The 133,976-nt window shown below is 46.0% G+C and overlaps 4 protein-coding genes across 6 annotated transcripts; 2 read left to right on the top strand and 2 right to left on the bottom strand.

Moving 5' to 3' along the window:
• The first annotated feature begins 6,163 nt into the window (after positions 1–6,163).
• LOC131563962 (ras-like protein family member 11A-like) lies at positions 6,164–15,747 on the top strand. Its single transcript, XM_058814204.1, has 4 exons — positions 6,164–6,379; positions 7,733–7,789; positions 10,008–10,090; positions 15,280–15,747. Exons 1-4 carry the CDS (start codon positions 6,235–6,237, stop codon positions 15,745–15,747), a joined length of 753 nt encoding a protein of 250 aa, XP_058670187.1. The 5' UTR covers positions 6,164–6,234.
• Positions 15,748–56,743: 40,996 nt separating this feature from the next.
• On the top strand, positions 56,744–86,042 carry LOC131563905 (ligand of Numb protein X 2-like). The gene is made up of 10 exons (XM_058814114.1): positions 56,744–56,938; positions 69,560–69,996; positions 72,403–72,629; positions 73,893–74,089; positions 75,267–75,632; positions 77,519–77,704; positions 78,715–78,889; positions 79,049–79,259; positions 82,974–83,132; positions 83,993–86,042. Exons 2-10 carry the CDS (start codon positions 69,608–69,610, stop codon positions 84,126–84,128), a joined length of 2,046 nt encoding a protein of 681 aa, XP_058670097.1. The 5' UTR covers positions 56,744–56,938; positions 69,560–69,607; the 3' UTR covers positions 84,129–86,042.
• Positions 86,043–87,515: 1,473 nt separating this feature from the next.
• On the bottom strand, positions 87,516–109,837 carry LOC131563936 (pre-mRNA 3'-end-processing factor FIP1-like). Of its 3 annotated transcripts, XR_009275332.1 has the most exons (18): positions 109,592–109,837; positions 108,779–108,818; positions 105,844–105,928; positions 104,617–104,723; positions 103,845–103,903; positions 102,680–102,790; positions 100,181–100,311; positions 99,348–99,472; positions 98,288–98,393; positions 97,017–97,215; positions 96,165–96,191; positions 95,572–95,629; positions 95,038–95,093; positions 93,832–94,036; positions 91,384–91,542; positions 88,604–88,791; positions 88,260–88,384; positions 87,516–88,144 (listed from the first exon to the last, which is right to left on the bottom strand). XR_009275332.1 is itself a non-coding variant. In XM_058814161.1 (16 exons), the coding sequence occupies exons 1-16, from the start codon at positions 109,683–109,685 to the stop codon at positions 88,659–88,661; spliced, it is 1,695 nt and encodes a 564-aa protein (XP_058670144.1). In that variant the 5' UTR covers positions 109,686–109,837; the 3' UTR covers positions 87,516–88,658. The 3 variants fall into 3 exon arrangements, 1 of the variants encoding a protein (XP_058670144.1); XR_009275331.1 differs by having other exon boundaries at positions 88,260–88,791; XM_058814161.1 differs by having other exon boundaries at positions 87,516–88,791.
• Positions 109,838–113,227: 3,390 nt separating this feature from the next.
• Positions 113,228–132,505, bottom strand: CHIC1 (cysteine rich hydrophobic domain 1). The gene is made up of 6 exons (XM_058814102.1): positions 132,336–132,505; positions 126,031–126,085; positions 119,531–119,686; positions 117,934–117,990; positions 117,657–117,716; positions 113,228–116,978 (listed from the first exon to the last, which is right to left on the bottom strand). The coding sequence occupies exons 1-6, from the start codon at positions 132,503–132,505 to the stop codon at positions 116,928–116,930; spliced, it is 549 nt and encodes a 182-aa protein (XP_058670085.1). The 3' UTR covers positions 113,228–116,927.
• Between the last annotated feature and the right edge of the window lie 1,471 nt (positions 132,506–133,976).

The raw sequence follows: 133,976 nt of genomic DNA, 5'->3' as shown, positions 1-133,976 counted from the left end.
CAGCTGTGGCTGCCCCTGGATCCCTGGCAGTGCCCAAGGCCAGGCTGGGCATTGGGGTTTGGAGCAGCCTGGGATAGGGAAAGGTGTCCTGCCATGGCAGGGGTGGCACTGGAGGGGCTTTGGGGTCTCTCCCAGACCATAACATTCTGTGGGTCTGTGATTCCATGATCCTTGTGGGCCCCTTCCCTCAGGATATCCCGTGGTTTCCAGGGCTCAGGGAAGCCCCACTGGGCTGGGCTCTGCGAGGGCTCTGTGACACTGGAGGAAGGCACTGTCCCCGCAGGGCTGGGCACTGAGGGTGTCACCAAAACACCACCAAGGGACACCACAGCCAGCCCAGAGCACCAGGACCCTCAGAGGTGCCCATGGAACTCTGTGATTCCCAAGGCTCTTTGCAGAGGTTGCGGGATTTTGGTATGGGGTGAGACAGTGGTGCTGCCCAGGCATCCTCTGCTGTTCCACGCCACATGTCCCTGCTCCAGCACGGTGACAAAAGGGCTCTTTGAGAGCTCAGCACTGCAATGACAACAGTGCCCATTGTCAATCCATTGTCAATCCTGTGGGAGAAGGAGTGGGAAGCGTTCCTGAGACACCACAGAGCCCGTCCTGCAGGGCACAGTGACAACAAACACAGCTCGGCAGGAACAGCAAGGAATGGACAGAAATTCAGGATGGGGCTGATCCTGACCCAGAGCTGTGCCCAGCAGGAGCAGGGAGGTCACTGTGCCCCTGTCCCTGGCACTGTGAGGGCACACCCCGAGTGCTGTGCCCAGCTCTGGCCCCTCAGCTTGGGAAGGACCTTGGGACACTGAGCACATCCAGAGAGAGGGGCTGGGAACACAAACCCTGAGAGGAGCCCCTGAGGGAGCTGGGGGTGCTCAGCCTGCAGAAAAGGAGACTCAGGGGTGCCCCCATCGCTCTGCACAGCTCCTGAAAGGTGCCTGTGCTCAGCTGGGGCTGGGCTCTGTCTGCAGGAACTGACACAGCCAGAGCACACAGCCCCGAGCTGTGCCAAGGGAAATGCAGGCTGGATAGCAGGAAAAGGTTTTTACAGAAAAGTGATAAATTTCTGGAATGTTCTGCCTGTGGAGGTGGTGCAGTCCCCATCCCTGGGTGTGTTTAACAAAGCCTGGATGTGGCACTGGGTGCCGGGGGTTGGGTGAGGGGTTGGGGCTGGGCTGGACTCGATGATCTCAAAGGTCTCTTCCAACCCAGTGATTCTGTGATTCTGTGAATGACAACAGTGCCCATTGTCCATCCAGTGGGAGAAGGAGTGGGAAACGTTCCTGAGGCAGCACAGAGCCCATCCTGCAGGGCACAGTGACAGCAAACACACCTCAGAAGGAACAGCCCTGGGAAGCAGCAAGGAACAGGCAGAAATTGGGGATGGGGGTGTGGCTGATCCTGACCCAGAGGTGTGCCCAGCCTGGAGGCTGCAGCCTCCCCTCATCCCCACGAGCTGTGGGAGTGCCTGTGAGGGCACTGGGAGCTCCCTGCTCACAGTCCCAGCTCTGCCAGGGCTGTTTCCACTCTCCAGCCCTGACCTTGTGGGAATATCTGTGGGGAAGGGTGAACTGTTCTGTTTCCAAAGCAGAAACTTCTTTATGAGGCTGAGATGTTTCCATTCTGTTTGAGCTGCTGGCCTGCAGAGATCTTCTCCTACCCATGCTGGGCTTCCCACGTCATCTGCTGCAGCCTCCCCAGGGACAGGCCCCAGGAGCACAAAAACCCCAATCCTTCCCAAAAATCCCCAAAGTGAAAGGGCCACGTGCTCCTCACAGGGCTGCCATGAATGGCAGTGCTTTAAAATTAGGGACAGGAAATGCAGGAACTGGGGAAGCTGTGCAGTGTTTGACCAGATTGAAGTGTGTATTTAAATGTTCATCTCTCTTACATCCCAAAATAGAGTCAAAGATGATTTATCACAGCTGCTGCAGCAGCATCTGAGGACATTTCCTTGCCCTTTAGCCTCAGGATCAGAACAACTTGGTGCTGAGTAGAATTACAGGGCTAAAATCGTGGTCTTGTCCCTGAATGTCTTCAGAGGTCACTGCTGGAGCACAGAGATGCACTTTTAATTCATCTAAACTCAGCAAGGTGGAATTGTGAGCACACAGGCCAAGGCTGGTTCTCTGAGCACACCACACTCATTTTTCATCCTTTCTTATCTCCTCCCCCTTTGCCTTTTCCAGCTTGGAGGTGTTCAGTTCCTGGGAGCACAAAGGTGCTTCAAAGACAGTTTCTGTTGAATGCAGTGTCATAAGTGACCTTTGGGCCCCAAGTTTGCCCCAAAGAGGGGCAGAGAGAGCTGCAGGGACCAATTCTTGTTGGTTCGAGTCACTTCAGGGGTGTGTGCATGAGCTGCCGGCCACAAGTTCTGTCTCAGCATCTGCCACAGCCCCTGGCACTTCCCCACAGCCACATTTCCCATTTCTGCTCCAAAACCAGCCCTGTTTCTCCTCCCAAGTCCCCCTAACATCAATATATTCTATAAAAGATGTGCCAGAGGCAAATGTAATGGTTACAAATTGACTTCTGGAGGAAAAATCATTTCTGCCAGAGCTAGGCAGATGAAGAAACATTTTCCCAACATGCTGGGACCTTAGCAAGGTCTCTCTGGCTCTGCTCATCTCTTACTTCTTTTATACAATGCAGGAGGAATCATTACAGCCAGTTTTAAAGCTCTCTGACATCCTCCTGTCACGGGCACAATGGTCATGGCAAATACTTTTATTTTTAGCAAGCTTCGTCTCTGAAAATGTGTAGGAGGGCCAACAACAATATAAATAGAAAATCTTCTAACAAACAGAGCCAAAAGCAACACAGAGCAGTAAATAAATCTGTAAAAAATTTGGTGTGGAAATAACAATCTCTGTGCACCATGCAAAGGCACACATCTTTGCATGAGCAACCCAAGGGGTGGTAAAGTGAAACCTCCAGAACCATCCAAGTGTTTCCAAAGTCACTCTCAGTTTTGCAAACATTCCCCCTCTAATTTAAGCTATTGTTTTTCCAAGAGAATTAGAATGTAAAACATGGGGTTTTTAGCTAAATATAAGTCCATTGTGCACAAACAATGAATATCTCCTTTAAAAACAATTGTTATTCCACATGCCAAGGGTTACACAACCCCAGAGAGTGTGAATCTTTCTTGTCTCTGAAAAGGTTGCTCTGGCAATCTAGAAAATTAGACAAGGACCACATTTGAAAACTTCTGGGTTTGATTCTGTATTTTACTTGAATCCTTTCAGAATTAAACCCTTGAAGTTGAGAGGAAAGGAGAGCTTGAGAGCAGGTTGAAAACTTTGGGAGAATGCACAGCTTTTTTATTTGTACTAAAGCCATTCTCTCTGCACAGAGATTCCTGCACGTGGTGGAACAAGATCTGGGGAGAAGCACAAGAAGCCAGGGCTGGTGCAGGAGAAATTCATATTGAACCAGATCAGCCAAGGAGCTCCAACTCCACTGCTCTGCTTCCAACATGCAGCCTGAAACTCTTTCACATTTGTTTTAAGCAACCAGAAGCCCTCAGAGCTGCCAAAAGCAGCAGTTTGACATTTCCTGCAGCACTGCTGTCTCATTCCTGCCCCCACACATCCCCTCTCCCATGTCAGCAGCAGATCCAGCCCTGCAAGCACATGGAGCAGCTTCCCTGTCCCTCCTCACACAGCAGCTGCTCCTTGCCCCTGCTTGGGACTCCTGATTTTTGAGTGCCACATCCAAGCTCAGCATCCTTTGAGCACAGTTTGCATTCTTTGTGTCTGCCTCACATTCATCCAGGCCAAAGCTCACCCTCATGTGCCTCTGACTCCTTTCTGTGTTCCTCAGCACCACATTTGGTTACCCAAAACAATTTTGACTTTTTTTTTTCTTTCAGTTGAACGTGCCTCCCTCTTGGAGCAAGCCTGCAGAGCTGTTTTCTTCTAGGAATGTCTTTGCTCATATAGAATATTCTTCACGGTCTTTCTGAACTTATCTGGCTTTTTTTTTTCCTGGGCTGGAGCTCTTGTGGCCACCTAGAAGCTGACAGATCTATGATTGTTTGGTTTTGGAGGAGGACTATTGTGATGAATGGTTTTATATTACTCACTAACATATGCTTTTAATAGCAAATGGGAACAAAGGTTCCAGCACTCAGACAGGCAGACAGTGACTTACTGCTGCTAACTAATCCCAAATTTATCACTGTCCTGCTCAATAGCACATTTCAAAGTGCTGCCCTATTAATTGACCACAAGATTTTGAGTTTTTTTCCTATTTTTCCTCTCATTTTGCTTCTTCTTACAAAACTTGTGTGAGATTAAAGCACGCCAGTAAATAAATTTCTTGGAAAAGATTTTTTTTTTATCAGTGTTTGGGGTTTTGCAAAATCTGGAAGCAAATTGTCACTGGAAGACTTGCAAACCATTCCCACAGGAGCCATGTCCCAAAAGACAGAGGATCCAGCATTTCCCTCCCAGTTTCATGAGCTGCATCAGCCTCCAGACCTTTCTTCCTCCTCTTCATCAGCTGCCAGGATGGTTAAAGGAGCAACACTGGGAGCTTGCAGAGCATCACTGCACAAATACTGCTGCACAACGAGGTTTCAGAGGGGAAACAGAACCTTGGAAAAGGGACATGTCCATAAATCTTGGCATTCTTGTGCTGATTTCACTGCACTGCTGTGCCCCAGGGCTGGATTTTCCTCCGGGCAGTTGACACCTTGTGAGATGCTGGTATGGAAACTGGGCACCCATCCTTTGGGAAGGGACAGTGATCCAGAGCCCTGTCAGGATTTCCCATTCCCTGGGAGCTGCTGGGGAGGGCTCAGGTACGTGCTGTGGGTCCCCATGAGAGCCCCATGAGAGCAGCTGGGCACAGAGAGCCTTTCTGGTGGCTGCAGCCTCTCCAGAGCGAGCCAAGCCCATCTCCTGCCTGCAGAGAATCTGCATCCCCAGGTCTCCATGAGCTTTGGGAATTTATCTCGCTCTCCATTCCCATCCACGTCTCCCACACAGCCTGACAGAGTCCATGTCCCAGCCTCGCCTCTACTCCCTTCTGAGAAGGCTTTCAAAGATGAATGCTCCAACTACATTATTTTTTTAAGTTTAATTTACATCTGTTTTGTATTATATGCAGTTCTGCTTTATCTGGGTCACTCCCTCCCCAGTGTTCTTCCCTCCCCGCTATCCCAGAGAGCTGATTGTAGCCAGTGTTCATTTCCAGGCTGTCATGCCACAGACCCTGCCAGCTGCCCTAAAACCCCACTCAGTTTTCCTAGAGAAGCCATTCTCTCCTCATTCTTCCCTCTGGAAGCCGCCCAGCCCCAGTCTGTCAGCAGCCCCAAATTCCCTTTGCAGAGCCTGCAGGGTCCCACCCCAACGCTGCCCCACGTTCCTGCCGCCCTTCAGGACTCACAAAGCAGCAGATCAAATGTATCCCGGAGGATTCACGGCATGTCAGCTGGGATTTTGGAATATCCCACAGCTGCCCCAAAGCTCTGAGGGAGATGGAAATGTTTATTATCCTGGAGAGCGGGGTCTCATGGACAGTACACAATGAAGGGCGCAGGGAGAACAACAGAGCGCGGGGCTGGGGTCGCGGAAAGGGCGAAGGACTCGGACAGGCAGAACCGGATTATTCACAGCCGAATTAGAGCTGAGCACGGCCGTGACCGCACCGCGCTCCGAGCGCTCCCGTGACGGCTGCAAAGCCCCAAAATCTGGATTTTAGCAGCCGGCCAGGGGAGCGCACGGAGCAGGCCTGGGGAGGGCTGTGATGGGAGAGCCGTGAGGGGAGGGCTGTGAGGGGCGGCAGGGTGAGGGGAGAGCTGCGAGGGGAGAGCTGCGAGGGGACGGCTGTGAGGGGACGGCTGTGAGGGGACGGCTGTGATGGGAGAGCCGTGAGGGGAGAGTTGTGAAGGGAGGGCTGTGAGGGGCGAGCTGTGAGGGGCGGCAGGCGCGGCCCGCTCGGGGCCGGGGCAGGAATGTCCCGCTGCCCTCGCCATTGGCTGCGCGCTGCCGGAGTCAGCTTTCACGGGGGCCGATCAAAAAGTTCCCCTCGGCTCTGCGAAGTCGCTGCCTGAGCAGAGGCATTGGCTGAGGGAGGCCGGGCGCTCTCGCATTCCTCGGGAGATCGCCTGCAGTGGGATGAGAGCGCTTCTGGCTGCCGGCAGAGCCGGGCGAGGACGGGCGCCGCGGAGCCGCGCTCCTGCTTTCCTCCCGCAGCCCGGGCCGAGCAGCCATCCCTTCTGGCATGCTCCTCATCCCTGAGCACACGATGTCTCAGTACTCCACCAACTTCCTGCTGCTGCCCATCCCGGAGTACCCTGCGCTGGACTGCGCGCCCAACAAAATCATCAAGCTGGTGGTGCTGGGCGGCAGCGGCGTGGGCAAGACAGGTAAGGACAGGTGTGTGCCCCGCTTTCCTTCCCTGCTCCTTCGCTGCCAGACACACCCAAACTAGCGAAATTTAGCTTAACTATTTCAATTTGCTTTCTTTTATTTTCCTTCCTTTTTTCTTTTATTTTAAAGAAAAGGCATAGGAGAATTTTTGAGATTTGCTGTAGATGCGTGAGAAGCCAACATGAGCCAGCAGTGAGTTTTGTACTCCCAAATGCTTCTAGCTGCTCTTGAGCAAATTATTTAACTGTAGCTACATTTCCACACCCCAAAAGGCGGCTTTTATCCTCCTTTCTGTAAGTGTTTTATGCTCTGTTTTATGCTTTTATGCTCAGACAAATCACAGTGTACAAGATGTGTCTTTATTATTGTCCAAAGGAGAGGGGAAGAAAAGAGGGTAAAGAGAGCATTGTTGAATATCTGGTCCATGATTTCAGGAATTATGAAAAGCAGATTGATTTATTACGTCTGTGGTTCCACGGGATTCAGCAAAATGTTTGTTTTGGCTTTGAAGCAGCCACATCTTCATATTATTTTTAAATAGTTTCTTAAAGACAGCTGCACAGACAATTTCATTTAAGGATGTTAAAGGATGACCCAGTGTCACTGTGAGAAAAATTATTGCTTGAAATGAAATCTATTACAAAATAATGTTGCTTGCAGAATAAGATATTTTGTTTAATTCTTAATTAAGTGGTGTTGCAAGTTACTAGGAATCTACTGAGATCCAAGCACCACAGGAGTATATGTTACTGTTGCCATGATGGGATTTAAATGTTTTATGCAGAAAAAGGAAAATTTTCTTATCAGAGTTTAAGAAAGCAGCTCAGGTTAAGGTGAATAAGGTGAATAAGAAGCCAGGGTGCTGCAGCATGACCCAAGGGTGCAGAGCACATGGAGTTTGTTTGCTGGGTGTGATTAGATACCACTAATGGGTTTTGTGAGAGGTTTTAAGGCTGGAAAGAGCCATTCCATCCATCAGCCTCACTTCTTGCATGACAGAAAATGCTTAAATCTGGATTAGCCGCAGTCTGCTGCCTTGTTACTCTTCTAAATTCTTTCAGAGCAAAGGACAGATTGTTTTACCTGCAGTCACAGGGAAACAACCTCCTGAATCCCAGGGCTCATTTCCAACACAAGCTGTGAAGAACTCTGTGCTGGGTATCCCAGGCTGGCCCCAGATCTTTGTCTGTGAGAGCTGAGAGCAGCTCTGGCAGAGCAGCACATGAGCAATGCCGAGATGAAGCTGGTTCCACGTGAGCCTCCCTCCTGCAGGGGATGCCCCAGCAGCTGTGCAGGGTGCTCAGGGCTCTCTCTCACCAAGCACCCACCTTTCTGTCGTTGTTTTGCAGCCCTGGTCGTGCGCTTCCTCACTAAGAGATTTATTGGGGACTACGAAGCCAACACTGGTGAGTTCTGCTCTGCCCAGCAGCCCTGCAGGGAGTGGGAAAGAAATCCTGTCTGCTTTGTGACTGCTGCACGTTACAGGGAAGCCAAGTGGTGTTAGATGTCCATAAGGTGCATATTTTCAGTTAATAGCCTCGAGCTATGAAAGCAATAAATCAAAGGCTCATTATTTATGATTCTTTCAGCTGTTTGTTTTTTTTTTTTCTCCAAGTTGATGGAAAGGGATCAGAGTAAAAGGTTTGCTTGGGGACATACCTATAGTGAAACACAGTCTCAGGGAACAACTTACACATCAACTAAACCATGGAAACCTAATGCTGCTCCCCCTGCAACCCCAGGGAAGGCAGAGGAATTCTGAGGAGTGTAAATGCAGTTCAGAACCTTTTCTGTGCATTCCCTTTATTTCAGGGGCTATTAAAACCAGGGAAACCTTGAAATTGAAACCTTCTCTCCATAAGAAAGGCAAAGCAACCATTCATTCCTTGTTTAATCCAGAGGGTGTGTTCATGTGAACTGTTCCAGGAAAATACTGTACCCCCATGCTCACCCCTACTGCACACCCCCTACATTTGCCACCTCACAGTTTTGGGGTAAAAGTGGGCAGAATTCAGAAAATGCTTCACTTTGGAGATGCTTGCTGAGCTCAGGATGAGGAAGGAGCAGCACAAGGCACCTTTGATCTGAGGAAATGCACTCTGGAAGCTCCTCCTCCCAGCTGCCCCTCCCTGACCCTGGTTAACCCTGATGCTTGGCTGCACTTTTGCTCCTTTTCTTGTGTCACCTCTTCTCTGGGAGGCTGTACATCAAGTGAGAGCTGGGAGCTGTGCAGTGATGGCTGCCAGAGCAGTGCTGGGAGCCACATGCTTTTCCCATTAAGCTCCCAGGCCCGTGGCCATGCTGCAGGAGAGGTGAATGTTCCAGCAATAATGAACAGGTGGCAGTGACTGCCCTTGGGATCACTCAGCCCTGCCTGTCTTTGTGCCAGCCATCCCTGGGCAGAGCAGGGGCACTGCCTGGCAGCTCCTGCTCATTGTTCTGCAGGGCATCATGCAATGGGAACAAGGGGCTGTCTGGTCTTGGGGTGCAGTGTCTTCTCATAAATCACCTTTACAGCTTTAAATCAGGGCTGCTTTTAAACACAAACCAAATCCCACCAGGCCTGGATCCCCTCACAGTATTAAACCACAACATGGTAATGTGGGATTCAGTGCTGAATTTCCTTGTGCTGAAAATGCTCTGTGAGCTCAGGGTCCTTTCCACTGGAATAAAATCATTTGTTTCCTTGAAACAAAGCTGATTTTCAGAAGTGAGGGCATTACTGTCACTAGTGGGCTCCCTGTTCATGTGAATTCCTTGCTCTCCAGTGGGTGGATTTCTCCACATCTGACATTGTTCTGGAGGCAGCAGTGACAATGGTGCTGGGGCAGGACAGAAGGGCTTTACACAGCAGCTGTGGATTAGCATTTCCTCACAGCCCCACGTGACTGGGGCTAAGTTCTAAAGGAAAATGAGGATGACAGCCACCTCTGAACCACAGAGAGTTCACAAGACCAAGACTTAAATTTTTGTTGTCATTTACCTCAGCTGCAGTAACAAAATAATGTTCAAGCCCAGGATAGGGTTGGTTAGATCAGAGCTAGATCAGGCCTAGGTGGGTAGAACTGGCTCCTCCAGATTAACCAAAGTCAGGTTTGAAGTGTCCAGTCTTTGGGGATTTCAACCAAGCTCTAAATCACACAAACCCCAAGAGCACCTGGGGGATTTGTATACCATCCCTCATTCTGTGCCCAAAACTGGAGCACTTTCCTTTTTTAAAGGCATTCAGAAAAATGCATCAGGAAACACTCACTCCTTTCACCAACCACACCTGGATGTCTTCATTTGTGATTATAAAAGTGAACTGCACTTCTATATAAAGTTGACAGTATGGACTGGAAACCTGAGTGGGGTTTATGTGCCCACTTTGTGTCTGTGACTCAATCCTGAGTGACCCTTCCCACCCCCAGGCTGGCTGTGCCTTCAGGACATGTCCCCACTCAGCAAACACAGCCCCACTGCTGAGCAAACAGCCACACCAGCACTCCAGGCCAGGCACTTTCCTACAGGCAGCTCCACATCCTAAACCTCAGAGCTCTGGATTTCAACAGTCCCATTTTACCTTTCCTTTGTCATTTTGCTTCCCTGGTACAGTCCCTGACTGACATCTTCCTTCTCCCCCAGGTGCTTTGTATTCCAGGAAGTTCACCATAGATGGGGAGCAGATCTCTCTGCAGGTGCAGGACACTCCCTTTGTCTCATTGGAGGTAAAACAACTGCTCTGTGCTTTTCCACACGCTTCTGTCTCATGTTTATTGCCAGCACTTCCATCTGTAATTAACTCTGCTTAGCAGCAGGAACACACCTGGGCTCAAACCCAAGACTCATCAAGGTACCTTAAACTGCACCAAAATGAGCTCTTGAAGGTGTTAAATCAGGCTCCTTCAGGAGTGAGCCAAAATTACACCAATTTTATTACCAACACATTACTAAACAGCAGTAAAATCACAATCTGCTTCCCTCTTGCCAACAGCTTGATTATTTTATTTTCTGTCAAGTGGTTTCTGTCCCTGCATGGCAGGAAACTCACCTGCCCAGAGGCCCAGAGTCTCTTCCTCCCCACCCAAAGTCTCTCAGATTTGGAGAAGTGTTTCTTTCCAAGGGGTCAGGCTTCACAGCAGCTGCCATTTCCAGCTGTGGTGCTTTGCCCTGCTTTCCTTACCCTGGTTTTAAATGTAATTAATTCCTTTTTTTAAGATGTTAGCAATTATCACACTCCTTTTTCTATCAGTGCTCTAGACAGTTGGACTCGATGATATTAAAGACTTTTTCCAATCTTAATGATTCTATAATTGTATTGTGATATTAAAGACCTTTTCCAATCTTAATGATTCTATAATTCTATTGTGATAATAAAGACCTTTTCCAATCTTAAGGATTCTATAATTCTATTGTGATATTAAAGACCTTTTCCAATCTTAATGATTTGATGATTCTATTATATTCTAGATTTAATATTCTACCAGGAACCTCTTTCTAGAAATATTTTTCCAAGCAGGATTAATACTGTTTCTCCTTGAAGATCTGCTTCACATGCAGAACAAGAGGATGAAAATAGTGTCAGAGCAACAGGAAATGTAGTGAAATTTGGGGTTACATGAATGCTGGAAGTCTCATGAGTAATAATACCTACTGAATAGCAGAGATTCCATTATTAAATCAGGTATTCTCATTGTACCACCAAGCTTAAACTTCTAGGTGTGGCCTTAACCTCAGACTAGACTTAGATTTGGCCAATATGTTGGCATGGGAACACTACCCTCTCTCCTCATGTGTCAGGCTGCCCTGGACAGCTCTGCACCTTTGTTTTACCTGCCCAGAGCCACCTGAGCATCTCTGTGCCACGGGACTCTTCATCCTGAATTCCCACAAGGGAATAAGCAAAGCTCCAATTTCCAAAGTTCCATTTCCAGCTCCTCTGCCTGGAAGTGGGCTGAAGGGGAAAGCTTTGATGCAATCCCACTCTTCTGTGCAAGGTGCACAGAGCAGAGGGCAGGAGCCCTCATCTGCTCTGCACACTCAGAGGCAAACAAAAGCTGCAGTGGAAGCTCTCCAAATATTCAAGTGGGATTTACCAGCACAAAGGCCTGGCCAGCTTGCCCTGCAGAGAGGAGCTGGGGGGGATTGGGCACCGCTGGGATTGCCTGAAAAACATTTAACAAAGGAAATCCCTTCTCTCTTCTGTGCCATGGGATAATTGAACTCCTGTTTTCAGACCACAGAGATGCTATTTTCCTGTTTAAATTAAAGCTGTGTCCTACAGTTCAGTGACTCCAGAGCTGCACAAAATTTAGCCAAGCCTACAGCTGATATTGCTTAGTTAGAAATTATTTAAATTAGTTAGGAATGAGTTTCATTTTCTTTGTCCCAGTCCAATTTCTGTGCTGTTCCAAGATCTCCCACAGACACCCTTATCTCCCCCTATGTCTGTTTGCTTCAAATAATAAATCTGCAATAATTGGAGGGACTGTGACAGAACAAGTTAAGATTTAGAAAATGTTGGATTTTTTATTAAAATCCTTAAGGATGAGAGTTTCCTGCACTCTGCAGGCTGAGTGCAGTGTTCCAGGAGGAAATCATGTGGAAACCCTGAGGATTCAAGCCCCCAGAAATGTGAAATTGTAAGAGAGAAACAGAAGCAGATGAGTGGTTTTGTTGGGTGATTCATTGCTGCTTGGCCTATACACTGCAATGGCCTGTGTGTTTCAAAATTCATTCTGGAGCAGAGATTTCCATTTAAAAAGTAGCCCATTAACCTTTGATTTCCTGAATAAAGCATTCCACTTGGGATTATCCATCCATCCATCTCACTGCTGGGTGGGCCTAGCTGCAGTGAGGGAGAATTTCTGCTCTTAGGGCTCTCTGAATGTGCACCTTCTCCAAACCCATTCTCAAAGCTTGCCACTGCAATTAGTTTTGTTGGTTTTTTTTTTTTTTTTTTTTTTTTTTTTTTTTTTTTTTTTTTGCCATGAAAGGGTTTTGCTGGTGAAAAGAGGCTTCCAGGACATGGAGAGTGGCTAATTATCCCCAGACTGGCTACAGCCCAGACCCCAACAGTGCAAATTGCCCTTCTTCCCACAGGCTGCCCCAGCCTGGCTGGAGTTCACTCTCATTAACCCTCCCAACAAGGCTGTGGGGAGGATCCCTCTGCATCATTCTGCTTTGGGGTTTGGGGAGGAGTGATAGGAGCAGCTGATAACCAATGTCACTGCTCACAGGATTTAGCTATGAGCTGGCAAAGACATACTCAAGGTGTGATGAGCCAGTGTCTCTGAGGGTAGTAATGAAATATTTACAAAGGGCACTTGGCTGGCAGAACTCCTGGGGAAAGCTTTGAGCCTAATTTACACTCTGCCCCTTCAGAAATTCTGCTTCCTCCTCCTCACAGAAGAGTTTGTCAGTAGTTCTTTTACTGTCTGATCTACCAGGAGAAAACTGATCAGTGTTACTCATTCTTTGCTACCTCTGCCATCTGAAGTTAGGCTTCATCATTCATGTTTAGGTCTAAATAAAAGTGCTCTGTTTGGGGAGAGTGCTGAGCACTAAATTCTGTTAGAATTAATGTGAATGGCAGATATGCATTCTATAGATTATAGATAATGGAATGTGTTTTCTATCAGTCTTACTGAAGTTAATGAAAATTTCTTGGATAGAATTTAGCAACAATAATAAAAAGTTGAGCTCTCTATTTTTGATGTGGAACTCTCCTTAAAATACACAATTTTTACCAGCTTCATGAAGAGCTGTACACAGAATATGCTTGTTATATAAAATATAACTTAAATAAAGGATATTTTAAAAATTATAACATTGCAGAAATGTAACATTGACAGGAGTGACAGCTTTTCCAAAGCAAGCAGACTGCAGCAGGGATCTCCCTCTCTGGCTGGGCTATCCCTGTCCCTGCAGGGTAACAAAGAGGAGAGGATTAGCTGGAAATAGCATCATCCTGACAAGTGAGCTGATCTCTTTTCAGTCCCACAGTGCTGCACTCAGCTTTGTAGTCCCAGAGCTGGTGTTGTTGGGGCTCTAAATAGGAGGGGTGATGGACTCAAGAAATATGTGACCAGAAAAAAATTATATAAACCAAATTATATAAACAGCTCCACAAACTACCAATTCCTCTTCAGCTGATTTTCAGTTCCAGTCATTGCTTCTTGGTAACCAATTGCTTTTTTTCAAAAGAACTTTGACTATCTGGAGACCTGCAAGGCAGATAAACCTGGCAGGCTTCACCAAACAGAGTTAGTGAGAGCCTCTGTCCATGGAGACATTGAATAAAGAATTGGAAAAAGCTCTAAAAGTCACCTGGGGGGACAGCTGTTCACTTGTCATGCTGTGACAAACCTGATGGACTTTTAGTGCTCTTACTGTGCCTGTCACAGTTTTGTCCACAATAACAGTGTGAGTTTCTGACTGGTTGGGTACCAGAGAATTCAGAACTAACTTTCCAAAGCATTATTTTGGCTTTTCTCTTCAAACACTTTGCTCTGACCCCTCTCCATTCCACATTACTGCTTTCCTGCAGTACGGGATGAGAGAATCGTGGAATCAGTGAGGTTGGAAAGGAAGAATGAGTCAAACCCATGATTGATCCCCACCTTGCACTGAGTGCCATATCCAGTCATTCCTTGGACACCTCCAGGGCTGGGGACTCCAAACCGCCCTGGGCAGCCCCTGCCATTGCCTGACCACCCTTTCCATGGAGAAACTCCTCCTGATATCCACCCTAAACCTCCTCTGGTGCAGCTTGAGGTGTTTCCTCTTGTTCTGTTCCTGGGAGCAGAGCCTGGCCCACACTTGGCTACAGTCACCAGGTGTGGATGCAACAGCCTGGTCAGAGTGAGAGAAAATGGGGTTTGTTTTCTCACAGTGGACTTGTGAGGCTTTTTAGGGAGTCATAGAAACAATAATAACTTGTTAGTGTAAACAACCTGCAGGTGCTGTTTTGCTACTCAGTTTTTCTGTTCTTCTCAAGGACTGTTTGTGATAAAGATGTTTTGTTAGTTAGCCAATCAAGTAGAATGTGTCGAATCTATCTCTAAAAGAGAGGATTTTTCATATTAAATGCTCCTGTCCTGCAAACCAGCCTTTGAGTGAATTTGTGTCATTTCTGGCTTAATGGTGACAACCAGGTTCCCCCCAGAATCTGCTTTTCTCTGTTGTCATCTTATCACAGGGGTTCCATACTGTTGTCTCCTTATCACAAGGTTTCATACCTTCTTGGTGTTTCTCATGTGCAACTCCTCAAAGCACTGACTCTTTCTTCTTTACAAAGCAGCCACCTGACTCCAGCTCCCTTCTCAACACCGCTCTTTCATAGCATCTTCTTCTCACTGGTTACAGCTGTGGCCTGTTAAAGTCAGGCTGTTCCTAATCTTTGATAACTGGCCCACTCAACACTCAACTAAAGCATTGACTAGTCCCAGTATAGGAATAGTAAAGACACCATTGGTGTGATAGAAAATACGTACTGTAGGGGAAAGATGAAATAATAATGAATAAACTGAGCTATAAACTGCAAAGATCAACCCTTGTACCTTTTGCATCATGGTCTAGCAAGATAAACCAAGCAAAATGAATTTAAGTTTGCCATCCCAAAACCCAAGCAAGCTACTTACGAGCAGCTGTTATTGAGCAAACCTGTCTCTGTGGCAAAGGAGTGGGATGGCTTGGGCAACTCCTTAGGGGTGAGATTACTTTCTCCACTATCTTTATTTTCTTATATTCTATCCCCCTACATTTCTCCAGGCTGGACAAGCCAGCACAGTGCTACCAACACCAGGAATTTCCCTGGTACCTCCAGAGAGGTTTCTGGGAAAACAGTCCCATGCTCAAATCCAGCTCTGTGTGGGGCTGATCCCTGATGTGCACATGCCATGTTGCTGTTTTGCAGGATGACACAGACAGCATCTGCTGCCAGGAGCAGATAAACCGCTCCATCTACTGGGCCGACGGCTTCGTCTTCGTGTTCTCCATCACGGACTACGAGAGCTTCCGCCTGCTGCGTCCGCTGCACCAGCACATCCGCAGGATCCACCCCAACGCCAACATCCCCCTGCTGCTCATGGCCAACAAGGGGGACCTGCTGAGGGCCAGGCAGGTGTCCTCCAAGGAGGGGCTGCAGCTGGCCACCGAGCTGGGCGGCACCTACTGCGAGGTGTCGGCGCGGGAGAGCTGCGAGGGCGTGCACGAGGCCTTCCAGCAGCTGTGCCAGGAGCTCAGCAGGAGCAGCTCCAGCTGCAACGGGGAGAAGAGGAGAGGTCTCCACCTGGTCAGGCCCAAGTCGCCCAACATGCAGGACTTGAAGAGGCGTTTGAAGCAGGCTCTGACTTCCAAAGGCAAATCTGCCACCACGCTTTGATGTTCCTGCTCAGGGATTGTGTTCTGGAGCCCTGGGTAAAAGGGCAACAAGCTGGGGAAAAGGGGCATCAATTCAGCCATCAGGATGTGGGAGAGACTCTCAGTCCTGTGAGAGACCCTCGGGTCCTGTGAGAGACTCTTTTGTTTGGTCTTCACATCCTCCTCAAAAAGCCCCTGCTCATTCAGCAGAGGAACTCGCAGAATTTGCTCTCTGGAGCAAGGATTTCCAAACTGTGGTTTAAAAAAAGAAATCGTCCCAAATTCATTCTGTCTTTTTATTTCTTTTTGGAAAGGGCTGCAGTCAAATATCTTGGTGTTAAAAAGTGGGTTTTGTTAATGAGAATAATGAAATCCTGCTTTTAAGAGATGTGACTTCCCTTGGGGATGGTTGTGTTCCCAAACACAGGCAGTGAACTACAGCAGGGCATGAGTAGAGTGATGGGAGCTCTACTGAGCAAGAAAAATGGACCAGATCTGCTTCAGTGCAAGACTGGAAAGTAAATGAATTAATTCATTTAAATGAAGAGAATAAATAGTGAAAAGTATTAATTGAAAGAAAAAGTTCTGAGCAATGGGGAGAAATTTGTTCATTTGCAAACTTAAGCCTTACAGTGTCTCTTTAAAGGGAGATTTTTAAAAAAATCACTATTTTTTCAGATTATTTTTGTTTAAAAGCACAGTGACTGCTTCTGAAAGTGATTATTTGGACAAAATTTGGGGCAGCATTCTGTATTTACCAATGTCACAATGTCCAGTAGTTTCTCCATGGCATTTCTCATTTTTCCGAAGGTTTCTTTCATGGCAAAAGGGAAAAATAGATCAGAGTGGTTTAAAACCTGCCAGAAAATGGGCTTTACTGATCAAGAGCAAGGAGGTCACCTAAAACTCTTAATTTTTTCCCCCCAAACTAGTTAGACTTCAAGTTCAAAACACTTTTAAAGAAGCAAAGCCTTCACACAAAACATATTTACACCATTAGGTTATCCAGGGGTTTTTTTAAGAAGAAAAGGTTTTATGATGCCTGAAATTTTTGGCTTTGGGAATTCATTATTTTGTTGTTTGAGTGTTTGTTGTTAAACCCAGGCTTCCCTGAGCAGCTCCCAGAGCATCCCAGCCTGTCAGGACAAGTCCCAGTGGCAGCGTCTGGTTGTGCCTCAGCACGTCCAAGGATTTGGGGCTGCATCCCAGGAACTGATTTATGGAACCAACACCAGCCCAGGGAGCTCCCAGCACTCTGTTCTCACTGAGGTGGGGAGCAACAGGCTTGGAGCATGAAAAATTCATGATGCTCCAACCTCTCCTTCAAGGGAGCAGATGAGCAATTCAAGGACCATGAAATGAAGTCAAGCTCAGTGATTTATACTCAGGGACACTGGAGGGAAACCCGAGTTTGATGGATATGGAAAAACACTCCCAGCTGCAGCTTCATCTGGCAAGACTGAGCTAAATCAACCTTTTCCTCATTAGGAGCAGCAAAAATGCAAATGGAGTCTGATGAGTATTTGTATAGCTCAGGGCTTTAAAATGTACTTTGTATTTTTCATTTCCCTATATTAGACAGCTCTAGCCATGATTTTATCACCTGGATTTGCCTTATCTCCAGCTCACTTTCTGTTTTATTTATTGTTTTCCACAGCTTCTCATCTGAGAATGTCTTGTGTTCTGATTCATTTAAGAGTCTCTCATTCCCACAAATGCTCTGCACCTGGTTTTAAATTCAGTTTTTCAAGTGGTATTAGGAGGGGAAAAGTTGGATCATCCAAAAAGGGACTCAAATTATATCAGGGAATTTTTACTTTGGCTTATGCTTAATTAAAAATTTGGTGTTTGAGCAGTGTCATTAACTATCCCAGGCACTCTGGTATTTATGGCATGGATTTTCAATATTTTAAATTAATAATAGCACTGCTCAAATATTGAATGTGAAATTCAATAATTCAAATATTGAATCTAGAGATTCAATGGCTCAAATATTGAGTCGAAAGTTTCAATAACAAGAAATAGAACAGTTTGCAAGACACACAGAAATGGAAGTATTTTTGTGTTGGAAAAATGATCACCAGTTTTGAATAGCAATTAACAATTTTGCCACTCCAGTACTGCATAACAAGGGCTAAATTTGCTGAAGACATTTTGCTGACATTGATTTGTTTGCAATTCCTTCAGCTCAAATAATTTCTAATTTAGGAAGAAATGTCACCAAAATTCAAACCTGTCAATATTTTAGTTTCATTAGTGATTAATAAAAACATGCAAGGTCTTCCTGAGTAGTGAATAAAATGGCTTCTCAATGTGTCACATATTTAAATATTCCTTATTTACACTAAAATTTATTGTTTTCCCTTCTTACAACCTAAGATACCCTGCTTTGGAAATATTCCTTATGTAAGGAAATACTCCTTATGAAAATAAGTATTGCCACATTCCTGTGGGGGGAAAAAATCTACATTTTAGCTAAAGCCAAAAAAAGATTGAAACATTTAAGTCTTCTCTTAGGTACTAACATGTGGCAAACATTTATTCTGCTACAGAAACTTTAGTATTTCCTTTGTTCATTGACCAGGAGTACAAATACTGGTTTTAAGCCAGGACTAAGCATCTACAGAAGGCAATAAAGCTCAGTATTTTTATTTGGGGTGCAGCAGTTGAGCCCCCGACACCTCACTGTGCCCCAGAGGCAAGCTTGAAGGGCAGCACAAAAAGCAGGGAGGAAAGAATGCTATAGAATCAAGTGCCTAAAAATAATCCTGTACAAGATCAAAGTTTAGTCATGTAGAACCTGATCCTGAATTAGAAACTTCAGGCTGCCAGGGGAAAACATGAATTCTACTGAAGGTTTAAAATTAACCCTCTAGAGAGAAAGTACTGACACAAAGTCAAGAGGGGAGAGGGAAAACAAAGGTTTGAGAGTGTGGGATGATTCTTGGATATCAAAGAAAATTCTCCTCTCAGTTCTATTGATTTAGTCCAGATTAACTCTGCTGGAATCAATACCAGCAGCAGTGAACTGTAGAATTCCTTCTTTCAATTTTTTTTTCTCATCCCTCATCATTCTCCTGAGCATTTTAAATCTTTGTGCACCATCTGGTTTTCAAGATGGTTTTACAGCTGGGTTTACTTGGGCACAAAGCAGTTGAGTGATTTGCCCCAAGGTTACACAGCTGAGCAAGTACTTGAGAGGAACTCCAACCCTGTGTCCTTTGTAATTAATTCCCAACTCTCTACAACAACTCTCAGACCTTACACCTCCCTCAAGGTATGCACAAAGCACAGAGAGTTGCACAGGATTGTAATTAAAAGTTGGGCAAAGTCTCTTCAATCTCACCTGTGCTGGGTGCTGAGCAAAGTCTCAGTGGCAGGCTGGCAGCTCACAGTGACCCCAGACAGGCTTGGGAGCCACTGGAGATATTTGTCAATGGTTATTTCTGTGTTCTGGCAGCTGCATCTTGGCCACATCCCTTCTCTGAGTTACTCTGCCCACAGGTCACAGAAAGCTGTCACCCACTTCAGCATCCCTGGGGTAGAATCACCAAGGAGAAATGAAGGAATTGCCCCCATTTGCATGGCGATGCTGAAATATTTACATCTGAACTCACATCTTGCTTCTGCATTCCATTAAAACTCCTTTGTTGTTTAGATCCACATTTACACCTGGAAACCAGAAAATTCAGGTCCTGATTTCAGGGAACTGCTCAGATAGAAATATTTGTATCCAGGGTACCTGGCTGCTCCCAGGATTTGTGTCAGGTGTACAAATGAAGAAGGAATCATTTTCTGAGATATCAAAAGCAACTTGCTCTGTACCAGAAAACAATCTTGTCTAATTGTTTTCCAAGGCAAGCTGGGGGCTGACAGTTGATTGTTGCTGCTGGATTTCCCTCTGCCCACTGGCAAAGCAGATTTGGGGTCATAATCCCAGTGCTGTGTTTGCAGAGCCTGCACACAGCCCTGAGGCAGCAGAACACAATGAAATTCTTGCTAATTTTTCATGTTCATGGGTTCCCAGAGCTCTGCTGAGCTGTGCCTGTCTCCTCTGGGGCTCACACAGGAAAACCACGGAATTAAAGTTAAAAAAGTTCTCCAGCTTCACTTTAAAAGCTCCAAAGCAGGGACAATGGGCTAGAGAAGATGATCCAATCTATCACTAATGGAGACAAAGCAAGACTCTTCCTTTGATAATTTCTCACTGGCTCTGCCCTCCTTGCCCCTTTCCATTCATGCCTTTGTTCTCATTTCACTTAGCAAGCAAAACCTTCTGCAATTCTTCTTCCTTTGCCTTAGAAACATACTTTTGCAGGCTAGTTAAAAATTTATTTCCAAATATTTGAACTCCAAGCACGGTTTATAACAAAAGAAGAGTGTCTACTTAGTCTTTTGACCTTATTTACCTAAAGCATTTTAAAACCTAGCTACAGCTCTGTGCTTTGAATTTCTGCCACTTATCCCCAGGAGCTCTCACTGGCTTAGCCCAATATTTCCTCCCCTTGTTTTGTGCTTACAATGTTGGGCTTATTAATGTTACAGAGTCATTGCTTACTTAAACCTGTTCAGTTCTTACATTTTGCTGCTCTCTCTGAAATCCCTTCCGTTTAATCAGACAGATTCTCTTCTCTAAGCAGCTGTGCAACTGGGAAAGCAGCTCACAACAGCTGGTGGTTTTCTGCTCTGTCAGATTTTAGCCCATTGTCGAAGATTTTGGAATAAACAGGAGCATGGAAAATGATGCACCAAGGCCACTTCTCGTCTCCCTTCATCTGTAGCTGGTGCAATAATTCTATCTGTCATAAAGTGGACAAAGTTCATCCTAAATGATAATGCTTTTTCCTACAGATGGAAAAACACCAAATATGAAGCGCAGAGCTGAGCTGATAGACTGTAAACTCTGGGATCCAATTCATTCAGGAGCTGTCACACCAATCCTCTCTTCTTTAGAAGATACATTTTTTACATTTTCCCTCTTATCCAAAAGGGTTTCAGGACGGAGCCTCTGCATCTCATCACACAGACACTTCCATCCCCTCCAGCAGGTCAGGGGAAGCTGCACATTTTCCAGGGGTGATTGGTGGAACTCTGCATGTCTGTGCTGTTGTGAGGGATGATTGTGGAGACTGTTCCTAAGGACGTTTTTCTTCTCTCTGGCCAGTAATGCAGAACACTCACAATCAGTAACCGGTCATTTGGAAAAGATACGAGGGGGGTTTGTGCTGAATCTGGAGACACTCTGTACCTTCTCTGATGGTTAGAAAGCTCACCAGATAAGCTGAGGTTGGGTTTTTTCTGAGGCTGCCTTTGAACTCTCACAGAGAGAGCTGAATTATTTCACTTTTGATTGTGATCCAGGTTTCCAGATTCTTGCAGAGGCCACCACTCTTTGTGTTCTGCATTGTATTTCACTTCAAAACTCAATATTTTCCTATGCCACGATGAAAAAGCTAATTTGGAACCTCACATTAATAATGTAACAGCCTGTTCCCTTGATTCCCTGTTTTTGATGAAGGTCATGGCTTTGCATTTATTGAGGACCTGAACTCAAACTCCTGCTCTTCAGCAAAGGTGTTTGACCAGATGTCCCAGAGCAGCTGTGGCTGCCCCTGGATCCCTGGGAGTGTCCCAGGCCAGGCTGGACAGGGCTTGGAGCAGCCTGGGACAGTGGGAGCTGTCCCTGCCAAGGACAGGAGGGACTGGATGGGATTTAAGGTCCCTTCCAACCCAAACCATTCCATGATTGTGGTTTTGAATGAACAAGACTCTTCATTCTTTACCCAATAGTACAAGGCACAGCCCAGCAGTTCTGTGACTGTCAGCAAAGAGCAGTGGGATCAGGGAGTAGAAGAGGAATCCAATCTTTTAATTACTCTCCTCTCTGCCTTTGATTTCCCTTAAGGGAGACTGACCCTCCCTCAGCTCTGGGAAAGGTGACAGGCTGGGGGTGCTGCTGGATATGGAGGAGGTGATGGTGGCAATTCTGCCTTGACAGTCTGTGCTCCAATCCCTCCATCTGGGAATAGTGGCAGAGGCCAATATCTGTAGGAACCTCCCAAATGTGCAAATGAAGGTTACTGGAAACTATCAGCTCTCTGAAACTGAACCAAAATGTTCTTTCTGTGGATGCTCTGCTGAAAAGGAAACCCAGAATCCAGGCTGGAGAGCCATGAGTGCTTCCCATCCACATCCTTGGGAGCAGTGGTGAAACCCCCACATCTTCATCACCTTCCAGCCCAAGTGGTTCCATCAGGACAATGTCAAAGTCCCTTCTCCTGAAGGGCTGCCATGGTGCTGCTGTTCCCAGTGCAAACACTGGGGATGGAGGGTTGGACTTGCCCTTCTCCTCCACCCTTTTAGCTGCCAAGACCACCTATGGAGTGCAGAACCCATGAGTTAGCACCAGACACCAAATATATCTGACAAGTGTTCATCAGCCTGTGCTGGAGAGCAGGAGCTGGCTCTCAGGAGAGCCCTAATCTGCCAAAAGAGCAGCTTTTAAAGCCCAGAATACATATTTGTGTCAGGCCTGTGAAATGATACATTTTACATGGAAGTGCTGTTCTGTGGGAGTTATTTATTAGGCAGCTTTAAATAAAGCAAGAAGTTTTGTTTCTAAATCCTGAGTGCTAATCATTGAAAGTCCTCATTTTATCTGTTTTTGTAGCTTTAGTTTTAGCTATTTGCACTTCTGAACCTCAAACTGGAATGAATCAAGGAAATGGAATGAACCTGAACCTCAAACTGTGGCATGAAGTGAAGCACATGGAGCCAGAGGTTCATCTCTTTGTACATTGGGAAATGCACATTTTCACCACACTGCAAATACATCTCAGCACTAGAAAAATCAAAAATCTTGAGTAGGGCTGGAAGAATATGTTCAGTTTGCAAAGTCCAGACACTCCTGAATTCCAGTGCTGTGGCTTCTGGGAAGAGCCACTGGTAAAACAAGAACAGACATCTAAAAACACCAGTTCTCATCACCCACTTACACATGGTTTGCAAGGAGTATGAAAGCCAAGGCATCCCAGGATGAGGGGAACGGCTCTCAAAGGGTTAAATGCTTCCTGCCTTTAATCTAGAATCACGTAATGTGGAATGAATGTTGCAGCTCAAACTGTTTCCTCACTCTGACAGTTTCATGGTGTGAGGTCAAAGTGGGGGAGAGTGGGGAGAGGAGAGGGGGAGCATGGAGTGGTGAGCTGCTAAATCCAGAGAGACACATGCAGAGAAATAAAAAAAGATGGATCCTGCAGCAGCCTCAGCCCATCTGGGATGGCTGTGGTGGAGCCATGGGTAAATGTGTGGGACTTTGGGGACTTCCTACTCCAGGCTCCCTCTGCTTGTCCCTTGTGCTCCTGCTCGGCTCCGGGCACCGTTCCCACGCCACGTTGCAAAATGTGCCTCGAGTTTCTCACAGTGGCTCTGCCTGGACACAAAGTGCAGCTCCAGTCCTTCCTGCACCCTGCACATGCAGGAGATGGGATTCCTCTGGGGAAACTGCTGGCTGGTATTTATTTTCCCTTCCTGTGTGGACCTTTCCTATGCAACCAGGTCCCTTCTGTGCACCAAAGTGCTCTACCCAGTGCAGAAAACTTCCATTTAAAGCAGATTTCAAATTAATTTGATTTTTTGGACCAACCATCACTTCTTACACCAAAAGTGACCTGGTTTGATTTCCTTTGCAGGCCCTCCTACGAGGACAAAACACTCAGTCATGGCTGTCTCCATGTCAAAATACATTTCTACTGATCAGTGCACCACGTTTGTCTTTCTCCTTGTAATTCTCACCTACTCTGCCAGGGGAAGAAGTTTTCATTTGGAGAATTATTGCATTTCTTGCCCATCAACATAAACTTCTAATCATTGATACAAGGATTGAAAGTAAAAGAAAACATAAACAATTTCACAAACACTTAATTAAATGCATTACTTGCCCTCCCTCTTAAGCCAAGCACAACAGTCTCGACCTCCCTGTTTCCACCCTGAGTTACTCAGCCCACCCCAAATCCTTGTTTTTCTTCCTTAAACAATCTGAGCAAGGGCACCACGTGCTCCTTTGTGGGGCTGATGCTTTGGCATGTGATGGGGTGTGACAGGAACGTGGTCTCCACAGAGGTCACCTCTGCAGCCCCAGCTTGCACATCAGTGCAGTGACCCCACAACTGATGCCCAATTCACTCCCCCCAAGGAGCAGAGGTAAGGACATCCCCTCCCTCCCTCCCCAGCCCATGGCAGGAGCACAGGGACATTCAGTAGATCAGCCTGCTGCTGAGAATAGTAAATTCTGCATCTTCCCACCAAATGATAACAAATGTCTGAAGGGAATCAGCTGACAAATCCTCTTGCTCAACACCACTCGTCCCTAAGCTGCATGAAAAAAACAAACTCCTTTCATGGCAGGAAATCCTCAGGCCAGTTTGTCACCAGGATTCAGACAGATTTAAATAACAGACCTGCTAACAGTGGATTTTGAGTGGTGAATGATACAGCCAGAAAAGCTGGACAGCAAGCATTTCTGTGGGCTGAGAGGTACAAATCCTATTTTTAAGATACACACAGGTTCTAATGCTTTCAGGATAAAGATGCAGTAGGATTCTAGAACTCTTTTTAGGAGTGATTTAGGAAAAGGTCAAACTCCTGCCCACAGCTCCAAACATTCTATTTCTAAAATGGGCCACATAAAAATTCCCTAGGCCAGACCTGCCAGTTTTCAGCATCCAGCTTCAGCCTTCAAACAGAACTGGAAGATCCTAATTTAAATCTCTTTTTTAGTGCTTCTCTGTGTATTTTGGAATGTCCTTTATGGGACACTAGGAGTTTCTCTGATCCCATGTCTTCACATTTCGTGTGTTGGGCATGTTTTCCAAGGGGCCAGGAGCACTGCAGAGTGCTTGTCCCAGCCCTGTGCTGCAGTTCCAGTGAAATTAAAATGATTTTTTACTTCCTTTGCAAAGTGTTTTGAGATCTATTGATCAAAACCCCTGTGTGCAAGCCAGGTGTCAAAGTGTTTTTAATATTCAATTGCTGCTCCCTTGTGCAGGAGAAGAGCTGATGGTTTGTTATTAATAGGGCAGGAAGTGGGGATTAAACTTTGCTCTCTAATTACAAACAAAAGCTGTAAGAGCTCTGTAGCTTCTGGATAAACCTAGGAATGAGCAACTGTTTCTAAGGCAAGTGAATCCCAGAAGTAGAAACCCAGACTGATGTCTCACAGGGAGCTGAATTAAAACAAGGTCGGGTTGGCAGGCTGCCTCCTCTTCACCTTGTGCATATTCTCCAAGGGAGGGATCTGGAATAGAACTGCTCTGATGCAGGGTTTCCTGTTGCAAATGCTCTCTGCAGCCTGGGATTTTTGTTAATATGTGCCTGAGCCACGTTTTTGAGTGCTGTAAATTGCCATAGCACCACGAGGGTTTTGGGGATCAAAAGAAATCCTGGCTTTTGTTAGCTGAAGGTCTAACCCAGACTGAAAATCTGGAAATCATGCCTAGCAAAAGGCATCTCTGAGGCTGGGGAGGCAGTTCCACCCTGCAGGTGAAGCAGGGCACTCATCTCCCCAAGGCCAGGGTACAGCTGCAGTTGCAGGGAGAGCTGTGCAGGGCAGCCTTGGAATCTTCTGGGTCTCCATGAAATCACATGGAAAAAGTTTCAGAGCTGTATAAACAAAACTCTGCCTGTTCAGTGGCCTTGCTGATTTGCTTTAAACTCCTCGTGCATATTTTGCATTCACTTTCCAGGAATAGCCCAGTGAGATTCACCCTGGCCCAAGAATTCCTGGATTGGTGTCTTTGGGATATCCAATTCCCTTTTGTGCAGTGCCAGATGGCTCCAAGGGCTGTGGGAGCCCTGATCCACCTGTGGGCCACGGGACTATCACATAACAAATGTGATACTGCAGCAACAGCCAAATGGATTATTTATAGGTGCATATAGCTTCTATATGGTACAGAAGGTCGTGGGGTCCTGCTGGTACATCCAGGGAGTGCAGCCACGCCAGGCCCAGCCCTGCAAGCTGCATTCTGATTAACAATTCTGGCTGCAAAATGCAGCCCTGTGCTAACACAGCCCTGCTGCTCCCAGTCTGGGAGCTGGTTTGGTCAGAATTCCCTGGGTCTGGCTGCCCCACACTCCATTGTGTGATGTGGCCATGCCCTTGGAGCTGCACAGCTGGGAATTGGTTCTGGAAAGGCTGCACACTCACCCACCCAGCAGCAACAATGCAAGGGGATTTTTCTCTAAGTGCTCCTAATTAACAAAGCACAACCCATGTAATCATCCAGCCCTGCTCAACATCAATGGAAAAATACACAGACAAAGAATTACCTCCCCACTGCTTTTGAATGGCACAATAAAGTAAATAATCTGACCACAAGAATTCAGGGAGCAAAACAAAGCCTGAACCCAGCAGCAGCAGCCGCATCTCCCTGCCTTTAAAGCTTGAGCAGTGTTTAAAAGATGCTCTCTGCCATGAGCAGCTCTCCAAGTGCTGCACACTTGCTGTGCCACGAGCTGGGGATGTGGCAGTGGCCTGGGGACATCCCAGCTCACCAAACATCTTCATTTATTACAACATCAGTGATGGCAGGAGCTGTGCCTGCCCAGAAATCCAGGTCTCAGAAAGAGCTCTCACATAAAAATAAACAGGACTCTCTTGGGCTGTTACTTAGCAGGGCATAAAAGCAACTGAGGAGATACTGATTAAAATGGTCATGGAAAATTTGGGTCATACTATTTAAATTCAGTTTTCTGGTTATGTTCCTTCTTTGGTGTGTCTCCCTCCCTCTGCTGTTTCTGATGCTGAAGGCAGCTACATAAGCACCAGGATCTCTGAGTGCTCTTCTGACTCTTCACACCAAATTTACCTCTCAGTGTTGCAGGGAGTCCAGGTACTCCAAAAAGAGATCATCCCTACTTGTGAAGAAAAGAGAATAAAATTAACTATAAGGAACCACTTGGCCCAGTTCATTATGTGAGTTTCATGGCAGCCAAAATTTTAAAAACATAAATTCAGTACCATCATTTTTCAAGCAATAATACAGGAAAAAAGGAAAGGAAAGGAAAGGAAAGGAAAGGAAAGGAAAGGAAAGGAAAGGAAAGGAAAGGAAAGGAAAGGAAAGGAAAGGAAAGGAAAGGAAAGGAAAGGAAAGGAAAGGAAAGGAAAGGAAAGGAAAGGAAAGGAAAGGAAAGGAAAGGAAAGGAAAGGAAAGGAAAGGAAAGGAAAGGAAAGGAAAGGAAAGGAAAGGAAAGGAAAGGAAAGGAAAGGAAAGGAAAGGAAAGGAAAGGAAAGGAACTTGCCATTGTCAACCTGTTTTTCTATTAGTACTTCTGTGTGCATGAGATTTCTTGAATAAATGTTTGCCTTGAAATTCCACCCTCTTTTAATAAAAATAATTTAACCTGAATTCTAAATAGAAAAAAGGAGCTTGAACATTGTCTGATGCTACAGCTGTGCCTCCCAGATCACTGATATCTTACAAGGCCACGAGAAAAGACCTGCAGCTGCCCTGCAGAACCACACTCATTTTCAATCTTTCAGCTGAAAATGCTAGGCAGATGCATGGCAGTCCTTTCTTCCTGGCTAAAAGCACTCTATGGACCCCATAAATCTGAGAATTGGGAGTCTAGGATAATTAGGCTTTAAAGGAAGGGTAACAGCAAGTTAGTTTTGCATTATATTAAGTCAGTTATAAGTTGTTATTCTTGATTCTTCATTTGTCCCTCATTTCTGTGACATCCTCTCTACATTTTCCATGGAGGATTTTCTGTGTCACTTTTCAGGTTTTTGTTGTGCCACTTGTGAGGGAGAGAAGGGCTGTGTGAAGGATAGTTCCTTAAACCAGACTGTAGGGCCAACATTTTCCACTAGCAAAGTCCCAAAGGATGTGCATTGACTGCTCCCACTCAGGCATCCACACAAGCATCTGGGGATGGGATGGGATGGGATGGGAGGGAATGGCAGTTCACCAGATGTCCATGGGTGTGTAATTGATCCATGGGGACATCAGGGCAGAATTTGGCAAAATATCAGCTGGGATATCAGAGTTAAACCACAGAAAGCAAGCCTTGCTGTAAGAATTTTGCTGTAGATAGAAAACTATTAAAAAATTAATGGTAACAGAGTGGATCAAAAAGGACTGGACTGGTGTTGGCCAATTATTCAAATTGCTGAAGGGTCAGACTTACAGACTTACAACCAATCTTGTAAAATATTTTTCTGCAGGACCCTGGCAGGGATTGTCAGAACAGGTGAGTGAAACTTGCTGATGCTGTAAAGCCATTACCATGCAGTGCCCTACAGGAAGAATGGCATTCCTCTGGAGAGCTGGATCATGGTAATGGGAAGCAAGAACAAATGCCTTAGGACTGAGAACAAGAATTTCTCCTCTAATCAGTCAGGAGCAACACAGGAAGAGAAAGGCCAGAGTATATTATACACATGTATAGATGTCATTGTGCTACAGCTCTGAAAAAGGAAATGGAATCTGAGGGTGAAATAATTGCAGCAGAGCTGGGGCTGGGAGTGGCACTCAGAGAGTGCCAGAGACCTTCCCTGCTCCTGCCCCAGCCCTGGCCACCCATGCTTGGTGTAGGACAGGAGTTACTGGGGCAGGAATGCTGTCCCAACACAGGAGCCTGAAACTGTGATTATATTTTTTATCTGTGACATCCAAAGAGCCTGGAGTGGGTACAGATGTGGGTTTATGTCCATGTGAGATAGCACATGGAGATAGGAGCTCAGGTGGGATTTAGGGACCTCCACCTGCTTGTTGTGCCTCACAGGCTGCTCACCTCCCTCCTGCTGACACAAACGTGCTGCAGCCACCTGGCAAGGGAGGCAGAAAATGATCCATCCAAAGAACAATACAGCAGTAATGCAAAGGTTGTTTTTCTAGATCCAGTCTCCAGACAGTCAAGCAGCCTGGGCTCCTTTGGAATCTGAGATGGCTCAGTCGATGGTGATTTGGGACTCTTGGCCATGTCACATTTCCATTGTAGAAAGAGGGTCCCAAAGGTGCCCTCTGTGTGGAATATATGCCCAGAAGAAACAAAGCTGCCTGCTCCACACCCTTGGAGTGCTGGGGACAGATTTGTTAGCTAAGGAACAAGACTGAGCAGGAAATCCTGAGGAAAGTGGCCATGGATTCCCCGTGGTGTGGGAATTATAAACTGGCTCCGTCCATGGCAGCAGGTGAAGTTCCAAGAAGCAGGGTCGTGGTTTGGGTGCTTGTCACAATGCTGGGCCCCAGTGACTGCAAACCTGCAATGACACCTACTGGTAACCAAAGATGTTCCTGCGTGCAACCCGAGCCTTCCTCCCAAACCCAAGGGACTGATTCCACATCCCTGAGGTTCCCCACAGTGCTGTTGTACATCCTGCCACAGGAAGCTGCACTCTGCTAAGCCACACTTTCAAACCACTCATTTTCAATTTCTGTCTCCTGGTCTGAGCTGAAAAATCCATGTTGGCATCATCAGTGAGTGCCCAGTGTGGGCACTGGGAGCCCAGTGCTCCTCCCCATCAGCCCAGCCAGGTGTGGGTGCATGGACATCTCCTGCACCACTCCTGAGTCTCCACACCAATGGTTCTGTTATCCTACAGAACAGGAGTTACCCACAAACTTCCTCCTCAGCACACCTGCTCCCTGAAAGCCTTGGAAGGTGACTCCTTTATCTGCAGCTGCCACAGATAACACCCAGAGCACCCCTGAACTGCTGACACGAAGCAAGCAGCACTTCCAGTAAAACAGTCCTAATGCAGAGAGCAGTGGGAAACAAGGGTGCTGATCTTACACTGGAAAAGTCTCAGAGGCAGTGATAATATTTCCCTCAAAAATCTTTTTTTCCCACCTTAAGATGAAGATTTTGACCAGATCTCTGGAGGACTGCTGGTGCACTGAGCACTTCAGCAGGCAGGACAAGGCAGGAGATGGGGCCAGACTGTGCAAAGATTTGCACTGGACTTGCTCATTTTGAAGACATATTGTGGAAAGAAAGGGAGTGGGAAGGGAGGAACCATCTCTTTGGAAGCTGGATGGGTTTTAACCTGTATCCTGTCAGTCTGCTGGAACACTGCCAGAATGGTTTCTGCTTGGACAGGCTGCCATAAATTACAGGAGAAATCCAAGCAGAGCAATTACACTCAGGAATCCCAGCTGAGTGTTCCTTACTGAATTCCTCAGATTTGTCCCAAATTTTAAATTATCTCCCTTGTATATTTCTAACATATTTCTGGGTGACACTACACCATCACAAATAATGAAGGTTCCCTAAATTATTTCTAAGACTGCAACACGTGAAATTATTCATTTGCATTAAGGAAAATCCAGGGTGAGAATGTTCTGTATTTGCTAATAGGTAAAGAGCTGGCCAGATGGATCATCTGCTGGCACCCCTGGAGAGCACGCAGCCCAGATTAATGGCAGTACCTCTGGATCTCTCCAGAGCACACATAAATATATCTGAGGGCCAGTTTCCCAACTTCTCTCTACAACTGGGAGAAGTAAGCATTTGAAGGACACACTTTGTCTTATCCTGGACATCTGGAAATATCTCTGCCAGGGTGAGATGAATTGTCCCTCACAGAGGAACCTATTTTTCCCTTATTTGGGCACACCATATATATCAACCTTACACAATAGATATAAAACCTTGTCTAAAAGATCCTATAAGGACAGTCTGGACAACTCTCTGGTGTGGCAAATATTTAGTGTGGAGAGATGAGCTCTGCCCTCATGCTGCAAGAGAGATTTTCTTGCCTTTGCTGTACATTGCATGAACTTCTACTGCAAAGACCCAATGAGAGGCCTTGCTAGTTCCTTTTATGAAGACATTACAAATTTTTAAATTAAATTTTCAGCAGAAATAGGTTTGATACAATCTCATTAGCCCACATATTTTACTATTTATTTTACCATTTATACTTACCATTACATCTTTGAAAAATTCAAGTGGGACAAATGACACCCACAAGGACTGGGCTCTCCCTGTGGCACAAAACCTCTGAGCAAAGGCTGGACCAAGGAGCTGTCACACATGAGGGTACAACTGCATCATATTTCTCTTGTTTTTCTATCAAATCTCCCCATGGTTCAGAGTCTCTCTTGTTTGAGACACCAGAAGCAAAATGAGCCTGAGGTGAAATTTCCTAGAGCAGTTCCCAGGAGTTTTCCCTCACATTAAATGTTTCTGGGAGCTCTGTTACTACAGTAACTGAGGGGCAATTCCTGCCCAGCACAGAAAACCACCACAGCCTGCAGAGCAGTGTTTGGGCTCTTAATTTGGGCATAAGGAGTGTTTTGCTCATCCCGAACTTTCTGTGCTAAAATAACATGTAGAACACACTCTCTTCTTATGTGTCTCCAGGAAACAATTCAGTTTCCAAATGGGCTGGTTTGCCATGGCTGTAACAGACAGAGCTAATACAGTATTTACTTAATCTGGCAATTTTTGAAATCTTCCTTTAATTAGAGCTAGATACAGTCTGTTCCTGAAATTCATTTATTTATACTACTCGGCGTCCCCACTGATAGAATCAAATGAAACTCTGCCTGCAAATATGTTTTTGCTCCTGCATTTAGAGCTCATGGCATTCCACAACACTTTGAGGCCAAAGTCTGCGACTTAAGAGAACCAATTCTTTGGCAGGAGTCACTTCTTGTGAAACTATTTTTGGCCCAGAACAACAAGGCTTATGTAGCTCCCCACAGTTCCCTATCACTAAAATACCACAGGCTGTTGTGGGATGAAAAGGAGTCATGGGGCTAAGCCAATGTCCTTTGGATCATTGGAAATCCAAGAGGCTGATCCTATTTAAGATTGTGTTGTATGAAAAGATGGATTTCCTTTTTCCCTCCAAATCACATCATCATTAATACTTGTCCAGCCAGGTGTTTCTCTGTGGATCAGCTCCTGGAGCACACAAGTGGAGGTGCCAGCTCCCATTTTGTGGAAGTCTGGATAACCAGAAGGTGGGAATCTCCTGAATTTATCTCATGAGTCTGTCACAAAATCTGCAGGGGAAATGAGGGAGGTTTTCATTGCATAATTCCCTGGAATGTGGCAGACACCTCCAAAGGAGCTCTCTGCCTCTGCTCAGAGGCAGCACTCAGAGCATCCTGAGCCACACTGTGACAGCAAACGAGGAAAGGTGGGAATGGGTTCTGGAGAACCTGAGGCTGCTTGGCAAAGGCCAGTGCCTCACATAATGAGGGATTTTCCCCCCTCAAGCTCCAATCCTGAGCATTATCCTCGTGCTGTGGGCAGAGGGGTGCTGTCCCTGCATGCTGCCATATACAAAAATATAGTTCCTGGACTCTCCAGGGTACAAGGCTTGACACAGAAAAGCTAACATGCAAAAATCGCTTTTCCTCCCCTTTTGGAATTATTTCTACCTCTGCAAATGAAATTTCACCCACAGAGCATTGTAACATTTTACAGCCTTCTAGCAAAGAAAGTAGCAACATAAAATTTGGAAAAACAGAATCAAAGCTGCTGGATGCCAGTATGCAATTAATCCCTTTTCATTTGCTACTTCAGATTTTATTAATGTTACAGAAGGGAAAATAATGGATCAGGGCTGAACCAAATACTTCACATCAAGAAGAGTCAGGATTTCTTTTCTAAAATCTTGTTATGTTCTAGCATACAATAGAAACCAAATGTCTCCATCAGGATTAGGCCATAAGCCACCCACAAAACCCAAGAAGTGCCAAATATAAACTGTCCCAATTTTGGGGTTTTTTTTTCCTGTCAGCAAACAAAACACCATCAGCTTGTTTACACAGAGCTTTGCAATTAAGTAAGACAAAAATTCAACAGCTGATTTGCATGACTTTCCATGCAAATGGAGCATTTATCAAGAAAGTGGGAATGGCCAGTTCTCTCACCAGGTTAAATTGCAGGGTTTGAGATGTGTAAAGAGGAACCAGAATAAAAGAGCAAGGCAGGGTGAAAGGCCAAGCATTGCCATTTTCCATGAATTAGGAACCATCAGTCACTGCAGAGTGTGGTTGCAGCACACAGGCCATGATGAACATCACTTTCAGGGAGAGCTTTTCTAGATCTATAAATACATTTATTAAAAAGTTGACTCCTTCCCCAGCATGGAACTCCATGGAATTGATCCTGCTGCACCCCTGGGCAAGGCCCAGTGCTTCTCTTTTTAAAGTGCTGAAGGATTGGCTTGGTCCTGCCTCAGAAAGCATCAAACACAGGGGTGCTGCTCATGTAAGAAGGAATGGTGGTTAAATCCTGCAAAACTGCCATAAAAACCCATTTGACATCCAGAAACTGGATACTCCATCAAAGGTAGATCAGCTGTTGAAGTGAGGGGGAGAACGACCATCCTATAATGCATCGAACTCCGACTTTATTGATCGATCCGTCACTTTAAATAACAGTGTTAATTAACTTCATGCATATTCCAAAATACAGCTTTATGATAGGCTAACAGAGAAAACTCTAACCACTCCTTTTGTTTTACAATACCGTTGATTGTTTACATCAAACAAAATCAGTGTTCTCACTGTGATACGAACGGTTCCCAAAACTTCCATAACTGTTCCCAGGGTGCCATCTTTTCCCAGAGAGGATGTTACCTTTGTTATGGGAAGACTGCCTGAGAACTTTATTGCTTATACAAGGATGCCTGAGAGAGACTAATTGTTTATAGAAGTCAGGCTGGAAACTGCTTTGAAACTGCTTCACAGCTACCTGTTACTTTTCTCTCAGCTGCATGGCTTCGTGGCCTTTTTCTTTAAGCCATACTTGAACTAAACTCCCGACATTTCCCCCGTCTTTTTCTTTAAAAGAAAGGAGGTTAGTTTGCCACATTTTCTCTATCATCCTACTAACCATCTTTTGGATACAGCTACAGAAACAAGGTAATATAAGTAAAAGCAATAAGAGTACTCCTAATATCCCTATAGCATATTTTACAAGGTTTCTTAGCCATGGTCCCAATCCTAAACTTTTAAGCCACCCATCAATACCTAATCCTTCTTCTTCCTTAAGCTTATTAAGTCCTAGCCGTAGCTCTTTTATCTTAGCATGAATAGATACAGAATGATCAGATAAATTCATGCAACACATTCCTTCAAACTCTTCACACCCATGGCCTTGAGCTAATAATAAGAAATCTATAGCAGCTCTATTTTGTAAATCAGTGTGGTTAACACTTTGTACATCTGAAGATAACATATCTAATATCTGTGAAGTTTTATTTAGTTCACCCTTAGCCCAACACCCTATTTGTTTTGCTAGAGTCAATGCTTTGCTTGCAGCACCCCAGGGTAGGAAAGCTGAAACCATCACTTGTTTAAATTTACTCCAGAACCACGGATCTCCTATTTGACTACAGTCCAAGTCATGTAAGCTACGCTTTTGCCTGCTTACCTGATGACTTAATTGCATCAGCACAGATATATTAGGGTGAAATAGTGATAACTTGCCTAAATAACAAGGTCCGCCCTGAGGTTGAGCAGGTATACCATTCCAGGCTCTATCTCCGCAAATTAGAAATATTCCTGTAGGTAATTTCTTAGGTGTCATGATGCTAGAGCCTTTACAATGGCTGTAGAGTTGTTTAGACACTATGTTTGGCTTTAGGGCTGAATCCAAAGTTGCCCATGTTTGTTTATATGGATTCATCTTTTGAGGATTAGAATAATCAAAGCTAAACCATCCACTGTTGGAAGTGCTGGCCATGCTAGCATTTGCACTTCCAAAAAGCTCTAACTCCTCAGGTGGAGAATGCAAAGGAATATTAAGAGATTGAATTAACAGACATTGTTGGTAGCCATCACTCTGACTGGCAGTATACCCTTTCTGTGCAGGCAATTTAATATTTACCATATTGTGCATACATAAGGCACGATTATTAATAAGACTGCAGAATTCTTGAGGAGACGATACTGGCAATGCTGAGACAAAGCGACGACTGATTAATCTGTCTAGCAAGCGTTATTCATACATTATCTCTAGGTTGATTAAACTGTATTACCCTTAATTCTTCAGCTACTACTACACCTAGCAATATAACAAAAGTAAACCTCATTTTTCTGTTTTTACTTTGACCTTTTTTTTTTCTTATCAGTTTTTAACCTTTAACCCTTTTCAAAATACACTGTACCTCCCACCGATAATAAGCCAAGATTTTCTGCTCATGTGTCTCATAAAGATCTAAAGCTGAGGCAGTGTTTAGTCCTGATTCGTTCCGTAGAGCCCACTCCCAATTATGTTCCCAGTTATGTCTATGATTACAGGTATCACACCATAAACGAAAAAGTGACAACTGATCCACCCAAAAGGTCCTGTCACAACCCCCACAACACAGTGCCACCCAAGCAGCACAATTTGGGCTGTGACATTCAAGACAGTTCTCTTTTGCCGGTCCTTTTATATGGAAAGATGATAATGATTCAATAATGTCAATCAGTTCCCCGGTCGTCTGGCAACAGCGTTTTATCCCAAAGGGTTAAAACCACCCTCAGCTGAGCTACAATGTCCGGCCTTATCAGGCATTGCACGGTAGGTGGTAATTGGACTAAGAAAAGAAAGCTGTTAGCTGTTTTCATTTATGTGAACCTGGAGAGGAGGTGAATGACAAGTCTGAAAACGATCCTTTCTGTCCATGAGATTTTCACATCCACCTCTTCCCTGGGTTTCTCAAAAATGTTCAAAATCAGTTTTATAGTCTGTAATCCTTTAGTCATTTGGCTGAAATGGCATCAGCTGGGCGATTCTCAGTCCTTTGTTGATTTGGAGTGGTGAGAAAGTAGTATGCACTTGAAGCACTTAAAATACTCAACTTAGCAGACTTATTTTCAAATTAATAGAACTTAACTGGCTTCAAAATTCTATGGGCTAACTGTGCTACACTCTTTGCAACATAAGAATAGGCAATTCTAATAACTAAATAGTATTTTCAGCTAGCAAGGTTTCTCTGATGTTTACAACAACACTTTGAACACAAGTCATAAAACAAACACCTATCCTAAAAGCATAAATCTATCTAACATCACTTAAACTTAATAGCACTTATACTTAAAATACTTAAACTTAAAATATTTAAACTTAATAGAACTTAACATTACTTAAACTTATCTTTACTTAAACTTAATAGAATTTTAAATCAACAGAACTTACATGTAAAATCTCTTAATTCTAACAAAACTATAACAAAATCTAACTGATTTTAGACTTATTTGTAAATAATGTAAGATCAAACTTAACAGAATCTAACTTATCTTAAACCTAATATGATTTAACCTTAACAGACCTCGAAACTTAACAGCAAATAAACTTAACAAACTTAACCTTAATAGTATTTAGCATTTAATTTAACTTAAACTACTTAATAACAGATAAAACTTACTATAGACATAAAATATAGCATTTACTATAACTTACTTACAGGCCTGATTCTAAAATATTAAGCTAAAATAACTTTGTTCACGTGTTTGCTATAGCATTTCTATATCAAAAAACACACTCACAACATCTCACTCATACAATCAGTCTAACATATCTTAACATTTTTAAACTTTTCAAAATATAATTCTAGAGTCTGATGTTCCACTGACTGAGCCATCCGGGCTTCTGATGTTAAAGTCTCTGCCAATACAGGTGATTTCAAGACAGCATACCAATGCCGAGCCAAACCGGCCGAAATTTGACCCATGCATACAGTACGCTGATTCCTGTTTCACAGTCTCTGCCAGGAAAAACAAAAGTTCCTTTAACTTTCCTTGTTTACCATCACTTGTTTCTTAATTTCAACAGGGATCTTTTCCTTTTGTTGACAAAAGTTACATCCATTAGGCTGTTAGGTCTTAAACTGAAGCTTTTGCCGGCTGTGGGGGGGAGGGAGAAACGCTCCCGCTGCAAAAAGCGCTCCAGTCCCGCGGTGCGTGTGTCGGAGCGGGCGAAAACTCCCCCCCCTGCGCTGGATTCTTTGTTTACTCGCCGGCAGGCTGACTCTGCTGCAGGCACCGCTGCACCCGTGGCTGCTCCCCCCGCGGCGGCTTCGCTCTCTCCCCGCGGCGGCTTCGTGTGGTGTCGGGTTGGAGACAGAAGAAGGTGCCGATGCTGCAGCGATGACTTCTGTTGGTGCCTGGTCGTCCGAGCGGCATTTTTGGCCCATATTATTTGATTTGCAAATGCAGCTGACGCTTGGTGAGGTGCAAGAGCAGCTAATACCTGACTCTGAGAGGACTTTGCCTGTTCTTGCAAGCCTATTCCTGACGTTGATTTCTGTTTGATCGCATCTACCACAAAAGCCTGCTGTCCCGTAGATATGAGGGCCATCTTCTCTAATGCCTCTTCTATAGTCCAATTAGTACCTAGGGTGTTAAGTACTCTCCTAGTAGTAGAATTACAATTTCGGAGAGCACACTCCCTGAGCAATACTCCCCTAAGATATTTTGGCACCTCAGCTCTTTCAATTTCTGCAGCAACCTTGTCAATAAAAGAGCTAAATGATTCCTCTCTGCCTTGCTTGATTCCTATATATATAGGTCTCTCTTCTGGTTCCTTTACCCTTTCCATCGCGAGTCTGACTAACCTTATTGCCTCCCGGCACTTCTCTTGACCTATTAAGGCTTGTGCCTCAGGACGAAAGAAAGGTCCCAGACCCATAAGCTCACTAACAGTGACGCCATGGAGAGGGTCACCCTGCTGCCTTTGTACTGCCACGCACTCGCTAACGAGCGCTTGCCAATGAGCATTAAAAAGCAATTGCTGATGTTGGGTAAAGATTAATTTAACTATGCCACGACAATCATTAATAAGAAGAATACTGGTGTCAAAAATATAGTCGAGCATTTGCTTGGCTGGTTCGCTTTTAAAGCCAAACTGGCTAACAATAGCTCGCAACTGAGATAACGTCTTCCAATCTAAAGCACTAATTGTCGCTTGCATACCTCCGCCAGCCTGGGGGGTGAAAATAACCGGACAAGCCAGTTCGCTCGCTAAGCTTATCAACTCCTGGTCTCCCTTCTCCATTGCATCTTTGGCAAGAGCTGCCCACGCATCCCGTCTTTCCCGTGCAATCATCACCGCTCGATCGTTTTCCAACCCAGGGCTCTGATTACTTTTCGGGAACGGGACACACGTTTGTGGCCCTGGCTGCTGCGATGCAAGCAATACGGGAGACTCAGAAGTGCTATGCGTAGCCTGCGGCGAAGCGGGCAATAAAGCACCCTGCGGAGCACCCTGCGGAGCTTGGCTCGTCAGGGGGGGCTGGCTCGTTAAAGGAGGCGGTAGAAGCGGCGCAGAGGGTAGTAAAGCGCCCTGTGGAGCCTGGCTCGGCGCCTGGCTTGCCGAGGGAGGAGGCGAGGTCGGTAATGAAACCGTCCTCATTGCAGGGCCAGGAGGAGTCCCCGACTCTTTATCAAACTCCCTCTCTTGATCGTATTCTTTATTACGATCGTGAGCGGCAGTAGCCTGATAGGCAGCCCTCTTTTCCGCCTGAAACTGCAACAGTTCGTTGTTAATAACCCGCCATAATTTACCCATTTTCCTAGCAGTTTTATCATCGTCTAACGTAGCCTGCCATAATATATCACCAAATTTACGCCACTCCGACAACTCGTGAACCGTGTGGGGATTCACAAAGACTCCCCTTTCCAGACCATAAGCCAAAAGACCTTGCAATTCTTTCTGTAAGTCTATACCCTTAATTTGCCTTTTTTGCAAAAATGTAATAAAAAGTTCATATGCGGCTTGTCTTTCCATACCTCTTTTTAAGTGCGCACTTTCACCTAGCAGCGTATTCCAAGACTTCTATGCCGCACGTATCAGCTGGCCCATCTAATTATGGTCGCCAGGGCACGGCGCGTATCGGCGGTTTTCTTTTTTCCTCCGCTTTAATTTCGCGCTTATTGCCGCTCCCGCTGCTTCGGAGCCTGAACCATTCCTCACTTATCCTTTGGTGTTCGCAATCCCCGTGATGGCCGCGATCGTCGTGGTGTCCGCTATCACGTCGGGGTCACCAATTTGTTGAAGTGAGGGGGAGAACGACCATCCTATAATGCATCGAACTCCGACTTTATTGATCGATCCGTCACTTTAAATAACAGTGTTAATTAACTTCATGCATATTCCAAAATACAGCTTTATGATAGGCTAACAGAGAAAACTCTAACCACTCCTTTTGTTTTACAATACCGTTGATTGTTTACATCAAACAAAATCAGTGTTCTCACTGTGATACGAACGGTTCCCAAAACTTCCATAACTGTTCCCAGGGTGCCATCTTTTCCCAGAGAGGATGTTACCTTTGTTATGGGAAGACTGCCTGAGAACTTTATTGCTTATACAAGGATGCCTGAGAGAGACTAATTGTTTATAGAAGTCAGGCTGGAAACTGCTTTGAAACTGCTTCACAGCTACCTGTTACTTTTCTCTCAGCTGCATGGCTTCGTGGCCTTTTTCTTTAAGCCATACTTGAACTAAACTCCCGACAATCAGCCAACAGGAGAAATCACAGCTCAGGGCTGGAGTCTCTTTTTGAACATTTCCAAACATGAGGATTTAGGATTTAGTTTATCATGGGTTTAAACTGCAGGCTGAGATCTGAGCACATTTTTCAATTACATTTGCACTTTCACAGAGTTCTGCACTCAGACCAAATGCTGGATTAGAAGTGTTTCAATGGTTTCCAGCCATCTTGTCAGACAGCCTCAGTTCTGGGTATTTGTTCTGTGCATTTTTATTTAAAACAATGACACAGAGCAAGGCTTTGTGGATCAGCCTATTAAGGGCTTATTGCTATTGTTTGGAGAGATGCTTGTTCACCCAATTAAAAAAAAATCTGACATTCAGTAAATCAACATGATGTGAAGAACATTTCAGTTTCAAAAGATGAGATCATGCAACCTTAACTTTTCTGTCTGTTATTTACAGTGGGTAGGCAGAACTCTCACAGTTGTGCTTTTCAACAGCCTTCATATATTTAGTCAGAAATCTCTGTTTCTGGAAGCTTTCTGTGTTGTCATGGAAATTATCATCACGTCCCTAAGACTGGGAGAGCAATTTTATGACAAATTACAGGAGATAGAGAAAGAGAAGATTTTGGTAAAAGACAATACTTAGAAGGAAAAGAAATCACACAATGTTTTTGGACCCTAAAAAGGCATCCAATTAAAGATGACTCTTTAATCTCTACCCATGCTTTATAACCACTCAAGTACAAAGTCCACCAATCTGCAGGAGGTATTTTTTACATGATTCAATGCAAACCCTCTGTATCATCCAGGGAAGATTGGCCAGGACATCTCAGGCTGCTTCCAACCTTTTTTCCTAAACATCACTCCCCAAAATCTAAGAACAAACCACACCAGAACATAAGGCTCTCAGGAAGATTTCTGATAATTTTAATCTGAATCTTGCAGACTTTTTCTGCTATAGACACCCTGTGCAATCACCAGGTCTCCAAACCTTTGCAAATTGCTCCTACATAAAAATCACCCAGCAGTGATTTTCAACAGCAGAGGGAACTCTTCCCAGGTAAGGAAAGGGATGTGAAAAACAATTTTAGCAGAAGAGAAAATATACTTTATCACTGTTGCTGCACTCTAAGCTCTGCAAAGTTGTCCAGGAATCTGGGAAGCAAAGAGGGAGGATCCTGTAAAACCCAACTTTGCCTTCACCAGGCCTAGAGAGGTGAGAAAAAAAGGCTGATCACAAAAAGATTATAGCCCAGTGAATAAAGAATCTAGCTTGTGCTAAAACTTCAACCCTGCTCCCTTTCCTGGTTACCTGGACTCACTTAGAACACTAAAGAATTAAAAATTCCTGCTGCTTTCCATTTAGGGCACAACTAATTATCTATAAATAGAAATAGCAGTTAAGCAGCTGCCTAAAACCCAAAATACCTAAAATTATTCATATAAATAGAATTGATACTTCTCATATTTTTAAAGTGAAAACAAATGGAAAAATTAAACTTGAAAAAGAGTCAAGAAAGATTTTCATGTTTTTGGCTTTTTTTCAGAGACATTGTTGATAAATTTGGTTTTCAAAAAATTTCTAAAATGAATTTAAACTCTTTTTTAATGCAACTAGCACAACACAGGAGTACATGGGATAAAAGTAAGGATATTTCAACCTGTTGCTGGCTGCATATTCTGGCACAAATTTGTGCCAGAAGGAGGGAACAGGCTGGATAGGGAAGTCCCCATCCCTAGAGGGATTTAAAAGATGTGTAAATGTGGCACTTGGGGACACCAGTTAGTGGTGGCCTTGGCACTGCTGGACTCGATGGTCTTAAGGGTCTTTTCCAACCTCAATTATTCTGAGATTCTACATCTGAGCTGCTTTTAGTCCAGTTCCTGGAAAAAAAATCTATAAAAAGACTCGATGAATCAGAGCCTGCATTTAAAAAAAAGCTCTTAGTAATGAATTGAAAATATTTTCATTGTTTGTTTTTTTTTTAGTATTGATAGTCAAAACAGTAACTCACTTCAAGAATTTGGAGTTTCAAAAATTTACCTGCCTCGCTACTTTCTAATTGATAAAAGCATCCTTTTCCACCTATTTCTCACAGGAAAGGAGATTTGGCAAAGTGGGGCGGGACTGAAATAAGCCCCAGCAAATCCCAGGTGCTCTGAGTTTCACTTTCAACACAATTTGAGTGCTCAAGCAGCAATTCCAGCCACCGACCAGGAGAGAGCAGGCACAGACAAAGGTTTGAGGATGCAGCCCAAAGTCGCAGCGATCTCCTGGTTTAAATGCTGAAGCTGAGAAAAGGAGTAGGGTGATTTTAAGGCCATTATTTAATGGTGTGTGTGTATGATTGAAGGTCTCCAAATGGCGAACACTGCAGCTGACATTAAAGGAGGAAGTGCTCTGCTAAGGGACAAAAACTCCTCCTTGAAAACAGATCTAATCCCTGACCTTCTTCCTGGCAGAAAATAATTTATTTCAGTCCAAGCATTTATTTCAAAAGAATAAAGAAACTTCCATGTCTGAAAACCACACAGAGAAGTGTTTCAACACAGCCCACCCCAGCCATGGAGTCAGGGCTGCTGCACTGGGATTGGGATGGCTCTGGAAATTGGAATGGTTAAAGCTCCTTTGGGATTGGGATGGTTTGGAGACTGGAATGGTTAAAGGCCTGCACACAAGGGGCAGGGAAAGACAAACAAGCCTCAAAGGCACAACACACCCCCCGGACCTGATAGCATCCTCCAGCCACTTCAAAAGAGCCCAGGTCTGTTTGATATTCCCTTTTCCTCCCTGAATTTGGAAACATGTAAACAGGGAGAGCTGGGCCAGCAGCTTTGAGCTGCAGAGGGAAGTGGGAGGGGAGCCGGGCCCAGCTGGCCTGGCCTGGCTGTTGTCAGACGGGAAGGGCTCTGTGCTGCTGCCTCCTGGAGATCAAACAGCAGATACAGCCCAGCAGAATATATGGCTTTATCCCTCTGGGGGCTTCCTGGCCTGGCACGTGCTTACCCTGGAGGATTCTGTGCCAGCTCTCCTTTGCTTGCTGGCAGGGTTTTGTTGCAATTCCTGAGAGCTGTCCAGCTTCTCTGGGTGACCTCACTCCTGGAACTTGCTGTGCACATGGAGTCCTCAGCCTTTGGAACAAGGAGGACACTTTAAACAGCCACAGGAGAAAACCAAAAACCTGTAACCCTAAAGGATGCAAATCCAGGAAGAAAGCAAAAATAACCCAGTGTTTATTATTTTTAGGCTACTGAGAATTTTATGAAGCATCTCATAGCTGGATGTCTGACTCATGATACTTAAAAGCTTGAGGATGTCAAACCTATAATTATTTACTACTGGAAAATCAAAGAGAAACAGCAATTTTCATAAACCTCAGGCTTCAGAACAGAAGCCAATCTCTGCTTGCACCAAGAGCCTCTTTTTGAAGCAGGTTATTTTAGAAAGGCTCTTTATGGAAATTCCTCTAAAACATCCTGTCCTGACGTCTGCTGGAGAGAGCAAATGAATAAATGAGCCACTGGTCAGATGGGTCAGCACTTCCCCAAGCAGTGAGGTGCCTGCTGACCAAAAGCTGTGCTCAGCAAAATGTGAATAATTCCTCAAGGCTCACTGAAGCCACACCGAGATGTCACCACTTTTGTTGCTACTCTGTTAGAAAATAGGAGGGAAAAAACCCACTTTGCCTGAGCTTCTGTGAGATGGTATTTCCCCTCAGAGCCCTTCACCCAGAAGAATTTCTCATCATCTCTTTCCACAGCCCTCACTGAGATTCCCAACCTGCCTACAAAGTACCATTTCCACAGAATGTTTCCAACTGTTCTTTACAAAACAAATTCCTGCTGTCCTTCCACCTTTGCCCATTAGAGCCCACCTTCTTCCTTCTTGCTTAAAACTGAGGTCACTGTGCCCATTTCCTGATGCTGACGTTGCAGAGTTAGGCTTTTAATTCCCACCACTGCTATCAAAACTACTCCAGGGGCCAAAAAGCTACAGAAGAAGCATCTTTGGATAGTGAAGATTTTCCCTTCCCAAATTATTGAAATTCAGGTGGGATGAGCATCCAGCAGCGCTTGTGCAAACAGGGCTGTGCTGCAAAGCAAAGCAGGACAGAATCAAGAGATTGAAAGGTGCTGTCTGTGTGCTCTTGGAAAGGTCGTGTGAGGCTGCAGCTGGCTCTGAAAGGCTCCCCAGGACAACCCTTCCCAGCCTGGGTGGGGATGGCTTTTGTTCCGCGTTTGTCTGAACGCCTTTGGGAGCCTCTTCCATGGAGAGCCGAGCTTTCCTCCTGCTCTGCTCCTTCCTTCTCCCGCTTTCATGTTTTGTAGTTTAGAGCTGGGCTGTTCTGCTGGCCAGGGTCAGCACAAGGTCATGACTTGTGACAGGAGGTTAATGTAGTTGTTAAGTAACAACGTGAGTCTTTTCAATGGCATGAATATTCCACCCCACCCTCTCGCAGACACACACACGCTCGCTGTCTCTCGGCTGAATACTCGGAATGGCAGGGCGGTCTTGGACACCGTGCCGAGCACTTACACCTATTTCAATTATCACTTACCCAGCTACAGGAGGTATCTCATATGTAGACTTAATTCGTTGAAGGATTTCTGGTCTTTTCAAGAAGTTTGGCAAATGTTGTGACTGTTTTCTGATAGCTGAAAATGATAGATATTGGGTGTGCTGTTGACACTACATTGTGGGCAAGGACAGGACCCAAACCTCTAAATTTGCTGCAAGTTTGCCAGATTCATTTACTTTAAAGGGGTCTGCAGAGGTCACAGAAACTTGAGAACAAACCCATGACTCAAGTCACTTCAAAAAATTTTAAAAATTGTATCATTTGCAATGCATATACTCAGGAAATAGCTTAGGTGATCTGGGTGAGACTTCTGGGGATGGAGATGTGAAAATCATGGAACTGTATTTCAAGATTGAGGTTTTGAAGTCAAAGCACTTTGATGTGAGGGTTGTTTTTGAGAGGATGAGGAGGAAAAGGGAGATTAAAGAAAGATTTAGGAAGTGTCAAGCCAAGAAACACTAAACCTTTTCCCAGCCTCATCTGACAAGCCCCTAATGAAGGTATTATTGGACAATACCTTAACAGGTATTTCCCATTTCTGTTTTATGTCCTGCAGATGAACACAATTATCCAACATAACTCAGAGCAGGATACTGGATAAGCTATTAATATCCTAAGGTGGTACAAGGTTTGATAACCTCATAGGAGCATGAGAGGGCCAATGGTTATGGCTGGAGAAGAGAAATCCCTCTGTCTGCTTTGCTAATGGCAGCTCTGTCTGTGTCTCTGAGTTCTGAAAGGGGTCTCATTTACCTCCCTCCCTTAATCTGGTGGGAACCTTTTGATCTCAGCTGGATCTGGCCCCTCAGTTTACAAAGCACTGTTAAAGACAGATAAGCCTCCTGAAAACAAATCATTCAAATCAGAAGACCCTAAAAAAGAAGCCAAGCGATCTCAAATCAAAAATCTGCAGCCTTGCTAAGATTTTGAACCCAAGAAAGAAGGGGCTGAAGTGAGCTCTGCTTATGTCTGACTTCAAATATGAACCAGAGCAGCAAAGCAAAGCCAACTGCTCAACTTCCCTCCTGGAAAGAAAAAATCCAAATCTATTCATTTAACAGACTCTCAGTCTGTGGTAATCACACAGCTTCAGACTTGCAAACTCTTAGAGCTGTGTTAGATTTGTAAATCACCAGGTATTTCCCAGCTACCTTTCACAGTGTGACAGAGCTATCAGGGAAAGGAAGCAGATCCCATTTCTCCAGAAAAGCAGATGTCAAAGCATTTTGAAATGGTTATTTCTGTCAGAATTGAGAATACAATGGGATTTTGGGCTGCAGTGTGAACTGCAAAGCTGTGATTAATAATTCATAGCCAATACCAACCAGTACAAACACCGACATTCCGAAGTGAATTCCTCTTTGATGCAACGCCTCTGGAAGGTGCTGTCCCAGGTAGTGCTGTCTCACAAGGTGACACATCCAAGCAGGGCCGTGCCAGCCACCAGAGATCCCCAGGTGTCAAGGGCAGGAAAGGAAACCCAGCTGCGTTTTTTTCCTCCCCAGCTCAGCTGTTACCCAATTGATGGGTGCGGTGCTGGAGCTGTGGAATCAGTCGCAAAGCACTGACACCTACCGAGCACTGCCTTGGTTTCAGACCTCCAAAGGATTATTTGAGGTAAGCATGGAAATCAGTACAATCATTTACTATTTTATGTGCAGCCTACTGTGTGATTTTGTCCTGTCTTCTGTGTTGCTTGCTCAGTGACAGCTTTGATGTTCTGGATGGGTTTGATGCTGTTACAGAGCCAGAGGCAGCAGGTTTTGCTTTAGACACTTGTCCCTGAAGAGGCTGAAAGAACAACTGCTGTGGTGTTCTGTTGGTTTCCATCAGTGCACGGCAGCTGCCCCGTTATAAAGCAGCCTACAAACATCTGTGAGGGGCCCCAGAGCAGGCAGGTGGTTCCTCTGTGCCAGAGATGGGCAGACAGCAGGGTTAAACAGGCAGGACAATGAGGGCCCCGAGGGAACAGGGGCTTTTCTTTCCTAAAAATCTGCTGAGGCTTTGGGAGAGGGAGTGCTCAGAACCAGCCCTGGGGCAAACCACAGGCAGCACAATCTGTTCCCTCTTACTCACCTCAAGGGGATCTCTAATCTTGGTTTGCAGCTACTCCACTCTCCCAGCTATGCTCCATGTCCATTGTATCCAGACTCACCAAAGGGCTCACATCCCAGCATTTCCTCTCTGAATTCCAGCTAAGAGTGGCTAAACAGGGCCTGGATTCACCTCTAGCCCAAGACAATTTTTATTTCCCAGTCCCAGAAGAGTGATTCTTCTCTGCTATTTACTTTTGTGATTGAAAAGAAACCAAAACTCTTCTCCCCCTTACATTTCTGCTGTAGAAATTTCCTCAAGACTCTTACTGTTTATCTGTGGTCCCTGGAGTGTGATCTGGAATCCCATCAGCATTCCATGTTTAACATATGGTATCAAGTGTATCAGCACTTAAAAACAAATTATAGTATGTTTTGTCCAAGTGCTGACTGCTGGAAAAAATGTTTAACTGAAGGACTTGAAAGCCAAGCAGGGAAAGAAATTATTTACAATGACAACATCACACTATGATGAAAAATATAAAATTTGGTTAGAATTGGGTAGTAAAAGTTACTAAAGTATAAAAATGCCTCTGAAGGGAAATCTGTCAATGAACATATGGAGGTAAGAAAAACTGGGAAATGTGCTCTGGACTGACAGAAGCAGGCTGGAGAGCTGTGGGACAGAGCCCAGCACAAAACGTGCCAGCAGAGGGTACTCCTACCTCACCTCTGCAGTGCTCCCAAGGGAGGGACAGCCCCGGGGACAGCAGGGGACCTTCAGGGACAAGGGAAGTGACTGAAAGGATGCTCACGGCTCTCCTGTCTCTAAGGAGCTTCGTTAGTAATGGAGCAAGGGAAAGAACATAAATCAAACTTTGAAACTGTTGCCAAACACAGTGGATGTTTCCAAAAAGCTGCTCTTTAATCCTCAGGCTTCCAGGACAAGCAGAAGGTCACAACTGTTACAAAACAGCTGGATTGATGGAATTATCCTCACAGAATTCTTATGCTTTGTAGCTAAAGTGTTACAGGCAAAGGAATAAAAGTCCAAATGCAAGTAATATTATCAGTGTATGTGCTCATAGCAATGCAAATTGGAAAAAATGGAATATAAGCTCTTTGCCTCCTATGCTTGTAGGCATTAATTTATTTGAAATAAATATGAAAGTAATGCAGGCATTAATTAATTTGAAAATAAATCCACAAATCTCTTTGCTGAAGCAGTGAAACCACTACAAAACCTGGGGTTTGAGCAGGGCTCACTCTCCATCAGATCCTGCTTCCACCACAGGGCTGAGCTGGGAGTAGCCAGGATATCCAGCAGAGAGCCCAAACCCAACCATTCCTCGGGGAAAACGGAAATTAGACAGTGAGATTTTTGGATTATAAAGGCAGCCTGAGAGCAGAGAGCAGCCTCAGCTACCACATGATCTATTCCTTTAAGAGCAGCTCAAAGTTTAGCTGCAGTGCTCAGAGCAAGCTCTGATTGCTGTCCTGTGACCACACACGGCAAGGGCTCCAGGACTCCTTTTCCACATGAGTTTGGTGTCATCCAGGGACAGGTTTCTGACCTGCTCCTTTACTCACACCCACACCTGCAGTGCTGTTGTAGTCAGGCAGAGAACACCCCTGTTTGCAGAGGTTCTGCTGAACTGAAAAGTCTCTGTTGGTGTCAGCATTTTTGTTTGTGCACAGACAACTAACTCTAATAACACAGATTCTTCCCCTTATTTCATTTTATTATTATCTTATTTGAACCAAACTTTGCTTTGGATTGCAACAATGTGATAGATTCACACTGCTCTGTGCCAAGATCCATGGAAGCAACATCTTCATGCCAAGAAAAAGGAATTTTCTTGTGATGTACTTACAAAATAGCCTTTTCAGAAGTAACATTTCATAACCAATGTTTAGTAACACAAAATTATGGAGTATCAAGTTGCCTTTTACCTTGCTTTGAACCCTAAATTAACTGCTACTGTAACATCACTACTGCAGCTCAGTCATATCAGGGATAAAAATAGCATGCCTGGCTTGGACTTGGGGCCTTATCTGGCAAATTCTTCCCAAAATTCCACACATGAGTTTTCCTCCCCCCTGCAGCAAATGAAGCTACTCAGAAAGCTTCCTTCTTCTAGAAAGCAAGAGAAGTGCTGAGCTAATTTCCACAATTAGCAAAAGAATAAAGGCAAAGAGAAGCAGATGTAAATAAGAATAAAAGCAGCTCCTTGAGTTCTATTAAACACGTTTTCTTTGTTGTCCTGTAGTGTCTAAATACAGTTCCTAAATCAGTAACCTGAACTGGAAACTGGGAGTCTGCCAGCAGGCAAATCTGCACATTAATATCTGCAAAGTGCTTTTTGATGATTGGGAAAAGGAGATTAAGAAAGACCAAGGGTTATGAGTAAAGACAAATTTACCAGTGGACTCCTCAGCAGAGGGGAGCTGCCACGGCTGGTGAGGAATGCAGCTGGGCCAGAAATCAAAAATGTCCTGTGACAAAAGATGTCCTGTGAGCTGCACAACCAAAAAAAACAGCATCTTCAGCCACAGGAGGGAATTGCTGGATCTATGAGATGGAGTAGGCAGTTGATAATATTGAATATTGTTTGGGTGATTCATTTTTGGGGATATATTTCAGTTCCACAGCTGAAGAAATTCTTAACCAGCTAAATCCTGGTATGCAGATTAATAGTTTGGATACCCCTCACTTAAGCAGAGATGTAGAATTTGTGGATTTGGCCTTTTTTCTTGGTTGGTTGTTTTTTATTTGTTTGTGGGTTGGTTTGTTGTTTTTTTTTTTTTCAGTTTCTAGTGTATAATGAACATTACTTTGACTATTGAATCTTCTGAAAATGTAGAAAGGATAACACCAGAAGTGAGCAGTGATTTCTGATCTTGAATAGATTTAATGACAAATCACTTCCTGTCAGCAAACACACTGGGATAGAGCAGATGATATTCCCAGAGCAGCTGATTCTTAACACCCTTTCTCTGAGGAGGACAAACAGTGGAGCTGTTGCATCTCTTCTGAATTCAGAGCTGGGCTCCACATTTCAGTCAAAAGGGGAATTTAAAGGGGGTAATGACCAAAAGAGCTGATTTAATTTATGTACTTCAGTGACTATTATATGACAGATCTGTGTTCCATTTCACCTGACATCAATTGAGTTTTTATTAAAATTATTATTAATTTCTTGAGTACATTTCTTGTTTTACTGTGCAATAATGAGGAGGAGAGAATTGGTGTGGAGCAGGCTCTTTCCAGGTCCATCATAGGAACACCTTGGTCTAAACACAAATGAAGGCTCTTCTGGTGAAGATCTATTTAAAATATCTGCAGTCACAGACATGTTCCATTGCTGAAAGTAACTCTTTCATACCAGATCCCTTCATTTTTCCTGTAAAACTATTTTTACTTCTTTCAGTATTTTGATGATCTTACAAGTGTGGATGACTGGGCTGGAGGCAGATGTGCCTCATCCCAACCTCTTTTATTATGTTCAGACAGCAGAATCTTAACTTGAGCCAAGCAAATTATTCCCAAGCAAACCCCACCTGACTTAGCAGCACATTTGCTAGGCTGCACGGAAGAGGTGTGGTTTTTTCTTATGCTAAGTCACCTCTGGAATGTATTTAACGAGCTCGTTCTTCCCAAGTCATGCATAGCTTGAATTCAGGGCAGGCCGCTAAAACTGGTCAGAACAGTCTCTGAAGGCTGCTCTCAGCGTTTGACCAGATGGGCCTATAAAATACCCTCAAACAGCCTCGTGGACAAAAGCACACAGCCCTGGGTTTCCGCAGATGGTCACTTGGGGGTTCAGGAGGAGAAGGGGCAGGCAGAGAATCATTGCTGGAATGTCCTGTGTCACACGCAGCACCTTTGATTGTCACTGGACTTAACACCGGCCCTTGCATCTCAATTCAGCTTAATGGGAAGCACAGAAGACTTTAATTACTGCAACCATCCATAATTATGGCCAGCAAACTCGTGTAATACATCCTTGAAAACCATCAAAAAACCTGCGGCATCTGGTCCAGAATTTCAGGCGGCAGCTCTGCAAATTACATTTCTCCAGAAAAGAGCCCAAAGTACAGGTTACAGAAGCAATAGGGTTTAATGACTGGGTCTGCCAGAACCCAGCTCCAAGCTGTGACAGAACTGTGCTGAAGTATTCCTATGAAAGGTTTATTCTATTTTTACAGCTGTATTATTGCCGTGACTCTTCAGATTTCTATTTTAGAGGTCACCTAGAAAAGCAGAAGTGATGTACAAGTGCAAAGATTATGTAAAGTCCTACAGCTGGGGTTGCAGTGTCTTTTCCAAGGAATCTGGGACAGCAGCACCGAAGTGGTGGCTCCTTCTCACATCAACTCCAGTGGCACTGCAGCAAGCAGAGGAAAACCAGAGCTGCAGGGATGGGATGGTGCAGTTCCTGACTGACAGCTAACAGAATGTAACCTCTGGATTTGGAAATGGAGCAGCTTGGTCCAGGAATGTGAGGAATAACTCCTAGCAGAGGCCACAGTGGCATATTCAGAGAAGTTCAATTAATTATATAACTGTACTTGAAGCAGCTGTATTGCTTCTTTCTCTGCTCTCCTCTCAGTGCAGAGTGAATTCTTGTGGATTAGCTTGTTAATAGACAATCCTATTTAGTGGTATCTGTGCTGCAAGGCAGCCTTGGCTTCCCACCCATCCAGTCTGGAATGTTTATATTTAGCTATTTTCTGGAAACAGAGCTCCAGCTGCAGCACATAGCAATTATTTGGATGGATCTTGTTTTTCCTCAGGATATGTCTATTTTTTTGGTGTAGACTGAACAGTCTTGCTAGAAATATGTCACTTTGCCTGAGCAGAGTTTTGAAGAAAAGTGTGTTTAACTAGTATGGCTCCAGATCTGTGTTACAGCTTGATGAGACTTGCAGCCATCCCACATTTCTTTGGGATGTATATTACTGTTATTAAAAATTGATTTGAAAATACCCGAGGTGTTCCAGGGCAACGTTAGTAACTGGAAACTCCAGGGAGAAAAGAAATATCAAATTATTTCAATACATTTTGCCTCTCTAACAAACATCTAAACATTTCCTGATGTTGAGATGCTTCTTCACTCTATTGGAGGATGGTGTTAAACACAGTGAAATAAATGGACACTGAGCCTCTCTTCTGCTCCAGAAGTCAGTGAAAATCAGGCACCAAAGGAGCAATCCCTATGGAGATATTTCCTACATGCACATTTAAATTCCTCTGGCACCTGCTGTGCTGAAGGGCTTGCAGCAAGCTGTGGATGAAGAAGTGATGAGAGGAACCTGTCAGTTTTTATGAGTTTTTTGGATCATTATCTTTATCCTTTACCATTCTTTGCACATCTGTCACAGCTCCTGGTCCCACTGCTCATGGCTGGTTTGACACTCAGGACTTGCTGCAGTCATTTCTTGAACTGTAAATGTATGGCTGGGTGAAATACCACAACAAAGAGACACCTTGAGAGATTCTGCTTTGGGAAATGGTTTGAAAGATGTTGTGGTGGCATAAACCAAGGGGATCTCTGGTTTAGTTTTCCAAATGGAGGTGTCTTCAGCACATTGTATGGCCAAGCAGAAAAGTGGGAGAAGCCTGGGCCAAGCATTATCCTGTGGCAGACAAGTCCAGATGAAAGGTGATCAAACCCCCAGACTCACACGTACTGAGCACTTTGCATTTATGCTGGAGAAATAAATCTTCTCTATTACCTTGCAGCAGTGACAGAGCAATCCCTGCAGGAATGCCCCATGCTCAGTGTTCCACAGGCACTGCTGCTGCCCCCACACTCGTGGCAGGGAGCTTGCCCCCCCAGGAGCAGGGCTGCAGATCCCCTGGCTCCTGCCCCTGCAGGAAGATCAGAGCTGCACAGCCCCACTGGGGAGCCCGAGGGGAAGTGTTTCCTGCCAGGGACAGGACAACACCCCTGGACACACACAGCCCTTTCCTCTCGCCCAGCTGCCCAAGAAGCCCATAAACACAGAAAATCAAGTTTGTTTTTAACCAGTTAGCAGAACAAAAGTGGCTGGAGGTCAAATTCTAAACCCTGCAGGAACACATTATTTACTACAGACTGTATCAGAGGGCAGCAGTACCTCCTAGGCACAAAGCTGTATAGATAATATTCCTGAATTGGATCATGTCTCCTCAGCATCTGATATCAGTTTGAACTAAGAGAATAGTGTTGTAATCACAGGTTATAAAGTAAATTGAGTGCCATACTTGCTATATAGAAATAATTGCTGGAAACTCAGTACCTTATCTCTTTTCTTCAAGAAATTAATAAGGAAGGGGAGTCAGGCTTTGGGCTAAGCACCACAAAGATAAGTTCACACCTGAAAAATAATAAAGGAGAATTCAGAGGGACCTAAAATTGGCCTAATGAAATATTATTTTATTTATTGCTACAGTATCATATTTTGGTAGGTGAAGTATTCCTGAACTCTCATTGAAAATACTGCAACAGAAGCATTGTGACAAAAAAGAAATCTGAGTTGGTTACAAACAAGCTGCAGCATTTCAACAGTAACATTTCAAAATTAAGGGACAAGTGTCAATATTATTCACAACAGCAAACCCAGGAAGTGATTATTTTAATGTTTTTCTTTTTTGTCCTTATATTATCATATCTGTTCCACTGCAAAAAGCCAGATGGGTTTTTCCCCTCCTAAGAAAAGCCAGATGCCCTCTTTGTATCTGCCAACAGGCACTTTTCTGGAAGCAGGGAATCAGTCTGTTTACATCTAATGAAAACATCCTACAGATCCATCAAATAAACTACTCCAACACTGTTAATAACTGCTCACTGTTAATAAAACACCACAAGGACAGATAATGTAAAATAGTCCTAAATCATTACTAACACACCAAGATTCTTGTGTTTTATTTTTTAATAATCTGTTTGCTGCAATTTATAAATTCCAAACCCTGGGACTTCAGCTACTCCCTGTAAAACACAGTGTGCAATGCACAGGTAGCACTAATTTACAGCAAACACAACTAAATACTGTGAAAGCAACAAAAAAAGTTCTAGAATCTGGCAGAATGTATCCAAACAAAATGTTTGGGACCTTGGGTTCACCAGAATGCCCTTGGTCCTCATGCACACGTGCTTCCATCACTCTGCTTTCCACAAAAGGGAGATTCCAGGGCATTTGATCATAAATTCCTGGGATGACTCTCTCTCCTTGTTTGTGGGATTTGTTTTTTAATTGTGTTTACATTCTTGTGTGTGGGTTGGGAATTTTGTTTTGTTTGTGATGAAACATCAAAGTTGAGTCCCAAATTAATGCTGTGCAGTTGGACATTTCTTGCACCTTCCCACAAGAGGACAGCCCCACACACACAGCTACCAAGTTTTATGCAAATTTAATGGGATTAAACTAATCTGTAAATCTTTGTGTAATATGTTTTTGCTTTCTCATCCAATTTTCCTGCTGTTATTTTTCTAATTATTTTCCTTACTGAACACCATTTTTCAGATTAAAAAAAAAGCTGTCTGAATCTTCTGAAATAAAAGAATTCATAATCCATAAACACACAAATTTATTCAGTTGATATTTAAATTCACTTTGCCAGAAAGCTGCATTTTAATCCTGACACTTGCACTGCACAGGAGTGTGGACATTAATCTTTCCCACACAGAGGTTACTGTACAAATCACACACAGGAAATTATCAGCAGTGAAAGCAGATAAAACTCAACCTGAGATTGCTGGATTTTGTGATAGAGAGTCTTTGCAGCTCTCAAAAGCTACACAAGTAATTCAGCAGAAGTGCTAGTAAATAAAAACTCCTGGAGTTGTGCAGAACTTTGGCATTTCAAAATCAATAGACCAGAGTTTGTGAGAGGTGCCAGAGAAGGCACAGCTGACTGAGATTCTCACCAACACCAATTTAACCAAAGTCAACATTTGTGTGTTATCCCAGAAACTATTTCTCTCCCAGATATTGAGATGGTTTCCATGCAGAACACATCTGAGCCTCCTCTTCAGGTTTACACAACACATGAACTGCCAGCACAACAATCCAGTGGAGCAATTAATTTACACTTTGCAAACTGAATATTCAGCTGTGGCTTGGGATCCTTCTTTACCAGGATCAGCTTCATATTTAGCCACTTTGCCCTTCTGAAATGCTTCTTTAGCATTTCTAGGGAAGAATCTCATTCATCCATTCCCCCTCTGAATTATAAACTAGATTGGGGAACTCCATCTGGCTTTAGAAATATATCCATCTGTTTTAAATGTGTTTATATATTCAACATAAAATATATTTATAGAGATTTTCACCTGGTTTGTTTTTCAGCTGGGTCAGTTCACAGTGCAGAGCTAAGGGCTGGTGTGCCTTGCTGCCAGGGCAGGAACAGGAGCAGGTAGGAACCAGTAATACAGCAAAGTCTTTGTGTCATCAAGGCAAGCCTTATTTAAGATGTGGCTGCTTTTGCCTGGGCTAAAAAACAAATTAATTTGTGTTAGCTCTGCAGAAGAGACCTGTGTCCTCTGTGAGTCCATTTAGTAGCCATGACTCAGTGGGATTCCTTTATTACAAAACCAAACCAGAATTCCAGCACGCTTATACAATAAACTTTCACCAGATCTTAATTATGTATGGTCACACTGTCCACCCAGAAACACCTGATAAAAATCTCCAGCGAGTGCTAACTTGACAGAATTCCTCTTTCTGAAGATTTGCATCCATTTCAGATTTCCCTGGGGTTTGTCTCCCCAATACTCATTTCCTGTCCTCACCCCTGCACAGAACAGGGAATGGTTCTGTGCTCAGGTTTAAACCTCTTCCCTTGGGAGTTCTCCAGCCCTACAGAGCTCAGCTTAAGCTTTGCCTGTTTACAGGCCAGGCTGCTCAGTGTAAATGAGCTCTGGATTAATGAGTTCAGGCTCAGGTTGGGGTGCACACCCAGCCTGTCTCTGCACCAGGCTCTGGTGCTCATGTCTGAGCTGGCAATGCACTTCCAGGTTTATTCCTGAAATCTGATGGATGTTACCCAGCCTCCGAAGCTTTGGTGCTTCAGAGGAAATCCTATCTGACATTTAAGTTCTCCTAACCAAAATCAATAGATGTGCAAAGCTGGATCATAATTCTCAGCTGAGCCCTACAAAATCACCTTACACTTCTTGTCCTGTGGAAACATGGATTTCACGAGGGTAAAGAGGGATTGTTGGTGTACCTCAATTCCATTAGATTCCCGAGAATAATGTAAATAAAATAATGAAAGCACCTTGCTGCTCTTTCACAACATGGTGTACCTCCTACAGCCTCACCTGTGCAGTACAAAGATCCCTCACTCACTCCCAAGCACAGCTCACAGTCCCTCGTTGTCAACTTCAACAGACAAAAACAGGGAACAGAATGAATTAATGAGGTAGCAATGAACCAGAAAGATTCCATAGAAAATTTGACACAAAAGGGACAAATTTAATTTAAAAACTGATATAAAATTATAGAATGGCTTGGACTGGAAAGGACCTTAGATGTCATTTAGTTCCAGTCACCAAATAAAAGATGGTCTCTCACTTATTGAAAATGAATGAATAACACAGATCCCCAGCCCTATTAAAGCAGAAAAGGTGTTTTCAGGACATGGAAAGGATTTTCTCCTCCCTCCATTTAGGTCTGTATCAGCAACTCTGTGACATCCGAAATGATCAAATGCAGACAGGCGTGTGCTAGTTCCATCTAGACTACATTACCTCAGTGTACAAAAGTTCCCTTTCTAATAAATCCTCCTCTAAACCGCTGGTTCAAAGTTCTACTTTCTTCTCTTTATTGTCACAAACGTAATCTACTTTATTACTTCATGACCCTCTTGTCTGCAGAAAGAGCAATTCCAAGGCTGTGTGTTGAACAAGAGAAAGAAATTATAACCCAGAGACTGTGATATGTTCAGTCTTGTGGGGTTGGTCTCTTTCTTTGGGACGAATTTCAAGCTTGGATGTAGTGTTAACACAGCTTGGAAACTTTTAAACCCCATGTGTGTGGTTTGTCATTTTTCTGGTTTGAAGCAGGAAGTTGCCTTAATAGGAGCACTGGAACTGCTTGGAGTTTATAGAAATGACAGGTAAATCAGCACTCCCTGGTATCCAGGGCCATATTTTCCTCTGAGGGGAGCAGGAATTGTCCCTGAGGGGAATGGGAATTGTCCTGAGGGCTGTGGGAATTGCTGGAAGGGAAGGGAAATTGACCTGAGGGAAGCAGGGATTGCCAGAAGGGAAACTGGCATGAGGGAAGCAGGGATGCCCCCAGGGGATGGGGATTGCCCTGAGGGCAGCAGAGATGTCCCGAAGGGAGCTGGGATGCCCTGAGGGAAGGAGGAATGCTCTGAGGGGAGTGGGAATACCTCGAGGGGGAATTGCGCTGAAGGCGGCGGGGGATGTCCTGAGGGCAGCGGGCGGTCGAGGCCCGGGAGCTGCCCCAAGCGCAGCAGGACTACCTCGAGGGGAAACTGTGCTAAGGGCACTGGAAGCCAAGGCCCGGGACGTGCCCGAGGGCAGCGGGGATCCCCTGAGGGCAGCGGCGGTCGAGGCTCGGACGCGCCCCGAGGGCAGCGAGGATCCCCTGAGGGCAGGGGGCGGTCGAAGCCGGGACATGCCCCGAGGGCAGCGGGGATGCCCTGAGGGGAGCAGGGATCCCCTGAGGGCAGCGGCGGTCGAGGCTCGGACGCGCCCCGAGGGCAGCGAGGATCCCCTGAAGGCAGCGGGCGGTCAAGGCCCGGGACGTGCCCGAGGGCAGAGGCGATGCCCTGAGGGCAGCAGCGATCGAGGCCCGGACTCGCCCCAGCCGCCGCGGCTGCTGTGGCGGGGCGGGCCGAGGCCGCCGGGTGTGCGCGGCCCGGGGAGGCGGCGGCGGAGGAGGCGGAGGCGGTGAGGGGAGGGGAGGGCAGGGCTGGGCTGAGCCGTGCCGGGCGGGCGAGTGACACCTGGGCGGCTGCGCTGCCTCCTCCTCCTCCTCTCACGTAGGTTTCGACTTTCTTCCCCGCCCGGAAACTTGGTGGAGGCGCCGCGCTCGCCGCCGTCGCAGGCCGGCTCGGCGCTGGGCTTGCAGCGCCTCTTCCCTCCCCATCCCGGGCCTGAGCGAGCCCTTTCCTGCCCCGGCTGCCCCAGGTGAGCGGGGACGGTGTGGGGGGACGTGAGGGGGTCCCGCCGGGACTGAGGGACATGGGAGTCCCTGAGGAGGTGCGGGGCTCCCTCCGGGCTGAGCTTCCCTGAGGGACTCGGGGGGTCCCGGCCGGCTGAGCGCTGGACTCCCTTGAGGGGTTTGAGGGGGTCCCACCGGGGCTGAAGGGATACGGAGTCCCTATAGGGCTCGGGGAAGTCCCACCGGAGCTGAGTGGATGCGGGGTTCCCTGAGGGTCCCGCCGGGCTGAGGTTGGGGTCGCGGAGCCCCGAAGCTCCCGTTGTCCCAGCGGAGGGCTCGGCCGTGACCGCGGCCAATGTCCCTTATCAGTGACACGGGCTCGCAGGTGAAGGCTGCCGGCCCCAGCGTTAACTCTTCACTGCTGCTGCCTGGGCAGGACACACCAAACCCCGCGGTTTTCTGCTCGTGGGGCTCGCAGGGAGGCAGCGGGGCAAAAATGTCTTTGCTAGGAGACGGAGAGCGGCAAAGTCGGCGAGTTTGCTGGTAATTAATGCGGATGGAAAAATAAGCCTATAAATAGGAGTTGAGATAAACAAGCAAAGCACAGCAAGGTGAGATGCGGACCTTTTGGAAATACCTTGAAGGTGAGAAGTACAGGTGACGATAAAGCTTAGTTTAACCCAAAGACCAACCATCTATCTGTAAAGATTTTTATTTAAGAAGGGTTTTTTTTATGAGGGGTGTAAAGCGGAGTGAGGCTGTGTGCTGCTGAAGGGCTGGTTCTGCTCTGCTGGGTGCACTTGTTATCTCGAGGGTAATGTCAGAAGGAGAGAGATCTGATGGAGAAGGAGCAGAGCAGGCAGCAGCCAGCTGATGCCAGCACAGGAGGTGGCAGGGACAGCGGGACTGCCCCTTTCGGTGGCACTACAGACTTAGTTTGCTTTAACCCCGCTTGAAACGGCGCTTTCAACTCCTTGAGCGGTTTTTGGGACCTACTTTACCTCCGGAAAGTAAGAAATGCAGAATGAGTGCTTCCCTGCTGCTTACCAAGCCGAAAAAGTGTCACATTTAAACTTCTGCTCCAGTTTTTTAGCCAAGGCGAAAGGACCAGAACATAAAGTTTCCGTAGGAAAAGCGATTCCAGCTCAAGTGCAGATGTAAGTGGCAGGGCAGCTCTCTGCTGTGCAGTGTGTCGCAGCAGGGACACAGTGAAGATAATTGGCGGCCCAGAGAAGTTTCTGTCACTGTCACAGATGCCCGGAGTCGTCCTGTGTAATCCTTAAGGCCCTGGGGGCTCAAGCAGCCCGGGGTTTGGGTGGTGTGGAGGGCTGGAGCTCTCCTGCAGCCGTGCCAGTTGTGTGCTGTGCCTTTGAGGGACGGCGCTGACGTTTGTCCTTGATGCCGGAGCTCTTCTGGCAGCTCTCCAGCCGAGGGAGAGCAGATTGCACACATGGCTCCTGCAAAACAAAACTTCTTTCTCTGAAGTTGCACACTCCAAGTCGTCTTTCACCATTTCCCCGAGCAGATGTAGTGTGTCTGCTGCTGAAAGGGCCTAAGGCAGTGGGAATATTTATTCCCTCCCCCAAAGGGATTTGCTCCCTGGACCAGCTTGTGAAGTCAGAGCAGCACCAGTGCTTGTGCAGGGCAAAACAAAGGGGTCATATGGCCGGGGATGGGGCAGGGAAATGATAAACAGGAGGCCAACCTTCTCTGGGGACTCCCCAGCTGGAAAAGTCAGCCCTGCTGGAAATCCACACCTTCACTCTCCCTGAGTGTTATCATGGGATTCATTTAAATAACGGGGATTCACTGGCATAAACCCCATGGGATGAACAGGAGATGAGGACCTGGGTGTGCAGCAAAAAGTACCATCTGTTGAATGACAAAATTTAAGTTTTTAACCAAATCATTAAAAAAGAAAGAGTTAAGAAACCAACCCAACCATATGGCCTGGGGAATGAGGGCTCAGAGAGGTGGAAGGAGCAGCTCCAGAAGGGACCTGGCAGCTACGTGACCTCTGAAAAACCCCCTGAGGTTTGAAGATAGCTGGTGAAACAGCTTGAGATTGATTCTGGATAAACTTAGTGCTCCCTGAATGGCAATTCCAGTAACTCTTAAAAATTTTAATTAATGGGTTTGTAAACTACAGTAGTGCAGTACTTCCCCAAATGTGGTTAATAAAAGAATTTACTCATTTATGGGATTGTAGAGTCTTAGACTTCCATACCTAAAAGAATAAATATCACTGCATAATAAACTACCTGTAGCTCACTAAACACCCCTGCTGTATTTTCTCTTCTCCTTGCACTGCCATATATCTCTTATTTTCTGCATTAAAATAAAAACTTCCTGCTGCAACAGCTCTATTGATTTCACTTTGAAAATGAAGCTGCATCATTTCATTCTGCTCGTGTGGATCTCCCCAGAGGAGTTGCAGCTGTTGCCTTACTCACAGGCCTGAATATGTTTTGCTGGTTTGATACAAAACCCTCTTGTTTGGCTTTTCCTTCTCAGTTTACTTTAGTGGTGCTGCTCGTACAGTTGTTAGGAATTGCATTTGACAGTCCCTCATCAGTTTATGCTCCCTGATTTATAGCACATAAAACGTTGCTCTTGGCTTAGACATTTCTTGACACCAATGGAGTTTGAAAATATGAAAATATCTGGCAGTTTTTCTGATATTTCAGATAAGAAATTGCCCATGAGTCAGTATGTCACAAGCCATCTAAAGGGTTAGAGGGGATTTAGATGAATGAGCAGTAAGAGTTACTGTGCTGGTCCAGGAAAAAGCACTTAAGGGTGGAAGGAGGGAAATGGAATAAAGCTGGGTTAATTTAGAGAGACAATCAGCAGCTTACAGGCAAAGGCTTTAAAATTTTTTAATATATATATTTATATACATATGTGATCCCCTAAGTTTAGAGGTTCCCTGTGCAAATTTTGTTTGGAGTCTGCAGCGTTCTTTATTTGGAATATTCTCCAAGGGTAGCACTAGAAGGGATTATCTGTTTTTTAAAAGTGTTGTCTAACTTTGCCTATTCTTTATATGTACCTTAGATCATGCAAGTTTTGTAAAGAGCTGCAGCAGAGTCTCTTTAAAGCTGATTTTCTGACAGTTAAAAAGGAGTTGAGATAAAATTGCCCTGTTCCCCTGAGGGTTCCAGGGACTCACCTGTGACATCCCTGTGGCCGTTGCTAAAAGCCCAGTAAATCATAAGCAGCCCTATCTGTAAAGTTCCCAGACTTATCTAGGAGTGGGGGGGTGATAACAGAGAAATTCTTCTCACCTAATAAATGCTCTTGCAGGTCCCTACACAGCAAATAAATAACAGCCAGCAGTGCCTGCCCTGGGAACTGAGAGCTGAGGATTTCCTCTTGAGCACGGTCACAACTGAGCGGGAACAAAAATTGCCGCGTGATTATTTCGAGGAGGATACATAAAAATAAACATAATGGCTCTCCTGGGCCTTTTAGTCCTTAGGCTAAAACCCAATTAATTTAATTCCCTGTGAGAGCAGCACCTGGGGCTGCTTTAGCCCAATCTCTGGGGTGAAAAGCGAGCAGAGAAAGGAGATTCCTCCCCTTCCCTCCCCACAGCTCAGGTCCCTCACAGCCAGCCCAGCAGGAATGTGGCTGCTGCGCTGATTTGGGAACAGCTCAAGGACTTTGCTCTGTTGCTTCAGCTCCCTTAGCTGATGAGGCAGCCCCTCCCATTTGAAATTTATTTTTAGAACAAGGGAAAATATAATTATCAATTCATGCATATTGCAAATATGTGCCCCATACGGCAAGATAACAACGGGTTTTAAAGTACTGCTGCTGGGGCCAGGATAAGATTGAACAGAAAGAAACACATCCCAAAATGCCTCTTGCAGTTCTGCTTCCCCCAGCTGTGAGGGTTGTTTGAAGTCAGTAAGAGACACCCAGAGAACCTGCATGAAATTGGATGAAAAGGCACCTTCAATTCCATGTGCGACTGTGTAAGCTCATTAGCCATTAACACAGAGGTGTTAAACAGCAGAATGTGTCTCAAGACTTCTGAAAATGAGATCTAAGACTGTTCTGTCTGTCTCTAGGGAAAGGTAATCATAATCCAGAGACCTTTATTTTTTACTTTTTTGACTTCTGCTGTTTCATTATTTACTTAGGAGCTGTCGCCTGTGGTGAAGGGCATTACACTGCTGGTTGCAGCAGCTCTGCCTACCCAGAGGCACTGGCAGAGTTTAAGTTCACTTCAAACTCAGCTGCAGCTGCCCTGGGGAGCCACAGTTTGAGAAGGTTTCGTTTTGTTTAAATGAAGGTAACTTGTTTTCTTTCTTTCTTTCCCCTTTACCACGATCTGAGGGTGAGATGGAATGTCAAGGGGAATTACAGACTTAATTACCTCTTAATTCAGCTTTTTTAGTTAGTGTGAACAAGCTTGGGCTGGAAAGTGCTTTGCATAAAAAGCCTTCTCACCCCGTGAAAGGAAGTCTGAGCAGGGTGATGTGTCCTGCTGTCACCCTGCTGTCACCCTGCTGTCACCCTGCTGTCACCCATGGCATCGGGCACAGGAGCTGTTGGGAAAGAAGAGCCAGCCAGGGGAAATGTGCTGGACCCTCTGCAGTGACTCTCAGCCATCCTGCCTTGGGTTTATTTTGTGGAGCTGAGATTCCAAGTGCCAAACTCTTTAAACAGAACATCATTTAAAAAAATAGTGCTACTGAAACTGGGACTTGGACCAGGTAATGAGGAGTCCTGTGCTTCTTTATCCTGCAGCAAAGCCCTAATCTGGTGCTTGTGATGTTTAAAAACTGTGACTGTTGATAGGAAATATTTCATCTCCAGGTGCAAAACTGCTTTCATGCTGCTGGATTGCTTGTGGTAAAGTTTTGTAGAAAACAAGAGTTCCTTGTTTGTGTTTTAACCAACTTAGAAAATGAGTTATTTTGTGCTTAAGGCTGAGAGTAGCCAAGATTAATTTCTTTTAACTGAAATTAATTTTAAAGTAGCACTTTGATAGAATGTGATAAAGATTAAAGCTCTGTAGGAGTTTCTCACAAGACAGCAAGGCTTAGAGCTACAGAAATACCTTTTGTCTCCCCAAAGCAAGAGTCTCTCTCTTCCCGCCTCCTCCCTTCTCACATTACATTTAAATATCTCTGATGTGACCACCCTGGTGAGATTATTCAAACAGGGGCTCTAAAAACATCCAGTTAAATAAAATACAGTGCACAGTCTGCTTCTTCCCCTGTGTCCTTTGGAAGTGCTGTGCTGAAATAGAGATCACAGATGGACAGTGGTGTGCAGTTTGCTTTCATCTCTCTGTAAAGAGGGAATTTGGAGGTACACACACAGGCAGGGATGAGCTAACAGTATCTGATACTCATTTGTAGCCATTAGACACTGGATTTTTACCTCATGCTCCCAGGAGCAAGCACAGCTCTTTGGAAAGTCAGTGTGCTCCCAGATATTCAGATGAACCCAAATCTTAACATCACATCTCCTAATCCCTCTTTGTTTGGTTTTGAGCTGTTTGTTTGAGTTGCAGGAGAAACTTTGATTATTAATTACTGATTAAATTCTTAAATAATAGCAATGGGTTCTTTCTTTCTTTGTAGAAAGCTTCTCCCACAAACATCAAACTGATTTTTAGGGATGGAGTTGCAGATAGCTGCCAAATTGAAAATGTAGGTGAGGGTGGAGGTGGGAGTATTTAATTTCCTGGAGAGAGAAGATTACAGATACAATAGAAAAAAATAAAGGCAATCCACCCCCGTGGTGATAAAACTTCCATAGGAATATTTGAGTCAAATTCTGCAAAGAAACAAATTGATTTAAGTGACTGAAGGATTCCTGTGAGCACAAAATGAGCAACATGCATGTTTGTGTGCAATATGCTGTAGAAAGGAGGGTGGATGTAGTGGAAGCATCTTGCAAGGGTGAGAAAGCAGGGAGAAATACATCAATAAACCAGCTTTTTCTGCAGCTCTTGTCTTCAATTTGATGGCATTTAATGTATCCATTTTTTCTGAGCACTATATTAAAATAGTCACTGTTGGATCCCCTTTGGAAGAAGAGTGTAGGTGGAAAGCTTAATTCCTAAAGAAGGGAGGAGAGAGGAAATTTATTGGCTCTTGTTACCCAGATAATATTAACAGGATGATAACTCCAGAACCTCCTGCTCTGCAGAAAGAACTGGGATTAATTTTTGAGATTACATTTGTTTAGTTCTGCCGCTTTACCACTCTGGGTCCTGTGAGAGAGTTACTGCTCTGTGCAATCATTAACTGAGAGAGAAGCAAATGTTCTGAGCATTTGGTAGTGAGAGAAATAAATTATGAGTACCAACTTCTTAAGTTTTCATATCAGCTTTTCATTCTGCTCAAATTAAAAGTGCTCACAATTTAAACTGTTGATTGCTAACAAGATTTTTAAACTGAGTATTACAAATCTTTCCTTGTGTTAAACTTTCAGAGACACTAACCAGACAGGTTGTTTATAAAAGTCTGGAAGATTTTTATAAAATTTAGAATTTTTAAAATGTGTCTGGAAGTGAGTTATGTTAAAAAAGGAAATCCATCAATGCTGCAGAGCTGATCCTGCACAAGTTGCTCAGCAGAAAACTCCTTGGGATTGTCCTGCTCTACTCAAGCCTTTCAGCTCATCTCTCAGGATAGGGTTTCCTGGGATGGGTTGTTATCCTGGTCTAACAGGATAAGAGTTCTGATTATAATTAATGGAAATACAATTGGCTTTCTGTTTTCTGGTGGAGAAAAGAGATACTTGCCCAGAAGCTGGGGCAGATAAAATACCAAATTGTTTAATGAGCACAGAAATACCAGGGAGTTTAAATACAACTTATTTTCACATTTGATTAGAGAATGGGTATAAAAATTGGTGGGGACAATGGAAATTTAAATTTCCATTTTTCTAGATATTGATTACAGTAAAGCAGCTTGGATTTAGAGTTTCTGAGTCAAAATGTTCACACAAGTGCTGAGCAGTCACTCTTGGGGGTGTGAAATCCTCACTCATTAGAAATCCTGTGGCTTCAAGGCAAGCTCAGTCACTGAAAGGGTTGCTTATTTAGCTGCATAAATGCAGCATTTCCAGAAGATTTTTACATTCAGTGGCTGATCTTCAGCCATATCAGAAAATAATAAAGATGGTATCAACACCTGAAACCATTCTTGGGTTTGGTGTTTTTTGTTTTTTTTTGTTTTTTTTTTTTTTTTTTGTAAAATTGACCTCCAATATTGTTTATAAAAATCCTCTGCTATTTCAACACTTTGCTGTGCCACTGTTGTAAACTAAGGGGTTGTGAAATGCTGTGGTAACCCACTGGAAGTGTTCAGTCAGGATGGAGTGTCTGTCCTATAAACCTGTCTCATTTCACGAACCCTTCTTCACAGTAGTGATAAAATTCAGCCAAAGCCCCCCTGTTACAGAGCACATTTTCAATGCACATTTCTGTCTCTGGAATGGAAAAAAAATGCCATTCTGTGAAACACAAAACTTCTTAACTGAGTGAAAACTGTTTAAAGAAAGTTGAGGAAAATCTCTGCCCCTTTTTCTTGCCTCTTTATTTCTAGAGGATTGGGTTTGCTCCATCAGAATCCACGTGGAACTTGCTTTTAGGTTTGGTCAGTGCCCTGCTGCTGTGTGCCCTCAGCCATCTTCATCCAGATTGTGCTGGCTTGTTTTGTCCAGCCCCCAAAAAATTAATTAATTGTTTAGCCTTCAGTTGGAATGTTGCAATTCCAGTCTCCCAGGGAAATGTTGTTATAAATATAATAACTGGCATAATTATTGCAGTGAAGTGTTACATAGCAGGAGATGTGGGGCACGTGCCCCACAGTCCCCAAACCAGCTTTTATTTGGGTTTTCAGCCCAATATTTCTTTATCACCATATCAGTGCTAACCTCCAGCTGCCCCAAAGCATAAACCATGGCATTTCTAAAATATTTCCCATGACACACCTCTCTTTTTAATATTGAGAACCAATTATTTAACAATTTTTTTTGAAATTTTTTCTTATCTTCAGCTGTTTGAGACATTCTCTAGTCACCCATATCCTTCAGGAAGAATTATTCAGGAATTCTTCAGGAAATCCAATTCTTCAGGAAGAATTTTACATATCTGTTTTGTGTCCTTGCTGCAGACTGGTTGCGTGGTTCTGTGTTTTGCAATGTGGAATGTGATCTGCTTACTCACCATATTTGTGGTTTTAGAAATCAGTTAGTTAATAGAAACAGGCTTGACTTTATTCTCTTTTGTTTGGGTTGTTCTTTTTCCCCTGGAGTTTCCCTTGTGGTCTTAGGTAGGTCCCTTGAGATCCACTTCAGAGCTATAACAAAGTGTTACATTCCCAGGAGCTGCTGCCTCTGTGGGTCTGTCAGCCTCTGGTGATGGAATTTCTCACTTTTTAAATGGGAATAGCAGCACTGTTACCCCTCAAAGAAATGAAATTCAGGTGGATACATTATGGCCAAAATTCACTTGTACCAAATGCTGGAATTATGTCCGCAGACAGGCTTGGCTTGAACAGAACTTTAATTTGTGCTCCACACCAAGAGTGGCACAGTGAAATGTCCTGAAAGCAGAGCCAGAGCAGTGTTGGGAATGCTGGTGATAAGCTGGGAGCTGGAATGCTGCTCTTGTGGAGCCAGGTACCACAGGCACAGCTCCTGCTCACTCAGTCACAGCACAAGTGGAGGCACAGGGCTGGGAAGATTTATTAGATAATCACCCTTTTTTTAAAAAGGCTTTTAATTTTTTTCTCCAAGCTGTGAGTCATCAGTTCTATTGCCAAGTCTGGGCTGCTGGGCAGGGAATGAGCAGTTTGCCCACCAGGAATGGTGCCTGGTGTGGTTCTTGGCAGACCCCTCCCAGAGCTATTAACAGATGTGCAGGGGGGCAGAGCTGAGGCTCTGGGCCCTGGCAGAGCTAAAACAAGAGTAGGCAATGTGCTAATATTGTCAGGAATAGTCTTGCTTTGGCAGGAATACAGATTAGACTACCTGATAAGTCATCATTTAAAAAAAAAAAGTCTAGTCTTTGAGTCAGTGTTACAGTACCAGGAATCCTACTAAAAAAAAAGCCAACATTCGTTGGCTTGAAAACCAATTCTTTTTTTTTTTTTTTTAATACAATAAAGATAAAGGTGATCCCAAAGAAGTCCTTATGGGATAAGAAATTAGGAAATATAAAGAGATTTCTGCTGGACTGTTTCCTTCAATTCTTTCTTAGGCATAGAGGTGGGGTGTGTTGCTCTCCAAATAATTCTGACTGCAGAGGCATTTCTTGTGTTACCCTTTTAGAGCAGCAGAGTCCCTTAGAGCAGCACATGTCTGTGTCAGGCTTTAACAATTCCATGCAGTCAGTGTGGAGCAACTGGGGACCAAGCTGGATCCTGATGTGACTCCCTCATGATGCGGGTGAAAAGCCACAGGGAGATCCCAGAACTTTGGGAAAGGCAGCAGCAGGGAAGGTGCCACCCTTTGCTGAGAGTGGGGAATGATGGAACAAAAAAAGCAGAACAAGGTTGTAGGGGTTGATTGGGTTGGTCTGGCCTTTGGAGGTTAGAATGAGGAGCTGAGATTGGATTGCAAAGGATTGAATTTATATCAGACTCCCCTCCAAAGCTGGATCCTGTGGGCTTTCTGGGCTGACTTCTGAGGGTGGCTCATTGAAGCTGAGGGGATGTTATGATGAAACACTGATTTTCTCCACACTTCAACTCTGCCTTGTTGGGCTGCAGCAATGTCTGTGCTGGATGAGATTTTAGCAATTCTTCCCTTGCAGAAGCTGTGCTGAGTGCCTGAGTCCCTGAGCAAGGGAGGCTTGTTTGAGCCTGTGCCCTCCCCGTGCTGCTCACTCAGCCCTGCCTTGCCCAAGGCTCTGGGCTGGGTTTCATCACAGAGGTTTGGGTTCCCTGCTGTCTGCAGCAGTGTCCTCATTGAAGGGACAGTGGTGGAAAAGTAAAATTCATCTGGGCACCTTTAAATGAAATCTTCACCCCTTGGTTTCAAGGATCTGGAAGTGAGACAGCAGATCAGCTTGGAGCAGCAAAATTTTGGTGACACTTTTATCTTCCACAAGTTATTACTCAGAAATTACTCATCAATGGGATTCATCTTGGGTAACCTTTAAACACAGAACAGAGAATTAATTTGATAAATAATCTGAAAAACCCCCCAATAATAAAAGTAGTTTATCAGCAAAATTACTGTGAGGTTTGTTTTTGCTAAGAAAGTGGATTTGTTTCATCACCTGCCAAAGTTTTATGCAAATAGTCCAACCCAAAGCACAAGTATTTCTGATTGGTACTGTTTGCCTTGGAAGCTCCTTGTTTCATTACCTGGTGGTGCTGAGCTGATTGATTACAATTGAGGAGATGTTAAGTGATGGTCTGATGTTGAAATCTTCCTTTTGCACCTGTAAGGTCATTCAAGATCAGCTGAAGGCTGGCAAAAAGGCCAGGAAGGCAAACAGAAGGGCTGCCTGTTTCAGGTGGGGGCAAGCACCAAGAGCAGGCAGATTTCTGAGAGAGGAGAGCATGGACAGCAGCTTTCATTTCCATGGTGCTGTGTGAGAGGAGCCCATGGACACAGCAGCTTTCATTTCCATGGTGCTGTGTGAGAGAGGAGCCCATGGGCACAGCAGCTTTCATTTCCATGGTGCTGTCTGAGAGAGGAGCCCATGGACACAGCAGCTTTCATTTCCATGGGTGCTGTGTGAGAGAGGAGCCCATGGACACAGCAGCTTTCATTTCCATGGTGCTGTGTGAGAGAGGAGCCCATGGACACAGCAGCTTTCATTTCCATGGGTGCTGTGTGAGAGAGGAGCCCATGGACACAGCAGCTTTCGTTTCCATGGGTGCTGTCTGAGCTGTGCCTTTTTTGGGAGTCAGCCATGCAGGGGTTAAGGAGGGAATGCAAACAGAGGAGTCAGGGATGTTCACCCAGCCTGAGTGCTTCCCTCAAGGGGAAGATGTTTTCTTGGCACTGCAGCAGGGGAGAGCAGCAAATAACTCCTGTTGTACCCACCTGGAACTGTAACAGTGATGTTTTAATCTTTTGAAGTGAACATGTTCCTGTGGCTGGGTAAAGAATTCGCCTGTGAAATGGCTGATTCTGTTGGTGATACATTCTTCCTTTAATTAAGTAGCTGACTTACCTTGACAATTAATTGGAGTGATGTATGGTTTTTATTAGAAACCCATGACTAATTTTTTCTTGCTGTTCCTGCTATCTTATTGTTCTTGTCTCCCCTCCTCCCGAGTTCTGCTTTGTGCCAGCTGTGTCCTCCAGGCACTGGTGCAGACCAGTGTTCCCTCTTGCTTACCTGTTCCAGATAAAGTCATTGTTTTCAGGTATTTGCCACATCATCTTTCAGAAATTTTCCATTTCATCACAGTTTTGTAATTTTTTTTGTTTTCAGAGTCTGGGATTCTTTACTTAAAAAAACCCCACCAATCATAAACTCCTCAAAACATCACCACAACACCCCCCACTGTGTAATGTAGTTTGCTTCCTTTAATACCACACTTCCTACTTCATTAAAATAACTGCCAGGTTAAAAAAATCCTCCCTGCAGTCATCCCTGTGCCTGTAATCTGCTAGGAAACTCAAGTGAATTTTATATTTAATTACAGCAGGCAAGATTCAAAATGGATGTGACTGAAGATGTTTCTGTTAAAATCAGAGCAGCAGCTACAAGGACTCGGTTTGTCCCTTATCCTGCTCTCCCTGGCTGAAAGGAGCAGAGGCTCAATCCTCTCTCTAACCTTGCAACAAATGATGTGGACTATTCTTTACGTTTTTTCCATTTAGGAAGCTTTAGTCTTTTTTTAGGAAATTTGTTTCCATGGGGGAACTTAGGCATGGATGAGTGGGGAACAATGCATTGTTTGTTAAAACAATTTTTTTTTTTTTAAGGGAGTGGGCTTGAAAGGAAGGAAATGTGGTTTAGATTTAAGTTTCTTTTGAAATTTATTCCTCTTCTTTTGCCTCATCCTCCCCACCCCCCAAAATACAGAACAATAATCCTAACAACCAGACCTGCTTTTAACCCCCTGTGTTCTCAGAGGTGTATCCATGTCCTCAGTGGCCACAGCAGGTGCCAATATTCAAATCTGAGCACCTATTGGTTTGACCACAGCATCCCAAAAACTCACTTCCTTTTCAAACCAGGACATCCCCAAACTGGCTTTTCACCACACATGTCTTTAAAATATTTGGTATAATCTGGAAAGCCAGAGGAAGTTTAAAAATCACTGTCTTGTGTATCCTTCCTTTCCCTTCCCTGTCTGGGTTGTTCTCCATCAAGAACATGCAGTTTTTGTCTCAGCTTTTCTAGTCTCTGTGTTTATTTAGTCTGCCTCTGGTGTGTGTGTGTGTGTGTGTGTGTGTGTGTGTGTGTGTATAAAGTTTAAGTCTGTTTATCCACGTGCTTAAACCTTGTGCTGAGTGAGGTCCTTGCATCCTGTGCTCCCTGGGCTGTTCATTCATAGGGTGGTTCTGGAAGGAAGAGCCCTGTGGGGTCAGGTTGGGGTGCAGGTTCTGGGGGAGGAAGCTCAAGGCAGGAATACAGTTTAATTTGTAATGGGCTGCATTTAAAGCAGGCAGTTGGCTGGAAATGTCTCTCTCTCCCTTCCCTGCAGGTCTGTGGCAGAGCTGCTGAGTGACAATCTCCTGCTGCTGCTGCTGCCATGGCTGACCCTGTCACCGAGGACGGCGTGTCCCAGGTCCCCGAGCTGTGCTGTGAGTGTGGCCAGGCCCACCCCTTGCTGGACAATCACCTGTACAACTTCCAGGACGAGGTGGACGATGAGCTCATCTGCCACATCTGCCTGCAGCCCCTGCTGCAGCCCATGGACACGCCCTGTGGGCACACCTACTGCTTCAAGTGCCTGGAGAACTTCATGCAGGAGTACAGCTTCTGCCCCATGGACCGCAAGAAGCTCTCCTTCCAGCAGTGCCACAAGTCCAGCCTGCTGGTGAGGAACCTGCTGGATAAGCTGCTTGTGCTGTGTCCTTTCAAGGCTGAGTGCCAGCAGACCATGCAGCGCTGTGAGCTGGAAGCTCACCTGCAGAACAGGTGCATTCCCCTTTCCATGCTGTTATTGCCAGGGTGCAGTGCTGCTTATCAGAACCCTCTGTTCCCAGAGCAGCTCCCTAAACTGGGGCAAGGTGGGACACCAGAGGAGCCAGGGTGAGGCTGCAGAGGTGGGTGGGTGAGGACAGTGTAATTGTGTGTGTGCTCTGAGCTGCTCACCTTCAGCCTGTCTGCAGATGCTAAACCTGTCAAACGCCCAGACATCTGTGGGTCCTGAACTGGGCTGCCAGCTCTGGAGTTGTTACAAACAAACAAGCTTATTCTTGTTTCCCTTGTGCAGAGAAGAAAGGCACAAAGTCAAGGCTCTGAAAGCAAGGGATTGTGCTGTGCTGCCAGTTTAATTGGTCCAATTAAGATGTGCAATACGTAAGGCTTTGATTCAAATAGTGCAAGTCCCTCCAAGCTGCACATTATGCACTTGCTGAAACACCTACTTATAATTCCATTATCTTCTCTCATTCTTTTGCTGAGAAAGAGAAGCAAATGAAAATTACTATGTTTTTTTTTTCTGTTCCTCTCGTGTAGAGGAAGGGAGACTTTTTGGTGCTTCCCTGCTGGCTGGGCTGTTGGCAGGCAGGACATTGTCACTTTAAAGGGAGTGCAGGTGACAGAGCTCTTGCCATGGTGCGTGGAGAACCCTTGTTCCTACCTGGTTAATGATTGCAGGGAGGGGAGCTAAGGGCAAGCCCTGCTGCAGGTGGAACAGAGCTTCCTTGGCAAGGTGCATTTGTCAGCAATGGGAAATGCCACAGGCTTGTTTCATTCAGCTCTGTTGTATTTTGTTGTGGCAATGACATATTTAAAAAAAGCCAACCTGGGAACAGGTACACTTAGGATACCCTTGCAGCTCCAGCCAAGGATGGACCCTTGTGATTTTCATTGTCTTCAGTCCCCACGAGCTGAGAGCTCATGTTACAGCCAGGGGAAGGGATGGAAGGTGCTTGGGTGCCCCTTTCCCTTCAGTGAAAGTTTATAATCTCCTTTTTCTCGGGCAGCCCTTTGTCCTGGCTGCTCAGGCTGGGGCCGTGGCTCACACCAGGGCTGGGTCTCCCTCTGCTCTGCAAATCTGCCCTGCTATCAGTAAACTCCTGTCACTCTGTAATCTCTCTGGCACACAGGGGAGAGAGAGAGGCACCTCAAATGTTTACATTAGAGACCTGCCTGGAAACTGTAGCATTCTCCCATATATTCCACAGTTGTTTGTATCTTTCTTGAGGACAGAGTATTCTAAGACTCCAGGCTATTTCACCTGGGCTGTGGGTGCAAGTGGATCATCAGACTGAAAAAAAAAAACAGATAAGAAAATTGCACTGGGATTTGGGTGCTCTCTTGTTTTAAGTGAGATTAACTGATAGGAGAAGATTTAAGGAAATAAGAAGCACATAGTAACTTATTTTCTTGGGGGATTTTCTTGCCTTTGCAAATTGAATTTGTGTTTTGATATCTTAAGAGAGGGACATGTGCACAAGAGGATCATTCAGCTTTTGTCATTAAGTTCAGGGATATTTTACTGCTTGGAGAATAAATGAGCAGGAATAAACCAGAGGAAGTAATACTGGCATGAGATTTCTTTAGCCAGAGTGTAAATAGTTCAGTTTAATTTGAAAAATGACTCTGGTAAAAACCCAATACTACTCATGTCTCTGAAAGTTTTTGCATTTATCACCTCCTCACCTTTTTTATAAATATTTGTGATAAAAGAGCTGTTTTTCCTCACCCATTAGTGCTGAGACAGGCTGCTGATGTATCTGCATCCAATTACATCCCAGTTCTGGGACCTCTGCCCTCTGGGGAGCAGCCAGTGGGATGAGGAATTCAGCTACTCCCATTCAGGTAGAGCCATCCCCTGCATGGCCTGGGAGTGCACCAGGTCCTGGGTCAGGTCTCATTTCTCATTCCACAACAGAAAATGCCCAGTCCTCCCTTGCTGCTCTTGTGTGTAGCTGGTGTGTTAAAACAAAGCCTAATTCAAAGCTGAGCTTGAAACTTGAGCCACTTGCTTTGCATCAAGGTACAGTTCACAGTGATCTCTACAACGTCAGAGCTCAGTATTTGCTTATATTTAAGAGGGATTGTTTTCTTTATGGATTGTTTGCCAGGTAAATATTTAGCAAAGGAGACTCCTGTTTCTATTACATTCTTATTTTTCAAATAATTTGCTTAATAATTTTAAAAGTGGTGAAATAACAAGCCACTGCACTTAAGCTGATACTTGTACAAGTAGAAACTGAAGGTCAAGGTTTCTCAGTTTTGTCATCTGAGAAACCAGGAGTGCACTGGTGAGATCTGGAAGCAGCTTCTTCCCACAGGTTTGTCAGAGCTCTCATGTGCTGGGTCACCTGCCCAGGCAGAGACAGTCACTGACAGTCCCTGCCAATCTCTCTGCAGGTGTCCTGGCTTTAAGAAATACAAATCTGAGCTGCAGCGGAAAAGGAACCCCATTTCCAAAGGGAAGGAAGAGCCTCCTGCCAAGGGGGACACAAACTCACCCAAGGATCCAGAGCTCCCAAGTGGAGGCTCCTCACTTGTGGCAGAAAGCTCTGGAGCTGCTGTGGTGTCACTGGGGACTGCAGAGCCTGGACTGGTCAATCCAGCTTTTGAGGAGACTGAAGAAGGTGAGAGTTTGGTACAGAAGTGGAACTATGTATGTACCTTTCATGATACACCAATGAGGCAATTATCTCAGGAAATTCAATTTCTAAGTGCCCCCAGCACTGTCAGACATCATCAATGCTACTCAGCCATTAGTAGTCATGTCTTCACCAGAAGAGAGATTCATTCATGTGCATCAGGGGTGGCAGAGTCTGCTCACAGGCACAGAACTGTACAAAACCATTTGGAGAAACTCTGTGAGATTGCAGGGAGTACTTGCAGTGTTCTGTGAAGAAACAAAGGCAGTCCCTGTCAATGTGAACGTGGAGCACTTAAAGCCCTTGCAGAAGCCAGATAATTAGTAACTAGGAAGTGCTCCAGGTTCTTGTTAATCTTGTTAGGAAAGTTAAATATACAGTCAGTTTCCTGGAGTGGTCAGTACCTCCCTCCTGGTGTTTTTGTAGCATAAGTTAGGTTTTGATTAACAGGCAGCTCTGGAAGCCTTGCAGATCAAATCAGCATCTCCACTTCAGTGTAGCAGCCTTGTCTCAGCTTGGTAGGAGGCAGCAGCGTGGATACCTCAGTGCCTTCTCTCAGAGTTAGGCTCAGCTTCAGCCCCTGTGCCTGGGACAGAGGTAACCCACAGGTCAGTTCAGTTCCCTGTTGGCTTTCTCCCCAAGCACACCTGGAGCAGGTTTTGCATCCCTGGTGTGACACCTGCCCTTCACCCTGTGCTGGGCCTGCCTCAGTGTCCCCGTGCTGGGGATCTCAGCCCACTTGCTAACAGCAACTTTCATCTTCAAAGTGCAGCATTGCTTCATCTCCATGCTGTGAAACACCAAACATTCCTCCTGCTCTACAGGGAGGATGGGAAAAGGGGAGCAAAGGAAATTAGAGGAAGGAAGTTGCAGAGCAGTAATTACAGCTGGGTAGTCCCTTTTCCTCATGGGCATCATGGAAACTGGAATTTATTATGTGTGTGCTCCTAGCAGGCCAGATATCGCAGGAGAAAAACAAATCTCTAAATATAGCCAAACCATACTGAATGCCTTTTAATAAACCCCAAGCAACAACAGTAGAGAGTTTGAATTCACCAAAAGCTAGGAGAAAATAGGGAAAATTCTGGAGAAACTCTAAAGAAACAGAGGGGTTTTAAGCTTTTTATCTGACCTTAAGTCTCCTGATAGCTGCTTTCCCTCACATTGAGCACAACCTGAATCTTGGGGTGCTGTGAAAAGGAAGGTTCTGTTAATGTGTTTTTTTTTCTCTTCAATTTCCACAACCAGACCTTCCTCACAGAACCAGTCTTGTGGCTGAAACTACCACCATCGAAATCCACCGGGAGGATCCAGAGGAAGAGCTGGGGATGAGGATAGTTGGGGGTAAGGACACCCCCCTGGGGAACATCGTTGTTCAGGAGGTGCTGAGGGACTCTGTGATTGCTGCTGATGGAAGAATTGCTCCTGGAGACCACATCCTTGAGGTACAGAAACCCCCATTGCTTCCCTTGGCTGGGGGAGGAGAGTGCCTGGAGAAACTGGGAAATCTCTGCAGCTGAGGCTTTTAGAGCACTGCTCAGACCTCTGTGTCAGCAGCATTGTGTGTCTGCTGGGGCTCAGGAGCACTGCTGGCATTCCTTCCACTCAGACTCATATTTCTCTTGCATATTTGACAGCTTTTTGAAATGTAGGTCGTTTTGGACAAAGTAAAAGATTCCTACCTGATAAATTTCACACAGCAGCCCCATTTCTCTGCTCTAGTTAGGAAGTCTCATAATTGCCTGCTCCACTGTGTTGCTTAAGCTGCATATTCTCCGTGGGCAGGTCCAGGGTGAGAGCTGCTGACTGGCAGTGAGTGTCAGCTCCAAAATGAGTAAATGCAGAGCTCCAGCCCCACCTGACCCACAGCCAGGGCACTGCCCACACTAGCAGGGCTCTGTGGCCCTGGGTGACCGAGGTGACACCTTGTACACACAGTGACAACTGTTAGCACCTCCAGCCATGGCTGCCCAGTCATCTGCCAAGCCATAAATCCTCCTTGTCCCATGGGATTGGGCACCAGGAGACCTGGCAGCCCCCAAAGTGGCTGATGAGATCTCTGAGTTGGTTTCTCAGGCAGACCAAAGGAGTGACTCCTGCTGGATCCAGTTGGATTGTCCATGTCTCAGGCTCAGCAAATAGGGCAGGACCCACACTTAGGAGCCCTATTAACATCCTAAAAGACTGCACAGAATCTTATGTGAAACAGGAAAGGTAAAACGTTGCCTTCTCAGAGTCACCCTGGTAATTGCATAAAAGTGGATGATTCCAGAAGCCTGTAGACTATGGACCACTCAGAAGTGGAGATTTGGGTCTGCTCCATGCTGGAAATTAAGGAAAAGCAGATCTGCATTTACATGGCATGGAAGGAATGACTGAACATTTTTAGATTTGTTAGCTGTGTGGGTTGTCCTGTCTTGTCCCTGTCCTCAGTCATTCACCAATTACAGTCTAATTCCATCAGCTTTCCTCATTCATTTTTAGAAAACTTTGCTCCCTAATCAGAGTCAGAGATTGCACAGGGAGTTTTCCATCCTGCCCCAGCCTGGCTATGCCCCACACTGTGGACAGGGCCTAATTATTGTGGGCTCTGATTAGTGAGTGCTTTGTTTGTCTTTGTAGGTGAATGGCGTCAACATCAGCAGCGTGACTCACTGCCAGGCTGTCTCCTTCCTGCGCCACCCAGGGCCTGTTCTGCACCTCCTGGTGCTGCAGGAGAAGGGCTTTTCCAGCAGGACTGCCCAGCAGGATCCCAGTGCCACCAGCAGGGAGGTGATCCACGTCACCCTGGTGAAGAGAGACCGATCGGAGCCCCTGGGAATCAAACTGATCAGGAAGACTGACGAGGCAGGGATCTTTATTCTGGATCTCTTAGAGGGGGGCTTGGCAGCCAAGAATGGGAAGCTGAGTCGGAATGACAGAGTCCTTTCAATAAATGGTCAGGATTTGAGGCAAGGAACTCCTGAGGCTGCTGCCCAGATCATCCAGGTGAGTTCAGACATGGAAATGGCTGTGAGTGGCTGGAGCAGGGCTCCTGTTCTGAGCCAGGGCTAGCAGAACATACCAGGGCAAGCTGCATTCCCCCAAATCTCTGTCATGGAAAGTGACTCCCCTCTGGATGTGTGGGAAGCACCACTTCCAAATGAAGATAAACACCAGGAGTGGGAATCCGTGGTGAGTCAGCCCTGACAGGTCTGAGGGGAAGCAGTGGCTCATGGCACTGGAGTTCACCTGAGGAGATTGCAGCTCCTGTGTGCTGCTTGCAGCCTCTCAGCCTTGCACAGGAAATGCTGGGATGCACTGGGTGGATTCATGCAGCAGACAGGGAGGGATCAGGGCAGCCTCTTGTGCTTCCAACAATCACACTGAAGGTGCTGGCTGGGGATGGGATGGGCTGGCAGCACAGACAGATCCCTTAGGGCTTCAAATCAGACCATTCTCCCCATTTTACCTGTATTTGTGAAGGGAGACTGGAAAACATGGGGCACCTCAGGGTAAAAGCATTCCAGGTACTGAATGGGTAGAAGAGGGGTGGTCTTTCCCTGTGGAATGTGCTCCTGTTGCAGCATGCCAGAGGTTTTGGTGGAAGGAGTGGGCAAGGAATCCTAGTTAAAGGATTAAGGACTGCTGCATGTGCAGCAGATATCACACAGATCAGTTTAAATTCTTTATCTCCCCAGGCGAGTGCCTCCAGTTTGTTTTTATCTCCAGATCCTGACACAATGCTCCTCATCCCATTCTGTTTATATCCCAGAAAGGATGTGAGGTCAGCAGGAGGGAGAGGCAGCTCTCCTCACAGTTATCAGAGCAGTGCAGTGCCATGGGAGAAGGAGCAGAGTTCCAGCACTGAGCTCCTTTTTCATGTTTGCTTCTGTTCTGTGGCCTCTTAGAATTTGTTTGCATCCCACAAGTGCTGCTGCATTCCTGTTGCAGTGTGCACACACAACTCCCATATGAGGAACTCTTTTGATCCCACTGGAACCAGCAAGCAAAGTCCAGAACTGGCTTCATGAGGTTTGGGATTGAATCTCTTTGGAAGTGACATTTGTGTTAAACTGTGACAGCTTTCCAAACATGATCTGTTCCTCTGAGGGCTAATTGAAATCCTTGCTTGAATGTAACTTTGAAAATCCCTCTTCCAAGGCCAGGGAATTCACTCTGGCACCAGGGGAGCAGGGTGCTGTGGCAAGGAGTGAGAGCAGCAGCTGCATTTCTGCCATGCAGGGCAGGAAACAGCCGAGTGAGCACTGGGCCCTTCCCCAGTGAGTCCCTCACAATGAGGTTCTGTCAGGTGATCTGAAGGGACAAACCCAGAGAGGGCAGCAGGAACAATGGGAGCACTTCCCCTGCAGCCCTGCCAAGGCCAGACCAGCAGCTGGTGAAGTGTTTAACCAGAGGTACCCTGGGGAAAAAATGGATGGGAGATGGTGAACAATAGACGAACAAAGCTGGGAGGGAAAGAGCTTTAACAACTTCCTGTGCAAGAGAAGCATCCAGTGCTTGTGTGGTGCAGCCAGGGTTCCAGCTCTGGTCACTCTGGGGCACAACACAAGATGCTATTTTGGTTGTTTGTAGCAAAGTGCAGGAATTAATCATCCACCTTTGGCATTTGTGGGCGAGGGAGGCACGAGTGAAGCCTGCCTCTACTCCTGTTCCTTCTGACTCATGTTTGCTAATTCCCTTTTTCTTTTTCCAATCACATTCCCTGGCTCATCACAAAAGACTTTGCATCACATTGAGGAGCTGGTGGAGGAACAGAGAACCTCTGTAGGAACTGATGCCAGCCCTTCTCTCTCCCCAAGGCAATGAGGGCTGTCCCTCATTTCTAACCCATTTCTCTCTTTTTATTTTCCACTTCTTGTTTCTCTGGGCAGACCACGGAATCCAGAGTGAACTTTGTGATCCTGAGGCAGTCTGGGCTGCAGCTGGGGGAGCCAGGGGAGGATGGCAGCACCTCCAACAGCAGCAGCAGCAGCAGCAGCAGCAATGGGGGCAGCCCTGTGCACCACCGGAGGCGACCAGAGCAGAGCCACTACAGGAGGAAATCCACCTACCAGAAGGTGGGGCTGGGAAATGAGGCCAGGGTGCTGCTTGTTCCTGGTTTAACCAATGCATTGTGCTGTTCTGGGATGGTGTTTTATCACAGGATAAAATCAGCCGATCAGCACCTCCATTTCTGCTTGGGCAGGTTTGGTACTGAAAAACCACTTTGTCACCTATAGGGAAACATAATTTGAAGGGAAAAAGGTGACAAAATTTCTTCAGTGTTGATGCAGAGCTGCTGTTTAATCATTTGGAAAGGGCAATAAGAAATTTGCCATCCATGAGATATTTTGAGATTGGCTTCTTGACATCCCTCAAGCTCTGCACACTGAGGGTGTTGCAGTGACACCCAGCTGAGCTGGTGTGGGGCCAGAGCCCTTTATGGTCAGGAGAAGAATCCCCAGGTGCCCCCATGGTGCTGCTGTGACTGCAGAGTGGCTCTGCCACCCCTCTGGGGGCACAGCAAACAGCAGGAGCAAGAGGACAATCAATCCCCAGTGTGCTGAACCCAGAGAGAATTCTGTGTGCAGCACTTCCAGCTGAGTGACAGACCTGCTGCAGCTGCTCAGAGTGCTGTGTTTCAGTGGCCCTGGAGCTCAGGGAGTTCCTGTCCTGTGGGGCTGGAGTGTTGTTCCTGCATTTAAATCCCTGAGTAGCATTTACACCCTGTTGTACAGCCTGTGCTCTAATGTGTGCCTTCACTGCAGCCTAAACATTCAATCAGGGAGAGCTTCCCTGCTTGGCATGAGCAGCCCTGAGATGAGCTCAGAGCTTCTTCCTCAGTGCAGAATTCCCCTCCTCAGAGGGAGCATCTCCCTGCAGCAAATGGATTTGGGATCATCAGGACAGCACTAAGGCTTCACCTTAGAAATGCTGCTCTGTATTCCCACCCTGCAAGGACATGGGAAGCTGACTTTGCCCTCCAGCAACATTGCTGGAATGCTCTGAATGAAGGAGACAAATGGTGCTGGGCTTCTTCTGTTAAATGCATTAATGAAGTGCATTTTGTGCTGTCATTGCTTTGTAGGATTTGCCTCAGGGATATGTAAGTCATGAGAAGACAGTTGCAATAAAAAAGGAGCCAAAGGAATCTTTGGGAATCACAATTGGAGGTGGAAGGGATAACAAAAACAAGCTCCCTATCTATGTGACAAGTGTGCAGCCCATTGGATGCCTCTTCAGGGATGGCAGAATCAAGAGAGGTAAGGGAGGCTCTTAGACCTTTTATCCTGTGGGGTATTTTCAATGGAAGCTGGACTTGGACGCTGAGAGAGGCTGGAAAAGGGCTCCCATGACCCCTTGAGGCTGAAATGGGCTCCAGAGCCCAGGTCTGTAACAATCCCATTTTATTTCATCAACAGGGGATGTCCTTCTGAGCATAAATGGCATCGATTTGACTCATCTGAACTACTATGAAGCTGTCTCAGCTCTGAAATCCAATGCAGCCTCCCACTCAGTCACACTGAAAGCCTTGGAAATCCTGTCCCTGAACTGCCCAGAGCCAGTCCTGGACATCAGGGAGCAGGGGTTCAGCTGGTCTCCCCTCTGGATCACGTGGCTGGGATTGCCCAGGTATGTGTGTCAGGGACTGGATGCAGAGCTGTTAATTACAGGGTTGACTTTCACTCAAACACTAGAAATTAATTACTTTGTTGATGAATTGGAAGCATTCCTGATATTCCCGTTTAGCTGAAAGGCAGTGGAAAGCCTCATTTGCCAATGAGATCATAGAATAATGAGTACATAAGGAAATTCCACTGTTTTTCTGGAGTGACATCATTCTCACACTCCTGTTGGACAGTAACCATGCTTTAGAGGCCCTGAAACCCCTTTTTAAAAGAGAAATAGTCAATGTTGGATACAGTCCTTGCTAAATTACTGACTGAAACCCTCTGGGGCTCTTTCTGCATCCCCTAACACAAGCCAAGAGACACCTGGGCTGTCTGGGAGTTTCTAATCTGATCATCTCACTTAGGGGCAGACATTCTTTCAGTCTAACTCTTCTTGGCTGTTGTAACTGTGTCATCTTCACCACGAGGCAGAAATGATTCTGCACAGTTGAGTTTTCCTGCTGCCAAGCTTTACAGGACAGGTTTTAACCTGGTAATTTCCAGGAGAAGCTTGAATTTCCCTCTCCTTCCTGGAGGGGTGAACCTCTGGCTGCCTCCCTTTAGCAGTTACATCAAAACTGTGTGAAAAGCAGAGTCAGTTGTCATCCCAGCTGACTGCAGGAGCATCCGCAGGTGGATCAGAAAGCCAAACCTGCTGTGGGAAGCTTGGATCATTTACAGCCTTGTTCTTTGAGACACTTAAAGAAGAACCACTCACAAAGCCTCTGTTGTGTTACTTAGCAGCCTGGAAAGAAATGCTCAACAACCCAGGCCAAGGCAAGGCAGCTTTTGTGTCTCCTGTACCTGGCCTGTGCTCAGCAGCTCCTCCCATCTCCTGTGCTGCCCCGGGCGTTGGCCTGGCTGCTCCAGGCAGGTCTGCTGTGAGCTGGCCCTGAGCTGCACCTGAGAGCCCAGAGCAGGGCACAAACCCTCAGCTGCTGCTGCAGTGAGCTACAGCAAGGCAGAGCCTGTCTGGGCTTCTTTCCTTCCTTGCCCAGTTTTTCTGGCTGTCAGGTGCCTTGCAGGCTCCCCATGCTCTGTGCAGGGACTGGAATCTTCTCTGCTCCTGCATCTGCTGCCTTCACTTCAGGAGTGACATCCCCTGCATTTAATGCATTGCTGGGAACTCCTTTGCTCCTGGGATTGATGTTCTCCCTTCTTTTGACTCCTGAAGCAAGAAATTATTCCAGATTCCTTTGACTCCAGCCTGGATTCTGGCCTTGGAGTGTGTCTGCAGTTCTGGCTGTGAGGGTTGGTAGGAGCACTCAGCAAGGTTATTTCACTTTGGGATCTGACAGAACCTTCCTCCTGTTTCCAGCACTAAGAAGGGCTGGAATTCCTGTGCTTCCTCCCTGCTTCTCCCACCTGCTCCCAGTGAGACCTGGTGGCCTCTGGTTGGTCACCCACAGGGTTTTTGTCACCTGGTCATGTTCAGGGTGCTCTGGCACTCGGGGAGGTGCAGCTGCAGTGAGGTCCCAGTGCCACCCCTGCTGTGGGGTGGTTCCATTGCAGAGCCCCTGTCCCACTCAAACTGCTTTCCTTTGCACAGGAGCAAACCCCCAGAGCTGCAGGGGAATGGCCATTGCCCTGTGGCCCTGACAGACCCTGTGTGCACCACACTGGCACAGAAAACCCCAGAAATGTGCCCAGACTGGAGCCAGCACCAGCTGTTCCACTGGGATCTGCTCCTGGTGGCTGCCCTGGCCCCGGTGTTGGTGTGTCCTGCAGGGTGAAAGCTCAAAGCTAATGGCATGTGCAATTTTGGGTTTGTTCAGCTTTTTATTCCTCAGTTATTCCTCTGCTCCAGCAGAAATATCCCTTTCCTTTTAGAGGAACCTATTTCTTTCTAGTTTGAACCCAGACTTGCTGCTGAAAGGAGTGAGTTGAAATGAGTGCTCAGGGCTAGGGAAGTGAATTTGATCCTTGCAACACTTGAGCCCCCAGCGTTTCATTCAGGCCTTGATTCTTGTACCTGTGATTTCTGTTTCTGTCAAATAGAAACCTTGGTTTCTTCCTAGCATTGTGTTAAATCCACACCACTGACAGTATAAAATACCATCTCAAAAGCTGGTTTGGACTGGGCCCATGTTCTAATCCAACACACCCTGGATCCCAAAGGTACCAGAAACAAAAGTTTAGATTGATTATCTTTTCTCTCTAAAAGAAAGCACAGTGCACTGTGTGGCTCGTGGAGAAGCATTTTCCTGCCTCCCTCTTCCCTGGGGTTTATGTGACTCCAGTCTGCCTCTTCCCACAAGAACCATGTGGAGCTCCCAGTCCCACCCCTGCAGCTGAGCAGGGCCCAGGAACTGCCGGCTCAGCAGCGTGCTTGGCACCAGAAACCCTGCACCTCAACCTTCCCTAAACTCCCCATTCTTTTCCCACAGTCATTTTTGGTTGTGGTAAATTAAAGTTTTTCCTCTAGAAGCCCTTTTTAATATGGAAAATGGATTCCTAGCAAGCAGCCCTTTCCAGCTCCAGGAGAAACGTGCCTGGTGTTTTTATTTATGTTCTGTGCTGACGCAGCCACTGCTGCTCTCGGGCTATTCATTTGCAGAAGCTGCCACAGCCATGGCTCAGAGCTGGGTTTTTGCACTTGTGTGGTACCGGTGGAAGGAAAGCATGGAGGAATCAGCGAGCTCCAGCTGGGGCTCCTGGTGTTTATGTGTGAAAAACTCCTACAAAAGTAAATTACAGTTTGAAAGTACATAATTGGATCTTTCTCCTGGTGAGAAGTTAACTGGGAAGGCTTTTGAAATCTGAAACTCCTCGGCAAACTGCTCAAGCAAAGCCCTTGAGGCAAAAACGTTTATTAGGAAAAGTTTAGCTGCTGGAATAGCTCAGCGGGTGATGATGAGCAGCAGTTTCACAGCTCCGGTGCCAGGACACAGCCTGAGCTGGAGCCAGGGCACGGAGAGCTCCTGCCACACCCTCAGTGTCACCTCGGGGCTCCGTGCCACCAGCCCGGGCAGCGCTGCCATCTCACAGTGCCCCGGCTGCCTGAGGACACAAACCTCACTGCGGGAATCCAGAACCAGGAGCTCTCCCCAAGGAGCCCAGCACAGAATGGACATCCTGGATCCTGCAAGAAAGCCCTCCCTGCTCTGGCCTGGCAGCTGCTGCACCTCACAATTGCTGCCAGTGGTGCTGAAAGCCTCCCTGTGCCAGTGCAGGGCACACAGGGGATAAAATCCCTCCCTGTGCCACTGCAGGGCACACAGGGGATAAAATCCCTCCCTGTGCCACTGCAGGGCACACAGGGGATAAAATCCCTCCCTTGTGCCAGTGCAGGGCACAGAGGGGATAAAACCCCTCCACTCTCATCATTGCATGGGTGCAGCTGCTGCTCACTGTAATTAGGGTTTGTCTCTGGTGCTGAGTGTGTTCATTAGCAGAATTCATGAAGTTATCCAGGAGTCTTGCAGATCCCAAACCCCTTTAGAGCTGGGTGATTTCCTCCTAGCTCTTAAACCAATACCCTGCAAAGATTTCTAAAGGCCTGGCATCATCCCATTTGAGAATTAACCCTCAGACACGCCTTGCAAAGGAGTGTCCCAAATCCTGAAACCCAGGAAAAGCCCTGAAAAGCTGTTCATAGCTGGGCTTTCTTTCCATAGGGAAAACATAAATTCCTGCTCAGGCAATTTTCCTCATAACCTCTCTGTTTTTGACACAGCTACCTTCACTTCTGTCAAGATATTGTCCTTAATAAAGGAAACCTGGAAAGTTGGGGCTTCAGCATCGTGGGAGGCTTTGAGGAGAGCAAAGGAAACCAACCCTTCTTCATCAAAACCATCGTGCCCGGCACTCCCGCGTTCAGGGACAGGAAACTCAAGTAGGTGTGAGGTACCCGGGGACATCAGCACCCCAGGGCTGGGGGTTCCACACTCTGAGCCTTCCTTGGAAGAGCTCAGCTCCAGGTTAAGGACTCTTGCAGAGTTTGGAAGTTTATATTGTTGCCAAGATTGTAACAAACTAAGGCCTGCGTTAAGCAGGGTTTTGGTTTCTCCACAAAGGTGCAAGGAAAAGGAATTTACAGCCCTTTAAAACCTGACTGTGAAGGGTTTAATTTAGTAATTAGGTAAAGGTAAAAAAGGGGATGTTTGAGATGAATCTTGGAGGTTCCAGACTGTAAAACCTCATGGATTAGGAGAAGTATCCCAACAGGAGCAGCAAAAGCTCCCCTGTGCAGGAACCTCAACTGGGGCTTTCCTGAGGGGGTTGTGGTGAGAGATCCCAGGGGAGGAGCAGGGGGGGCTGCAGCAACCCACAGGCACCAAGGGCTGCAGGGACAGAGGGAGGGGACACAGCTGGGTGAGGGAGGGGACACAGCTGGGTGCAGGGAGCTGGGCTTTGCTCCCAAAGCTGAGGGGGAGCCCTGGGCTCAGCTGGGCTCCTGCTGGAGTGTGGGACAGGGTGTGGGGGCTCAGCCCCGTGCACCCCTCAGAAGGGCCAGAGAGGGGCAGGGCTCTCTCCCAGCTCTGGTGGTGGCATTCAGGAGCTGCAGGACTGATCTGGGCCAGCAGGGTTTGACCAGCACAGCCTGACCCTCACTGCTGTCACCCAAACACCAGCACTGTTCCCTTTTCTCTGCCCTCTGGCTCAAGGGAAATGCTCTTTTTCAAGGAGTTGATGGTGTGGGGTGGGTGCAGGGTTGGTAATGACCCCAGTCCTGACTGGATCTGTCTTTGGCAGGTGTGGAGATGAAATCGTGGCAGTGAATGGAGTGCCAGCAATAGGAATGAGCAACTCAGAATTGATCCCAATGCTGAAGGAGCAGAGGAACAAAGTCACCCTGACCGTGGTGTCCTGGCCAGGGAGCCTGGTGTGACAGCCCCAGCCAAGCCCCAACACCTGCAGGTATCCACCAGCAGCTGGCACCACCCAGGCCACACTGCCAGGGAACAGGGACTGCTCCACTCCTGCTCCTGCTGCATCGCCAGGGAAGACTCCTTGCTTCCTTTCTATGGAAAACATTTTACCAACAAATCTGGATGCTGAATTCAAAGTAAGGGTTAATCCAACAGTTGTTGAGCTTCCCAGGCTCATCAAAGCTCCTCAGGACTGGTGGAGCACAGAAAGCTCTTCCCAGCTTTCTCCACAACCTGCCCTGGAGGCTGCTGAGGCTTGCCTTGATTCCAGGGCTCTGCTTTCCACTGAGTATTTGAACAGGTTAAAACAGAGGCTTTAAAAGCAGCTAGTGGGTCTGTAAGGATGGGGACCCAATTGAGGCATTTCTGTCTATCAGGATTTCCAGGAGCATTTTCAGGTGTCAGTAACCCAAGGGATGATTTAACACCTGAAAACCCCACAGTAACTCAGAGCTGGTGAGCTGTGGTACCTGCATGAGGGTCTTGGCACAAATCCCAGTTCAGGACCTGCCAACTCCACTGATTTATTGCAAAGGGACAATTTCAACAGCTTCAAGAACCACTCTCAAAGGCAGCAGCAAGAGGGCTTTCATTGGAATATGATGTTGCAAAATGTGACTTTATCAAAGGTCAAGGGTAAGATTCACTTATTGCACACAGGTTTCCCTGGTTTTAGGATTGATAAGAGCAGCTTTTCCCCAGCAGGGAATGGGCTGGTGTCAGACAGCCCTGGCCCAGCCTGATGCTGCTCTGTCTTATTTTTCTGTTCCCAGTGATGAGGGGCAGAGTTCAGGCAGGGGCAGAAGCACCTGTACTGGCAGGTGAGATTTCTCCTGCAGTTCCCTTCATGTCCCTCTTGCAGCTGGAGCAAAATATCAATTTATGGGATCAGGGGAAGCTCAAAGGATCCTTGGCTGCAGGAAAAGTCACCTCCTGAAGGAGACTGTGCCCAGCCTGGCTTCAGTTCAAACCCACTGTGCAGTTAAAATTTACAATGAAAGAACTGAAGCCCAGGCAGGGTGCTTTGACCTCTGACACTGTGTAAGTTCCTACTTGCAAACTCCACCTGAAGCAATCCCCTTTTTTAGCAGTTCAATGAGCAGCAGAGATGATGGGTTCTTCTCAAACCAGGTTGCACTGAGAGATCTTTGCTCCTGTGCTGCCTCTGCTGCACCTTTTGCAGGAGCAGCTTTGTGAGAATCCAAGGAGTCTGTCCCCTGTCCACATGCTGCCTGGAATGAATGTTTAATTCAATTGAATGAATGTTTAATTCCTTATAGCAGCCCTGGGCTGGCACTTTGTCATTTGCTGTCCCTGGGCCTTGTTCACACACAGTGACTTCACCTCCTGTGCTGGAGCTGCAGGCAGGGACAGCAGGGCCTGTCCCAGAGCCCTGGGCCCTGCAGGAGCCTCAGCTCATCCTGCCAGCAGCCCTGCCTGATAACACCTCTGGGGACTCTGCCACCACAGCTGGGGCTACCTGGGCTCCAGTGCTGCTTTCCTGTTTTCTGCTGGGCAATGCTGAGAACAAAATAATCCACAAAGAAAACTCATCACTGACCTCGCTGGAACACAGAAACATGAAGCAATTTTTTATCTCTTTCCAATCAATGTGCAGAATCTGTGCCTGCAACAGTAAATACTGATGTGGACAGACAGAGGGTGGTTCCCAGTGCCTGCCCCAATTGTGGGGAAAGGGCAGCAGGGAAGGGCTGTGCAGCTGCTGGGCTGGCAGTGGAGGGAGGAGGAGGAGGCTGCAGAACCATTTTTACTCCATCTCCTTTCAAGGTGCCTTCAACTTCACCAAAATGTCCTCATAATTTAAATTTTGTTTCCAAAAATCAGCTTGTTAATAGATGTTGAGTTTGTTTTGATGCCTTTATAAATTATTGTAATATTGCTGAAAAATATGCATTAGGTGTGGTTTTTTTTTACCCTTTCTTTCCATGTAGTGACTAATGCCCCCAGAACAGGTCACTTAGCAGGACTGCTGCAAAAAGTGACCTTGTGGCAGGAAACAGTGTAATGTCTTTGCTTCTCCCAGGACAGGAGCTGGACTATCCTGAAATGCACTGTGGGTGGGAAAAATCCCTCAAAAAACTGTAAACCCCACATCCCAACACCACTAAACCTGCAGCAGCTTCCTGCTGCCAAGTACAGATTATTTCCAACACCCCACCTTTACATTTCTCTGATAGTAAAGGCAAATATTTTATCTCCATTTAATGAAAAGAAACCAGTTTAAAACTACTTACCTCAAATTCACAGCTGCTCCTGGCCCCAAAGCCTGCCCCATTTGTGAATATTCTGTGACCTGGGTCCAGCACATTCAAATAACCCAGGAGGAAGGGCAGCCCTGACTGAATCCATGCTGATTCCCCATCCCAGTCCCCCCAGGTGCAGAGTCTGATCACCAAAAACTGCAGGAGCTCTGGCAGAGGGTGTGAACAGCCCTGGAGAGGCACCAGTGACACCTGAGTGTGCAAAGAGGGACAAATGTCCTTGTTTGGGGCCAGCCCCTCCCCTGGGGACAGCATTCCAGTGGAGCAGCATTCCTGATCCAGGCAGGGAAAGGCAGCTCAGAGGGGCTGGGGGCACTGCCAGGCCCCCCTGGCACTGCCCAGGGGTCAGAGCTCCTGGGCTGGAAAATCCAGCAGGTCCCATCCTCAGGCTGGGGCACTGCCAGGCTCCCCTGGCACTGCCCAGGGGTCAGAGCTGTTATGCTGGAAAAGCAGCAGGTCCCATCCTCACCTCATGCAGCTCCCAAGGGAGGCTGGGCAGGGCTCTGGGCCCCTCTGTGCTGAGCAGTGCCAGGGGACACAGAACCAGCACTCCTGAATCCTCCTCACCACTCTGGCCTGCATTTCTCCTCATCTCCTAAAAGCTTTTGGGCACTCCCAGCTGCAGCCCAGCCCTGAGCAGAGGCTGCCAGGAGGATTCCCTTGTTCCTTGCACAGCCAGTGCCAGGAGCTGGCAGTGCTGCAGTGGCAGAGTGCCCAGGGGGCAGTGAGAGATGTTCCCAAATCTGGGCTCACCGAGGCTGCAGAGGCAGGAGCAGCCTGCAGCCTGATCCCAGCTGAGCCTGCCTCAGTGCACACACATTTCTCAGGAGCTCAAGCACATTAAAAAAACTCCATGAAAACCAAACCCAGCAGAAGTCCCAGTTCTCCTCCTCCTCCCCTGGGCTCTGCAGTTCCAAACCATCACTGCACTGTTAAATGCTGAACCCAAACCCAAGGGCTCCCCTGGCACAGGTTGGGCACTTCCCAGCACACTCAAGATTTCCAAGATTACAATACCAAAAAATACAGAACATTATATTCAGAACCATATTATTTTAGGACAAATATTTCAGACAGTTTAAATAACAAGTCAAAGGAAAATGAGACATTTGTGGACTCACATGAACAGAAGGGCAGGAACCTAATGACCAGACAGACAAAAACCCCTGAAAATTATTTCCCCTGTTCTTCCCACCCAGAAACATTTCTGTTGCCCCTTCCCCAACCAATACTAAATCCAAAGAAACTTTGGAATTTGACTAAATTTATTTTGGGATTTAAGGGAAAGGAATGCATTGGACAGGAGTGTTGGTGATACCCAAATAGAAACACCAGTCCCACGAGGGGAAACTGCCAACGGGGACTTGGTGTTCTCTACTGTACTCTAGGTTATTCAGTCAACTCTTAGTAAAAAAAGGAAATAAAATAGTTAAGTCAAAAGGAATTAAAGAGAAATTCATGCTCTTGCTGTGGATCTTCATTGATTCCCCACGCAGGGGTGTAACATGACAGAACTACCTTTGCAATGGATAAAAAACCAGTTTTGGAGTCTCTGCACACGCTGTGTGAACGCCCTCAGCAGCTTCTGGAAGCTGCCACATCCAGGCAGGCCCCTGTGCCCACCTGGAGCAGATCCTGCAGCTCCTCCTGGCACACCCAGCTGGCCACGGAGAAATCAGAAGCTGATTTTGTAGCTACAAAGAAATTTATTCAGGGATGAGACTTTTCACTACTGGACACCAGGCTCTAAGCTGGCTCCTGGATCTAAGTCACGCTGTTCTTTGGACAATAAATTCAAGTTGCACTTACTGTCCTAGTTCTGAAAAAGGAATGATGATGCCAAGAAGAACCAAGAACTATGACCTAATTGCATTAGTTTCAGCTGAAGCCATCTTCCATCAGAAACCATAGGATCTGATACACCAAAGTTCTCCCTAGGGATGTGGATGAGTAGAGTAGCTCAGTGCTTTGTAACTAGTACTGCTGTATTGTCTTGTATCAAAAACAAACAAAAAAAGGAAGTTTAAGGGCACGTGCAGCCTCAGCTCCTGAAGCACTGCTGGCTGTGCCCCGGCTCGCCCAGTCAGCCTCTTCCCTTGGAAAAAAGTAAAAAATAATGATAAAAAAAAATCACCCCCCAAACAAAACATCACCAATTCCATGCTGGTTCCACAGGAGAGTTGCTGCCGAGGGCTGTGGGGGCCTGGCTCACTCCTTGGTGTCCTGCTCCTCTCCCTCCTGAGCCCCGTCCTCGCTGGCCTCCTTCTCCTCCTTGCTCCGCTTGTTCTTTTTGTGCTTGTGGCGCCGGTGGCTCTCGCCCTCCTCGCTCTCGTGCTGCTTCCTGAGAGGGAACAGGGGACAAAGTGACACCAGACACAGCCCTGCCACAGCAGGGACCAGTGCTGGGCACAGGGGCTTTGATCCCCACCAATGGGAGCCACCTCTGCAGTGCCGAGGGCACGGCGGGGATTTTTGGGATGCATCAGCACTGCCACACTGCCAGTCACAGACACTGCCACTGCCACACTGCCACTGTCACACTGCACAGCCACTCCTGGCAGTGTCCACAGGCAGCACTTTGCTATTATTCTACTCCTGAGTGAGCCCCAGCAATTCTGACACAGCACAGAGGTGAAGTCCTAAACCCAAGATATGTTTGAAACTTTCACTCCTCTGAAGGTGTGTGGGAAATCCCTGGAGTAGAGGCAGCAAAGGGATCAGTGGAGTGAGAGAAATGTGGGTTCCCCATGGGAGGCAGATCCTGTTCCTGCTTTTGCTGACTCACAGCTGACCTGGCTCTTCACTGGCTCTTTGGAACTCCCTTATCTCTCCCAGTTTCTCAGATGTAGGTGATAGCTGGGGATGTTTACCCAGGGTTTCTGTGATGTGGGAGCAATCCCAGGCACAAGAGGCCTGAGCAGGCTGTGCATGCCCTGAGCCTGTGCCCTGCCAGCTGCTCCATGCAGCCAACACAGCCCCAGAGCAGCTCTGCTCCCACCAGGAAAAGGGCAGAGCTGGTCTGGCCCCCCCCCAGGAGGAGATTTTCTGCTGCTTCTCTCACAGGTTCAAACCACAGGAGCTGACTGTGGTGTGAAGGTGGCAGAGTTAAAGCACAGCCCAGAGTACAGGAACAAGTAGATAAATTTATCCCAGGATAAACTGTGACTGTGCAGGCACAGCCCCACGAGCAGGGACAGCATCAGGTGTGCAGAGCAATTGTTAGCACAGCTGGAATTCCAGTTCAGCAGCAGACACTGAACTGGCTCAACCTGGCTGAAAAGCTCCTGGCTTCAAGTTATTTTCTGGCTGGTTTAATAAATGGTTTCACAGCCATTAAAGGCAAGAAAAATAGGGAAAAATAAAAGGCTGCTGCCTCTCCACAAAGCACCTTCAGCCACCTCGTGGCCGATGTGTCAGTGGCTTATGCTGGGACACTGGCAGTGTCCTTTGAAAGCAGCGTCAGTGATTTCCTGCAGACTGCTCAGTGTGCAGGAAGCTGGAAATGAATGAAACCCTTTCATCTGCAGTGCCTCAAACAGCCTCAAACCTCAGTGTGCCTCAAGCAGGGAATACCAGAAGGTTTGGGTTGGAGGGGACCATGGGCTGGGATTCCTACAGTGAGGTATCTACTCCAAGGTTTCAATTCTGAGGAGAGGAAGCTGAGAAATAACCCTAAAGCCAATGGCTTGTTTGTCTGATACCAGCTCAGCTTCCAGTTGCTCTGTATTAAGTTTTGATTATGGTCTTAGTCCTTCTTCCCATCATTTTGCTTCCAACCCTTTAGCAATAGGTCCTTCCTTGAAAACTTACTCATCTCCTTAAGGATAAAAACAGCCTTTTTCCTCCAGTACCTACATAGGAGTTTTTCTGATACCAGCTTCAAAATAAGGATAATTACCTCCAGAGCTGACAGGAATTTCCCCTAAAAGCAGGGAGTTGACACATCAAGAAAATGGAGCAAGAACAAGTCATTAATGAGATGTGGAGTGACACAGGACCTGAGCAAAGGATCTGTCTCTGCTCTGCTGGGGACTGCTCTTCCAGGAAGATCATCTGTTGCAAATCCATTTTCTGCACAAAAGCTGTGATTTCAGCACATGCTGCTGTGCCCCAGAACTTCCACCTTGGTGCAGACCATCACCCCCTCACTATCAGGCTCTGGGCAAGAGCTCAGCTCCTCCTGCTCCGGAAGCAATTTCTGATGGCAGGCAGAAGAAGTTCTTCACAGAAGGAGTGAGTGGGCATTGGAATGGGCTGCCCAGGGAGGTGGTGGAGTCACTGGAGATGTTTAAGGAAAGGCTGGATGTGGCACTCAGTGCCATGGGCAGGGTGACAAGGCGGTGCTGGGTCACAGACTGGACTCGATCTTACTTTTCCAACCTGATTGATTCTGTGAGCTCTGCTCTGGTGTACAGGAGCAGGAGGACCAAAAGCTGATGCTGCTGTCATGGCCTTGCACCTCCTTTGTGTGTGCTTTCATTAACATGGCAGCTCTGCTGGGAAGCTGAGCCCACTGAGCACAAACTCAGCCCAAAGCTCTCCTTTCCCTGTCCCAGAGCTTCCTCCTGCCCACAGCTCTCAGACAGAGGGAGCAGGGATGAGCCAGGCTGCCATCCCCCCCAGAACAGGGACTGCCCACTGACCTGAGGGAGGATTTGTGTTTGCTGCCATTCCCCCCCAGAACAGGGACTGCCCACTGACCTGAGGGAGGATTTGTGTTTGCTGCCATTCCCCCCCAGAACAGGGACTGCCCACTGACCTGAGGGAGGATTTGTGTTTGCTGCCATTTTCCCCCAGAACAGGGACTGCCCACTGACCTGCGGGAGGATTTGTGTTTGCTGCCATTCCCCCCCAGAACAGGGACTGCCCACTGACCTGCGGGAGGATTTGTGTTTGCTGCCATTTTCCCCCAGAACAGGGACTGCCCACTGACCTGCGGGAGGATTTGTGTTTGCTGCCGTCGTCCTTGTCGCGGTGGCGGCGCTCGCGGTGCCGCTCCTCGCGCTCGCGGCTGCGGTCGCGGCTGCGCCGGTAATCGCGCTCGAAGTCGTAGCTGCGCTCGCGGCTGTAGTAGCGGTACCGCTCGTCGTCACTGGGGGGACAAGGGACACGTGGGCACAGGGACACCGGGCAGGGATCGGGGGTGCTCCTGAACCACCGCACCAGGAGCACACACGGGCACACACCGCTCTCCTCCATCGCTGCCTCCCTGCTGCTGGGTCCCTCGGCACAGACACACCGATAACCTCCCATCCTTTGGTGTAACAATCACACGCACTCATTTTGTGAGTTGTAGTCGCTTTGTGTTTCAGAATGATAAACTTTGTCTGACTTCATACATTGCTATCTTTTGCTGCATGCTGAACAACATGTTGATTTGCCTTCTCTTTGCTTTGTTTTTTTTTTTTTTCAATATCTAATACTAGTAGGTCAGAGGAAGCTCTGAGCCTGCTATTCTGGGTGATTTTTTAAAGCAAAAAGCACATCAGCATACGGGATTTTATCTTATTTACCTTCTTATTTTAAAACAGCATTAACTGCAATAAGGTATTAAAAATATTTTTATTTTCTGAGCTGCCCTTACTGGCAACCTTCTTTCAGTGAGCCCCTCCCAAAGGGGCTGGTTCAGGAACTTCTTTGCTCTGGTTAGTTCTCATTATTTCTTTCTCCTTATACTATCTTGTTTCTACTTAAGCTTCACAGTGTCTTTTTTCAGTTTTTCTTCACACACAGATCTCTGGGTGGCAGGTATCAAATGTGACCTTCTACACATAAGCTTTAAGATCTCAGGTTCTGAACTGGCTTGATCAGGACTTTCCAATTTACACTTAAGGCACAGAACAGTAATACATAGAGCTTCTCACAAACTTCCCCACAAGCTCAAAACATCAAACTGTGAATGCAGCTTTGTCTGCACCCCTCTACCTGCTCAAAGCACCTCATTCAGTCCCCAGGAGTGGGCAGGGTGTACCCCAAACTGAGACAAATCCCACACTCCCCTCTACATCCCCCTGGTCAACTTCTGAAAGCCAAAATCTGAAGGGTTAACAGTGCCCCTGTGGGAACAATACTCAAGACCTGGGAGAAAGGACGTCACAGACATTGTTCTGACACTCCTGGAAACAAGCTGGACAAATAAATGTGCAGGATCAATCAGCTGGGAGTGCCCCAAAGGACTGCAGGGCCACTTGCCCTGCTTTGACCTGCACCAGGGTGCTACAAACCTGCCAGAAATGCCAGCAATGTGCTCTGGAGTGCTGATCCCAGGCCTTGGCTCCAGCATGGACCAGGAATTGGGGGAGTCTGAGCTCTTCCAATTTTAGCAAGTTTGTCTTCTGTTCTCTTCCTCCCCCCTCCCATCCACAGTGCCCAAAAGCTTATAAAGAAAAAAAAATAGAAGCACACTGCCCTGTTTGCTCCCTCGCTGGGCTGGGAAGCTCCCCAGCAGGAAGTACCCAGTGCCAGGAATGCACATTCTGATCATGTTTTGAATGATTATTGGCATTTCTGAGCCTGGAGCCTGCAAAACACCGACACAGCTGCTGACTGAACACCAAAGGGATGGGTTTGGGAAGTGTCTGCAGCCCAGCCTCCACCTTAGATGAACACAGGGAGGCTCCAAGGCTCCTGCTTTCCCCCAGGTGCTCCCAGCACTGCTGTCAGCTGAGGCCACAGCAGCTCCCACCAAGGTGGTCTCTGCAGTCCTGCTCCCATTTCCTGGCTGACTCCCAGGGAATGGCACTCCCAGCCCCACAGGAGAGCAGAGCAGGCTGTTTGTCCTTTGATCTGACAGCGACATTTAGAAGACAAGAAGCAGCAGCTCCTGCAGCCAGTGCTTCACACTGAGCTGTGAAACACTGAATAAACACAGAGGGGCTATTTCATTGACTGGCCTCTGGGAGAGCAAGAGGAACTGGTTCTGCTGGATTTAAACAAAAAACCCAGACCCAGAGACAGGAAATCAGCCAGTGGCACAGCTCCCTGTCTGTGCTGCAGTTATTGATCCAAAGGAGCTCTTCCCCAGGCATTACAGAGAATTCAGCTGGTGTCCTCTATACCTGCCCTGAGATGGCCCAAGGCTGCCAGGAGCACAGGAGGGCACCACTAACTTGTATTCACTGGAGGTGGGGGCAGCACTCACTTGTACTCACTGCAGGTGGGGCAGCACTCACTGCAGGTGGGGCAGCACTCACTCGCTGCACTCACTGCAGGTGGGGCAGCACTCACTCACTCGCTGCACTCACTCACTCACTCACTCACTCACTCACTCACTCACTCACTCACTCACTCACTCACTCACTCACTCACTCACTCGCTGCACTCACTCACTCACTCACTCACTCACTCACTCACTCACTCACTCACTCACTCACTCACTCACTTGTTGTATTCACTGGTTGTTGGGGTGCGGTCCCGGTCCCGCTCTCGCTCCCTGTCCCGTTCCCGGTCTCGCTCCCGCTCCCGGTCCCGCCTGGAGCCCGAGTACTCCCAGTGGCTGCTGCTGGAGCTGCTCGTGCCCTTGTCCACCGTGGTCACCCAGGGCGTGTGGGACGTGGAGATGGGGGGGTAGCTGATGAAACCTGAATCTGCAGCCAGAGAGCAGAGCCCTCCATCACCCAGAGCATGGCCAGCACCCCCTCTGTCCCTCCCTTCCCAAAGATCCCCCTGGCAGCAGAGCTGGATCCCAGGCGACCACTGCCCAGCTCCCTGCTGTCCTTCCCCTTCCTCTCCCAGCAGTTTGCTAAGAACAGGGAACTCCTCCCTGGGGAAGGCACAAGAGCAGGCATTTACAGGCAGCACTGCACAGCCTCTGTCAGCCCTGGGCTCTGGGCACCTGTACAAAGTCCCACCTCCCACCAGGTACCTTTTGCTCTAGAGTGGCACCTGGGGAGGGCCAGCAGTGAAGGATGTCACCAGAGCCACCAGCATTCCCCAGGCACAGGTGGCCAGCTGGACTGGTGAGGTCATATCCCAAAGCAGGGCCACATCAGGCAGCACTGCAGGCTCCTGTCCTTGGGAAGGGCTGGCACTGCCACTCCCCCAGCCCTGTCCTGCAGGGAGGCTCTGCAGGGCTGCTCAGCACAGCCAGGAGCCACTCCTGGGCACTGCAGGACTGGGAGAGACCTGGGGCTGCAGCAGGGAAGGGAATCTGCTGAAATCCTGGCACTGCCTCTCCCATTGCTAAAGCACAGGAGATGGTGCCTGTAGCAAGGAGAGGGTGAAGTGGGGGAGAGATTCAGAAACTCAGGGAAGAGATGCCAAGCTCAGTCGCTGTGGATGGTTGTGCTAATCCCTGAGGGTGGGGAAAAGGGAGAATATGAGTGAGGGTGAGCACATGTGTGTGCAAACAGGCGGGAGAACACACTGAACACACTGCTGAGGCTTCTCTGTGCTGGGGATCTGCCCTGGGTCACAAAAGTGCATCCCCACACCTGCCCAGCACTCAGAGCACACACCCAGCCTGTGCTCCTGGCTGGGACCCTATGGGCACAGCAAGGCCTGGAGCTGGAGCAGCCATGGTGAGGGTCAGCCCCAGAAAGGCCAGGGCAGAGAGAGCAGCAGTGGATGTGTCCTGCCCCGTGCTCACCTGCAGAGTTGTAGCCAAAGGGAGGTGGCTGCCTGTTGTTGTAGCTGGCTGGCTGCCTTTGGGAGAGAAAAGGGGGTGAGTTACTGACATCAGGGACCCCACAGCTCTGCCTGTGCTGCAGCTTCACCCTGTTTTTCCTGGAGATCTGTGGAGTATTCTTATGGGAATCCCACTACCAGAAATGCTCAGGGGTTTTGCCACAGCTTCCAAACCTGCCATAATCCCACTGCTTGCCCTGGGAAAGCACCACTGCTCACAATCTACCTGGAGCACCTTCAGAGAAAGCATCTGCAGTAACAAATCATGCCATGAACTACTCTAGGCTTTACCTAGATTTTACTGGCTCCTTCCTGTGCCTTGAATATGCCAAATCCAGGTGAATGCACAGAGGATTCCTGGCAGACTCTGCTCTCCCCCACCCCAACTCAAGCCCAGACCATGCATCCCCAGCACTGATTTTGGACCTGTTCTCCTCCCCCCCTCCCTCCAGGGCAGCTGCTCCCATGCTGTGATCTTACCCAGGTGTGGTCTTACCCATCCAAGGTTGGGATGAGGAGAGCTGGTGGTGGTGCCAGAGGTGGTGGGAACAGCCCTAGACACACAAGGGTAAATCAGCACAAGATCTTGCAGCTTCATGACTGCTGTTCACAGTTAAAAATCATTAAAGCATCTTTTTACTCTAAACAAGGCCCTGTTTAAAATGGAATAATTTTCCTTCAGGATAGCATCTCCTCCCCAAATTCACACCTTAAAGCTCTCTTAGTTTTCTAGGGATATAGGAAGAAAAATAAAGCAAAAACTACCTTCTATTTTGGCTTATAAATAATGAACATAAGATTCATCAAGGAGTAGCAATTAACTCTTACAGCCCTAGGAAGGAAAAGTGGTTCTTGGAATGCAGACATGTTCCATTCTCATCAGAATATAACAATCAAGTTATTCTGACCTCCAGATTTGTGTCAGAATAGAAGATAAGCAGCTCAGGTTCAATGCTCAGTTGGAGTTTATTAATCTTAAATTAACTGTGCTCTAAACTGGTGCCATCCTATTTCATGTTACTTAGTCCAAATGCTCTGAACCTGTGTGATCAAAATTGCTGCTGTTAGTAAGAACAAGGTAACACCTACCTGGAATTGGACCTGGAGGAGGCAGGCCTGTGGAAGTAAGCAGGGAAAACAAGTGAGGACAACAAGGAAAGCCACTCTGTACTTCATGGACTCTCTGTACCTCAAGCTAAACCTCAAAGCCCAATTTTGAATAAATCTCACACAGGAGAAAACAGAGGAGGAGAAAAATTGGTGCTACTAAGCAGGAATTAGCCTATAAATGATATAATTTTCCCAAACAATCTCTTTACCTTTATAATTTAAAATGTTGCTGGGGAACTCCTTTTCTGAGTGTGAACACAAACAATTGATTTGGTTTTCAGAACAACTGAAGGAGCTGGAGAGGAGAACCTGCTGCAGGTCCCACTCCAGTGTGTCCAACTTGATTTTGCCAAGCAATTTTAACTAAGGCAGCAGGAAAAACTACCATGGAAAAGTTACTGGGGAAAAGAACCATTGAGTGCTGCAGCAAATCCTCCTCAGGCAGGAGTCCCTGCATGGAGTGCTCCTGGTGCTGCTCCAGGAGCAGGAAAAGCACAGAGTGTGGCCTCTCACTTCAGTCTGGTGTATTTAAGCAAGAATAAAGAGAAACAGGAACCTGCTTCTTGACATTTATCAATAAAGCAAATGGATCAGTAGCACTGGAAGGTTCCTTCAGGGAAACAAAGCTCAGTTTTTTCTTCAAGGACCAGCTGCCATTTTAAAGTATTCAGGGCAAATATTGAATAGGCTGATGGAGACTAAACAAAGGCTGGCCAGGGGTAGGGATCTGTTCCCTGAGTGCTCCCCCATCCCATGGCACTGAACCACTAAAGCTCTGCTTTGCCCCAAGCCTGGGACATCCCAAGTGAGGTTCCACGAGTGAGCACATACCTGGAGGATGCAGGGGAGGTGGAACAGAGGTCACAGGAGGAGGAGGGTGCAGGAAGTGAGGAGGAGGAGGCCCGGCCAGCGGGGGAGGCGGAGGCCCTGCTGGTGGAGCAAACGGCTGCTGCTGCGGAGGCTGCTGGGGCTGGGAGGGCTGCTGGGGCTGCTGGGGGGGCTGGGGCTTGCTGCCATGGTCTCCCAGCACCTTGGGGGCACAGGAATGAAAAGAGAGTGTTTTAATCCCTCTGCTCCTGCAGCAGGGCCCTCACAGTGCTGGCAGCATCACCACAACAGGACTGTGGCAGTGCCTGAACAGTGACCAAAACACAGAGGCACGACAGTGACCTGAAGTGCAGCTGGCAGTGCTTGTGAGGGGGAGGAACAACAAACAACCCTTTCCCAGCAAATTCTGTCTCTTAGGCAAACTCTTCTTGTTGGCAAAATCTGGAAAACTGACTACTAAAAAAATAAATGGACCAAAAAACCATAGAGAAAAACCCAAGGAACTGAGCCTAGGAAGGGAAAGGTTCCATGTTTAGGTTTTTCTGGAAAGTTAGCAGAGTTGGCAGGAGAAAGGTGGTTAAGAGAAGGGGGCTTGGCAGATGGTCCTCAGACCCTGCAGCTTCCTGCCTAGGAAGCAACCAGAACATTATGGTCACACACTGGGCAGGCAAGCCCAGGACTGGGATTAGCTTTAAACCCAGGCTTTCATTTCTTAGAAGGGACAAGATCCAATAACACAGGCCCAGGCTCAGTCTGAGGTGTGGGCTGCACCAACTGATTTGAGACTAAATGTTACTTTAAAGTACAGAGAAACACCAGGCCCAGGTACAAACCCTTCACTGCATATTTGAAGATTCCAACCCAGAGTGGAAGGGAATAACCCACAGAAGATTCCCAGGTACAAACCCTTCACTGCATATTTGAAGATTCCAACCCCACACTGGAAGGGAATAATCCACAGAAGAGATTCCCAGCTACACATTCCTAGGAATACTTTGGGAGGGCTGATGATGAAAGAACTCAGGCCTTACCATTCCAAAGGGAAGACTGGTCTTTAAAGGACAAATCTGACTGTTGGCAAGACCAAGCTTTTAAGGCAGAAATTAACTGAGCCTGCAGAGGGAATGATCCATGCACACACCTCAAGAAGGTCAATGCAGTACCTGCCGCTCTGCAGGTATGAGCTGGGAAGTCAGGAGCACACAGACATCTGCCCAGGGTTCACCAGAAATGCAGTACAATCAGGAATTTGTCAAGGCTTGCAGGGGTTTTACCTGGATGGGGTTCTCCTCCGAGGCGTGCTTGTCCCGGCGTCTCCCTTCCACCCTGCGGATTGTGCCTGCCTGGCCCCCGATCACATCAATGGTCCCCCCCAGCTTCCTGGGACAAAGCACAGGCACCTTGTCAGCCTCAGAAGCACCACAAGGAGCAATGTTCCCTGCTGTCAGCACATTTCTTTCATGCTTTCTTTCCCACCAGGGAAACATCTCTCAAATGGGGATGAGGAGCCAAGGAGAAGCCCGTTTGCATTCCTGAACAGCTTCCCTCTGAGCAGGAGTAGGTTTGGGCTCTCTGAGCATACAGAAATGTCACCCAAAGAACCACCACAAACAGGTATAAAAACAGGGATTACACACCAGGACAGAAATGCTCCCAAAATGCCCAAATCCAACAGACTGAGCAGAGCTTTAATGCTCATCCTTGAGGCACAGAGCTGGTTCCCAGGCAAGGGGTAAAGGTGGGATGCAGGGCTGCTTTCTGCAAGGCAGGTGTGCAAAAGCTGTTTTGTGAACGAAGCAACAGAAACACCCTGAGCCCATAGCTCTGGCTCGGCTGGTGTGTTCTTCTGAAGCTTCTGATAAAACCCCATTGATCTCCTAAGGGTCAAATGGTTTCCCCAGCAGAGGCTGCCCCTCAGAATGACTCAGTTGTTCTACCACACATCCAGCAGCGTCGCACACAGGCTCAGGAACCAACAGCTCCTCTTATCCTCTGCCAAACTCGTAATCCACTTCCACTTGAGGAGGCAAAGATTAACATCGTGGGAGGAGGAATAAGCCAAGCAAGCACAAGCAATGTCAGCAGTGTGAGCCCTCAAAGCTGAGGTGTTTGCCTGGCTCCTTCCACTCCCAGAGATGTGTCCCATCAGCTGGGATCCAGTGCCAAGGAGGGGGGAATGGACAGGCAGGGGTTGCACTGCTGGAGGTGACACTGACTGAGTGACCACAGCAGCTTCCTGCCAAGCTTAAAAGCTTCTCTTTGAGGCTTGAGGAGACTCAGATGTGGCCCAGGTGGTTCCCAGGTGCCCCCATGAAACACAGGCTCCTCTCTTACCTGTTGGGAGGAGGCCCAGCCTTCATTCGTCCTCCCACCAGAGCCAAGAAGTCTGTTTTGAACTCTGTTTTGATGATGCTGCTTTCCACTTCTTTTTCAGCATTTCCTGTTCTTCCCTGCTGAACCTATGGAAGGAAGTAGGTAACATATGGTGTTGTGGCCTTCTTTCAACTGAATGGAGCACCAGAGATTAACCCTCAGCAAAAGAAAAGGAACAATCACAGCAACCTATTCTTCAGTCAAGGCACAGCCATTTGGGTCAGTTAATGGCCATTCCAGCCTCAGCCTGCTGCCCACTGTCTCCCACCAGAAGCTCTGTTATAAGTTTATTAAACTCATATCATTTTCCATGGAGTCACTAAGTCCAAGCTGGAATGAGCAATACTTGTACTGACAATTTGGCTGAAGTTCTGATGGCCACCATGGACTCCTGCAAGGCTGATGGCCAAGGCAGTCTGCAAACACAAAATGCAGCCACACCACTGCAGCAGGCTCCAGCAGTAAGCAAAACAACCCTGGGGGCTCAGTTCCCCTCCCTGCACTTCTCTCATCCAGAGGGCTTTCCAAGTCAACTGGAAATTCACTCCAGTCTTGCTGCTGTAGTGGTTCAAACTTGCCAAGCTGATGGAACTACTCCTTCCTCACTACTCCTTCCTCAGAAAAGATTTCCAACAGAAATTTACTCTTTAAAGATTCATTTTTGGATTTCTGCTTGCTGAAAGCTCACAGAACAGCTCAGAACTGAGGTATCTCCTGCTCTTACACACTCATCTCTGTGACTACAAACACAATCCCAGTTTTCCTGGAGCCAGGACAGGAGTCACATCACCCACCGTGATCTTGTTCTCAGTGCTGATGGGAGGAGCAGGGTCCAGCCCCAGCTGAAGCCGCCGCTGCTTTTCACAATAAGCTTTCCATGTTTCTTCATTGAATCCATAATTAAAGTAATCAGAAAGATCAGCACCTGGCAGAGGGAGCAGGAGTTAGCACAGAGGTTCTGCACATTTGCACTCTCAAGCTGTCCTTTAACTGCTTTTATAAAGGGTTAAGGCAACAAAAATTTTCCAGAGAGCCCCTGTGCCTTCCCCTGTCAGCTGTGGGTGCCCCAGAGCAGGAGACAGTGGCTGCACCTTGGGTGGGAAGGGAACGTGGCCTGAGCAGCAGGGGGACCCCTGGGACATCAGGACAGCAGTGGGACACACAGGACAGCAGTGGGACCCCCTGGGACACACAGGACAGCAGTGGGACAAACAGGACAGCAGTGGGACCCTCTTGGACACACAGGACAGCAGTGGAACCCCCCTGGGATACCCAGGACAGCAGTGGGACCCACTGGAACACACAGAACAGCAGAGGGATCCCCTGGAACACACAGGACAGCACCTCCACAGGCCATTGGGAGCTCCCTGCAATCACTTATTCACCATTTCTTCCAATTGTCCACATGAGCTGAGTGCTGGGCACAGCACAGGAATGACAGTTCCAGCCCCCACCACAAAAATGGGGTGGAGCCACAGAACCTTGTTCCTGGCAGAATTAAGCCCACACATTCCCCTGCTGACCATCACTGCCTTTGCTGTTTTGAGAGGAGATTCTGGGGCTCACCCATTTCGTGAAAGGCAGCTAAAGTGGAAGGTTTTTATTGATGCATCCCAGACTACACAAGTAATTACAGCTCAGTCACAACCCTAGTTAACCATCCCAGAGTGTTATCTCCCACTGCCAGCCTCCTGTGCAATGTGCTAATTCAGCACGAGCACCTCTGAATAACAGAGGTGACCACAAACTGCTTGCCAAGAGACCTGAGGTGCAGAGGGGCAATCCCAGGTGCAGGAATTACAGGAGCACCCTCCCACTTCCCAGCACTACAAAGCACCTCCTGCCCTGCTGAGGTGTCCCTCAAACATCCCCCATGCAAAGATATTCCTACACAGAGCAACTCCAAAACAAAGAGCTGCTACAAGAGCGAGGCAAAACTCTGCCCAAGCTTGGTTTAAGTGTGAGGTTTAAGCAGTGAGGCTTATCTCCTGGGCTGGCCACTTCCTGCTGTACCACCCAAACATGCAAACTGCATCCACACCGACTCAGCAACACAACATTTACTTGTGGATTTTATCAGCTTCTAGTTCAGACCTCTATCAGCTCTTCCACACAGGATTGCTCCTTCCACTCCCTCACTCAAAGACATAACAAGCTGCTGAACAATTAACTGTAAAGGATGTAAACTTGAAAGGCTGTTGAGTAATGAGCTACTTGCTATCTAAAATAAACTTACAGACCACACAGCTCTGCAGAAATCTTCCCTCTACTGCATTCCAACACTGTTTTAGGGCCAGCTGGCTCTACTCTGGTCCAGGGATGTCAGCATGGCCACAACATGTCCACGCTTTAGCTTTGAACTTCACTGCATTCTTTCTAACTCATTTTCTTCCCATTCCCCTCTGTCTCACTTCGAATCAAGGAGAAATCCCTGCAGAAGAAAAGCTTCAGTTCCAGTCTGCCTGCACTATCTGCAGGGTGTTTCAGTGCTGGCTTGGTACCTGGCCATGCCCATGGAGCTTTCAGCACTGGAGTGGGCAGTAGGTACCCAGAGCACAGCACAGGCAACCTCAGGAAAGCTCTACTTACTCAGCACAGCAATATTGCTGAAAGATAAATAAAATACAGGGGCTGGCAGGGAGAATAATGATGGCTCAGAAAAGGCAAGTGGACTTTTTCTTTCAGTTGACATTTAAATCAGAGCACATTTTATGAGTAGCACAGCAAAAATCTGGATGTCTAGTTCCTTCAATTACTTCTGTATCAGAAGAAAAACAGCAGCTGATTTGTAGCATCCTACAGCTGTAAGAGGAGAAATCTCCTTCATATAAATAAATGTGGGCAACCCCAAATGAGGAGGGACCATAGGGACAACTCTGGGCCTGGCCTGGGGACACAGAGCAAGCTCCTGCACAGGAAAAGGAAAACAAATATCAACAACCAAATCCTGACCCCACTCAGCTGCCTTTAAGGCCAAACATTATTGGACTGGTATCAGTGCAATGTTCTCAGGAAGCAGGGAATTAATAAAATAGACCATTAAAAAAAATAGCTGTTCCCTGTAGGAAAGTTCAATTACTAGAATAAATGCAGCCCAATTTAACATAGCCATGGCTTGTTCAATCAGTAAATGCCATTGACTGTCTAGCCAGGCAGCAGAGACTGAGCAACACACATTGTTCCAGCTTCCCTGTTCCCTGGCAACAACAAATGGACAGAAATTACATGTGGAAATCAAGAGACACAACCAGAACTGCAGAAAATATTTACCACAAGGAACTGTGAGGCCTCACCTGGTTTCCTCCACGGTTTGTCTTCAAATGAATCCAAATCCACTTCTATCACAGGCAATCCATTTATATTCCCTGCGGCATCCAAGTCAATACCTTTGGGCTGCAACTTGGCTTTGGGGAGAGAGGGACTGTTACAACTTTTATTGCAATGCCTTTAATCCACTCATTTGCTCAGCAAATTATTGCAGCAAAAACAAAGCACTGCAGTGAATTAATCACCGGGTTTACAGCACGCAGGTAACCACAATCAGCTTTTTAATAAAAAGGACTCCAGTCACTCCATAAACAAACAGGGTGTGCAGCACCTGCAGCTGAACAGCAGAGAAGCAAATTCAACCCAGATTGGTACTACAGACAGAGTAAATCATTAGGACATGCATGAAATTTACCCCAAATGAAAATAAAATGAAATTATTTTTCTCCCCAGGCAAAGTACCTATTTTCCCCTCCCAAGACAGACACATTTTCTCATAACAAGAGACTTTTTCAGGATTACTCTTTAGCAGACTAACAGGAGTTTGCAAAAATCTTTCAGGTACAGAACCTACAAAGGGAATTTGTTCTTATTTTCTCAATCAGAAGAGAATTCATTTGGATAAAGCAATTAGTCCAAGGGATAGATGAAGCCCATAAAAGGACAGTCTCACACATGTGGAAGGACAGAATCCCAGACTCAATTTACAGTAGAAAATAAACTGAATTGGTTGTGGAAACTAAACTAAACTGGTGTGGAAAATTTCAGCAGCCAAATAAGCACAGCTGTTACTCAAGGTCAGAGTTTGTTTCTTTTAGCATCTCACACTGCAAGTGACTCAAGACACTGAGTTCCAGTCCTTCTCCACAGCTGCAATGCTCAGCCCCAGTGCAACAATATATTTTAGAAATATTCTGGGGTTTTACTATAAAACTATCAATCAATACATTTTTTCCTAATTTAAACAGAATTATAATCACCTTGCTCAGTGATGGGTAATTAAATCACTCCATTGCCTCCTGTCCCCTCACACTGTGCTAGAGGCACTGATATTTAGGAAATGCACTTCCTATTGCTGGTTTGCACTAATTCTATATTCTTTTAAACAGAGCAAAATTTGCAGCTGCTGCAGCTGTCAGTGCCAGGTAAGTGAAATACTGGAAAAGTGAAGGATAAAAATAACAGCAGTACCTGAAGCTGATGCTCCATAGCCTCTACCCGTTTTCAAGTTTAGATTCATAGGAGTTCCCCTATTGGAAAAGAATCACTACATTGGCATTTGAACAAATTACTTGGCTAAAGATTCTCATGCAAAATATATTCAAGCCCTGACACCCTTCAGGAGATGCTTTAGTTCACCTGGGTTTGCTATTCAGAGTCATCCATCAGAGTGAAACCACCTCTACAACAAGAGAAGGAAATTATCCATAAAGGGGAAAAATTAGAATATGCAGCAAAGCACAGGTAAGTCATTTGTGTAAGAGGAAGGCTGCTAGCAGCAAGCAAAATGCTCTCTCATTATTTTTATTCAATGCACATTAGGCAGAGTTGTAGAAAGTATAATTTCCTGCTTCTCAAATCCAGCCTTGCCATTTCTGAGCCATAAAAAATCAGACAGCTGGAAATTAGTAAATTCACAGTTTATGCAAATTTTTAGCAGTACAGATTTGGTTCTGGAAGTTTTCACAGATGAGTTAAACAGAACTTCCCACTTTTGATTTTGCCCCAGGGAGCCCAGGAATTAGTAAATTAATTTCCCAGCAGCAGCCCCATGGATTATCATTCCCTTTTTACAGATGGATTCTCCAACAAGCAATTGCAGGGCAGAGCTGTCCCTCAGCTCCTGAGCCCACTGTGGTGTTGTGGCCACTGGTGCCAGCAGCCAGAGCAGCTCTCAGCCCATCCCTTTCCATGGCCCATGCTGGATCCCTCAGCCCCAAAGCCCACCCCCAGCAGTACCCACATGTAGGACGGCGCTCCCGTTTTGATGTTGCCGATTGTGACCTTCACATCATCGTCATCGCTGTCACTGTCACTGTCATCCTCATCATCCTCACCACTGGGAAGGGCCTGCAACAGCACAGCCACACAGCAGCTCATCAGTACACACAACTTGAGAATTCTCCAGCACAGCCAAATCTCAGGAAGCTTCCTGAACAGCCTCCAACAATGGGCAACTCCCACAGAGAAACTCCCCTGTCCTTTGAAGATTTGGCCCTACGTGAAATTTGGGGTGATATCTGTGAAGCCAAGGAAAGTTTAGCTCAGTTCTAAGAATTTCACCACGTCCCTCAGTTCTTTTTGAGAGTTGGGGCTTTTCTGACACACCTCCTTCACAAGGGCCATGGTCAAAGTACACCACCACAAATGAAAACCACCAAAATACATTCACCAGGTTTCACCTAAGAACCTCAAGGCAAATATTCTCTCACCACAACTTCTGTGGTAGGGAGCTGCTGAGGAGTTTGGTTTGGCTGATTTAGCACAATCAGACCCCAAGACACTTCACTTTAGAGATTTGACCCCGGTGCAACCCCAGTGCTGGGCACAAAAGTAAAGGAATAGAAAAAGAAATCTTCCAGCAAGTGCAGCAAGTGCAGTTTTGTGAGAAGCACAAGGTGAATTAGCACCTCACCCCACATGAGGAAGGCATCCCTCACCCTTCCTCCTTTTCCACAGCATGTGGGTCTGTCAGAACCCTGCATGAACCCTCTTGATGTGGCAGAAAACAAACCATCAAAGAGTCCAGGAGAGAAGGGTGGGGAGAAGCAACCCTCCTCCTCCTCTTTCAGCACTGAGCCACCAGATTGTGTTGTCAGAGGTCTGAGCCTGAACCAAAACTGATTCCCAGCACCTTGGGCTTTCTATCCCAGTGTTTCCCATATTTTACAGGTCCTTGAAAAGTCACACTGAATACTGAGCTGGAACACATCGTGTTCTGCTTTTCCTACCAGACTGCAGCATCAGAGAGCCTGATCTGCCTCCTGAGAGGGTTTGAGCAGAGCCTGCACCAGGGTTCCCTCCCCACCACTGGAGGCAGGATGACAAGACAAGGCTGTTTCTGGACCTGGCTTTGGGCACGGCTGGCAGCACACCCCAGCACTGCAGACACCAGGGATCTCTGCACTCCCTGCTTGTCCCCAGGAGTGCTGAGAAGCACAGACATCCCCAGGCACAGGGGGACACCTACGTGCTGGGCCACGTCTCTGTCCTCGCTGTTGACAGGCCGGCTCTCCTGGGGAGCGTCCTGCAGAGGGTGAGCAGACTCTGGGTGCCTGCACGAGGGGACAGAGGAAACAAAGTGACCATGACACACGAGAGAAAGTGAACAAGCACAGCCTAGAGAGTCACTACAACGAGTTCTAAAGTCTTTGACTTTCACACAGTGCTTTATTCTCCTTGTGTGCTTGTTCTGCTGGCATTGGCTCAACTACCTGACAAAAAAAAAAAAAGCATCCTCCTGGCTTGGCTTTGCTTTTGCTGGGAAGAATCAGTGTCACACATCCAGAGAGCACCTGACAGCACTCAACAGCTCAGTGGCAGCTGGCTCAGCTCGGATTTGGCACAACCACAACCGATAAGAATAAGACCATAATAAGCAAAATTTCACCTCCTCCTTAAGGATGCTAATAATTACACATGCATTTAGTCAGCAGCAAAGGCATCTGTCCCAGAGAAATTAAAGAAAGAGTGATTTTAATGTTTCTACAAATAGTTTACAGTAAGTAGTTAAAATTCCAAAAGGAAAAGTTATGGGAAAAATTATGCACCTGTTCTTCTCACTCATTACAAATTAGACCTGATGAAACAATGGTCAGGCTTGGATTTAACTCCAGTTTAGGAGTTTGTACAAATGTTAACATTGTTTATTGCACTGGCCAAGCAAGAAAGTGGAATTGATGTACACATACTAGAAAAGAGTGTGCCAGGTGTTACAGAATTGAAATACAGAGAGCTCATCTGTCTCTAATGTCACAGGTAGAGCTCAGCAGAACTTCAAAATAATTTTTGAGTTTTTTTCAAGAGAGACAATCAGATCAGCCCAAGCCAAAGAAACCCAATTCTCCACCAGTGCTTTGTGGAGCTGCTATTAATTTAAAATCCCACACTGGACAACAAACATCCACAGGATTGTTTTCAAAAATGAACAGGCAACATCTCACAGAATCCAAACACTGGTCACATTAAAGCCACTTCAGTGACATGAGACACCACACAAGAAAGGCAAAATGACACAACTCAGCTGTTACTGAGTGTAAAACAAAGAACAAACACTCTGAGCATAACTGAAGCCCCATTTTGGGGAAGTCCCATACACAAAGAAATTCATCAGGTATCAAAAAGAGGGCTGAAGGTTGGGCAGCTGACCAAGCACAGGTGCCAGGGGTGCCAAGTTCCTGATGTGACACCTGCACACACTGGCAGATATAAAGGGCAGCCAGGATGTCAGAGGGAAAATCAGCCCCCAGGTATTTCCATGCTGCAGACACAGGCTGGGACATGAGGACCAAAGCAGGGACTGGAGAAAATCTCTCTGATGGATTCAAAAACTTTTTGCCCAATCCAAGGAACTCAGCATTGACCTCCAGCCTGAATCTCCTTAAAACTCTGAGATTCTGTGTTCAGGAGGAGTGACAGGTGTTACCTTCAGCTTCAAGTCACAAGAAGCATCTGTGGGTGTGCATTAAAATGTATGAACTGGAGTTCAGAGAGACACCTGGGAACCAGGAGCCTTTCCTAACCTCTCTCCTTCCCAGGAAGGAAGCAGCTGACAGGTCCCCAGCATTGGCTGGGCACAGAAAAACGTGGCAGAGATTTCACCTGCCCAGAATGCCAACAGAATGCTGGGCACTGCTGGCAGCACAGCATCCTGCTGGCCTCTACCACATCCCTCAGGCTGGGGAGTGTCAGTGATGCTGCATCCCAAATTCTGCAGATTTCTGCTCCCTGGCTGGGACAAACACTCCAGACAATCAGCAGAGCATCCCTGGAGCTGCAGCTGCTGACAGCAGGGCTAACAAAGAGTCATTTTTCTTAAAACACCCCACAGCTCTTCTTTTAGGTAGATTCTCATTGTGCAATGAAGAAATATGGGGGAAAAAAGTAAAAAAGAGGGGAAAAAAAAGGACAGCCAGCATGGCCACTAATATTCCTTCTCCCTACATTTTGCAGTTACTGGGGACAGTTGCTAGAAATTCAGATTTTTAGTCCTGCTTGTAAAATAAAATTACATTCAGATGAACGTGACAAGCAACAGCAGATTTATGTAAAGCAGCTGTACATTTCTGTCTAAAAGTTGTTCCTCCTCACAAAACTCATTTGATGTTTTTAGGTAACAATTTACCATGTATTTCACCACTTGCTTATTTGAACAAGCTTTCAGATTCCTTAGGCACAGAAGTAGGACAGTACCTGTAACAACCTCAGCATTCCAAACACAATCTACAATGACAATAAACCCCAAACTGAACTTTGGAAGGGGCTGAACACACACAAGCCCAGTGTGTTCAGAAAACCAAACCTTCTGAAAAATGTTACATTTAAAATGGCAAACAGGTAAAACTGTGCTGAGACCAAGCTCTGCTGGTGCAAAACACACAGCTACAAATGGAGAGAGAATACAAGCCAGGAATAACACAGAAAGCCAAACTGATGCTTGGTTTTATCTCCAAGTCTTACCCACACCACTTGACAGATCTCACAGAATGTGCTGGTTTGAGCAGCTCAAGATTTTAAGCCCAGCTCAAGGTTTTGACCATTCCCAGACTAAAGAACAGGCCAGTTTTACCAAGGCCAGCCTAGCACAAAGCCAGTCCTCAGGGCATCATTCTTCCCAGGGAATTGAACTGGAAAAGAGATCTGGGTTGAAACAAATTGCTGAGAGAAAAAAAGGGCTAAAAGTTAGTTCTAAATCAAACCAGTCCACTCATCCAGTTCAGCTTCCACATCCATAAATGCCTGCCACCCCCATGGGGGCAGCTGGGGATGATCCCATGGGATGGGGAAAGGACAGGCTGCTGTTCCTGGCAGCAGCACTGCTCCAAAGCCCCCACCAAGCTCTGCTCAACAAGGCTCAATCTTTACACCATGTATTGTTATAGTGAATAAACAGCCTCAGGACTCACCCAGAAATTGGTCCATCTTCTTGCTTACCAGTGGTGTCATCTGCAAAAACAACAGTAAGAACAAAGGAATTATTCAAATGAAAGGAAAAAAGCTAAATTCAAGCACAAAAGGCATCAGAGGTACAGAAATACCCAGAAGTCCCAAGGCACTGTAACCCCAACACTCTCTTTTCAACAAAGTTCAACCAGAAATGGAACAACTAAAAATCAACCCAACCCAACAAACACCATCCATCTGCAGAGGTGATGTCTCACACCAAACCAAATTCAAAATGTGTATCCTAATTCTCAGAGAACAGAGACAACTATCAGATAGGAACTGAAGTCACCTATCAAGGTCTTTATATAGAATTTTAACGTTAAGGGAAGAAGCAACATTCGTGTGCAAAGCCTATGGGAAGGACAAAGACGTTTCAATAAAGTCCTGTGGTTTATACCGGCCACATCCCAGCCCCGTTAGCCATGGGTTTCACAAGGTTTGGGTGATTAGCGAACTCAAACTCTTAACAAAGCATCTCGTTAACCTCCCTGCACCAGTGTTATTGATGAAAGGACAATAACACACCGCCACCCGCCCACAAGAGCCGCTCAAGCGCTCCTGAGGGGAGGCCGGGGGCGGACGCGGGTCCCTCTCCGGGCCCGGGGGCAGAGGCCGGTCCGTCTGAGGGGGCCCAGGGAGAGATGCCCGTCCCTCCCTCCTTCCCTCCCTCCGCGGGGCCGCCCCCGGTCCCGCACGGCCCCGCAGCCGGGGGCGGCCCTGAGGCGGGGCCGGGCCCGCTGCCGGCCGGGCCCCGCGCTGCCCGCGGTACCTACCCCCGTACAGCCAGTGCTCCTCGTCCTCCTCCGCCTCCAGCGGCGCCGCGCCCGACACGGCGCTGGCGGCCGGCGGCTCCAGCTCGGTGGCCATGGCGGCCGCGGGGCTGCGGGGAGCGGCGGCGGGAGGAGGAGGAGGAGGAGCGGCGGCCCCGCTCGGCTCCCGCCGGGCCCGGGCGCGGCGCTCGGGCGGGGGTTCGGCGGCCGCGCTACGGCGCCGCCATTGCTCCTTCTATGGCGGGAGGGGGGAAGAGACCCCCGGCGTGGGCGCGCAGGGCCCCTGAGCCGCCCGCCCCGCGCTGCCGGGCCCTAGAGTCCCCCGCGGTGCTCCGCCGGGCCCTAGAGCCGCCCGAGCGCCCCGCAGGGCCCTAGTGCCGCCGGCCGCACGGAGCCGCGCTGCCGGCCCCGCCGGGCCCTACCGCCGCCCTCAGAGCCCCGCCGGGCCCCGGCGCCGCTCGCCCGCCAAGCCCGCCCCGCCAACCCTGCGCGCGCATGCGCGGTGGGAGAGCGCGGCCCTGCCCGGGGAACGCTCCGCTGAGGGGATTGGGGGCTCTCGGCCCTCGCCGCGGGTCGCGCCGCGCTGAGGCGGCGCGGAAAGGAACGCAGAGCCCGAACGGCCGCTGTGGCCCCTCCCGCTCGGTGCTGCCCGGGAAGGCCGTGAGGAGTCTCGCAGGATTGCCGAGGAGGCGCCGGGAAGCACAGAACGTCGCTCCGTGTCACGGCTGTCAGCGCAGCGCTGCTCCCGAGCGGCTGCGGACACATTCGGGTCTGTCTGGGTGCGGTTTGCACCTTCCAGCTCCTCGGTGAATGCTGAACTTCAGGGCCTGGAGATGCAGCGCCTGAGGCTCCTTCTGCAGCTCCACCGGGGAGCTCCTGTCTGAGCATCCCCCTCCCCTCTCCCGGAGTCCTTACCTCCATCAGCATCACAGGGAAACTTAGAGCAAGCTGATTTTCAGCAGTAATTCTCACAAAAAAACCATAGAGAATCCTGAAGCAAGTTACCTTTTCCATGCACTAAACAGCTCCAGAGAAATTCCGGATTGAAGTGCTCCCCTGCAGTTCCGGTGGGGCTGAGGTGCATTCCTGCTCCTTGTGCCCTGCTGGACCCTGCAGTGGGAATGCTGAATGAATACTCACCGTGGGAACTGGAATTGGACATCCAAAAATCACCGTGGGTTGATGAGACCCCTGGTTATAGTGATGAGAACCCCTGGTTAATACCAGTGAGATCCCTGGTTATACCGATGGAGCCAGGTTAACTCTGCAGAGGTGGGAAAGTGCTGCTCACCACCAGGCCTCAGCAGTGCCTTTCCATTTTCCACTCTTTTCCATGTACAGCAAAACCCAAAATTCCTTTTGCTACTCTGTTCAGGCACTTCACGGTCAAAAATGTCCAAGGAGATCATTGTAGAAACTCTGGAGAACCAGTAGTTTTCAGTTACCCCTCCAGGCTTGCACACCATATAATTTACAGTAAATACACATCAGTCATCACCTTTTGATTAATATTTGCCTTTTAATTTCAAATTCTTATTAATCTGAGAGCTACTGTAATTCCTCTTTCCAATTTTATTACCTATCCCATGGGACCAGCGCTGTTGTGAAGAAGTGTTTCTTTTCTAGCCAAAATCTCAGGTTATATTTATCACTGAATACAAAAATACAAACCTAGTTCCTGCAGAAATTTTAATTTACTGCTCAAGAAAGGCTACTATAGATAATAAGGTTTACATAAAGACTGTGAAATAAAACGTGAATATATTGGAAGGATCATTACCTAAACACATTCAGTGATTAGGGAAAATGTAGAATTCAGCAGGTTAGCCCAGACCCAAATCTGCTGTTTGCATGTTTATAAAATAACCAGATGTAAATCAACCAAGTCCAGGTAGATTCCATCTCCCAGATAAACCACAACAAGGAAATTACTGATTCAGTCAGATGTAGAAACAACAGAAATATTTAAAGCAGATCAGAGACTAAGTAAGTAAAAGGGCATTTAGAAAACCATAAGCAAAATTCAGGCATCTATCTGGGAACTAATCTATTTAGTAAATTCATTTGTGTTAATTTTGCAGACTGAATCAGCCTGTGAGAAACACTTCTCACAGGAAGACTGGGAGCACAAATACAAGGAGAATTGGAGGACTGGGAGGACACAGTAATGGAAATATTGAGAGATTCACCAGCACAAAGTGTCAGATGCTGAGTCTGGACTGATGAGTGTCTGCAGGGAACTTGTATAACTACAAGTGAACGAAGAGAAATAGCCCCAGATTTATCACAGAACAGCCATGGATCAGAAATGCAATACAGCCACTAAGGAGACAAATGTGACCCTTTAAATTTAATGGATCACATTCTTTTCACACAAGAGAGGGAACTATCAACACTGAAATAAATACCTGGTGCCTTCTTGGCCATGAGCCACTTACTGGAATATTGTTCCTGGTCACTCCTATTCAAGGAAAATTAATTCAAATAAATGCAAACAGGATGAACAGAAACAGAACTCTGCTTTTGAGAGGAGGCTAACATTTAATTTGGTCTAAGAAATGAAGGGTTGAAGTCTCTCCAAGCTTCACTAAAAAAATAAACTCAGCTAGAACAGTTCAAGTGATGACAGACACAGCATTATAAATACACTGGCACAGACAGCACAGCAAGCTGCTCCACCAACAGGTCTGAGACTGCCTTCCACAGAGCCAGGGCCAAATCCCAAATATCCTCAGCACAGGCCTTTGCTGCTCAGTCTGGGCAATTACATCTCCTAAAGCCCCCAGGGGAATAACCCCTGACTCAGCCCCTCATCCTCCTGTTGGCTGAACACCCCAGAAACATTCCCTGCTTTCTCAGCCAACATCCGGGATCAGCTCCATGCTCCAGCAGCCCTGGCTTTGCCCAGAACCACTTCCAACACAAACACTGCACGTGCCCCTTTCAGGAATGCGTGCTTTCCCCTCAGAGATGAGCCAAAGGCTTTAGTTTGCAGTCCTGCTGTCACAGCTCCAAAGGCAGGCTGCTCACACACACAAAGGGCTGCTGTGCTGGGCACAAACCCCTCTGGGAGCCAGGATCTGTTCACCCTCACTCCCCGTCCCTGCTCAGGCTGGCTCCCTGGCAGGTGGGAGAAAACCTTTCTGCTTTTGGAGGGGAATGCTGCAGGGAGAGATTCCTTCCTCCCTTACCAGGGAGGGTCTGTGAGCCCAGCAGAAAATAATGGAATTGTTAAAGCTGGCAAAGACTTTGGAGATCATCAAGTGCAACACCCTGATCACCACTAAACCACGTCCTCCAGGGCCACATCCACATTTTCCAACACTTCCAGGGATGGGAACTCCACCACTGTCCTGGCAGGAAGGTGGAGCACCAGGAAAATCAGATTGATGATCATGCTTCACTTCTCATCTTTGGAAATCCCTCCTGTGCTTTCCAAGCCTTGTTTGAATGAGCCAAGGTCCTGGCCTGGCTGTGTCAGGTGTGTCTCATTTAGACACACCCCAGCACTGCTGCCATCCCACTAAAACACCTCTACAGAGAAAGACAGAGAATTTCAGAGTTTTTTTTTCCACAAACACATTGCACTACTCAAGGTTTTCATCTTTGAATTTAATTAAAGAAAAATGTCTCAAAGTGATGAAGCATGTCTGACTTCCAGCTTCTTTCAATGGCACAAGCCAGGGCAGTAAATTATAGAAAGCAAGCTCAGTTAGAATTTTATTTTCATTTAAAATAAAAAATAGAGAGAAAACTCTCCAGACGTGAGGTCCTGTTAAAAAAGTGGCTGTTCACTTGTAAACAGAATAAAAGTGTTAAGAACACAGTTTCATACAGCTTAAACAAAACCACTTTTCAGAAGCAATACAAGTATGTTACAACACTGTAAGAACACCGAAAGCAGAAAACAAAAGAATGGCAGAAGAATCACATAACATTGCTTACTAAAGTGATAAATAATTGATGGTGAATGGTAATAGCTGGACATTTTTATTGCTCCAATGGTAGTGTGTTGACAAGAAAATGTAGTAAACTGTCAGTGGGACAATAATAAACATCAATTTATGGTTTTGCATATGGAGTTTTGTACCTATCAAGAAGAGCATAGGAACTTTTTTTTTTGCATTTATCAAAACCACACCAGATTTAATAAATTTTTTTCTCTGTTTAAAAGTCACCCATTTACAACTGAACCCACACTCCCTAAAGTTGGGTGTGCATGTTTGAACACTTGTGTGTTCCACCTCTGGGAAAACACCTTTGGGCAGGTGGGGAATCACTGAGGAGGAGCTTTGATGCTCTGCCAGAGTTCTGCACTCCTTCAGTACTCTCCAGATACTAAACTTTCTAGATACAAACCCAAAGATTTCCTGGATAAAATCTAGAAACAAAATTAGTGTCAACATGTTGATGTGAAGAAATAAACACTGATTTGGTAGACAGTAGCTGCTTTTAGAAATCTACTGCAAACTCCCACTCCTGAGAGGGACCAGTGAATTCCCTTTTCTCCTTCTCTGCACAATGGTGTTGGAACCAGCCAAGGCACTTTCCTTTACCACTTCCACTCGCTTTGCTGACTTTAATCTGTTACATGGCTACAAATTCTGACAGATACCCTCCATGAACACTTCACCAACTCATGCTGATCATTTACTGTCAAAAATGAGATTTCCAGTCCTGGGAGACAGAATTACCTGTGATGTTTTGGTATTACAGGCCAGGCCAAGCAAAAAGAACCTGTGTAGAGTTCACAGCAGTACTGCCAGCTGCCCTCACCTTCCAGTGAGCTGTGAATCCTGTGTCTTTCACATGCAAATATAATACTGCTGCTGGTTTTGCATTTTAATGCAAATTTATCTACTCATTAAAACATGGAGCTTACTGTAAATGACAGGTTTGGCTCTGGTTCTTTATGTTATGGCCACATAATTAAATGTCAATTAAAACACAAAGACAAGACCCATTCATGGTTTGAAGACTGCACAAGTAATAATTAAGGACAAATTAAAATGTATAGGATTTATGTACTTAAAATGTAAACTTTACAAATTAATATCATGTGCTTAAGTGTTCAAGGCCAGTTTGGATGGAGCTCTGAGCAACCTGGGCTGGTGGAAGGAGGGGTGGAATGAGAGGAGCTTTGGGGTCCCTTCCACCCAACCCATTCTGTGGTTCCATGGGAAGTGCCTGTTCTCCCCTTTGGGCAAGTACAGGGAGAAAACAGAGTTGCATGAAGAAGAAAATCAGAACCTGCTGAGATTTCTTGAGTATTTTGCACAACAAAGTTCTGACAGAACTTTTCATTGTTCTGTTAATTACTCCAGAAACTCATTTGTCAGTAAAACCTGAAGAAAGAACTGAGTGTGCCATTTCAGTTTTGGTTTACTCTGCCTTTTCTGCCATTATTTTCTCTGCTTCCAGTTAACACTCATCCCCAAAAAACAGAAATAAATTGGAGACAACGCTTTGCTTGGTTCTGCAATGGAAATCTCAGTTGCAAGGTGTAGCTAATGATAATTCAAACAACACAGGAGGTTTTATTCATGTTACAAATGCAATTACACATTTAGTTGTCACCAATCTACCAGTCAAAGTTTCTGCATGAAATGTGCAGATTTCAAACTGAACCATCAGTCTGGGACAGGAAACAGCACAAACTTCCCTTTGAGTAACAACTTGCATAAAACTGGCCTTCTGTAAACACTGTGTACAAGGAATCTGACCTACTACAGGTATTAGGATGCAATGGTTTGACAAATACTGTATTTTAATAGCATATTGCAAACTGGAGAGATGCAAATACATTCAGAGGAAACCCCAAGTCACCCTGAAACTAAAAAGCAACTTGGGATGATGTTGCAGGGAGTCAAGATGCTGCAAAGAAATGCCTGGACACTGGTAATGAAATCCACCACACTTCCAGATGCTCAGTTATCTGCTGGGCTTTGTTATTTCTAGTTAGGAAAGGCAAGGGACTTGCAACAATTTTCATTTGCTTTCTTTTATCAAGTGCTCTTGCTTAGATCAGCCATTAGAGGAAGTTTTTCTACAGTGACTTCCCTTCCTGAGATCAGGCAAACAGGGAAGAATCCAAAATAATACTGAATTCCACAAGGCTCTCCTGGCTCCCCAGACAGTGCCTGACTGCCAAAACACATTCAGGAGCCCTTTCAACTGCTGCACTTGCTCCCCTCGGCATGTTTGGAATCTCCACTTTGACTGAGATAAAACCTCTTTCCACTGGAAGGGACTTCGTGTCACTAAACTGTGAAAATGCTGAAGTGCAACCACCCCAGTAACAAAGGTGCTGCTTCAGCTTGGATTTGGCTGTTTCTGATTTTTCTCTTCTGGAACGAAGATCTCCGATTTGAGGCTAATTTCTCCTGACTTCAAAACAAAATAGAACTTAACATCCATATATTCCTCACTTCAAAAGAGACTTTAGGGTATTTTGTTAACAACAGCTGCCATCTACCCCACAAATGCAGCTTCTGCAGAGGTGAAGATTTCAGCTTTGTATTTCAGGTGCTGCAAACACCAGCTGAAATACTTTTCAAAATAAAGACAGAAATGCTATGCATTTTTCATCCATTTACTAAACAAAGTGCAACTGAGCCCTACACATCTGACATATGTACAAACTCTTTATGGCTTTCCCATAAAACCAGTGTGGGTGGGGCTGTACAATCCCAGGGGAACGAGCACATGGAACAGATGCTGGGGATGTTGGCAATAGAATAAGAGCTATAATACATTCTGTAAACCTTGGCATACCACACTTTACATTATGCAAAGAGTCAATATTTACAAATCCATAGTGGGTAAACTAAAGAACCCCCTAAATGTAAATGATGATTTTGCAAAGTGCAGGACAAAACCAGTGCTGTTGATTGCAAGTCCTATGCAAGCAGGTTCTACTAAAATCATTACTACTGGAGTTTACCTGGACATTCCTACTGAGGGTTTCTAGGATTGCAACACTTAGGGTGAAATATAGGATGACACAGCTTTAGGATGCACATTGGAGGACAGCAAAGAGAGAAATTAATAAGGCAGCATGCTCAGAACAAGTTTAAGCAGCACTGATGTTAAGATCCCTAGTGGCAACTCTATCAGTTATTGGTAATGTTAAAAATTCAGAGTGCAACATAGAAGCCTCGTTTAACATAAAAAAATGTGCAAATTGTTCTCTTCTTAACAAAAGAAAGTAACAGCAAGGAAGATTTCTACTGAAGAACATTTTTAAGTCACAGCAAAGTAGACCATCTTCTTTCCAAAATCATCTACAAGGCACTAAGGGTAGAAAATGACAGGTAACATGAAAGACCAATGTTGTTCCTCAGTCAGGTCGAAATATGGGGTATTTTGGTAAGAACTCTATTAATATTACCTGTTGAAGAAGGGAAAAAGACAAGAACAGAAGACAGTAACCAAAAAGTTCAAAGCTTCAGCACAATTTGCATGAACATTTGCTAATTCATAAGACTAAATATATCTGAGATAGTCAGTGAGGAGGGAATGTTCCCCAGGGTAACAAAGCAGAGATTGCAGTCATTCTGAAATAGAGGGATTCTGGTGCTTGGCTTTTTTTGGGGTGGATCTCTTTCCCTAAAGCTTACACAATCTTCACATGTTAAAGGGGATAGGGGAGTGGTAGAACCACAGAAATATTCGAAATTCTGCTTTTCTACAAGGTCTGTCTTGTTTAAAACCACATGAAATTTAAATACACCACCAAAACAAACCAAAAACAAAAACACAAAAGAAAAGGTCCAACCAAAAAAACCACATTACTGTAAAGATGTAATATTTCTGCAAAATTATTTGAATTAAAGGGGTTATGAACACTACTGGAAAAGGAGGATAGGTGTTAAGGAGCTATGGACTGGTGCTGGTGTGGGAATCACCCCAATGCAGAAAGTCCCAGTGGGTCTCCCTCATTCCAAATTACAGACAAACTGCACATTTGGCTGGGAGATCTTTTTGCACAGGGTCACCCCTAAGTGAAAGGTTTTCTCTATTAAATCATAGTTCTGTTGAATAGCAATAAATAACAAGCAATACTCACATATTCCATCATATTGCTAGTTTCACATTTCCTTTTACTCAGCTTCCAGTGCAAACCAAGCTAAGGAAATAATTAACAAAGGATTAGCACAGCCTTGTTTGGATGGGTAATGCAACAAGCATTAGCAATACTGAATTATTAGCATCTATTATCTATCTATTTATTATTTATTAGGATTTATATATTTACAGTATAAAGTAAGGAATTATGACAAGATTGTAACATCCTTCATTGCCCATACTCTTAAAGCTGAAAAAACCAAGCACTCTTTTCTTACCTTATGATATAGTCTGTTATTTTCCCATTCTAATAACTTCTGGATTGATCTTCTAGTCTAGAAAGGAAGTCAGAAGTGGATCAGAAATGGTTCAGCAGCTGCTCTCATCCAGCAGGATCTCACTGCTGCATTTCTGGCTAAGGTGAATTTATAATAAGTTAAGTTTTATAAAAGTAGAACAAGCCAAAGAAGAAATACATGGAAGTCTTATCACTTCACTCCCACTCCCCTTTCTTCAAAAAAGGAAAGCACTCATGGGTTTTTTGTTAACTTGGAATCACTGGAAAAATTTCTAAGATCAAGTGCAACTTAGGCCTGTGGCTTTTCCAGAGTTCATTTAGTTAGTAAGATATCCTTCTGAATTTGGTGTTTTTACCTCCCACAGGCAACAGAACAAAGTCTCCTGGCCAAATCCTGCACTCACTGCAGGCATTCTGCTGAAAACACACATTTCCATACATTTAATTTCCAGATTTTGCTAAGGGAATTGTGATCTGGATCTTGGAAGAAACTCTCACCACAAAACTCCAGCTCACAACAAATTATTTTCAACTCTTGGCTACCAAATGTGTCCTTCATGTCCTGCTCTTTCCATGACTGTGGAGAGGAGATGATTTCTCAAGTTCCAGTGATTTTGAAGGTCACACAAAGACAGCTGGGATGATCCTGCATGGTATACATTTAATTTTAATCACTGCATGGTTGTTATCACCCTCACACCCCTATGCAAGTGCCATCATTTCCCCTACCTGGTGCATATTCTCTGCAGCCTTGAGAATTTCATATAATTAATGGGCATTTATTTAGATTTTCACTGGTACAGAGATATTAAAAATGGCTTTAAAACTGCAAATACTCCTTTTGTATCTCTCAGGCATAAACCTCTGCAATAATTTAGTTAAAATGAACTAAAACAAGTCCTGTAACTTTTTAGTGATGCAGCTTCAGTGATGAGCACTTCAGTAAGTTACCACATTAATGCATTTCCAATATTTACTGCTGTGATAAATCAATTCTAAACATAAACCACAGAGGCAATTGACTAAAGTGCTTTCCAAAATTGTTACTTTAGGACTGATTACAGGAGTGGTCAACTCTGTTAGGGGGGAAGTCTAGAAAATAAATTTGTTCTTGTTCCTAACAGAAACAGCACAGTAAAATAAAGCACAACTCTGAAATGCTATGGTGCCTATTGCATACAAAAAAGTGATTTTTAAATTTGAAAAATATTTATTTGGGAGGCGGAGGGAGTGGGGATGGGGGTGTGAAGAGGAGAAGTGATTTTTCAGTCTCATTCTGCCACTCTTTGAAGGTCATGAAAGTTCAGTTCTACACTCAATTCTCAGACCTTGAAAAATCCTGGAAATTTAGAGTATCATATATTCCATTCTGTTTGAACTGAGAGAAGATCAGCTATTCTTAAAACTGGTAATTTGGTGTAATTTCAATTTTTTTATATTTTCTAAGATGGAAACCAGAATAACCTTTTGAATGTGAGACCAAACCAGGGTTTTAAAATGGGGAAGACATTATGAAAGGTTACTTAACCCTACCAATAATTTAAAAATCCATAGGATGTGATGAAAGATGGACTCACTCTTTTGTTAAGACAGACCACAGGCCAGAGGCTGCAGCCCAGGGTGCAGCAGCAGCACAGGCAGCCACAGAGCAGCCACTTCACATTGACAGGGAGGTTCTTCCTCAGGCAGGCGTTCACTCGGCTGATGCTGGTCTTGAATTCCTCAGGGGCCACCTGCAACAGAGGGCTCAGCTTCAGGGAGAGCAGCACAGATGAATTTTCTCACAAATTGCCTCTACAGGTTCAAATGAAAAGGAAATGACACAATCTTCTAAAGCACTGGTCACCCAGTGAGCATGAAAAGTCATTTTCCTGCCACAAATTCATTTCTGGTGTGTGCAAACCTGAGTTCAAAAGCCAAACATCTTTTAGATGAGCAGCTCATCTGTATTTATTGCACCAGAAATTAATAAATGGGCCTGAAAACACAATGGGCCCAGACAAAATCAGAACTGGGACACAGCTGGGCAGTACATGCACTGGCTGCACTGAGCAAAACCACAGAAGAATGACAGATGTCTGCTTTCCAAGGGAGTGTGGGAGCATTGGAGCAAAAATAGGTTCCAAAGAAAGGGAGAAGATTGTCCAAATTAGTGTCACACCAACCTAAGCCTACACTGGGCCTGGGTGAAGGCTCTGTCCACAAATCACTTCCTGAAGTGGCCCATAATGAAGCCACAACTTCCCTCATGGCTGCTTCCCAAAACAGGGAAGCCTGGGAAGGAATCCACTGGATTGTATTGGAGGCAGAGCAATGCACCTTGTACAGGGTTAGGAATAAAACCTGCTTACTGAAAACTAGGTATAAAATACTAATACCTAATACTAGGTACACTTATACCTAATACTAGGTATAAAATACTAATTTTATACCAATACAGGTATAAAATTCTAATTCCTGAATTTCAAAAAGTTTTTGAAATTCAGGAATAAGTATTTTACACCTGTATTGCCACTGCAGAGTCACAGTGGAATTACACATTTTGTATCAGAAAGAAGCTCTTTTCTCCAATAACTGCATTTCTCACCTACTCTTTTCTCCAATAACTCACATTTCTCACCCCAAATCCCTCATTTCCCTACAGAACCCAAGTCACTCCATCTGACAAGCCAAACATGGATTTGAGGCAGTGACTCCAAGATGACAGCCTTGACTCTAATGCTGTCCAGCATCAAATACACAAAGCAGAATAAACCAGGACCAATGAGACCTGACCAGGCAGGCACAACTCAGAACAATTAAAACCCCATTTTTCCTACCTCCCTGCCATGTGCATGCAAATCCCCAGTGTGACCCACAACCCCCACCCAGGGCAGCCCAGCTCTGCTCATCTGGCTCTGCAAACAAGGGCAGCAACACCAACAAAAGTTCATTTAATGACAAAGATCCTTTTCAGCAGGGGCAAAGCCACGGGGCAGGAAATGGACAGGACCTGATGCTGCTGCTCTGCCTTTTGAGCTGAATTCTTTAAAGCATTGCAGGGAAGGGAGTAAATAAATACAACATCTGTTTCCTGGCCATTCAGGTCACCAGGCACTACAGAGTCAGGGGGCAGCTGGCCTTGCACACCAGCCAGGCCTACAGTTAAAAACATGAGAACTTCGTTTGTGATTATTTTACAGCAGGAATTAATAAATACATAGAAAGCAATTATTTTGTCCCCCTCCCACATTAAATAGACTGTTTTGTTTTACATCTACAAATGGAGCAACTTAAAAAAAAATGTCTGTTTTACAAGAGGCAGTTTAGGGGAAAAAAAAATAAAAGAAAATGGTCAAAGAAACCCCCTGAGATCTTTTGTACTGAGACATCTGCAATGAAAAAAATCCCATTGTAATGTGGCAAACTATCCTGTACTTGCATGTCTCTGGAACAAAGTTTTATGGATTTCTTTGCCAGTGCCAGATCTTGTACTGGGATATAACAAATACCAGATGCACATGAGCAAAACCATTTCATCTTCAACGTGGGAGAGTGTTTTGTAGGAGAGAACATCTGGGCTGGTGGTTTGCAGTAACCTCAGGCAGCTGCTGCAGTCACTGCCTCAAAGTGAACTGAGATTCCTCCATTAATTGGCATTCTCTACTCCTAAGGAAGTTTCCATGGGCCTCATATTTAGGTATCTACAAATGGCACTTCCTTTGATAGATCTTTTAGAATTTTATATTCTGTTGATGTGAAATATAAAAATAAGTAGGTTTTTTTTTTTTTTTCCTAGAACCCATTCATACTTTTGTAATGAGACTTCCTAATGAAAGAGAATGTTTCCTTTTCCTTTAGACACAAAGTTTACTGGACTTTGACAACAACACAGCCCAGCCTCCAAATGCAGCTGAACAAACTTGCCCAAGACAATGGAATGGCACAGCCCAGAATTTAGTTTAACAAGAATAGCCCTTATCAGTGATAACATCCAACATGAAGAGAACTCAACCAGATTCTCAGATCACAGATGGCAGAAAAATTTGGGACCTAAGAAGAAAGCCCAGGGAGATTCCCTATTCCTTTGATAATTTTTAGGGACTCACTGTTCACATTTTCAGATGAAAGCTGAAGTACTCTCATTCCTGCAGAGTAAAGGGCTAAACTAGAAACCAACTTTGGATGCCACTAAGCACCAGAAAATTCCCATTTCAGGAATTTTGGTCTGATTTTACCTTAATATAGCATTATGAAAGCAGCACTACCTGCTAACTCACCAAATGTTTTCATGTAAAGCTGAATCACTTGGCTACAATATAAAATGAAATTATTTAAGATGCCTTTGACTAACCCCAACTATTGGATTGTTTCTGCCTTTAGGAAATGAAATCACAACAAATATTTCTGTCACTAATGTCACATCTGAAACTAAAGGAACTGGACAGCAAGATAAGCCTCATGTTGTGATAAACAGAAGAAATCACATTTCTGTTGCTCAGTTTACAGCTCAGTGACAGTTAAGCATTGTTACACAGTGATTAAGAACAAAATACCTGTAAATAACTGTTCTAATCTAATAATGAAATGGAATCCAAATGAAAGTCAGCACAGAACTGTTGATTTTCTGACACAATTTGAACTCCTGCCTTCTTGCAGGTACAGTTTTTGAAAGATGTCTGTGAAGGGGCTGATGTATTTCAAACAAACAGAATTAACAGCTCCTCCTGCACAAAGAGCTCCCTAAGAACGCTCAGTTTTGAGGAATTCTGGAAATCTCTTGGAGAGTTTGTGTCTGGCTCTTGAAAGAATGAGATAAGCACTTTGCTCCTGGCTGTGCTGTACACCTTGGGAAGGGACATCAGCTCCTTTGAGGAGGGAAAAAACAAAAAAAAAACATAAAAGGAAAGGAGGGGGTGTCATAATATTTTACAACAGGATGCAGAGAATCTCCAAACACAGGAAGGGAGGCAGCAAGGCCCAGCAGGCCTGATCTTCCTCCTTCAATCATCATCATCAGCAGCCCTATCAATCACACAGCACAATGCCCAGCCCTCAGTTTATGGCTCCCCCTGCCCTGCACTGCACACTCCTCTCTGGGCAGGACCCTTTTGTTTCAAAATCAGAGCAGGAAATTCCACTTTTCCCCTTCAGGATCACTGCCTCCATCACTTTCTGGTCACCTGGAGCAGTGGGTGCTATTGTGCTCCATATCACAGAGAATATTTTGGTAAAAGCTTTTTAAGAGAATTAATAATCCTGCAAACCTGTAGCACACAGAATTTAAATTTAACCAGCATTCCAATTAAGGCCAAGGTCCAATTACATTATTAGAAGTTAAATATTGCCTCTGTATTAAATGTAGTCAAATCTTTTCTTATAATGCTCCTCTGAAAAGCAGCCTGGCTTGGGATTTACAAACCAGGTGAGTTTGTGTCTCATCCTGCAAGACAAATATTAATCCAGCTGAGTGAGCCACACCAAACATCTGATGCACCTGGGATTTTCCTTTCCTTTATTATTTTATTGTCTGTGCTTTACCCCCAAATGTACACATCCACCTCTCCCAAGGAAAGCAACAAATGAAGTCTCAATTAAACACTGAAGATGTAATTACAGGCATGTAGCTCCAGGCTAACCTACAGCAGCTATGCAGGCTCTGGAAAACTGGGAGATGGGAAAATGGGGGAATGAGGGGGATTCCAGATTGCAGAAAAAGAAAATCAGAAGGTTTGCTGCCTTCATGATGTGGAGGGGCTGAGGGCAGGAAGCTTAAGGAAATTACTGACACAAGAATGTGGCATAAACCCCAAAAGTTTGTGCTTCTGGGAGAAAGGTGTAGCTGCAGAGTTTTCTCTAATTAGCATTTTCATCCTGCTTTACCAACCTACATCTTTTACATCTGTATTTATTCCAAAGAAAACCAGCACCACTGAGAACTCCATCAAGCCCATTTAAAGGCTTCATCTCTTACACTCCATTAGCAGATGGGATTTATTATTAATATCAATTCACAAAGCCATTCAATCTAATGTTACACAGGCAATATGAATAAACTATGGCATTGTCTTAGAGGAGCTGAGGACCGATGCAAGTTCAGAGTAAACATTTTAATCCCAATTTGTAAATATTAACAGTCACTGTTATTCATAAATTTTGATTTCATAAAAAGCAAAAAAATTACACTTTAACCACAAAGAATGTTAATGTAGGGTCTCAGTTGAGTATGACACTGATTGTCATTATTGTAATTATTTAACAGGGTATTTGAAGAAAAACTTACTGAAAAAATGACTGAATTTTCATTTCCAATAGAGATTAAGATGATTGACTGCCTCAACCAGAGGAAGAAGCAGATTCTTTATTTCTTGCAATATTACAAACTGAAAGACCCACAACTGTGGTTTTTAATGTCTTTCATGGCAGTGGTGGCAGGCAGGAAGAAAAATGTGTTTACTATCTTGTTAGACTGGCGCTCTCCCCTGACAAAAGGGAATTCATTTCCTTGCTCAGAAAGCCCCTCAAATCCACAAGACAACAGAATATCCAGATTGTCAGCAGAGGAGCATCCCCACATACAGCAAATCCCTGCCCATGCCACTCCTGCAGCACTGATTACACCCAGGACAAGAAGGGTAAATGCCAACAGAAGAATTTCCTCTTTTCTGGCTTTGCTAAATTAAGTCCAAGCACTCAAGTGAACTTTAAATTAAGCTTTTGTTCACTGTCTAACAGGAGGACAGTCAAGTGGAAAATGTGACAGCCACTGATGCTGGTATTAAAAAGTGTAGACAATATATTTTAGAGAGACAGAAAGAGGTGAAATTATATCATTAAATTTAGTTTTAATGTTTCTTGCCTGGCATTTTCCACAGGCTTATTTATAATAAACTACAACTTGAGCAAAAGAACATCAAAATTGTTTTTTCTAAAATGTATTGTGGCTGTTCAGTGATCAGAAAAGAGTAAGCCTCAGACAAGGTGGTGAAATGTAAGTGCTGTCAGCAGCCCTCACACTGGAATCAGCAGGATTTGTCTTTCTGAGCTCAGTGAGATCCAAAAAGTCCCAGGCTGATTTTCAGCACCCAAAAACTCCAAGCAGAACCTGCTGTTCAGGGGTGCTGCTGGCAGAGCAGCTGGGCAGCCTCAGCACAAGGGTTTTATTCCCTGGGCTCTGGGGTGAAAATGCAGGAGGAGAAAGCCCAGCTGGATCTGGCAGGAGCAGGAGCAGCCACTCAGCTGCATTTGGTGATTGTTGGGATGACTCAACCTCTGCAAGGGGCTGCAGAGGGAGTGCAGCTCTATGGGAGGACATGAGAAAGTAGAAAGAGCCAAATAAAGTTTTTTCTTCCCAAATTCTGGAAAAGATACATGAGGGGGATATAAATCAAAGCAAAAACAAAGCACTAGAGAGTGAAACAGCAGGAAGGAAAAAATTCAAGAGAAAAAGAATTAAGCAATTAAAAGATTAAAAAATATAATTACAAAAATAATTTAAAATTAACTAAGAATTTAGCTAAGATTGAATTAATAGCTACAAATTACTGTTTCTTACACTTGCATTAAGTAAGATGACAGGACTCCAGAGAAAGCAAGAGACTTGTCACCACCAATTTTCAGAACTAAATGGTAATTGTGAAAATGTACTAAAATCCTCCTTAATTTGTAGATTTAACACTATGTTTTGTTCTGTACAACTTCAGCTAAAACAGATTCACTTCCAGAGCTTTGTCTGAACAAACTCAAGGCTTGTCAGGCATATTCAAAAGAGAGGTCTAGTGTTTGTAGAGATTTAATTCAGCCAGGAGGGAGCACAAACTCCAGGTATTTCAAAAGCAAGGTGAAGTGAGTGCTGCTTTCATGTCTGCATGGAAAACAGTGGGATCCATGGGGAGCTTTGCTGTGTTTGGAATGTCAATAATGATAACAATCACTGCAAATCCTTCTTGTTTCCAGCTGCACTGAGGGTGGGCAGTGAGCAGCTGGGTCACACAGGCCACAGGGAACAGTTTTGAGTTCATGCTCAGGGATCCAACACAGAAACCACTGGATGCACTGGCTCCTCCCATTGAAAAGAACAGTTTAATCTCACACTTACCTTCCCTGTCAGAACAGAAGGAAATTCTGTATCAAACTTGTTGCTCAAGCCAAACCTTGAAAACAAAAGAGACAAACAAAATATATTCCACCTAACTTACTTTGTTTCCCTTAATAAAAAAAATGTAATAAGAGTTTTTACTTTAAAAAGAAGCCACTGTTAATGTTTTTTGCCCTTACATTTGCATTATTTCACGGGCTTTGATCTCAGTTAACAAAGGTCTCTGTGCATTCAGCCATTTCAGACACAAACACAGCTCTCCTTACTTCAGTACCTCCAGAATGCAAAAATCCTGTTCCAATTGGATGGCAGCAAGTTTCAATCTTTGATTTCTGTAAGAAAAAACCCTCCAGCTATGAGATCACAGGTTCAACAACCCTTTTACTTTCTTACACATGCAGTTGTTCCACATGCAACAGATGAAGTTTGTTTTAAGGAACCCATTCATCATCATCTTAGAAATTTATAACTATGTGGTTTTAAAAACTTCCTTTGGGCTGAGTTAAGGTACCTCATAAGAGCCTACACAAAGGAGACTTTTACAACAACTGTGAAATTCAAGAAAATTAAGTTTTGGGTACCACTGTGACTACTTTTCATTGAAGTGTTTTGGGGTTTGAGCAAAAGGTTTTCCTTATAACCAGTGAAAGCTCCAGGGAGCTGGATTTGGCTTGTAAACCTGTTACCACTTATTCCAAACTCCTGAACCTTTAAAATTCAGTAATTTAACAAAATACAGCAGCAGCTGGCCCTCAGCCACAATCTGCATGTCTGATGAAAGTTAAATATATTGTACATCAAATCAGCTCTGCTAAACTATCTCCTGAGTATACGTGTTGAAAAAAACCAAAATACCTGAAAGAATCACTGCCAAAAAGAAGAGCACAAATACTTTGGAGTTACTGAAGAAACAAACTTTGCTTTGAGTCAAACTGACACCTGCCATACTCCAAACTGGTCCCAAACAATACCAGAATTGCTGAAATATCACAGACTTGTGGGATGGTTTGGGTTGGAAGGACCTTAAAGGTCCCAAACCTCCCTGGACATCAGTGCCCATCATCAGATCTCACACACACTCCTGTGCACTCTGTAATACCCCAGATCACAAAATTGAGAACTGAAATTGCTCCCAGGTAACAAAAAATCAAATCAACCTTAATGAAGAGAGAGGCAGAGCAGAAGAACTTGTGCTGGCTCTAGAAACCCAGTGACTGAAATGTTTGCCAACAACACTGGTGAAGTTCAATCCAGTCCTTTGATGAATAATTTAAATTAGAGCCTCTTGCAAAGAGCAATATTTGTGCAAAACATTACAAAAATCCCCAAACAGTAAAGCCAGTAAGATTTTAGGCAAGCACAAAGGTTACTAACATAGCACATTTCCATTCTCTGTACTTTGGTAAGTCAGCCTCCACATTTTGTACCTTTTCAAGCTGAAATCTTCCAGGTTTTGTAATGTTATATATTTAGTTTTAAGGAAGCTTGGAGAGCAATGAAGTAGTCTTCCCAGTCTTAAAAAAAAAGAAGACTAAAATTATAAAGCACATTCCCAAGCTTGCTTTGAGGAACCCAGACTTTTCTGTGCATCAGCAATGGAACAACCTGGAATGACCACAAAGCAGGAGCAATCAGACAACACAATAAAAGAACTACTGGAAAATTGAAGAATTATTTACTCTACCCATCTAACAGACCAATTCCACTAAATCAGCCAAGGGTCCATCTTGTCCTCAACACTGATTCTTACAGTGGCCAGGAGGAGTTTAGGATACAGCAAAAGAAATGAAAAAAAAAAGAGCAAAGATGTCCCAGCTGCTCCTCAGAACCCTCCTCTGACCTTCAACAATTCAGAGTTCAAACACTTCCTAAGCCACAGGTTGTGGCTTTTATCTCACTGATCAAATATACTCATGAAAATTCCCATTGCACCCCAATTTCCATAAAGAACAAATTAAATTAGTGCTTTCTGATTAATCTGATTAGGAATGCAAGATCACAATGTGCTTTGGGTTAAATTTCAAAGCTGATGTTGGGACACATTAAAACCCCCAAATAACTCATTTTTATTAGTTGCCAAAACACTCCCTTCAGCTGCAGCACATCCAGGAAACCTGAGTTACAGAATGGCATCACTCCCACTGACACTTGTGAGCGCCTAAAGAATATAACTTTATGTTTTAATTATACTTTAAACACTTTATTTAGTCAGAATCACTGATGGCCTTCAGCACAGTTTTACTGAAATATCTCTGGAAGTTTTACAGACTATTCTGTGATTATTTACTACAGGGCTTAGAAACATTAAACTCCTCTTAGATGGAGCAAGGGGGTGACCCAACAACCAAATAAAATAAAAAGATTGAAGCAGGATGTTATACAGTTATACAGCTTTACAACTGTATAACTGTTGTGAAAGTACTGAAGTGTATAACTGTTGTGAAAGGCAACTTTGTGCAAGTACTGAAGTGTTATTAGAACCTTCCATGTAAAGAAGTTAAAATCTAAAGTATTGATCAAGAGGTAATTAACTTAATTAGACTTCCTATAACAGACTGGTGATCTAGCATGAGCAGGAAATTAAATCTTTGAAATCTTCTAAAATTCAGTATATTTAACAATGACAATTATGAATTCCAGTAGCTGTCCCTTAAGTCATTCAGAGCAGCAGCTGGTGGTGATTTATTTCTGGGCCAGTTCTGTGACTCCTCAGTGCAAGCTGCCCAAAGTGTAACATTTAGCAATTCAGATCAGTCACCCACGTTCTCTGTTGCACTTTCCTCACTGCATGACAAGCACCTCCCAGAGCCAGGCACTGTTTCCTGGAGGCAGAACCAGGATGACCTCACTTGCCACTTCTGGCCCTCCTTCCCTGTTTTCATGGATGGCACCAGGCAAATCCCATCACCTCATTTCCCCCATCTGCAGAGAGGTGAGAACACAACTTGTCCCAGGGAGCTATAATAAGAGAAATGCATCAACCCCTCAGTAAAGGCTGAAATGAACATCTTGAACCACCAGTTGCAAACCCCACCTGCAACAGGTACACAAGATAATGTTTATCAGTTTACAAAGCAGGAGCTCAGGCTTTCTGTCCCCAGAACTGAAACACGAAGAGTTTGGAAATACTTTTTACATTTACAAGAGAAATATTTCAAGGTGCTTTGCCTTTTTATTTTATTTGACTTAAACCTCACCTCATTCTCAGCTCTCCCACTCCTGTATTTATAGATAGTAATCAGCCTTACTAGACTGCACAAGTTAAACCTGTTCAGTGAAGCTCTCCAACCCCCTGTGAGCAGAGCTCCTTTCCCCACACCTAATCCAGGTCATGTTTAACCTCTCTGCAGAGTGGAGCTCACACACTGCTCTTTGTGAGGTCTCAGCTGAGCCTTGGCCAACATTAGAGGGTAAAGATGACATTCCTCAAGAGCCCTGAGCTGAAATCTCCTTGGACATTTAACATTCCCCAATTCAGAACATTCTCCTGTGGAGCCAACAGCTATCCAAGAATCCTTACCCATGGATGATGTTTTGGAAAATGAAATTTTTGGTAATGAATGGAAGGCTGAGGTCATTTGCTGTTTTAAATACATGGAAGGTGGAACAATACCAGATAATACTCAAATGTTATCTCAACTGGCTCTTCCCTCTCTTCCCCAGCTGATGAAAATAAACTTTTCATCAGCACCTGTGGGTCCCTGGGGCACTCCTACAGAAAACAGGATACAACACCAAAAGTCAACTTCCACCCAGACTAGGAGGTTTGCAGACTTCAGCAGCAAGCTGGATACTAATGGCAAAAATATGTTTAATTGCTATTTCATTACCTCATTACCATCCATCCAAATGGACTTAATGATATGGAAAAAATATAGCAGATAAATACAACCCTACAGGCAAGTTACAGTTTGCTTACTGCTCTGGTTTTGGAAATTATTGCCTTTGCTTTGCTAGGCATGACTCAGTCCTCACTACAAATGTCTGTGCAGATCCTTGGATACACCAAGCAGCCACACTGACTGTGGCAGAAACAGCAGACAAGGTGCTCAAAACTCATCAAAAGGGAATTGCAGAAGAAAAGGACCTAGTAATTTATCTGTGCTAAAATTCAAAAGCTTTCAAAAACAATAAATATGACAGAATTTTTTCAAAGAATCCTGGACAAGATGAACATTGATTTTGCCAACCATTTTTACACACATCCTCTCTAACTAAAATAAAACAAATACACATTACATGGTCATTCTTACCACACACAGGGGTAGAATGGCTAGCAAAAGTAAAGTGGGAAAAGCAAGATCCTGCCAAATACCCTCAGAAAACTCCTGAAATTTATATTTAGTACTGTTGGATACTGCAGAATAGTTACTCTGTCAGAGCAAGCAGCTCACTGACAAGGTCATAAGAATAAAAAGTCTCTTGCAGGAAACTGAGTGTTTGAATCTACCAACTTGGGAGCTTTGTAAGAGAACTGGACATGAAAAGCTGCAGCAGATGACCCTGGAATTTGAGAACTATCCCTTCTCTATACACCAAAAGTATCCAAGAAGGCCAGTGTCAGCTGAGGAACAGGAGACATCTGAAACAAAAATCCAAGGGAAACAATGGCTTTATAAAGATAACTGGTTTTCTTTTTTTAATAAAGTCTGACCTGCCAGGACAGATATTTTCATTAGCAAACAACCCCAGGTTTTCCTGGATGACGTCTCTCCCTTCAGTAACTGGAGCAGGCTGATTTCAAAAGCAGCAGCCTCTGTGTGATCAAAAAGTGACAGAGTTCCAACACACAAACTCCTTGGGAAGCAAACCAGGTCCCATTTAACAGGAGGTTGGGATTATGTACTCCAGTGCCCAGGGTTTACTTGCATTGTATTGGTAACATCCAAGAACTGTTTTTATCACTATAAGGAGATTTTAAAATACAGCATGAGCTGATAAAAGCTGCCTCCTACCATGCAGGTAGGTCCTGTTACAGGAAGAAAACTGAGAGGGGTGGGAGAAAGGGAAAATAAGTTGGATGGGAACAAGGGCACATAGCTAAGGATTTCCACTTCACTGACAAGAGTGCTTTTTGTGATGCAGACATCCCTAGTTCTTGGAGATGCTCCTGCCCATCCCAAAAAGATGCTGGAGCCAAGCAGGACCTGTAAGTAACATCACTAACACACAAAAAGCATCACAGAAAGCAAAGCAGATGAGTGTGTAATGTTTTTTTCCAGTTCAGCACTTCAAATCAGGTAGCTCCTAAGATGGGTACTTGGTATTCTGAGCATCTTTGCCTGTGTTCCACCTCTCCTTTAGTCAGGCCAGCAGCTCTTTGGGGTGAGGACACAAAGAAATTCCATCTGCACGAGCAAATGCACTGCGGTGCAGCAGAGCAACTCCCCACTGGCACAGCTCAAGGCAACCCTGAGGACACAGATCCAGCCCCACTTCCCCAGCACGGCAGAGCCTTTCCCAGCCAGAGCTTCTGCTGCAGTGCCTTACAGCACACTGCACCTACTTACAGAGAGAAATGGGAATTTTATGCAATCCAAACACAAGCTCGGTGGGTCTCTGCACAATACATAAATTTCAATACCTCCCTCCCTGCCATGAAAATTAACATGACAACCAACAACTTGTTAAGGATGTACTTGCTTCTATTTAATTCTTCAGCTTGCTGGAGCAGGAATACTAAGAAAATCCCTACGAGTAAACTTTACATATAAGGAAACACAGCTTGCTCGTCTTCTGTTCAGCTGTTTAAATGAGCAGCAAACATTCTGGCTCACGCTGTGTTCCAGTGATAAAAACACTCAATCTAAACCAAACTCTCAACTAAGTTCGGGGCAGATAAAGTAGAGCACGGGCAGGAGCCTCCTCTGCAGTGCAGTGTGGGGGCTCCCTGGCTCAGCTGTGGCACACAAGGGTCACAGCGAGATGGTCTGAACAGGCTGTTCGTCCTCGAATCGCCTGGACTTTGCTTTTTATCTAACAAATTGTTTGGATAAAGAGGAGCAAGCAGGGAGGGCTGCCAGGGCTGCGCTGCAGCCTCTGCACCGACAGCCAACTCCGGCTGTTCATTCACGGCTGCCTGGGGGTTCCCTCGAGCTACCGGAAAATGCCCATGTTCACCAGGTTCCCCTCACAGACAGGGGACAGGGGCGCAGGGCTGCGGCTCTCGGCCCCGCGGGGCGGGAGCCTGGGGCCGACAGGGCCAGGGCACGGAGCTGCCGCTGCCCTCACCCCTCCCGGCGCTCCCGCCCGGCTCCACCGCCCCGCCACACCGGCCCCTCACGCTGCCCCCGCTCCTTCCTTACACGGTGATGTGCCCGGCGCCCCGTACCGCTACGGGATCGGGCGCGTCGCGGGGCCGGGGCAGCTCCTGGCTCCGCACCACGGGCTCGGGCTCATCCTGCTCCTCCTCGTCCTCCTCCTCCAGCTCGTAGATCGTGTCGAAGTCCGCCATATTGGGCAGCAGGACGCTCATCGCCGGCCCTCCCGCCGCGCCTGCGCAGCGCGCGCGGGGGGCGGGGCCGCGGTCGGCCACGGCGGCGGGAGGGCGGCGCGCAGGCGCAGCGCGGCCCCGCGGGAGCGCTGAGGGGAGCGTGCCGCGTACGGTGCCGGGCCGCACGGTGCCGCGGTCGGGGCCAGGCTCACCGCGTCACCCCCTGCGCGAGCTCCCTGGAGGCGGTGGGGAGCAGCCTGCGGCCGGTGTTGGTGGCCGCTCAGGTGCGCGCCCCTCGCCGCTCCGGGGCGGCGGGTAACGAGCCGGCACGGGGAGCTGCTGAGAGGAGTTAGCGTTGGTGGTTACAGCGAAGGCGGAATAACCTCGTTGAACTCTTAACTTGTGTTCATAGACTCGCTCTAAGCCTTTCGCGCACACGGAAGCGGAATACCTCTGCTATCGTTAGTAGAGTTTATAACTGCCCCGACCTCCCTTCCCTTCCTGCCGCCCCCGCCTCAGGTGTGCGCGCGCCCCTTCCCGCCCCTCAGGTGCGCGAGCGGCTCCTCAGGGGAGTTTTAATTTGCTGCTTATGCGGAAGCCGGGAAAAAACCTCACTGGATTTTCACTTTTTCCCCAAAAAACCCCACAAAAAAACCTCAAATCACCCCTGAACTTCGGCGTACAAGGTGCCTGAATATCTGTACTGTTATTATCGCATGTATAACTCGTTCGCGCGCCTCCCTCAGGTGCGCTCGCGCCCTTTCCCGCCCCTCAGGTGCGTGAGGGGCGGCTCCTGAGGGAAGGCGGGGGCAGCTGCTGATCCTCCTTTATTTTAACCTCTTTTCCAGGTGTGTTTCTGTGACGGTTTTAATAAAAACAGCCAGGTAGCGCTTTCCGCCCTTCCCCTCCTGTTTTTGCCCGCTGTGTCGCTCCCCGGGACGCCTGAGGTGAAGATGAGGGAGGGAGGGCGGGGGTTGTGGAGTTTTCCCGGAGTTTTGGGATTTGTTGGTGGGTTTGGAAAGTGAGTTATGTGCACAGTAATGGGGTGGTGAGAGAGAAGAAAATCCACATAGGAACAGCAGAACTTTGGGGAAAAAAATCTCTTAGAATACTTCAGGGGAATGCCCCTATCAGCACACAGGTGTAAGCTATTATTGAGGTAATAAACACTTAATTACTCACCTACTGCAAATGGAAAATAATCCAAAAACTATTGGTGTTTCTAATTGCAATAGAAGAGTGAAAAATGATATTATGAGGGGGGTTGGTCCTTCTTAGTATTAGCGTGGCTCCTATGAAGTGTTGGCTCTGGTGTGTGTACAAATCAGAATTCCTGACCTGTGGGTACTCTAAGGAATGAGCTCACCTCCTCCTGCATGAGGTAAAAAATGGGTCTGTATCCCTGTCTGTCGTTTCCAGGAAACTACTTCCCTCATGAATCATCTTTATTGTTTTTCAGGAGTTTCTAGACTGCAGAAAAAATGCAGATGACTCGACAGTGAAAATTTTTGTT

Source organism: Ammospiza caudacuta, chromosome 14, assembly GCF_027887145.1.
Source record: "Ammospiza caudacuta isolate bAmmCau1 chromosome 14, bAmmCau1.pri, whole genome shotgun sequence".
NCBI lineage: Eukaryota > Metazoa > Chordata > Aves > Passeriformes > Passerellidae > Ammospiza > Ammospiza caudacuta.
Note: the sequence above shows the minus strand (reverse complement) of the source record. Positions and strands in the feature narration are given on the sequence as shown.

Coding starts and splice junctions, on each gene's coding strand:
- LOC131563962 (XM_058814204.1), top strand. CDS start 6,235: ATGCTCCTCATCCCTGAGCACACGATGTCTCAGTACTCCACCAACTTC. Junction 7,790..10,007: donor GGACTACGAAGCCAACACTG/GTGAGTTCTGCT, acceptor CTTCTCCCCCAG/GTGCTTTGTATTCCAGGAAG. Junction 10,091..15,279: donor CTCCCTTTGTCTCATTGGAG/GTAAAACAACTG, acceptor GCTGTTTTGCAG/GATGACACAGACAGCATCTG.
- LOC131563905 (XM_058814114.1), top strand. CDS start 69,608: ATGGCTGACCCTGTCACCGAGGACGGCGTGTCCCAGGTCCCCGAGCTG. Junction 77,705..78,714: donor GGAAATCCACCTACCAGAAG/GTGGGGCTGGGA, acceptor ATTGCTTTGTAG/GATTTGCCTCAGGGATATGT. Junction 83,133..83,992: donor TTCAGGGACAGGAAACTCAA/GTAGGTGTGAGG, acceptor TGTCTTTGGCAG/GTGTGGAGATGAAATCGTGG.
- LOC131563936 (XM_058814161.1), bottom strand. CDS start 109,685: ATGGCCACCGAGCTGGAGCCGCCGGCCGCCAGCGCCGTGTCGGGCGCG. Junction 102,791..103,844: donor CTATGGAGCATCAGCTTCAG/GTACTGCTGTTA, acceptor CTCTCCCCAAAG/CCAAGTTGCAGCCCAAAGGT. Junction 98,394..99,347: donor GCTGGGCCTCCTCCCAACAG/GTAAGAGAGGAG, acceptor GCTTTGTCCCAG/GAAGCTGGGGGGGACCATTG.
- CHIC1 (XM_058814102.1), bottom strand. CDS start 132,505: ATGAGCGTCCTGCTGCCCAATATGGCGGACTTCGACACGATCTACGAG. Junction 119,687..126,030: donor CTTCTGTTCTGACAGGGAAG/GTAAGTGTGAGA, acceptor CCTCTGTTGCAG/GTGGCCCCTGAGGAATTCAA. Junction 116,979..117,656: donor CTAGCAATATGATGGAATAT/GTGAGTATTGCT, acceptor CTTCTTCAACAG/GTAATATTAATAGAGTTCTT.